Source organism: Pleurodeles waltl, chromosome 5, assembly GCF_031143425.1.
Source record: "Pleurodeles waltl isolate 20211129_DDA chromosome 5, aPleWal1.hap1.20221129, whole genome shotgun sequence".
In the NCBI taxonomy this organism is placed as follows: Eukaryota; Metazoa; Chordata; class Amphibia; order Caudata; family Salamandridae; genus Pleurodeles; species Pleurodeles waltl.
The window spans coordinates 1,518,129,711-1,518,273,889 of NC_090444.1; positions in this window are offsets into that span (position 1 = coordinate 1,518,129,711).

Consider the following 144,179-nt stretch of genomic DNA (forward strand, 5'->3'; position numbering starts at 1 on the left):
GTAATCTCACCCTTTTTCTCAACAATTAGATGGGGTCCATTCCATTTGTCCTGGAGTGCTCTTGGGGCCACAGGCTCCAATACCCACACCTTCTGTCCTGGGTGGTACTGGGTCAGGACAGTCTTTTGGTCATGCCATTGGTTTTGCAGCTCCTGGCTGGCCTGAAGGGATTTACTGGCCTTTTTCATGTACTCAGCCATTATTGATCTTAGGCCAAGTACATAATCCACAATGTCCTGCTTAGGAGCTTTTAAAGGTTGTTCACAAACCTCCTTAACAAGTACAAGGGGACATCTCACAGGGTGCCCAAAGAGGAGTTCAAAGGGGCTAAAGTCCACTCCTTATTGGGGCACCTCCCTGTGAGCAAAAAGATGGCAAGGTAAAAGGACATCCCATCTCCTTCTGAGTTTTCAGGGAGTCCCATTATCATATTTTATTAAACCTCTCAACAAGACCATTTGTTTGTGGATGATAAGGAGTAGTGAACTTGTATGTTACACCACACGCCTTCCACATTGCTTTGAGGTATGCAGACAGAAAGTTACTACCTCTGTCTGACACCACTTCCTTAGGGAAGCCCACCCTGGAAAATATTCCCAGGAGGGCCTTTGCCACTGCAGGAGCTGTAATGGTCCTTAAGGGGATGGCTTCGGGATACTAGTGACATGGTCCACTACCACAAGAATAAACCTATTGCCTGAAGCTGTTGGAAGGTTAAGGGGGCCAACTATGTCAACCCCTACCCTTTCAAGGTGCACCCCAACCACAGAAAGTGGAATTAAGGGGGCGTTTTGAGTGCCACCAGTCTTGCCCCTGGCTTGGCAGGTCAAGCAAGAGAGACAAAACTGTTTGGTGTCCTCTGACATATGAGGCCAGTGAAACAGGGGAACAAGCCTGTCCCAAGTTTTACTTTGGCCCAAATGCCCAGCCAAAGGAATGTCAGGTGCCAAGGTAAGAAGAAACTCTCTGTATTGCAAGGGGATGACCAATCTCCTGGCATCTCCCTAACAAGACCAACCCCAATTACACTGCCAATAGTGAGCCCAGCTACACCCTTGGATTGGCTATTTGTAGAAGACTTCCCACCACCCCTGCAATGACTAGGGGCATTAGAGATTGCAGTTGGGGTTGGGGTGGTGGGAGCCTTGCTGTTCTTCTTGGGAAAAGTGGAATCACTTGCCCAATAGCCTTTTACTTTACATAAGTAACACCATGGCTTTTTCTGATTGTGGGAAGAGGATTTGGACCCACCACCCCAGAGGATTTTTGTGGACCTGATGAAGACTCCCCACCATTGTCAGAAGACTTACCATCCTTCTTCTTGCCATCCTTGTCACCCCCGTGTGAACTTTTCTGTTCACTCTTGTTCTGACCCATTTGTCTGCCTTCTTGGGGAAAGGTCAGATCTGAGTCTACCAAGTACTGGTGCAACAAGTCAGACACACAATTGTTCGAAATATGCTCTCTCAGGATTAGATTATGCAGGCTTTCATAGTCAGTCACCTTACTGCAATGTAACCAACCCTCCAAGTCCTTCACTAAACAGTCTACAAAGTCTGTCCAGACTTGAGAGAACTCTTTTCTGGTATCTCTGAACTTTATCCTATATTGTTCAGTGGTTAAGCCAAATCCATCTAAGAGTGCATCCTTCAAAACTTTGTAATTATTAGCATCACTTTCTCTGACAGTAAGGAGCCTATCCCTACCCTTACCAGTGAAAGATAGCCACAAGATAGCAGCCCACCGCCTTTGAGGGACCAACTCTATCATACAGACCTTCTCAAGTCCAGCAAACCACTTGTTAATGTCATCCCCCTCCTTGTAAGGGGGGACTATCTTATGCAGTTTTCTGGAATTTTGTTCTCTTACAGGATTACTATCAAAAACACTGGTGCTGCCACCATGGGGAACTAACCAGAACCTTTCCATGGAGTTATCCTCAGGGTGGGAGGCTTGGGAATTGTGGGAATTGGCAGACGTGGACCTGTCTCTCACTGGCTCAAGATCCCATGAGACAGGCAAAAACAAACTGACACACAAGTACAAATGGGGGTAACATGCCTGGCAAGATGGTACTTTCCTACAGTAGTGCACAGGTGTAATGGCGTCCCCGCACCCACAAAGTACAGGGAATTGGCCCTGGACTGCATGGGGGCACCTTTGCTAGTGCAACGGTGCCCTCGCACTTAGTAACTTTGCACCTAGCCTTCAATAAATGAAGGATACACATATAGGTGACTTATAAGTTACTTAAGTGCAGTGCAAATGGCTGTGAAATAGTGTGTGCACTATTTCAAGCAGGCTACAGTGGCAGTCCTGTGAAATGGTCTGTCTGAGCTCCTTATGGGTGGCAAAAGAAATGCTGCAGTCCATAAGGAACTCCTGGAACCCCAATGCCCTTAGTACCTAGGTATCAAATCATAGGGACTTAAAAGGGGGGTCCAGTCTGCCAATTGGACTTAGTAAATTAAGTCACTAGCCTATAGTGACAAATTTAGAAGCAGAGATAGCATAAGCTCTGAGGTTCTGGTTAGCAGAGCCTCAGTGACACAGTTAAGCACTACTTACAACACACACATTAGACCACAAACTATGAGCACTGCCAAGAAAGATGGTACTTTACTACACTGTGCACGAATAACTTCTTGGAAGGGTGCTCACAAGCCTTGACAAATGGAAATCATGCGGTGCACGGAGGTATTGTCTTGCATGAGGAGGCAAGCTCTTACTTCCACCAAAGTTGGACAGCTGGACTTTGGGACTGTCCATGCTCGTCATCTGGAGAGGGAATCCACGCCACCGGTCGTCTTTGCAGAGATGTGCCTGCTGAAGCAGGGGAGTGACTCCACGGGTGATTCTTTTGGTTCTTCTGGTGCAGGTTGAATACAGGCAGTCCTCGGAGGATGCATGACCTGGAAACTTTAGCAGTTGCTGGCAGGAGCTAAAGATACAATGTTGCAGAAGTTGTCTTTGTTTCTTTGTTGCAGTTTGTAGAGTTCCTGGAGGGTTCACCTGTGGTTCCGTCAGTAGAAGGTGAAGTAAAGGATGCAGAGGATTGTTACTGGAGTCTTGCAATTCAAATCTGCAGAATCACCCAGAGGAGAGACCCTAAATAACCCTTAAAGGAGGATTGGTCACTTAACCAGGTAAGTACCTGTGCGGGGAGGGCTCTGACGTCACCTGCTGGCACTGGCGCTTCAGATGCTCCCAGAGTGCCCCACCACCTGGGAATCCAAGATGGCAAAACCCAGGAACACTAGAGGTGCTCTGGGCACCACCCCTGGGGTGGTGATGGACAAGGGAGTGGTCACTTCCCTTTCCTTTGTACAGTTTCACGCTGGACCAGGGAATGGGGGACCCTGAACCGATGTAGACTGGATTATCCAAGGAGGGCACCATCTGTGCCCTTCAAAGTATTTCCCGAGGCTTTAGAAGGCTATCTCTCCTATGCCTGTAACACCTATTTCAAAGGGAAAGGGTGTAAGACTCCTCTCCCAAAGGAAATCCTTTGTTCTGCCTTCCTGGGCTTGAGCTGCTCAAGCAACAGGAGGGCAGAAACCTGTGTGTGAGGTGGCAGCAGCTGGGGCTGCCTAGAAAATCTCAGAAGGCTGGTATGGCAGTACTGGGGGTCCACTGTGGAGCCCTCAGAATGCATGGGATTGTGTAACCAATACTGGGGTACAATTTTGAGTTGTTAGATACCTTACATGGCCATATTCGGGGTTACCATTGTGAAGCTGGGCATGGGTATTGGCCTGTGTCCAGTTCACGTGTAAAATGGCATCCCCACACTCACACACCTCTGCTAGAGCAGGGGTGTCCTGACACACAGGTACTTTGCACCCAGACTTCATGGTTGGAAAGCCTGACATAAAAGGTGACTAGGAGGATCCCAGTGACACAGTCAAAACACACTGACATTAGGCAGAAATTGGGGGTACCATGCCAAAAAGAGGGTACTTTCCTACAGCTAATCAAGACTTTAATGGACTTCCCTGCTTACGGCGATAGAACATAGACAATGGCCTGTTACTGCAGGGGCACTTGCCAGTTCTATCCCTTTCTGAACTCAGTTGGGCTTCTCTGGGGTCACTGAACTGACCCAGGGATAGCCCTTCTCCTCATCTGTGGACCACATCTGTGAAGCTTCTAACTTTAATTTGCTCACAGATGCATCCCAGTAGGCACACAGTACCACCATGGCCAACAAAGTGATGTGGCCTGTTCTGCTCTTTGGGTCTAACTTCTGTTCCCAACCCAGGAAAAACTCTGTCCTGTCCCCAAGGACAGCAACCAACAGAGGCCACTGACAGCTGTCAGCGTCAAGAGACAGTTCCCTATGGGCTCCTGAGGATTGCCTTACCTCTTATGTGTCTTAGTTGGGGGGCAGTAGCCCCAGGTGTTGTGTACCCCTTCTCCACTCCACCTCCCACCATTTCAGGGGTGGTATCCTGACATTGGTTAATTAACCCAGGGTCTGTACCCTGAGGCTGCACAGGGGACAAGTGTGAGTCTTCCTTCACCTTGCCCCTATATCTGGGCTCCCGTTCCCTCCTCTGGGGAGTGGTACTGCCAGACAACTGAACTGTCAGGGCACCGTTAGGGGTCACATCACTCAGTTCTCCTGACACCAGGGGTAACTCATTCCCCAGAATGCAGTCAATGGGCATCTGGGGACTAACAATGACCCTTTACTAGGTCACCTCCCCACCCCACACTGGGATACCAGGGCCATAGGGCAGAAGAAATCCTCACATTGAGCTGGAGTCACCATACACACCTGGCCAGTGTATTGCTGTGGGGAAACTAGTCTTTCCACCATCATGGTATGACTAGCCCCTGTGCCCTCAGAGCAGTGGCTGGGACCCCATTCACTTCCACCTGGTTGAAGTGATGAGGTCCACCCTCAGGGATCACCAGCTTACCCTCTGAGTCTATCTCCCAACTGAAGGAGATTAGGGCATGGTCTATTACCTGCCCCTGGGGACTACTTTCCCTTAGAGCCACATTGGCCATTCCGGTAGTGATCCCACCAGTTGATGGTTTCTTTGGACAGACAGAGTCCCCCTTCTTTTGTCCTAGCTGGGAGCACTCAAAGCAGCGGAGTTAGGAAGGGGGTGCCTTGGGCCACCGCCCACAAGAACCACCACCCTACTTCATAGATGAGGCAAGGGAACCCTTCCCTCCCCCATTACTCTGGGACTTGTCTGGGTCATCTTTAACCTCCCCCTCACCCTGCTGGGGGAACCGGAAGCACCCTTCCTGATGTTATTCCCAGGTACCTTTTTGGACACAATGGTGCTAACCCAGACGTCTGCCTCCTTAGAAAGCTTCCTAGGATCAGTCAGCTTACTGTGAATCAGGTGCTGTTGCAACTCTGTAAACATATGCTCTCTCAGGATCAAATCATATAACCCCTTATAATCATTTACTTTACTTCCCACACCCATCCATTCAGTCCCTTGCTACAGTGATCAAAAATGTCTACCCAAGTATGCCTGGAGAGTTTGGTGCTGTCCCTGAATCTTTGGCGATACTTCTCAGGGATCAGTCCAAACTTGGCAATTAAAATGGCTTTCATAGGGGCATACATGTTCAGGTCCCCAACCTCCACTGTGAGAAGTGCATCCCTCCCATGTACTGGCATTTGTTTCCACAAGCCTGCCCCGCCTATTGCTCTTCAGGAACCATATGAGCCCTTAGTGCATCGTCATAGACAGTGAACTATTTATCAGTGTCATCTCCCACTATATATCTTGGCACCACATCTTTGGGTATACAAACCTTTTGGTCCCCAGCAGTTCCTGTATGTATGCTTCTACCATCACTGCTGGACTCAGGCTGCCTAGACTTGAGGTCCAGCTCCTTTAGACTCAGTTCATGAGCCAGAAGTAGTTTCTTTTCAACCAAGGCACTTTCATCCTCAACACTCCTCTCCTCTGCCTCTCTCTCTGCTCTCCCCTTTTCCAATTTTAATCTGGCCAATTGCAGTTGGAACTCTCTCTCCTCCCACTTTTCCTCTTTGGTCAGGCCATGGCTTGAGACACTGCTCCCTGGTTTAGCAGGGAGCACAAATCCAGGGGTGTCATCCCCCACCGCTATTGGAAAATCCTCTGGGGAGCCATCCTCTGGCCCCTCCATCTCAACATCCTCTTGTGAACGGGCTTCTGCCAAGGCCCTCAGTGCATTTTGGTAGTCTTCCTTTCTAGAGGCACCCCAGGTAGGGACTCCCATCTCTTTGCAGAACCCTTTCAGCTGGCTGAGTGTTTTTCTCCATCTTAGCTAGGTCAAACTCTCTAGCTCCTCCTTGAGACCCAGCAAGAGACATTTTGCTGAGGGATTAGATTAAAAATGTCAAGCAGAAAGAAATTGCAGTAAAAAGAAAAAAAAAAAATTGACCTTTAACTATGGGTAGGTAGTGTACACGTAGCTGTTGCATGTTACTGCACAAACACAATTCCTATCCTCACCGCTGATCACCAATGTTAGAAATGGGGTCTCTAGTTGGCAGAGGTATATACCCTTGTCCAAGTAGGGACCACAATCCTATTCAGGGTAAGTCACACACAATCTAAATCATCCTGTGCCTACTCTCTGTTAGATTGTCCCTGAGCAGTCAGGCAATGTGTAAAGTACTTGTGCAATAAATCATGCAACAACACAGTGAAAACTCCACAAACATACACCACACAATTTAGGAAAATATAAGATATTTATCTGTTAACATTAAGATAAAAAAAGCTAAAGATTCAATAAGCACAAGTTGAAATATCACTTTGGCAATGTTAAGAAGAGTATTACGTCTTAAATATCAACAGTTGTCTCTTGTGTGCACAAAGTACCTGGTTCACAATAAAATGACATGCACGGAGACCACAGAGGAGGAGATGTGTGGAAAAAGGAAGGGGTGCATTGGATTTACCGAAGCAGCCACAGATGGTGCATCGTTTCTTTCCACTCTGCAAGGGCTTTTTCTCGATTTCCTGCACGCAGTCTTGGGTCCTCACTGTGATGTGGGGTTCTTTTGATGCCCAGGGATGATGCGTGGAAATCCTGGGCATGTGGGACAAAGTCTCAGGTGCTGTGTCGATCCTGTGGGTGATGCATTGGGGTTTCTGTCGCACGGCAGTCCCTGCATCGATTCTTCACTAATGAAGTCGGGCTGCGTCATTTCAGCTTGGCTGTGCATCAATCCGGTAGGGCTGTGTGTCGAAGTTCCGGTTGCATTGCAGGCGCTGCATTGATCTTCACTCAGGAAGTTGGGCTGTGTCGTTCCAGTAAAGTGGTGGGGCGATTTTTTAATCGCTGGGCAGACTGTGAGTTATTTCCGGCAGGCTGTGCATCGATTTTCGGCGCACAAGGAGTTTCCTTGAAGAGAGGAAGTCTTTTTGGTCCTGAGACTTTAGAAACAGGAGGCAAGCTCAATCCAAGACCTTGGAGAACACTTATCAGTAAAGTCAGAGGCCAGAAAGGCAGTAGGGTAACAGCCAGGTAACATCCCTTCACAGAAAAGCAGTCCAGGCGAGTCCTTTGGGTAGCCAGGCAGCTCCTCTTGACAAGTTGCAGGTTTTAGTCTAGAACTGTCTGATTTGGTGGGGTCAGAGACCCAGTTTATATACCCAAAAATGTTTTTGAAGTGGGGAGATTTCAAAGAGTGGTTTTGAAGTCCACAAGGTCCCCTTTCAGTGCAGGTCTGTCTGCCAGGGTCCGAGTAGGGTGTTTGGCAGTCCATTGTGTGAGGGCAGGCGACTAGCCTTTGAAATGTAAGTGTCAGGCCCCTCCACCCTTCCAGCCCATGAAGACCCATTCAGTATGCAAATGAGTACAGGTGTGACGGAGTATCCTGTGCTTGTGGTTGTCTGGGTGAAAAGCACAAGGCAGATGTCAACCACCCCAGCCCAGACGTGGATTGGAGACAGGCTGTAAGGCACAGATGGATTTTAAGTGCAGAGAAATGCTCACTTTCTAAAACTGGCATTTCTAAAATAGTGATATAAAATCTAACCTCACCAATAAGCAGGATTTTCTATTACCATTCTGGCCATACTAAACATGACATGTTTACCCCTTTCTGATCAGAATCTACTACTGAAACACAATATGAGGATAATCTTAACACTAGCCTATGAAATGAGCTGGACTCACAGTAGTGGAAAACTAATTTAGGAGTTTTAAACTACCAGGACATATACAGCAAACAGGTATATGTCCTGCCTTTTACCTACATAGCTCCCTGCCTTATGGGTTGCCAAGGGCGTACCTCAGGTATGAATTATATGTAGGAAAAGGGGAGTTCAGGGCCTAGCAAGTACTATTAAATGCCAAGTCGAAGTGGCAGTGAAACTACACACACACAGGCCTTGCAATGGTAATCCTGAGACATGGTTAAGGGGCTTATTATGTGGATGGCACAACCAGTGCTGCAGGCCCACTAGTATAATTCAATTATTCATAGATCCTGGGCACATGTAGTGCACTTTACTTGGGACTTACAAGTAAATTAAATATGCCAATTGGGTATGAGCCAATGCTACCATGTTTAAGGGAGAGAGCATATGCACTTTAGCACTGATTAGCATGGTAAAGTGTCAGAGTCCTAAAGCCAGAAAAAATGAGGTCAGAAAAAGCGAAGGAGGAAGGCAAAATGTTTTGGGATGACCCTACAGAGAGGCCACTTCTAACACTGATACTAAAACCAATAGACTTTAGAACAGCAGCTGATATGATGTCACACATCCACTATATTTACATAATTAATGCAGGGTTTCTGTATTGGATGTTCAGCACTTAGTACTGATTTTGAGACTGTTGCTACAATGTGAACATTTGTTCCATATCCACCCTCAATTAGCCTCTCCAAATCCCTGCAGCATCCTCAGCATTGAAACAGTACTGTTTGATCAGCTGTGGCAGCAACTAGAAAAAAAGTTCTCCAGTGACTAGCCTTTTTTCCAGATCTCTGTCACTTCTTATTTGTATATGTAGTTTGTCGGAAATGGTCCTTTCTGCAGGGTCATCCGCAAACATTTTGTCTTCCTCCTTCTCTTCTTTTGACCCTGTTCTTGTTGGTTTTCAGGAATCTGGGAACGTCACCACTGCTAAACAGTGCTAAAGTGCTTCACTGATTGTGCCAACCACTGCAGTAGTGTTTCAAACATGTCTCAGGCTTGCCACTGCTGAGCCTGTCAAAAGGTTTAAATTGCCATTTCGACCTGGCAAGTGTACCCACTTGCAGGGCCCAAACCTTCCTTTTTTATTACATGTAAGTCACCCCTATATTAGGCCCTAGTTAGACCCAAGGGCAGAGTGCAGTGTATTTAAAAAGTTAAATATGTACTTTTAAGTTTAACATGTCCATATAGTGAAAAAAACTCTTTAATTCATTTTTCATTATTTAAATGCCAATCGCTCCCATAGTTTAAAATTGGGATTACCTTAGAACACCTTTTTAACTGTAATTTTCCAATAGGGAAAATATAGAAATATGGAGTTTGGTGTCCCTGGAATCACAATTTTAAATCACAACCTATGGTGAAGTTAGATTTTAAATTGTAAGTCTGAAAATGCAACTTTCTGAAAGTTGTCATTTTTGTACGTTAATCAGTCTGTTCCTCTGCCTGTCTCTGAATACATGTCAGAGTAGATGACAGCTGGCCTTTGTGCATTTCCACTAGACAGTCACACACAAAGGGAGCTTGGTGATATTTCCATACTGATGGCCCACCACCAGGTCGATGGGTCTTTCTGGGGAGGGTAGGTATGAGAAGCTGACACTTACTCCCCTGAATGGGGCTATGCTTCGCCTCACACAAAGGGCTGTCTAACCTCCTGTAGTGTGTCTGGAGCCCGGGAGGGCAGGACAGGGACCTTGTGGACTTCAAAGTCAGGCCTAGAAGTTTCTACCACCTTCCAGAGCCAAGGCACCAAAGCAAAATACAGGAGTCAAGCCCCACCAAATCAGATCTCTACTGGAACCAGGGACACTCTGCCAGGAAGAAGGACTACTGTGCTGCCAGGAGGGACTGCCACTCTGCTACTTTATTGCTGTGTTGGCACACTGCTGTACTCCCACTTTGTTACTTGCCTTGCTGTTTTGGACTGCTTCCTGCTGTTTCTGTCCTGCAGTGAGACCCAAGAAATCTTCGAGGGCTTGCCCCCTGTTCTTCTGCAGTCTCAGGGACATCACAAACGGCTTGCAACTAACCTGCTGCAGAACCTGGACTTTGCCATCTGAGAGTCTACCCTGCCAAGTGATGCCACCCCAGCCCTGGAACTTTGGAAGTGGTGGGCCTAAAGTTATTAAAGTCCTCTGTCTTCTGTGGTTTTTATGGGACCCACAGCAAAGCAATGTGAAGCCCCGCAAAGCCTCGTCACACTGGTGCCAGCATCACCAGAATCAGTGCCAAGCAAAGCAAAGTACCGCAAAGCCTCGACCCTCAGCTGCCAGCCCATCTGAACCAACACACAGTGACGCCAAGCCCCACAAAGCCTCACCACAGAGCTACATGGGATCAATGCAAAGTGACGCCAAGCCATGCAAAATGTCCCTACACACTTTCTTGGAACCGATGCTAAACAACATAAAGCCTTGCAAAGAAACACCTCCCAGACCGCGTACCAGAATTTCAGGTACTATGCTTAGCGTGCCAAAGTGGGTCCCTGTAGCCGGCCCACACTCCATGGTGGTTGGCCTGAACTTGTGAATTTCTTCCCACCCAACATGACAAGATTACCACTTGGCACTTTGTGTTTCTATGCACTATTTTTACCTAGATCTTTAAGATTGTATATCTCAGGATCTACCTTTTGGATTTTTGTCATTTTGGTCATGTTTTAATCACATGAATATTTTTCTAAACTGTTGTTGAGTCTTTTTGTGGTGTTTTACAATGTGTTACTATAAATAAGTTTTGTACAAACACTTTACACATTACCTCTCAAGTTAAGCCTGAGTGTTCTGTGCCAAGTTACCAGGGGTGACCATAGGTTCATTTAGGGAGTGTAACTGACTTACCATGTCTAGGAATGTGGTCCCTACTTGGACAGGGTGTGAGAAAGTAGCCTCTTTCTAGCCTTGTTACCCCCACTTTTGGCCTGTTTGTGAGTATATGTCAGGGTGTTTTCACTGTCTCACTGGGGTAGCCAGGGCCCAGTGCTCATAGTGAAAACCTTATGTTTTCAGTCTGTTTGTTATGTGTCACTGGGACCCTGCTAGCCAGTACCCCAGTGCTCATAAGTTTGTGACCTATATGTATGTGTTCCCTGTGTGATGCCTAACTGTCTCACTGAGGCTCTGCTAACCAAAACCTCAGTGGTTATGCTCTCTCTTTCCAAATTGTCACTAACAGGTTAGTGACCAATTTCACCAATTCACATTGGCATACTGGAACACCCTTATAATTCCCTAGTATATGGTACTAAGGTACCCAGGGTATTGGGGTTCCAGGAGATCCCTATGGGCTGCAGCATTTATTTTGCCACTCATAGGCAGCTCTGACAATTCTTACACAGGCCTGCCACTGCAGCCTGAGTGAAATAACGTCCATGTTATTTCACAGCCATTTACCACTGCACTTAAGTAACTTATAAGTCACCTATATGTCTAACCTTTACCCGGTAAATGTTGGGTGCTAAGTTACTTAGTGTGTGGGCACCCTGGCACTAGCCAAGGTGCCCCCACATTGTTCAGGGCAAATTCCCCGGACTTTGTGAGTGCGGGGACACCATTGCACGCGTGTACTATACATAGGTCACTACCTATGTATAGCGTCACAATGGTAACTCCGAACATGGCCATGTAACATGTCTAAGATCATGGAATTGTCACCCCAATGCCATTCTGGCATTGGGGGGACAATTCCATGATCCCCCGAGTCTCTAGCACAGACCCGGGTACTGCCAAACTACCTTTCCCGGGGTTTCACTGCAGCTGCTGCCAACCCCTCAGACAGGTTTCTGCCCTCCTGGGGTCCAGGCAGCCCTAGCCCAGGCAGGCAGAACAAAGGATTTCCTCTGAGAGAGGGTGTTACACCCTCTTCCTTTGGAAAAAGGTGTGAAGGGCTGGGGAGGAGTATCCTCCTCCAGCCTCTGGAAATGCTTTGATGGGCAGAGATGGTGCCCATCTCTGCATAAGCCAGTCTACACCGGTTCAGGGATCCCCCAGCCCTGCTCTGGCACGAAACTGGACAAAGGAAAGGGGAGTGACCACTCCCCTGACCTGCACCTCCCAGGGGAGGTGCCCAGAGCTCCTCCAGTGTGCTCCAGACCTCTGCCATCTTGGAAACAGAGGTGCTGCTAGCAAACTGGACTGCTCTGAGTGGCCAGTGCCAGCAGGTGACGTCAGAGACTCCTTCTGATAGGCCTGTGTTGCTAGCCTATCCTCCTTCCTAGGTAGCCAAACCTCCTTTTCTGGCTATTTAGGGTCTCTTCTTTGGGGAATTCTTTAGATAACGAATGCAAGAGCTCATCAGACTTCCTCTGCATCTCTCTCTTCACCTTCTGCCAAGGAATCGACCGCTGACTGCTCAGGACTCCTGCAAAACCACAACAAAGTAGCAAAGATGACTACTGCAACCTTGTATCGCTGATCCTGCCGCCTTCTCGACTGTTTTCCTGGTGGTGCATGCTGTGGGGGTAGTCTGCCTCCTCTCTGCACTAGAAGCTCCGAAGAAGTCTCCCGTGGGTCGACGGAATCTTCCCCCTGCAACCGCAGGCAACAAAAGACAGCACCACCGGTCCTCTGGGTCCCCTCTCAGCATGATGAGCATGGTCCCTGGAACTCAGCAACTCTGTCCAAGTGACTCCCACAGTCCAGTGACTCTTCAGTCCAAGTTTGGTGGAGGTAAGTCCTTGCCTCCCCACGCTAGACTGCATTGCTGGGTACCATGTGATTTGCAGCTGCTCCGGCTTCTGTGCACTCTTCCAGGATTTCCTTTGTGCACAGCCAAGCCTGGGTCCCCGACACTCTAACCTGCAGTGCACAACCTCCTGAGTTGTCCTCCGACATCGTGGGATCTCCTTTTGTGACTTCGGGTGAGCTCTGGTTCACTCCTCTTTGTAGTGCCTGTTCTGGCACTTCTGCGGGTGCTGCTTGCTTCTGTGAGGGCTCCCTGTCTTGCTGGGCAACCCCTCTGTCTCCTCACGCAATTGGCGACATCCTGGTCCCTCCTGGGCCACAGCAGCATCCAAAAATGCTAACAGCGACCCGTGCAGCTAGCAAGGCTTGTTTGCAGTCTTTCTGCGTGGGAACACCTCTGCAAGCTTCTTCACGACGTGGGACATCCATCCTCCAAAGGGGAAGTTCCTAGTCCTCTTCGTTCTTGCAGAATCCACAGCTCCTACCATCTGGTGGCAGCTTCTTTGCACCCTCAGCTGGCATTTCCTGTGCATCTGCCCAATCTCGACTTTGTTGCGACTCTTGGACTTGGTCCCCTTGTTCCACAGGTACTCTTGTCCGGAAATCCACTTTGGTTGCATTGCTGGTGTTGTTCTTTCTTGCAGAAATCCCCTATCACGACTTCTGTGCTCTCTGGGGAATATAGGTGCACTTTACACCTACTTTTCAGGGTCTTGAGGTGGGCTATTTTTCTAACCCTCACTGTTTTCTTACAGTCCCAGCGACCCTCTACAAGCTCACATAGGTTTGGGGTCCATACATTATTCGCATTCCACTTTTGGAGTATATGGTTTGTGTTGCCCCTATACCTATGTGCTCCTATTGCAATCTATTGTAACTTTACACTGCTTGCATTACTTCCTTTTGCTATTACTGCATATTTTTGGTATTGTGTACATATATCTTGTGTATATTTGGCATCCTCATACTGAGGGTACTCACTGAGATACTTTTGGCATATTGTCATAAAAATAAAGTACCTTTATTTTTAGTATATCTGTGTATTGTGTTTTCTTATGATATTGTGCATATGACACCAGTGGTATAGTAGGAGCTTTGCATGTCTCCTAGTTCAGCCTAAGCTACTCAGCTATAGCTACCTTCTATCAGCCTAAGCTGCTGGAAACACCTCTTCTACACTAATAAGGGATAACTGGACCTGGTGCAGAGTGTAAGTACCCCTTGGTACCCACTACAAACCAGGCCAGCCTCCTACACAGGGTGCAAACCTCTGCCAATTAGGGCCCAATTTCTAACATTGGTGGCAGTGGTGGGAAAGGACTTGTATTTGTGGGGTGCTACAGAAAATTGGTTTACACTTCTACTCACATCTCAGACCATTACAAGTTTTTCTCCTTTCTCTCAATTTGTCAATTTTTTTATTTTACACCTATTTCATCTTCTTGCACTGGGACTCTTGTTGTTGCATCAGTGGTGCCTAAGCTGAATGGAGTCAATTCTAGATCTCAATCTCCTGGCATATTACACTAGGAGTGAGCTGAAAGTATTCTGCAAGCAGAGGAGGCTGAAGGTGTCTAGGATATCCATAAGGCAAGCTCTTCAGGAAGCCCTGTATGTGTTTGAGGAGGTGATCTGGGGAAAGGCAACAGCAAAGGACTCTGGGGAGGACTCTGAGGAGGAGAGGACGCCTTTGAAGTCCTAAAGAACTGAAAGTCCTGGAATCTCCTAGATCCCAAACCATAGGCCCAAGAGGGCAGTGTGCCTGAGAAAGATGATGAGGAGGAGAGAAATTACTGGGCAGAGGCTCCAGAGGAGAGGGGAGCCTACAGAGAGGGAGTTCTCTGCTGGATCCCATGTAGGAAGTAGTGTCTCCTCTCAAATCCTATCCTCTCAGAAGCTCATGGACCAACAGGCTGAGAGGGACCCAAGACTGCAGCTGGCCCAGCTGGCTGCAGAAGATGGAATAGCTTAGACTGACCAAGCCCTGGTGGAAGTGAGGATGGCTGAGGCTGAAAGGGCCTTAGCCAGGAAAACAAAAATGTGCCATAGAGGTAGCTGAGAGAGCCATGGAAGAAAAAATATTTTGTTGGCTCACAAACTGATGGGCATATTTATACCCTGTATTTATACCCTGATTCCCGTCATTTTTTTAAGGCAAATCAGGTGCAAACTTAACTCCATATTTCTATTTTGGCGCTAGACATGCCTAGCTGTCTAGATGTGGTGCCTGCCTTCAGTGATGGGGAGGATATAGATAGGTGGTTCAAGATGTAGAAGGTCACTTCAGTTGTGCACAGGATCCTTGTGGGGGACTGGGGGCTATCCTATGGGGGCATATACCTGGTGATGGAGTGATGCCCTACTGGCCCTAGATGGGAGAAACAGGCTGTGGTATCCCACCATGAAGCAGACCCTTGTCAAGAGATATGGCTTCAGCCCAAAAGAGTGCAGGTTGAGATTCAAGGGCAGTAGGAAAACTGCCTCATCAGTCCTCGGGGGATTTCATGGGTCACTTTTGCAGAACACTGGATAGTTGAGTGAAGGGTAGTATGGTGAACACAATTGAGTGGATGTACAAATTGATTGCTATAGAGCACTTGTTCAGAGACTGTTTTCCAGAGCTAGGCCAACACCGATTGTAAGTTCTCTGACCCCAGACAGCTTACAAATTAGACAGACCTCTGGGTGAGTACCAGCGTGTCTGTGTAGGCATTGGGGCGTGATGCTAAGGAAGCTAGCTCAGGTTTCCCCATCAGAGTGAGGGTAAGAATCACAGTGACCCAGACAGGTCCCAGTGTGGTAAGGGGGGGATGAGTCCCATGTCCTTTTCAAGAGTAGGAAAAGGGGTGGTGTGGGAACAAGCCCACAATGTCCTATTTCCAGCCCCAGTGCTTAGATTGCTTTCAGATTGGGTACAAGCGGGGGACCTGGTGTGTGCTAGGAGTCCATCCACCAATGGGAGTCCCACATTGTTAGGAGAAGTTGAAGGGGGTGGCTTCCACGAGCATCTTATCAGTTCTGTTTTCTGGGGGTACCACTCCACAGCACAGGGTACAGAGGGCCAGATGGATGGGTAGGAGTTGGAAACAGTCCACAATAGGAGGACCAGTGGGTTGGGCTTTGCCAACTCTGAGGTCAAAGCACCCCAAGAATGACCGTAGTGAGGCTACTTCTAACCTGGAGGGCACCATGCACTGTAGCAGGGACAGAGGGCTAAGGACCTGCACCAATCAGGCTGTTGCACAACACATTGGAAGTGGGTTTCCTTTGGTGGGGGTAGTTGGACTTCCTTGGAAGTCCTGGCTTGCCAGGCACATGTTCAGCCTAAGGATACAGCCCCTGGTCTGAAGGACCAGTGTCAGGATACCACCCCTGAACTGATGGGAGGGAGAGTAGAGAAAAGATGCAAGGGACCTGGGGCTACCACCCCCCACTCCGAAAAGCCACAGTGGGCAGAGACCTCTAGATGGCTTAAGGCCTGGCTCTGGATGCAAACAGCTGTTAGTGGATAGAGATTTCCTAGGGTTGGGGACAGAAGTCAGACCCAAGGGCTGAAGTGGGCCACATCACTCTGTTGTCCATGGTGGTGCTTTCTGCCTACTGGGATGCATCTGGGAGCAAGTTAAGGTTAGGTGCTGCACAGATGGGATTCACAGGTGAGGAGAAGGATTCCCCATGGGCTAGCTTACTGGGCACAGAGAGTATAGAGAGAGGGATGCAACTGGGTTCAGAGAGACATAGAACTGACAAGTTCCCCTGCAGTGGTGGGTGATTATCCATGTTGTCTTGCCTCTAGCAGGAAAGCTCCTAAAGGTATTGATTGTCCTACTCTTGCTTTAGGCTGAAGGGGGGTTGTGTTGGAAATGGCCCTTTCTGCACTGCCATCCCCAAGCTTTTTGTCTTCCTCCTCTGCTACTGCCCCTGTTTTTGTTGGTTTTCAGGACTCTGGGCATTTTACCACTACAAAGCTGTTTTAAAATGCATGTGCTCTCTCCTTAAAACATGGTAACATTTGGCTTATCCTCAATTGGCATAATAGATTTACTTGTACACCCCTAGTAAAGTATACTGAATGTGCCCAGGGCCTGTAAATTAAATGCTACTGTTGGACCTGTAGCATGATTGTGCACTCACTAAAGTAGCCTTTCAAGCACGTCTAAGGCCTGTCACTGCAGAACCTGTGTGTGCAGTTTAACCTGCCATTTAAACCTAGCAAGTGTACCCACTTCCTTTTCATAACATGTATGTCACCCCTACGGTAGGCCCGAGTTAGCCCCAAGGGCAGGGTGCAGTGTATTTAAAAAGTTGGACATGTACTTTTAAGTTTAACATTTCCATATAGTAAAAAACTCTTAAATTAGTTTTTCACTATTGCAAGTACCAGGATAACATTAGGATTACCTTAAACCACTTTTAAGTGTAATTTTCAATAGGGAAAGATAGAAATATGGAATTAGGTGTCCCTGGACTCATAATTTAAAATTACAATTTGTGATGAAGTCAGATTTTAATTTGTAAGTCTGAAAATGCGACATTTAGAAAATTGACATTTTCTTACTTTAAATATTCTGTGCCTCGCCCTCTCTCTGAATGCACGTCTGGGGTACATGACAGCTGGGGGGTCATGCATTCTCACTAGACAGTCACACAGAAAGGGTGCTTGGGTGTGACATTTGCATACTTATGGCTCATCACTAGTCTGATGGGTCTTCCTTGGCTAGATGAGTGGGACGTGCTGACACTTATTCCTGAGTAGGGCTGTGCCTCACCTCACACAAAGGGCTGCATTATCCCCTGTTGGTTGTCTGAAGCCTGGGAGGGCAGGACAGGGACCTTGGGACTTCAAAGGACGGCCTAGAAGTTTCTCCCACCTTACAGAACCAAGGCACCCAAGTATAAATACTGGAGCCCAAGCCCCACTGAATAAAATCTCTACTGGAACCAAGGACACTCTGACAGAAAGAAGCACTGCTGTCCTTCCAGGAGGGACTGCCACGCTGCAACTGCATTGCTGTGTTGGTATATTGCTGCAGCTGTAGGAGGGACTCCCACTTTGTTACTTGATTTGTTGTGTTAGCCTGCTGCTTACTGCTTCTGTTCTTCAAGTGAGAAGGACTGGACTTATGCTCTGCATCCTTGAACCCAAGAAACCTCCAAGGGCTTGCTGACTTGTCCCCTCTTCTTCTGAAGTCCCCGGGACATCAAAGACTGCTTGCATCTCATCTGCTGCAGCACCTGGACTCTGCAATCTGAGAATCTACCCTGCCAATTGCTGCTATTGCAGCCCTGGACCTTTGGAAGTGGGCCTAAGGTGTTCTGCCTTCTGTGGGTTTTATGGGAACCGCAGCAAAGCAATGCAAAGCCCTGCAAAGCCTCACTGCACTTCTGGCAGATTTACCAGAATCAACGCCAGGCAATGTGAAGCCCAGCAAAGCATTGCTGTGCTGCTGCCAGTCCATCAAAACTGATGCTCAGCAAAACCAAGCCGTGCAAAGCCTCACTGCACAGATCCCTGGGATCAAAGCAACACCACACCCTGCAAAGCTTTGCTGCTCAGCTTTTTTGAACCAATGCCGGACAACGAAAAGCCTCGAAAAGCAAACACCTCCTAGAACGCATACCAGGATTTAAGGTACTGTGTTCAGCGGGACCAAATGGGTCCCTGTAGCCGGTCTGCTCTCCATAACAGTTGGCCTGAACTTGTGACCTTGTCCCAGTCTAGCACAACCAGATCTCGGGAACTATTTATTAGATTTTTGTCATTTTGGCATTGCTTTAATAAGAAAAAACAGATGTTTTTTGTGGTGTTTTAAACTGTGTTACTGTAAATAAGAGTTGCACTCTTTACACATTGTTTCTTAAGTTGCCCCTTAAGTTAATCCTGACTGCTCCATGCTAAACTACCAGGGATGAGCACAGATTCATTTAGGGAGTGTAACTCGCTTACCCTGACTAGGATCGTGGTCCCTACTTGAACAGGGTTGCAAAACTCTGCCAACTAGAGACCCAATTTCTAACATAGCTTAAACATTTTTGACTCTGCTAATGACTTTTGTTGTCTTTTAGGGGTTTGAGCTGTAATGCTTATTTTTCCAGTGACAATTCTCACACAAAAGCAAGCTATTCTACACTGTTAATCTGACACACCTCAAGGGGGCCTTTTTTGAAAAAGTACTCATGCTTACTCGTGCACGCAGATAAAAAACTATATTTTTGTGCTATTCATCCTTTCCAAGTTCAGGGGGAGAAGACATGCAAGACTGACTTTACAAGTGTAAAGCTACTGCTGGTAACCTTCCATGCCTAAGTGGAGCCCTCCCCAGAGATTTGCGTATTGAGAATCCGATAAGTCTTGGTGTAAGGTCACAGTTATTAATGGTGGATCCTGGGATTTCGAAATAGATTAGAATATACTATCCTTAAATGTGGCCATTAATGAACACCTTCTTCAGACTTCAGAATTGAAGAATGTCCACGTTGGAATCCAGTATTAGATGGATGTTTCCACATTTTTCAAATGTATCATTGTAGGAGGCTGGCCTGGCTTGTAGTGGGTACCAAGGGGTACTTATACTCTGTACCAGGTCCAGTTACCCCTTATTAGTGTAGAAGAGGTGTTTCTAGCAGCTTAGGCTGATAGAAGGTAGCTATAGCAGAGCAGCTTAGGCTGAACTAGGAGACATGCAAAGCTCCTACTATACCACTGGTGTCATATGCACAATATCATAAGAAAACACAATACACAAATATACTAAAAATAAAGGTACTTTATTTTTATGACAATATGCCAAAAGTATCTCAGTGAGTACCCTCAGTATGAGGATGCCAAATATACACAAGATATATGTACACAATACCAAAAATATGCAGTAATAGCAAAAGGTAGTAATGCAAGCAATGTAAAGTTACAGTAGATTGCAATAAGAGCACATAGGTATGGGGGCAACACAAACCATATACTCCAAAAGTGGAATGCGAACCACGAATGGACCCCAAACCTATGTGAGCTTGTAGAGGGTCGCTGGGACTGTAAGAAAACAGTGAGGGTTAGAACAATAGCCCACCCCAAGACCCTGTAAGGTAGGTGTAAAGTGCACCTACAACCCCCAGAGAGCACAGAAGTCGTGATAGGGGGATTCTGCAAGGAAAACCAACACCAGCAAAGCAACAACAGTGGATTTCCAGACCTGAGTACCTGTGAAACAAGGGGACCAAGTCCAAGAGTCGCGACAGTGTCGAGAGTGGGCAGATGCCCAGGAAATGCCAGCTGAGGGTGCAAAGGAGCTGCCACCGGATGGAAGAAGCTTGGTGTTTTGCAAGAACGAAGAGGACAAGGAACTTCCCTTTTGGAGGATGGATGTCCCACGTTGTGAAGAAGCTTGCAGAGGTGTTCCCACGCAGAAAGACTGCAAACAAGCCTTGCTAGCTGCAAGGGTCGCGGTTAGGGTTTTTGGATGCTGCTGTGGCCCAGGAGAGACCAGGATGTCGCCACTTGGATGAGGAGACAGAGGTCACTGGACTGTGGGAGTCACTTGGAGAGAGCTGCTGAGTTCCAGGGACCACGCTCGTCGTGCTGAGAGGGGTCCCAGAGGACCGGTGATGCAGTCTTTTGTTGACTGCGGTTGCAGGGGGAAGATTCCGTTGACCCACGGGAGATGTCTTCAGAGCTCCTGGTGCAAGAAGGAGGCAGGCTACCCCCAGAGCATGCACCACCAGGAAACAGTCGAGAAAACTGGCAGAATGAAGCGATACAAGGTTGCAGTAGTCGTCTTTGCTACTTTGTTGCAGTTTTGCAGGCGTCCTGAGCAGTCAGCAGTCGATCCTTTGGCAGAAGGTGAAGAGGGAGATGCAGAGGAACTCTGGTGAGCTCTTGCATTCGGTATCTGAATAATTCCCCAAATCAGAGACCCTAAATAGCCAGAAAAGGAGGTTTGGCTACCTAGGAAGGAGGATAGGCTAGTAAGAAAGGTAAGAGCCTACCAGAAGGAGTCTCCGACGTCACCTGCTGGCCCTGTCCACTCAGAGCAGTCCAGTGTGCCAGCACACCTCTGAATCCAAGATGGCAGAGATCTGGAGCACGCTGGAGGAGCTCTGGGCACCTCCCCTGGGAGGTGCAGGTCAGGGGAGTGGTCACTCCCCTTTCCTTTGTCCAGTTTAGCGCCAGAACAGGGCTGGGGGATCCCTGAACCGGTGTAGACTGGCTTATGCAGAGATGGGCACCATCTGTGCCCATCAAAGCATTTCAAGAGGCTGGGGAAGGCCACTCCTCCCCAGCCCTGACACCTATTTCCAAAGGGAGAGGGTGTAACACCCTCTCTCTGAGGAAGTCCTTTGTTATGCCTTCTGGGCCAGGCCTGGCTGGACCCCAGGAGGGCAGAAACCTGTCTGAGGGGTTCGCAGCAGCAGCAGCTGCAGTGAAACCCCGGGAAAGGTAGTTTGGCAGTACCCAGGTCTGTGCTAGAGACTCGGGGGATCATGGAATTGTCTCCGCAATGCCACAATTCCATGATCTTAGACATGTTACATGGCCATGTTCGGAGTTACCATTGTGACGCTATACATAGGTAGGTGTAGCTTCTGCCACAACTACACCTTCCACTAGAGCATCCTTTTCTGTTGAAGAGAAGAGATCAGGGAGAGGGTCACTCTCTTCTTCCTGTCCTTCATCTGTTGCCATGAGCAGGGTGAGATCAGCCCTGTCATAGTAGGGTTTTAGGCGATTGACATGGAGCACCCTAAGGGGACTCCTGGCAGTGCCCAGGTCAACCAAGTAGGTGACCTCGCCCTTCTTTTCAACAATGAGGTGGGGTCCACTCCATGTGTCTTGGAGTGCTCTTGGGGCCACAGGCTCCAATACCCACACCTTCTGTCCTGGTTGGTACTGAATCAGAACAGCCTTCTGGTCATGCCATTGCTTTTGGAGCTCTTGGCTGGCCTGAAGGTTTTTACTGGCCTTTTTCATGTACTCAGCCATTCTGGATCTTAGGCCGAGTAGATAGTCCATTATGTCTTGCTTAGGAGCTTTTAAAGGTTGTTCCCAACCCTCCTTTACAAGTGTTAGGGGACCTCTTACAGGGTGCCCAAAGAGGAGTTCAAGGGGGCTGAAGCCCACTCCTTTCTGGGGTACCTCCCTGTAAGCAAAAAGGAGGCAAGGTAACAGGACATCCCATCTCCTCCTGAGTTTTTCAGGGAGTCCCATTATCATTCCTTTGAGAGTTTTATTAAACCTCTCTACCAGTCCATTTGTTTGTGGATGATAAGGTGTGGTGAATTTGTATGTTACACCACATTCCTTCCACATGGCCTTCAAGTATGCAGACATAAAGTTGCTACCCCTGTCTGATACAACCTGTTTTGGGAAACCCACCCTGGAAAAGATTCCCAGGAGGACTTTTGCCACTGCAGGAGCTGTAGTGGTCCTTAGAGGAATTGCTTCAGGATATCTTGTGGCATGGTCCACTACCACCAACATAAACCTATTGCCTGAAGCAGTAGGAGGGTCAAGGGGGCCAACTATGTCAACCCCTACCCTTTCAAAGGGAACCCCAACCACAGGCAGTGGAATAAGGGGAGCCTTTGGAGTGCCACCAGTCTTGCCACTGGCTTGGCAGGTCACGCAGGACTTACAGAAATCCTTTGTGTCCTCTGACATAATAGGCCAGTGAAACAGGGGGACAAGCCTTTCCCATGTTTTAATCTGACCCAAATGTCCAGCCAAGGAAATGTCGTGTGCCAGAGTTAGGAGGAACTCTCTGTACTGCAGGGGAATGACCAATCTCCTGGCTGCTCCAGGGTTTGGGTCCCTTGCCTCTGTGTACAAGAGGTTGTTCTCCCAGTAAACTCTATGTGAGTCACTGACATCCCCATTCTGCTGTTTGACAGCTTGCTGTCTGAGACCCTCTAATGTGGGACAGGGTTGCTGTGCCACACTCAGCTCCTCCCTGGCAGGCCCCCCTCCACCCAAAGGCTCGGCAGTGTCTGCTGCCAGCTCCTCTGGTGAAGGTTCTGCACAGGGGGGAAATTCTTCTTCCTCAGAAGTTGAATCATCTGTAGAGGGACGGATAGTGGGTAGGGATTTACCCTTACTAACCCTAGCTTTTGGGAGCACTTGGTCCATTGTTCCAGGATCCAAGTCACCCTGTCCTTTTTACTTTTTGGCCTGAGCCCTTGTCAAAGCAAAAATATGCCCAGGAATGCCCAGCATTGCTACATGAGCCTCCAACTCCACTTCTGCCCAAGCTGATGTCTCTAAATCATTCCCTAGTAGACAGTCTACAGGTAAATCTGAGGCAACCACAAATTTCTTTGGACCAGTAACCCCCGCCAGTTGAGATTCACAACAGCCATGGGGTGGCTAAGAGTGTTGTTATGAGCGTCTGTCACTTGGTACTGGTGACCAAGTAGGTGTTGTTCAGGGTGTACCAGTTTCTCTATTACCATGGTAACATTGGCACCTGTGTCCCTGTAGGCCTGAACCTCAACACAATTTATTAGGGGAAGTTGCTTGTACTTATCCATATTAAGGGGACAAGCAACCAAGGTGGCCAGATCAATGGCACCTTCAGAGACTAGCACAGCCTCTGTGGTCTCCCTAACAAGACCAACCCCAACTAAATTACCAAAAGTGAGCCCAGCTACTCCCTTGGATTGGATATTAGTAGGTTTGCTCCCACCACCACTGCTATTACTAGGGGCACTAGAGGTTGCAGTAGGGGTTGTGTTAGTGGGAGGTTTGATGCTTTTCTTTGGACAACTGGCATCAGTTGTCCAATGGCCTTTTACTTTACATAAATAGCACCATGTTTTTTTTACTTGATTAGAAGAGGATTTGGACCCACCACCCCCACCAGAGTGTTTTTGTGGGCCTGATGAAGACTCATTTTTAGATTTGTCCCCACCCTTGTCTGAAGACTTACCATCCTTCTTCTTGCCATCCTTGTCACCCCCTGTATGACCTTTTCTGTTCACTCTTGTTCTGACCCATTTGTCTGCCTTCTTTCCCAATTCTTGGGGAGAGGTCAGATCTGAGTCCACTAGATATTGGTGTAACAAATCAGACACACAGTTATTCAGAATATGCTCTCTCAGGATTAGATTGTACAGGCTTTCATAGTCAGAAACTTTACTGCCATGTAACCACCCCTCCAAGGCCTTCACTGAATAGTCAACAAAGTCTACCCAGTCTTGTGAGGACTCTTTTCTGGTTTCTCTGAACTTAATCCTGTATTGTTCAGTGGTTAAGCCAAATCCATTCAAGAGTGTATTCTTCAAAACTGTAAAATTATTGGCATCACTTTCTCTAACAGTAAGGAGCCTATCCCTACCCTTTGCACTGAAAGATAGCCATAGGATAGCAGCCCACTGCCTTTGAGGGACCCCCTGTACCATACAGGCCCTCTCAAGTGCAGCATACCACTTGTTAATGTCATCCCCCTCCTTGTAAGGGGGAAGTATCTTATGCAGATTTCTGGAATCATGCTCTCTAACAGGATTGCTATCAGGAATACTGCTGCTGCCACCATGGGGTCCTAACCCCAACCTCTGTCTCTCCTTCTCTAAGTCTAGGGATTCCCTGTCTAGAGCCAGCTGTTGCTGTTTAAGCTTCAGCCTGGTCTCTTCCACTCTCAACTTATTGAGTTCCCTTTCTAACATTTTGTCATCAGGGTGGGTGGGTTGGGAATGTTTTGACACAGAAGAAATATTGGAATGAGCAGAGGGAGACCTGTCCCTAACAGTTGGCACTCTAACAACCTGGCCTTCAGGAATGAAACCTTCCCTACTATGATGGGATCTTCTATTACTACCAGCTATGCTAGGTGTTCTGCTAAGGGGCAGAATAAGAAGAGAACCCTGTACCACTCCCTCAAGGGGCTCCCCGAAGTCAGAGTGTGAGCTGTCTACTAACTTTTCAGATGAGATGCCAACCTGGGCATTATCATTCTCAACAAGCATGTTAGACAGAAATTCTCTAGTAGGATTCTTTCCTACCACTAAACATCTATCAATGCAGGGACTCCTTAGGCTCTTAAAGTTAAGATTGTCATATGTTGTACTGACCAAAGTAAGAGGAGTTCCTACACCATACATGATAGAAGATGGTTTAGAGACAGATAGAAGAGAGAAAAAGTTTCAGGACTTTTTAAAGAACAGAAAAAAAAATATTTTTTGAAACTTTTTGAAACTTTTTAGAAAGTTTAGGAGTACTTTTCAGCACTTAGCAAATAGTGTAAGATAAGAAAAACAAAACTTGTTGGTTAGGTGTACATACACTGAACTTGTTTTGTATATTATTCTCTTATGAAAAGTACACAATGACAAAGTGGTACGTAGTTGCAAGTACTTATCCCACCGCTGCACAACCAATGAAGGAGGATGGCCTTGCTTGCAGTGGGTACCAAGGGGTACTTACACTCTGTACCAGGTCCAGTTATCCCTTATTAGTGTAGAAGAGGTGTTTCTAGCAGCTTAGGCTGATAGAAGGTAGCTATAGCAGAGCAGCTTAGGCTGAACTAGGAGACATGCAAAGCTCCTACTATACCACTGGTGTCATATGCACAATATCATAAGAAAACACAATACACAGATATACTAAAAATAAAGGTACTTTATTTTTATGACAATATGCCAAAAGTATCTCAGTGAGTACCCTCAGTATGAGGATGCCAAATATACACAAGATATATGTACACAATACCAAAAATATGCAGTAATAGCAAAAGGAAGTAATGCAAGCAATGTAATGTTACAATAGATTGCAATAGGAGCACATAGGTATAGGGGCAACACAAACCATATACTCCAAAAGTGGAATGCGAACCACGAATGGACCCCAAACCTATGGGAGCTTGTAGAGGGTCGCTGGGACTGTGAGAAAACAGTGAGGGTTAGAAAAATAGCCCACCCCAAGACCTTGTAAGGTAGGTGTAAAGTGCACCTACAACCCCCAGAGAGCACAGAAGTCGTGATAGGGGGATTCTGCAAGGAAAACCAACACCAGCAAAGCAACAACAGTGGATTTCTGGACCTGAGTACCTGTGAAACAAGGGGACCAAGCCCAAGAGTCGCGACAGTGTTGAGAGAGGGCAGATGCCCAGGAAATGCCAGCTGAGGGTGCAAAGGAGCTGCCACCGGATGGAAGAAGCTTGGCGTTTTGCAAGAACGAAGAGGACTAGGAACTTCCCACTTTGGAGGATGGATGTCCCACGTCGTGAAGAAGCTTGCAGATGTGTTCCCACGCAGAAAGACCGCAAACAAGCCTTGCTAGCTGCAAGGGTCGCGGTTAGGGTTTTTGGATGCTGCTGTGGCCCAGGAGGGACCAGGATGACGCCACTTTGATGTGGAGACAGAGGGGGCGCCCAGCAAGTCAGGGAGCCCTCACAGAAGCAGGCAGCACCTGCAGAAGTACCGGAACAGGCACTTGGAAGAGGAGTGAACCGGAGTGCACCCGAAGTCAGAAAAGGGAGTCCCACGACGCCGGAGGACAACTCAGAAGGTTGTGCACTGCAGGTTATAGTGTCGGGGACCCAGGCTTGGCTGTGCATGAAGGAAATCCTGGAAGAGTGCACAGGAGCCGGAGCAGCTGCAAATCACGCGGTACCCAGCAATGCAGTCTAGCGTGGGGAGGCAAGGACTTACCTCCACCAAACTGGACTGTGGGAGTCACTTGGACAGAGTTGCTGAGTTCCAGGGACCATGCTCTTCGTGCTGAGAGGGGACCCAGAGGACGGGTGATGCAGTCTTTTGTTGCCTGCGGTTGCAGGGGGAAGATTCCGTTGACCCACGGGAGATTTCTTCAGAGCTCCTGGTGCAAGAAGGAGGCAGGATACCCCCAGAGCATGCACCACCAGGAAACAGGCGAGAAAGCCGGCAGGATGAGGCAATACAAGGTTGCAGTAGTCGTCTTTGCTACTTTGTTGCAGTTTTGCAGGCGTCCTGAGCAGTCAGCGGTCGATCCTTTGGCAGAAGGTGAAGAGGGAAATGCAGAGGAACTCTGGTGAGCTCTTGCATTCAGTATCTGAAAAATTCCCCAAATCAGAGACCCTAAATAGCCAGAAAAGGAGGTTTGGCTACCTAGGAAGGAGGATAGGCTAGTAAGAAAGGAAAGAGCCTATCAGAAGGAGTCTCTGACGTCACCTGCTGGACCTGGCCACTCAGAGCAGTCCAGTGTGCCAGCACACCTCTGAATCCAAGATGGCAGAGATCTGGAGCACACTTGAGGAGCTCTGGGCACCTCCCCTGGGAGGTGCAGGTCAGGGGAGTGGTCACTCCCCTTTCCTTTGTCCAGTTTCGTGCCAGAGCAGGGCTGGGGGATCCCTGAACCGGTGTAGACTGGCTTATGCAGAGATGGGCACCATCTGTGCCCATCAAAGCATTTCCAGAGGCTGGGGAAGGCTACTCCTCCCCAGCCCTGACACCTATTTCCAAAGGGAAAGGGTGTAACACCCTCTCTCTGAGGAAGTCCTTTGTTCTGCCTTCCTGAGCCAGGCCTGGCTGGACCCCAGGAGGGCAGAAACCTGTCTGAGTGGTTGGCAGCAGCAGCAGCTGCAGTGAAACCCCGGGAAAGGTAGTTTGGCAGTACCCGGGTTCTGTGGTAGAGACCCGGGGATCATGGAATAGTCCACCCAATGCCAGAATGGCATTGGGGTGACAATTCCATGATCCTAGACATATTACATGGCCATGTTCAGAGTTACCATTGTGACGCTGTACATAGGTAGAGACTTATGTACAGTGCACACGTGTAATGGTGTCTCCGCACTCACAAAGTCCGGGGAATTTGCCCTGAAAGATGTGGGGGAACCTTGGCTAGTGCCAGAGTGCCCTCACACTAAGTAACTTTGCACCCAACCTCCACCAGGTGAAGGTTAGACATATTGGTGACTTATAAGTTACTTAAATGCAGTGGTAAATGGCTGTGAAATAACGTGGACGTTATTTCACTCAGGCTGCACGGGCAGGCCTGTGTAAGAATTGTCAGATCTCCCTATGGGTGGCAAAAGAAATGCTGCAGCCCATAGGGATCTCCTGGAACCCCAATACCCTGGGCACCTCAGTACCATATACTAGGGAATTATAAGGGTGTTCCAGTATGCCAATGTGAATTGGTGAAATTGGTCACTAGCCTGTTAGTGACAATTTGGAAAGCAGAGAAAGCATAACCACTGAGGTTCTGGTTAGCAGAGCCTCAATGAGACAGTTAGTCATCACACAGGGAACACATACAGGGCACACTTGTAGGAGACTGGCCTGGCTTGTAGTGGGTACCAAGGGGTACTTACACTTTGTACCAGGTCCAGTTATCCCTTATTAGTGTAGAAGAGGTGTCTAGCAGCTTAGGCTGATAGAAAAGGTAGCTTAGCAGAGCAGCTTAGGCTGATCTAGGAGACATGCAAAGCTCCTAATATACCACTGGTGTCATATGCACAATATCATAAGAAAACACAATACACAGATATACTAAAAATAAAGGTACTTTATTTTTATGACAATATGCCAAAAGTATCTCAGTGAGTACTCTCAGTATGAGGATAGCAAATATACACAAGATATATGTACACAATACCAAAAATATGCAGTAATAGCGATAGAAAACAATGCAAGCAATGTACAGTCACAATAGATTGCAATGAGAGCACATAGGTATAGGGGCAACACAAACCATATACTCCAAAAGTGGAATGCGAATAACGTATGGACCCCAAATCTAGGTGAGCTTGTAGAGGGTCGCTGGGACTGTAAGAAAACAGTGAGGGTTAGAAAAATAGCCCACCCCAAGACCCTGAAAAGTGGGTGCAAAGTGCACCTAAGTTCCCCAGAGAGCACAGAAGTCGTGATAGGGGAATTCTGCAAGGAAGACCAAAACCATCAATGCAACAACCATGGATTTCCAGACAAGAGTACCCTTGGAACAAGGGGACCAAGTCCAAGAGTCACACTCAAGTCGTGAGTGGCAGATGCCCAAGAAATGCCAGCTGAGGGTGCAAAGAAGCTGCCACCGGATGGTAGAAGCTGTAGATTCTGCAAGAACGAAGAGGACTAGGAACTTCCCCTTTGGAGGATGGATGTCCCACGTCGTGAAGAAGCTTTCAGAGGAGTTCCCACGCCGAAAGACCGCAAACAAGCCTTGCTAGCTGCAAGGGTCGCGGTTAGGGTTTTTGGATGCTGCTGTGGCCCAGGAGGGACCAGGATGTCGCCAATTGCGTGAGGAGACAGAGGGGGCGCCCAGCAAGACAAGGAGCCCATTCAGAAGCAGGCAGCACCCGCAGAAGTGCCAGAACAGGCACTACGAAGAAGAGTGAACTGGAGCTCACCTGAAGTCACAAAAGAAGGTCCCACGCCGCCGGAGGACAACTCAGGAGGTCGTGCACTGCAGGTTAGAGTGTCGGGGACCCAGGCTTGGCTGTGCACAAAGGAAATCCTGGAAGAGTGCACAGGAGCCGGAGCAGCTGCAAATCACGCGGTACCCAGCAATGCAGTCTAGCGTGGGGAGGCAAGGACTTACCTCCACCAAACTTGGACTGAAGAGTCACTGGACTGTGGGAGTCACTTGGACAGAGTTGCTGAGTTCTAGGGACCACGCTCGTCGTGCTGAGAGTGGACCCAGAGGACCGGTGATGCAGTCTTTTTTTGCCTGCGGTTGCAGGGGAAAGATTCCGTCGACCCATGGGAGATTTCTTCTGAGCTTCTAGTGCAGAGAGGAGGCAGACTACCCCCACAGCATGCACCACCAGGAAAACAGTCGAGAAGGCTGCAGGATCAGCGATACAAGGTTGCAGTAGTCGTCTTTGCTACTTTGTTGCGGTTTTGCAGGCTTCCAGCGCGGTCAGCAGTCGATTCCTTGGCAGAAGGTGACGAGAGAGATGCAGAGGAACTCTGATGAGCTCTTGCATTCGTTATCTAAAGAATTCCCCAAAGCAGAGAACCTAAATAGCCAGAAAAGGAGGTTTGGCTACTTAGGAAGGAGGATAGGCTAGGAACACAGGTAAGAGCCTATCAGAAGGAGTCTCTGACGTCACCTGCTGGCCCTGGCCACTCAGAGCAGTCCAGTGTGCCAGCAGCACCTCTGTTTCCAAGATGGCAGAGGTCTGGAGCACACTGGAGGAGCTCTGGGCACCTCCCCTGGGAGGTGCAGGTCAGGGGAGTGGTCACTCCCCTTTCCTTTGTCCAGTTTCGCACCAGAGCAGGGCTGGGGGATCCCTGAACCGGTGTAGACTGGCTTATGCAGAGATGGGCACCATCTGTGCCCATCAAAGCATTTCCAGAGGCTGGGGAGGCTACTCCTCCCCAGCCCTAACACCTTTTTCCAAAGGGAGAGGGTGTAACACCCTCTCTCTGAGGAAGTCCTTTGTTCTGCCTTCCTGGGCCAAGCCTGGCTGGACCCCATGAGGGCAGAAACCTGTCTGAGGGGTTGGCAGCAGCAGCAGCTGCAGTGAAACTCCGGGAAAGGTAGTTTGGCCGTACCCGGGTCTGTGCTAGAGACTCAGGGGATCATGGAATTGTCTCCCCAATGCCAGAATGGCATTGGGGTGACAATTCCATGATCTTAGACATGTTACATGGCCATGTTCGGAGTTACCATTGTGACGCTATACATATGTAGTGACATATGTATAGTGCACGCGTGTAATGGTGTCCCCGCACTCACAAAATCCCGGGAATTTGCCCTGAACAATGTGGGGGCACCTTGGCTGGTGCCAGGGTGCCCACACACTAAGTAACTTAGCACCCAACCTTTACCAGGTAAAGGTTAGACATATAGGTGACTTATAAGTTACTTAAGTGCAGTGGTAAATGGCTGTGAAATAACGTGGACGTTATTTCACTCAGGCTGCAATGGCAGGCCTGTGTAATAATTGTCAGAGCTCCCTATGGGTGGCAAAAGAAATGCTGCAGCCCATAGGGATCTCCTGGAACCCCAATACCCTGGGTACCTCAGTACCATATACTAGGGAATTATAAGGGTGTTCCAGTATGCCAATGTAAATTGGTGAAATTTGTCACTAGCCTGTTAGTGACAATTTGGAAAGAAATGAGAGAGCATAACCACTGAGGTTCTGGTTAGCAGAACCTCAGTGAGACAGTCATCACACAGGGAACACATACAGGGCACATTTATGAGCACTGGGGCCCTGGCTGGCAGGGTCCCAGTGACACATACAACTAAAACAACATATATACAGTGAAATATGGGGATAACATGCCAGGCAAGATGGTACTTTCCTACACAACCCCCCCCCCCCAAACGAAGGACAATAAGACTAGCCATGACCTGATGAGTCTTCATTGTCTAAGTGGAAATATCTGGAGAGTCCATCTGCATTGGAGTGGGTACTCCCAGTTCTATGTTCCACTGTATAGTCCATTCCCTGTAGAGATATGGACCACCTCAACAATTTAGGGTTTTCACCTTTCATTTGTTTTAGCCAAAGTAGAGGTTTGTGGTCTGTCTGAACAATGAAGTGAGCGCCAAACAGGTATGGCCTCAACTTCTTCAATGCCCAGACCACAGCAAAGACCTCCCTCTCTATGGCAGACCAACGCTTTTCTCTAGGGGTCAACCTCCTGCTGATAAAAGCAACAGGTTGATCCTGGCCCTCAGAATTAAGTTGTGATAAGACTGCCCCTACCCCTAATTCAGATGCATCAGTTTGGACAATGAATTTTTTGGACTAACAGGGGCTTTTTAGGACCGATGCAGAGTACATGGCCTGTTTCAGCTCCTCAAAAGCTTTCTGACAGCTAGCTGTCCTCAATACCTTTTTAGGCATCTTCTTTGAAGTGAGGTCATTAAGAGGGGCTGCAATGGAGCCATAGTTCTTTATGAACCTCCTGTAATAACCAGTGAGACCTAAGAAGGCTCTCACCTGGGTCTGAGTTGTAGGGGGAACCCAATCTATAATAGTTTGGATTTTCCCCTGAAGTGGTGCAATCTGTTCTCCACCTACCAGGTGTCCCAGACAAACCACTTTCCCCTGCCCTATCTGGCACTTTGAAGCCTTGATAGTGAGGCCTGTCTTTTGCAGAGCCTCCTAAACTTTCCACAGGTGGACCAGGTGATCATCCCAGGTGGTGCTAAAGACAGCTATATCATCTAGATATGCTGCACTAAAAGCCTCCAACCCTTGCAGGACTGTATTCACCAACCTCTGAAAAGTGGCAGGTGCATTTTTCAACCCAAAGGGCATTACTGTGAATTGGTAGTGCCGTCCAATAGTTAAAATGCAGTTTTTGCTTTAGCATCCTCTGATAACTTGATCTGCCAATACCCTGCAGTCAAATCAAAGGTGCTTAGATACTTGGCAGATGCCAGTGTATCTATTAGCTCATCTGCCCTGGGTATAGGGTGAGCATCAGTTTTAGTTACCTGGTTGAGACCTCTGTAATCTACACAAAATCTCATTTCCTTCTTTCCATCTTTGGAATGAGGTTTTGGTACAAGTACCACAGGAGAGGCCAATGGACTTTCAGAGTGCTCAATCACTCCCAGTTGAAGCATTTTCTGAACCTCTTGTTTCATGCAGTCCCTGACATGGTCAGGCTGCCTATAGATCTTACTTTTGACAGGCAAGCTGTCTCCAGTATCTATAGTGTGCTCACACCAATAAGTGGTGCCTGGCACAGTAGAAAAGAGTTCAGAAAACTGACCCAGGATATTTATGTAGTGGTCTTTTTGCTCAGCAGTAAGATAATCTGCCAAAACTACACCTTCCACTAGAGCATCTTGTTCTGTGGAAGAGAAGAGATCAGGGAGAGGGTCACTCTCTTCTTCCTGTCCTTCATCTGTTGCCATGAGCAGGGTGAGATCAGCCCTGTCATAGTAGGGTTTCAGGCGATTGACATGGAGCACCCTAAGGGGACTCCTGGCAGTGCCTAAGTCAACCAAGTAGGTGACTTCTCCCTTTTTCTCAACAATAATGTGGGGACCACTCCATTTGTCTTGGAGTGCTCTTGGGGCCACAGGCTCCAAGACCCACACCTTCTGTCCTGGTTATTACTGAATCAGAACAGCCTTCTGGTCATGCCATTGCTTTTGGAGCTCTTGGCTGGCCTGAAGGTTTTTGCTGGCCTTTTTCATATACTCAGCCATTCTAGATCTTAGGCCAAGTACATAGTCCACTATGTCTTGCTTAGGAGCTTTTAAAGGTTGTTCCCAACCCTCCTTTACAAGTGTTAGAGTACCTCTTACAGGGTGCCCAAATAGGAGTTCAAAGGGGCTGAAGCCCACTCCTTTCTGGGGTACCTCCCTGTAAGCAAAAAGGAGGCAAGGTAACAGGACATCCCATCTCCTCCTGAGTTTTTCAGGGAGTCCCATTATCATTCCTTTGAGAGTTTTGTTAAATCTCTCAACCAGTCCATTTGTTTGTGGTTGATAGGGTGTGATGAATTTGTATGTTACACCACATTCCTTCCACATGGCCTTTAAGTAAGCAGACATAAAGTTGCTACCCCTGTCTGATACCACCTCTTTTGGGAAGCCCACCCTGGAAAAGATTCCCAGGAGGGCCTTTGCCACTGTAGGAGCTGTAGTGGTCCTTAGAGGAATTGCTTCAGGATATCTGGTGGCATGGTCCACTACCACCAAAATAAACCTATTGCCTGAAGCAGTAGGAGGGTCAAGGGGGCCAACTATGTCAACCCCTACCCTTTTAAAGGGGACCCCAACCACAGGTAGTGGAATAAGGGGTGCCTTTGGGGTGCCACCTGTTTTGCCACTGGCTTGACAGGTGACACAGGACTTACAAAATTCCTTTGTGTCCTCTGACATTCTAGGCCAATGAAACAAGGGGACAAGCCTGTCCCATGTTTTCATCTGCCCCAAATGTCCAGCCAGGGGAATGTCGTGGGCTAGAGTTAGGAGGAACTCTCTGTATTGCAAGGGAATAACCAATATCCTGGCAGCTCCAGGTTTTGGGTCCCTTGCCTCTGTATAGAAGAGGTTGTCCTCCCAGTAAACTCTATGTGAGTCACTGACATCCCCATTCTGCTGTTTGACAGCTTGCTGTCTTAGACCCTCTAGTGGGGCAGGTCTGCTGTGCCACACTCAGCTCCTCCCTGGCAGGCCCCCCTCCACCCAAAAGCTCATCAGTGTCTGCTTCCACCTCCTCTGGTGTAGGTTCTGCACAGGGTGGAAATTCTTCTTCCTCAGAAGTTGAATCCACTGTAGAGGGAGGGATAGTAGGTAGTGTTTTACCTTTACTATCCCTAGCTTTAGGGAGCACTTGGTCCATTGCTCCAGGATCCAAGTCACCCTGTCATTTTTGCTTTTTGGTCTGAGCCCTTGTCAAAGCAAAAACATGCCCAGGAATGCCCAGCATTGCTGCATGAGCCTCCAACTCCACTTCTGCCCAAGCTGATGTTTCTAAATCGTTCCCTAGTAGACAGTCTACAGGTAAATCTGAGGCAACCACAACTTTCTTTGGACCAGTAACCCCCACCAGTTGAGATTCACAACAGCCATGGGGTGGCTAAGAGTGTTGTTATGAGCATCAGTCACTTGGTACTGGTGACCAAGTAGGTGTTGTTCAGGGTGGACCAGTTTCTCTATTACCATTGTAACACTGGCAACTGTGTCCCTGTAGGCCTGAACCTCAACACCATTTATTAGGGGAAGTTGCTTGTACTTATCCATATTAAGGGGACAAGCAACCAAGATGGCCAAATCAATGGCACCTTCAGAGACTAACACAGCCTCTGTGGTCTCCCTAACAAGACCAACCCCAACTAAATTACCAAAAGTGAGCCCAGCTACTCCCTTGGATTGGCTATTAGTAGGTTTGCTCCCACCACCACTGCTATTACTAGGGGCACTAGGTGTAGCAGTAGGGGTTATGGTAGTGGGAGGCTTGGTGCTTTTCTTTGGACAACTGGCATCAGTTGTCCAATGGCCTTTTACTTTACATAAATAACATCATGGTTTCTTTACTTGATTAGAAGAGGATTTGGACCCACCACCCCCACCAGAGTGTTTTTGTGGGCCTGATGAAGACTCATTTTTAGATTTGTCCCCACCCTTGTCTGAAGACTTACCATCCTTCTTCTTGCCATCCTTGTCACCCCCTGTATGAACTTTTCTGTTCACTCTTGTTCTGACCCATTTGTCTGCCTTCTTTCCCAATTCTTGGGGAGAGGTCAGATCTGAGTCCACTAGATATTGGTGTAACAAATCAGACACACAGTTATTAAGAATATGCTCTCTCAGGATTAAGTTATACAGGCTTTCATAGTCAGAAACTTTACTGCCATGTAACCACACCTCCAAGGCTTTCACTGAATGGTCAACAAAGTCTACCCAGTCTTGTGAAGACTCCTTTTTGGTTTCTCTGAACTTGATCCTGTACTGTTCAGTGGTTAAGCCATAACCATCTAGGAGTGCATTCTTAAGAACTGTAAAATTATTAGCATCACTTTCCTTCACAGTAAGGAGCCTATCCCTACCCTTTCCACTGAAAGATAGCCATAGGATAGCAGCCCACTGCCTTTGAGGGACCCCCTATACAACACAGGCCCTCTCAAGTGCAGCAAACCACTTGTTAATGTCATCCCCCTCCTTATAAGGGGGAACTATCTTGTGCAGATTCAAAGAATCATGCTCTTTCACAGGATTACTATATGTAAAACTGCTGCTGCCACCATGGGGTCCAAACCCCAACCTCTGTCTTTCTTTTTCTAAGTCAAATGCTTCCCTGTCTAGATCCAGCTGTTGCTTTTTAAGCTTCAGCCTGGACTCTTCCACTCTCAATCTATTGAGTTCCCTTTCTAACATTCTGTCTTCAGGGAGGGTGGGTTGGGCATGCCTTGACACAGAAGAATGATGTGAATGGACAGAGGGAGACCTGTCCCTAACAGATGGCACTCTAACATTTTGGCCTACAGAAGTAACACTCCTACTGTGATGAGAACTCACATTAGTACCAGCCATGCTAGGTGGCCTGATAAGGGGCAGGTTGGGAAGGTTCCCTTCTAACACTTTTACTGGGGGATTCCCAGAATCAGAGTGTGAACCATCAGCTAATTTCTCACCAGATGTGCCAACTAAGGTCTTATCTTGTTCAATGAGCATATTAACTAACAATTCTCTTGAGGGATTCTTCCCTACCCCTAAACCTCTTTCAATGCAGAGACTCCTTGCTGCTTTCCAGCTAAGGTGATCATAAGCAACTCTTGTCAGATCAACAGTTTGACCTGTACCAGACATGATAGAAAAGGTTTAAGGGACAGAAAAAGAAATACAAAGTTTCAGAACTTTTTAAGGAACAGAAAAAAACTTTTTTAACTTTTTAGAAACTTTTTGAAAGTTTTAGAGGTACTTTTCAGCACTTAGCAAAGGAGTAAGAGAAGAAAAGCAAAACTTTTTGGTTAGGTGTACATACACTGAACATGTTTTGTATATTTTTCTCTTATGAAAAGTACAAAATGACAAAGTGATAAGTAGTTGCAAGTACTTATCCCACCGCTGCACGACCAATGTAGGAGGCTGGCCTGGCTTGTAGTGGGTACCAAGGGGTACTTACACTTTGTACCAGGTCCAGTTATCCCTTATTAGTGTAGAAGAGGTGTCTAGCAGCTTAGGCTGATAGAAAAGGTAGCTTAGCAGAGCAGCTTAGGCTGACCTAGGAGACATGCAAAGCTCCTACTATACCACTGGTGTCATATGCACAATATCATAAGAAAACACAATACACAGATATACTAAAAATAAAGGTACTTTATTTTTATGACAATATGCCAAAAGTATCTCAGTGAGTACCCTCAGTATGAGGATAGCAAATATACACAAGATATGTGTACACAATACCAAAAATATGCAGTAATAGCAATAGAAAACAATGCAAGCAATGTACAGTCACAATAGATTGCAATGAGAGCACATAGGTATAGGGGCAACACAAACCATATACTCCAAAAGTGGAATGCGAATAACGTATGGACCCCAAACCTAGGTGAGCTTGTGGAGGGTCACTGGGACTGTAAGAAAACAGTGAGGGTTAGAAAAATAGCCCACCCCAAGACCCTGAAAAGTGGGTGCAAAGTGCACCTAAGTTCCCCAGAGAGCACAGAAGTCTTGATAGGGGAATTCTGCAAGGAAGACCAACACCAGCAATGCAACAACAATGGATTTCCATACGAGAGTACCTGTGGAACAAGGGGACCAAGTCCAAGAGTCACACTCAAGTCGTGAGTGGCAGATGCCCAAGAAATGCCAGCTGAGGGTGCAAAGAAGCTGCCACCAGATGGTGGAAGCTGTAGATTCTGCAAGAACGAAGAGGACTAGGAACTTCCCCTTTGGAGGATGGATGTCGCACGTCGTGAAGAAGCTTGCAGAGGTGTTCCCACGCAGAAAGACCGCAAACAAGCCTTGCTAGCTGCAAGGGTCGCGGTTAGGGTTTTTGGATGCTGCTGTAGCACAGGAGGGACCAGGATGTTGCCAATTGCGTGAGGAGACAGAGGGGGCGCCCAGCAAGACAAGGAGCCCACTCAGAAGCAGGCAGCACCCGCAGAAGTGCTGGAACAGGCACTACAAAGAAGAGTGAACCGGAGCTCACCCGAAGTCACAAAAGAAGGTCCCACAACGCTGGAGGACAACTCAGGAGGTCGTGCACAGCAGGTTAGAGTGTTGGGGACCCAGGCTTGGCTGTGCACAAAGGAAATCCTGGAAGAGTGCACAGGAGCCGGAGCAGCTGTAAATCACACGGTACCTATCAATGCAGTCTAGCGTGGGGAGGCAAGGACTTACCTCCACCAAACTTGGACTGCAGAGTCACTGGACTGTGGGAGTCACTTGGAAAGAGTTGCTGAGTTCTAGGGACCACGCTCGTCGTGCTGAGAGGGGACCCAGAGGACCGGTGATGCATTCTTTTGTTGCCTGCGGTTGCAGGGGAAGATTCCGTCGACCCACAGGAGATTTCTTCGGAGCTTCTAGTGCAGAGGGGAGGCAGACTACCCCCACAGCATGCACCACCAGGAAAACAGTCGAGAAGGTGGCAGGATCAGCGATACAAGGTTGCAGTAGTCGTTTTTGCTACTTTGTTGCGGTTTTGCAGGCTTCCAGCGCGGTCAGCAGTCGATTCCTTGGCAGAAGGTGAAGAGAGAGATGCAGAGGAACTCTGATGAGCTCTTGCATTCATTATCTAAAGAATTCCCCAAAGCAGAGACCCTAAATAGCCAGAAAAGGAGGTTTGGCTACTTAGGAAGGAGGATAGGCTAGCAACACAGGTAAGAGCCTATCAGAAGGAGTCTCTGACGTCACCTGCTGGCCCTGGCCACTCAGAGCAGTCCTGTGTGCCAGCGGCACCTCTGTTTCCAAGATGGCAGAGGTCTGGAGCACACTGGAGGAGCTCTGGGCACCTCCCAGGGGAGGTGAAGGTCAGGGGAGTGGTCACTCCCCTTTCCTTTGTCCAGTTTCACTCCAGAGCAGGGCTGGGGGATCCCTGAACCGGTGTAGACTGGCTTATGCAGAGATGGGCACCATCTGTGCCCATCAAAGCATTTCCAGATGCTGGGGGAGGCTACTCCTCCCCAGCCCTAACACCTTTTTCCAAAGGAAGAGGGTGTAACACCCTCTCTCTGAGGAAGTCCTTTGTTCTGCCTTCCTGGGCCAAGCCTGGCTGGACCCCAGGAGGGCAGAAACCTGTCTGAGGGGTTGGCAGCAGCAGCAGCAGCTGCAGTGAAACCCCGGGAAAGGTAGTTTGGCAGTACCCGGGTCTGTGCTAGATACTCGGGGGATCATGGAATTGTCACCCCAGTGCCAGAATGGCCATGATCTTAGACATGTTACATGGCCATGTTCGGAGTTACCATTGTGACGCTATACATATGTAGTGACATATGTATAGTGCACGCGTGTAATGGTGTCCCCGCACTCACAAAGTCCGGGGAATTTGCCCTGAACAATGTGGGGGCACCTTGGCTGGTGCCAGGGTGCCCACACACTAAGTAACTTAGCACCCAACCTTTACCAGGTAAAGGTTAGACATATAGGTGACTTATAAGTTACTTAAGTGCAGTGGTAAATGGCTGTGAAATAACGAGGACGTTATTTCACTCAGGCTGCAATGGTAGGCCTGGGTAAGAATTGTCAGAGCTCCCTATGGGTGGCAAAATAAATGCTCAGCCCATAGGGATCTCCTGGAACCCCAATACCCTGGGTACCTCAGTACCATATACTCTGGTTAGCAGAGCCTCAGTGAGACAGTTAGTCATCACACAGGGAACACATACAGGGCACACTTATGAGCACTGGGGCCATGGCTGGCAGGGTCCCAGTGACACATACAACTAAAACAACATATATACAGTGAAATATGGGGGTAACATGCCAGGCAAGATGGTACTTTCCTACAACACTTATGAGCACTGGGGCCCTGCCTGGCAGGGTCCCAGTGGCACATAGACTAAAACAACATATATACAGTGAAATATGGGTGTAACATGCCAGGCAAGATGGTAGTTTCCTACACCGAGGAAATTTGATACAACAGAGTTGAATAAATAGATTTGCTGTGGTCTTAAGGTTTCTGCCACTAGAGGGATATGTCATCTCGAAGTCACCTGCCAATTTCTCACATTTGATTTGCATAATTATTTATAGAAGAGATTCTGCAAGAACAAACTTTGAATACATACAGAAAAATAGTTTACTATTCTATTAAAAATACTAAAGCCCAAGTTTAAGAGGGCCTAGCACTAACTGTCGCTGCATTAGAGAAATTATTTTTTATGCAAATGGAGCAATAGTATAGCAAAAACACTGCACCATTTTTATAAAGGGGTGCAATGTTTGTAAACCCTTGTGCCACATTATGCCTGTGACAGGCATAGTGTATGCAAGGGGGCGTTCCCCTGTAAGGGGGTCTGCAAAAATGGCACAGTGGAATCTATAATATTTTTTACCAGCATTTTCAACGCCTGCACAGAGCAGGATTAGTGGGAAGACTTTTGGCGCAAATCCTGCAAAGTACAACACCAGTATCGAATATTATGATGCTATTGTCCCTAACCTGCGCCATGGTGCCCTGCATGTTAAATCAGTGCATGCATGGTGGTGTTAGGGAGCGCAATGGGCTGCAAGAAAAGTGGTGCTGTATGACATGAAGTGCCACTTTTCTTAAACCTGGGCCTAAGACTTTAATAATTCTTGAAAAGGACAGCTTTAAAATTAATCTGCCTCACATGAAGTTCTACAATACTCCCATTACATCATCACAATGAAATAAATGTTTACAAGTAAGCCTGAATGCATAAATGTATTGTTTTGAATTGTATTACTTCTTTCATTGGTTAGGTATTTTTGTTCATCAGCTGATTTTTGCATGTGTTTTTCATAGTGTGAGTTGCATATGCAGCACCACAAATTATCTTAATTAATGTGCACTAAAACCTATTGTGGCCTTCATTATCGGTGACCTGGTTTTGGATGCAGTAATTATTGCATTTGATAAAAACCGATACCTAGAGTTAGGCCCAAGAAACAGGATATAGCATTGGGAATTAAGGGCCAGATGTAGGTAGGTTTCATTTTGCGAGTTGCAAATTGCGAGTACTAGCGACTCGCAATTTGCAACTCGCAAAATGAAATGCAGAAAGGTATCTCAGACACCTTCTGCGACTCGCTATGGTGTCGCAAAGACCCACCTCATGAATATTAATGAGGTGGGTCGCAGTTTGCGACCCCATAGCGAGTCTAGGCACTCACAGGGATGGTGGCCTGCTGGAGACAGCAGGCCACCATGTCTGTGACTGCTTTTAAATAAGCAGTTTTTTTTTTTCTTTTTGCAGCCCGTTTTCCTTAAACGAAAACGAGCTGTAAAACGAAAAAATACCGAAACCATTTAGTTTCGTTTTTTTCAGAGTAGGCAGTGGTCCATAGGACCCCTTCCCTTTTGCGAATCAGTTACCATCCACTTCAAGTGGATGGTAACTGCGAGTTGGTTTGCGACCGCTTTCGTGGTCACAAAGCAACTCAACATCGCGATGCGGTCGCAAATAGGAAGGGAACACCCCTTCCTATTTGCGAGTCGGAATCACATTTTGCGAGTTGGTACCGACTCGCAATATGTGACTCTGCATCGCGTAAGGCCTTTTGCGCCTCGCAAACTGCGGTTTTCGCCGTTTGCGAGGCGCAAAAGGCTTACAACATCTGGCCCTAAGTGCTTTCTGTGTCAAAATTAAATTCACATATCCTGATATTTTCTAGGCCCGTTTCTGCATTAATATTCTGCAAAGTTTGACCTGGCAAAGTTTAACAGGTGATTGGATCTTTATTGTGTGCGATAATTAGTGGGTGTGATAAAGACTGCACCACTTATAATTGGATCCCTTCCCAGGTGTTTGTGTGAAGATCACAATTTACACTAACACTTGTTTTGTGTGTCATACTGCATTGTATTACATATATAGAGCGCACTATTCCTTTGTGGGGCGCTGAAGAGCTTTCCTCCATAATTTGCACTCTACACCATGTAGGGTGTTTGGCTGAAAGGATATTGCCTTTGTTTTGATGCTAAGTGGGAAGTGTTTCCATGTCATACGTGATGACCAATGAGGTGTGATTATCGACCTATGGGGCTCAGCGCATAGCAGTGTGTTGGATGAAGAAGTATGAGAGACACGTGCATAGTTTTATGGTTTTCATAATGCTGCTAGCTTTGAATGGCTCTCTTCATGTCCTTTCATGGTATTTCATATGATATGGTCTGCTTAGCTGATTACTGCCCTGCATTGTCCTTGAAGCTACACCCATTTTCTTAGCTCTGTTGCTGCAGTGTGGATAGTGCAGTTTTCCAAGAAATAGCCATGTCTTCTATTATGTTTAGAAGTGTATATGTTCCTGGATGCTTCTAATGATGGATGGCAGTGAGTTCCATAGCTTTGCAGCTTTTACTAGGAAAGCAATGCCTCTTACAGATTGGAGCATAGTGTTCTGTCTGGTTTCTATTGCTTGAATTTAACTTGTAGACATAGGGGCTTTTTTTTCCTTGGGAGGTTCAGTGAACAATGTTGAGCTCCTTGAACTCTGCCCTTCTAGATATAGGTAGCCAGTGGAATGATGGCTGGGCCGGAGTTATACATTCTATTGGGTGAAGATAGAGAAGATGTCTTGTGGCCGCATTTTGGATGAGTTGTGGTTTGCATATAACAAACGTGGTACCCAAGGAATAGGCTGTTGGTATAGTCAAGCTTCGAGATTATGACCGTGAGGATGGCTTGCAATTTATGCTGGTGTTTAAAGTATAGGAAGATGCAACATAGTGTTTTAATTCTATAAACAGCATGCTTTGTGACATTGTCAGTCTGAGGTATGAAGGATAGGTTAGAATCCATGGCTTTTCCTAGGTTTCTAAATTTTCTTCCTATTGTTGGGGGGTTTTCAGTTCCTTATCCATATGGCAGTAGGACGATACCATTGACCTGTGTTAACATTAGAAATCCACTGAAATCTCCTCTATAGTACAGTAGAGGCCCACAAAGTCATACATCAGCAACTATATCCAGCTCAAACATGCAGATTGTCAACAGAACTTGCCACTGGTGGTGTGTAACACAAACAACACATTTATTTATCACAATTTGTAGAGTGCACTTACACTTACATACAGACTTCCTTTATGCTAAAAAGCATAGGGTTATTAAAGGAAGCAAGAAATCTTAGTAGACTGAAGGGTTAAGAAATGAAAAGCCAAGTTTGTAGAAGATTTCAACATTTACAAAGATCAGTTTCAGGACTGATACTAAATTGAAGTGTGTACAAAGGGATAGCACCTAGCACCTTAAGGGCTTGCCTTTCCCATGTCTGGAGTTTACATTTCTTCTCTATTAAGGGAAGCATATAAGATGAGGTTAAGTGATGGGATGGGATGTAGTTGCTGAACTTTTCAATCTAGAAAGGTAGAAAAGATGCATAAAACACATTGGCCCTCATTTTGACATTGGCCGCCTACCACCGTGGTGAAGGCTGCCAAAATACTACCACTGCGGCTACCATCAGTCTGCCATATTATGAGTACTGCCTGACTTCCGCCACAAGAAGGTTGTATGCGTGTGAGTGAATGCGTGTAAGAATGTTAAAGTGAGTGCCTTTCTGCATGTCAGTGTGATCGTTGTAAGAATGTATGTGAGCATGTTTGGATGTATGTGTAGGAATGTGTGTATGCCAGTGTAAGTGATTGGGTGTATGCGTGTGTGCGTGTATGGGGTGGGGGTGTGTGTGTTAGGATCAGAGAGGGTTGAGGGTGTCTGTGAGGATCGGAGGGCTTGAGGGGTGTGTGTGTGAGGATTGGAGAGGGGTATTTGGATGGAGGGGAATGGGGGAGTGTGGTGAGTGTTGGGGGGTGGGGGAGCCGCCTACCAGTGACAGGGAAGGAATTCCCTGTCACCGGTAGGGCCTACCACCATGGTTTTCGTGGAGATGCTAATGCCATGAAAACCATGGTGGTAGGCTGGCTCATTATGCCGCCGGCGGTACTACGCCAGCCTCCAGACTGGAGATACACATCTCCAGCCTGGCAGTTCATACCGCCAAGGCACCCCACCAATCTCATAATGTGGCAGTCATACCACCACATTAACACTCACCGCCGGGGTCATAATGACCCCCATTGTGCATTAAGGAGGCAGATATAAAGTAAATGTGATTTTTGACAAGAAGCCAGGGCAACAGAATGTAATAGTGATTGACATGGTCACATTTTCTCAAATTGAATACTAGCCTCAAGGCAGCGTTCTGAGGCATTTGCAGACATTCCAGACTAGTCTTGGCTAGATCTGGATAGCGAAAGGTGCTAAAATCCATATAGATGAGATGAAAGTATTGGCTATTATAACTCTGTAGGGGAATGACTACAGCAGAAAAGTTCTCCTAAATTTTAGTTTCAGTAGAATACTGACACTCTAAAGGGTGCTTTGTATCAAGAATTTCCAAATCGTGTGCTAAGGACATTGGCTGTCAGCATGTATCTAGAAAAGAAATGTATTCTATCTTCAGATTGTATTGTAGAAGGGTGAAATGTGTTATTTGCTTGGAATCAGTTTTAGAAAATTAATGTATTCGATTTTTGAGTTGATTTTAGTACTAATGGTTGACCTGAGGCATCTTCAAGACAGTTATTAGCAGGTTGGCTGACAAACTGGGTATCATCTTTGTATAAGTAACATTTGAAGTTGTATTTTTGCAACTAGGATGCTAATAGGGTTAGAAACAGTTTGCGCAATAAAGGAGTAACTACTGAACTCTGTAGGGTGCCCTACAAAAGAGGTTTCGGTATACAGCAAAAAAGCCTAAGTGAACTGTTTGAGATCTCTCTAATGAAAAGAGATGATCCATGCTAAAACAGTTACTTTAGGTGCTAAGAAAAAACAATTACAGCATAGTAGCATCATTGATGGTGTTGAAGGCAGTGGAGAGTTCGAGAAGTATTATGACTTTGTTGCCCTAATCTGCCATCATTCTCAGATTATCTATTGCAGATGTGATGACCAACAGCTCAGTGATTTCACATGGTCTAAATCCTCCTTTATGACCCTGCAAGCGTTGCTTATCTTCAATAAAGTTCCACAACTGACAGGTTATTGTCTATTCATTTATCTCACAGATGAAAGGCAATACAAGATAGGCCTAAATATTTGGAGTTTTGGGGTCCAAAGGTTAGTTTTTTATTTAAGGTGAGGTGCTACTTTATCTTATATATCTTTCCAGAGAAAATCTGGGATTGGATCATCTAAAGATCCTGAAGGTTTGCTAATATTAATTAATTGATGCAATCTTCGCTAGTGATAAGGATGAAAGTACAAAAGTAGAAAGTAGAAAACATACTACTTTCAGACTGACTATTCATAGATAATAGCTCCTTGGACTGAAATATGTGTGAGACAATCTCAAGAAGTGAATCTTTGCAAGATAATTTCTGCATGGTTCCACGAGGGTGGGAGGCAAGGCTAAGTATTGTATATTCCAGTTCTCTTAATTTGTTTAATGAAATATTTGAAAAAAAGCTGAAACATCCATGTTATGCTGGATGTCAGCATGGACAATCTTCAATTCAAACAAGCCTGAAAAAAGTGTTTGTTAATAGCCACATGGAAAGATAGTATCTTCCCATCTATTGCTAAATGGTAGGATCCACTATTAACCACTGTCACCTCACACCAAGACCTACATTATTACCAATACACAACTCTCTGGTGAGAGGTCCTCCTAGGAATGAATAGTTACTTGTGGTAACTTTACACTCGTAAAATCAGTTTTATATGTTTTCACAGTTGGAAAGTGGATTATTGGTAAGGGCCGGTAAGTACCTACTCAACAGCTATCTGAATACGTGGATTGATTCTTGCACCCATTGGTTAATAACTTGCCATCTTATATCAAGGATAGTAAGGACATTCTGAATACATTTGAAGATGTGGTGTGTTCGGAGGATCTTATGTTTGTAACACTGGATGTAGAAAGCCTTTACACTTGTTTAAAAAGGGGTAACCCTGGTGGGTGAGGGTTTTTCTAACAGGGAAATCCTTTTTCCTATCCATCCTGTGGTAGTTCTTTTAGCTGGGCCTCTTTTGTAGTGTTATATAGGCTATAAGGAGGATAGACCCAACCCCACAACTTCCTTCTCCCTCTTTGTTTTTGTATATTTATATACCTACACAAAGAGATTCCAGTGGAGCAGTGGTTTGGATGTTCTCTAGCTTGGGCTAAAATTGTGAGATTTATATATAACTTGAATAGGACAAATGATCACACTTATCTTACCCACTATAATTTTAAGTGGTATTTTTTTAAATATGTAATACAGGAAAATGTATGCATCATGGAAATAATCCCTGTTAAATTACATCTGGGTAGGTCTTAATTGATGACATATTGTCACTGTGTATTTGACCATAAAACATTCAGGGATCCTGTGGAGTGGTGGGCTAGACGCCTGTTGTTTAGTGTTTGCCTGTTGAACTAACACAAGGTTTGAATCTGGTATGTGGCTATATTTGATTTCCAATTGTATCATTTTTGTTTTGCCTTTTTTGGACTAACACATATTGCTACATGTTATTTACAACTTTGTGATTCTTTCATAGGTACTAATAATATTTTGAAACATATAAAATAGAACAACCATTTGCCACTCAAATAATTCCTTTTAAATCATACTTGTCACAATGCACCTGAATATAAACACTCAGGAACTTCGTTGAGAAGTGGGCTAAACATCTACAAACCTAGGTTGGATTCCCGTAATAGTACAGGGCTTGAATCCGACATACGATTATCGTGTCACTGTGTATGCCTTTGTGAATCAAATATTTGGGTACATCACTGGGAGATGTCTTTCATAACCTCAGTGAGACCCACATTAGGTATGAATTAAGTATGTGATTATCCCTAATTTCTGGATCACATATTCCTGTGGTCTTTTCTGATTTGGAACTAGATTAAACCACTATGGAGAAAATTGACATTTTTGTTGTGACTGATAATAGGTAGAATGAGTTCTTGTCACTATAAATATGACATCCAATAAATTATGATGCAGAAAAGACCCATCCGTCCACCGGGGATAGGCTAAATTAAGGTGTTATCACTGAAGGTTGGATTGTTTTTATATAAGGACATGTGTATTTCACTTGAAGGGGCCCTAGTCATATGACCCTGGAAGAGTATTCAAATAGAAGTGAATTTGGTGGCAAGGGCAACTCATCATGGTATTTGTCTAGGTGATTGGAAACGGAATCAGTGCTGCAGAGTGGCTTATTTTGGTTGTTATTTGATTTGAACTGGTGAGTTATCTTTGTCTATGTAGGGGAGATTCTAAAGACCCAGTTTTCACATTATGAATTTGGCTATTTCTGTTCGTAAGTAATCTGTCTTAAAGTCAGGGTTTCATTTAAAAGCTTGAATAACTTGTCTTCATCTCTTGACCTTCCTTATCCTGCATGGTCGCAAGGCTGTAATCATCTCTATTTCTCAATCATTAAAACAGAAGGGATAATGTTACCTGGGGAACTAACTCATTTATGCAATTTTAACTGTGGACTGGCATCTGTATTCTGACTTTTCTGTCTTGGCCTTTGATTCAACTCGATATGCATTTTAAAATGAAACCACTAGCTAGGGTTTTTTTTTGTTGTTATCTTTGTGCTTTCAATTACAAAAATGATTTCAACATGTCTGGGTAGAAATATTTTTTAGTTTGGCCCTGATTGCGAGTGTATGCAACAACATTTTGCTAGTGGTTACTATGTACACATATTTTTGATTCATTTTTAGGAATTAATATACTTTGACCAAATGAATAATACAAGGGAGTATATGCGGTTGAGAACTTGCAGGCAGTGTAATGGGAAACTTTAACCTTCTGTGCAAATACAAATAGTGATGGTATGTTATTTAAAGCCCTATTCGACCTATATTGCTAATGGAACATAAAAATGTTCATGACAGGGAAGAAAAATATTTTTCAATTTTACGCTTAGATTGAAGAACTGTTTAGTAATATGTATGATAAAATATCAACATGTAGGGGAAATATATTTGAACTAGAATATTTCATTCTGGAGTGATCACAGGAGTTTATATATAGCTAGGTCTTCTTCCTAATTTGGATTGCTACTGCAGCATTATGGAAAAGGGGGCAAGGTTCAGTCATTTCCTTTCCTTTCCTTTTTAATGTCTTTAGACGTTGCTTTTTTATGTTTTTAGCAGTAACCAACAACACATGGGGGAAGATACATGTGCACATGTTTTTAAAAGTGTAATGATTACATTTGACTCTGTTTTCTATTAGCATGCTGAGCTCAAAGATTTGGATGTCATATTTGTGTGGCTCTATTATATATTGGAGTCATAGCTTTTGATGTAGTAAATGAGAATTATGTAGACTTTATGGTGGTCATTATGACCCTGGCGGTATTACAACCTCAGGGCCAAAACGACAGGAGCACCGCCAACAGGCTGGCGGTGCCTCCCGGCGTATTTTGACCGCGGCGGTAGCGGCGCGGTTGCACTGCCGGGGCCGGCGGTTTACCGCCACAATGGCCCCGGCGGATGTAATCCGCCAGGGCAGCGCTGCTTGCAGCTTGCCCAGGGGATTACGAGTCCCCGACCGCCAGCCTTTTTCTGGCGGTCTGAACAGACCGCGCAGACAGTGAAAAGCGCGATGGGTGCAACTGCACCCGTCGCACGGGCGAAACACCGCCGGCTCCCATGTTACGCTCCACATCCCCGCTGGGCCAGCGGGCGGAATCTTGGTTTCCGCCCGCCGGCCCAGCGGGGATGTCCAAATGGGCACCGTGGGAGTGCGGCCGCATTGGCGGCCGCACCGCCGCCCGCCAATGTTGTAATGAGGCCCTATGTCTGTTTGTTTTACAGCCTTGAGGAAGTTCACAGGTGGTGCACAAAATGTGTAGGCTGTTGTTTCTTATATCGAAGAGAATAAAAAATCACTTTGGAGCAACATACTTGGATGATTACTACCTATATGAATTATTGGTTGCACTCTGGGAGCAGTGGGTTCCTGGTTTGGGAGCACAACATAATGTAATATTTGGGACAATGGGGGGTTTCGGTTTGAGTATTTGGCTCACTGCTCTGGTTGGACGATATTGAGGTACGTACCTACAGTTAGCAATATGCCACAAACCCCCCTCAGGTCCAGTCAGGGTCTCAATAAATTAATCCCAGCTCAATCATTGGCAGATTGACAATGAGCAGTTAGGTTTAATTTAGGAGTAAGGTGTGTAAAGTATTTAAAAATCAGAAAACAGTAAATAAGTAAAACACAAAACATAATACAAATCCACCAACTTATAAATAATAGAGCACACATTTATCTTTAAAATGACACTAAAATGACAAATATCCAATAAACGGAACTGGAGAAATGAATTTTTAAAGAATAAATATTTTTTTAGCGCATAGAAACTAAGGGCCATATTTATACTTTTTGACGCAAAACTGGGCTGACGCAGATCAACAGTGTGGCAGAAGAACGGAGAACAATCACGAGTGCAAGAAACGCTGGCATGACTGCAAGCGCAGGACCAAGGAAAAGATGGCAAGGAACAGGAAGGCAGCACTGCAGACTGGATGTGGGAGTCCAGCACCGCAGGAGGCCCTGGGCCACATGGAGGAGATGGTGGCAGCCGTCATCCCTGAGGAGGTCGTCACAGGGATTCAATGACAGGACAGCGCAGACTAAAAGGATACAACACAGATGCAGTGTAAGTGGCATGGGGAACAAAAATGCCTAATTGTTAACTGCAAGCGGGGGGGACATACCTACTACACAATGCATGTCAGCCATGATAATCAGGTAGTGGAAAGAGCAAAGGGGCACGGCAGGGGTGCATGGGCTGTGCAGGGGAAACCTGGGGCACAGCACAACACTACACCAACAACCTTTGCATGGGGGTACTCTGCCATGCCAGGGATGTTGGAAAGGCAAAGAAAATCTAGGAGGGTAGAGTACAATGTAAAACTGGCCTGCTGTCACACGACAGCTAGTATTGTCACTACATGAACTAGGGCTCCATTTCCAGTCTCAGGCCATATCTGCAAGTGGTATTTACCATTGACAACAGTTGCCACTACCACCTCTGCTGTGTGTGCAGGTCAAGTAGCCAATGGCAGTTACGTGCCCATGGATCAAACACACCCAAAATAGAGGGTTCAAGATGACAACGTTATCAATCCCCTGTAATTAATACAAATGTGCAGATCCTGTCAACGCTAATGTCTATAGGCGCTAAAACATCAGGTATTGTAACTAACATTATGAGGTACACAGCAGTAACGTCATACCCATGCTGCACATGTCAGTGTCTACCCTGTGCCTGTGTTATAATAGCTGCAATGCCACCATGCAACATCTCAAGTGTCATAGTGCTAAGACAACAGCATTGAGGGGGAGGACATATGTTTCTAGCTAGTGAAACGCACCCGCACAGTCATAAGAGGAAATGGAACACTGCTAGGACCATCAGTGCAATCCAATGTAGCAATCATTCCCCAACATCAGCAGTACACACAACCAATGCTGACACCCGTATCGTGCCATGGCAATGCTATACATAGTATATGCTAGGTCTCAGCAACATATTGGTGGATGTGAAATATCAGAGAATGGGTCAGTTCCAGATTGTTAAGTGTGGTGCAAGTGCCATCAGAACACCCACAGCCAGTGAAAGGCCACACCATGATAATAGAAGTAGACGGAGGGTTGAGTTGTACAATAAGGTGGCAACATACAATTTGGGCAGGACCTACACCTAGAGGATGTGAGGCGGGAAACGTCCTTTATGCCGAAGGTTTGTTAACGAAGTCGTGGTTAACGAAAGCGTGAACAACGCTTTCTTTAACCACGACTCCGTTATTTTGTGCCTTAACTACGCATGTTCTGAACAACGAACATGCGTGGTTAAGGTACAAAGAAGGGAGTCGGCTAAGGAGGACGACGCAGGTGACGAGGGGACGACTAAGGTAAGTGGGGGGTTTTAGGTTTTGGGTAGGGGCTGGGGGTTCAGGGGGTCTTAGATTTTGGGGTGGGGTTGGGGGGTGGGGCGTTTTTGGTTTTGGGGAGGGGGTTGGGGGTCAGGGGGTTTTAGGTTTTGGGGTGGGGTGTTTTTGGTTTTGGGGAGGGGGTGGAGGGTCAGGGGGTTTTAGGTTTTGTGGTGGGGTTGGGGGTGGGGTGTTTTTGGTTTTGGGGAGGGGGTTGGGGGTTTTAGGTTTTGGGGTGGGGTTGGGGGGTGGGGCGTTTTAGGTTTTGGGGAGGGGTGGGGGTCAAGGGGTTTTAGGTTTTGGGGTGGGGTTGGGGCGTTTTTGGTTTTGGGGAGGGGTGGGGGTTCAGGGGGTTTTAGGTTTTGGGTGGGGTTGGGGGTGAGGCGTTTTAGGTTTTGGGGAGGGGGTGGGGGGTCAGGGGGTTTTAGGTTTTGGGGTGGGGCGTTTTTGGTTTTGGGGAGGGGGTGGGGGTCAGGGGGTTTTAGGTTTTGGGGTGGCGCATTTTAGGTTTTGGGGAGGGAGTGGGGGTCAGGGGGTTTTAGGTTTTGGGGTGGGGTTGGGGGGTGGGGCGTTTTTGGTTTGGGGAGGGTGTGGGGGGTCAGGGGGTTTTAGGTTTTGGGGTGGGGTTGGGGGGGTGGGGCGTTTTTGGTTTTGGGGAGGGGGTGGGGGGCCAGGGGGTTTTAGGTTTTGGGGTGGGGTTGGGGGTGTTGGGGCGTTTTAGGTTTTGGGGAGGCGGGGGTCAGGGGGATTTGGGGTGGGGTTGGGAGGTGGAGCATTTTTGGTTTTGGGGAGGGGTGGGGGGTCAGGGGGTTTTAGGTTTTGGGGTGGGGTTGGGGGGGTGGGGCGTTTTTGGTTTTGGGGAGGGGGTGGGGGTCAGGGGGTTTTAGGTTTTGGGGTGGGGTGGGGGGTGGTGCGTTTTTGGTTTTGGGGAGGGGGTGGCGGTGTCAGGGGGTTTTAGGTTTTGGGGTGGGGTTGGGGGAGTGGGGTGAGGGATGCAGGATCAATGGTGCCTATTACTAATGCTTTTATGAGGAATGCCTTTACAACGAAATATCGTTGTTAAGGCATTCGTGGTAAAGGCATTAGTAATAACAACGAGGTCGGTGTTCCGACCTCGTTGTTAAGGCACTACTTGTTTCGGACGTCGGTGTTCCGTCGTGCAACCATGTGACGCAGACAATTCCCCAAACTGCCCACACTACATGTGATGCAGGTAAGGCATAGGCCTTCGAGAATGCTAATACTGATGACAGTAACAATGAACAGGAACCAAAATCACAATGTGCAACTAATAGGAAGTCTGGAAACTCACATTACAAATGCCACAACACAGACACAATAATTGTACAATATCTCATTGCAGAGGACGAAGGCTCTCTTGGGAATATGCCTGTTCTAGACTTCCCTGATGACATGGATGACGAGCTGAGAAACATTATCCAGAAGACCCTCCAAGATGTCCTTAGAACTCTCCAGACCCCACCTTCAGCGGCAAGGAGGAGCACATAAGTAGCAACCATCACAGAGGAACCACCCCAATTGTATGACCTGCCAGCTCCAACCCAGCTGAGGACTCTGAGGACACTGGTACCACCTTTGAGAGGACTGTAGTTTGAGTACAGTGGGAGCTGGCCAAGGAGGTGCGGGTGGGGATGCAAAATATGGCAGCCAGCCTTGAGGGGATACGTTCGTATATGATGTCATCTGCAAAAGAGGCAGCAGCCATGCAAGTGCTAACATCCATCATGCAAGGACTACAACAAAGTGTAAAGGAAATCACCACTGAAGTAAGAGAGTTGCCACAACACCTTGCACCCCAAACCTTTCACTGTGTGCACAAATGCAATCATGACCCCCTCAGGGCCGACCTGGCTGCCTACCACAGTGATGTAGCTGCTATACTTAAGAACCAGCAGCTCCTCCTTACTGCAGTAATGCGCCACAGTTGGCAGCTACCGGGATTTCTGACTCCACATCTTCAAACACTGAAGTGTGTGTTGCCCCTTCAAACCCACCACCACCAAGGGCAGAGGAGACGACACACACATCAGAAGATGAAGACATGGAACAGGTCACCTTCACCCGTAAGAGTACCCAGTAGCACAAGTCCATGTCACATGGGCCCTGATATCCTAGGTCCTGTGCTTGTTAACATGCCAGTCTTGCAACAGCTGCTCACATGCACTGTTCTCCAGCACACTGTTTACCTTGACACCATGCTCTGTGATTGTCTCTCACTACCTCATTGGCAATTCATGTTCCTCTGCACTGTATGACACTTCACCTCAGCATCTCCAATGACATGTCCTGTTGCACCTGTGTAGCATCACAATGGAAGGCGTCACACTAATGGACTCAAAATCCTGGACTATGTAAATATTGCACTACAGCACTTTCTAATAAATAGCACTTACACAACCACTTTGTCTCTGTGTAATGTGACACATCAACAGTGTAGGAGATTACTGATTTATGTCACATGTCAATGGCCATAGAATGTCAATACAACTGCCTTTAAAGATTGTGGGCTGATAACTATGCACTGGGGTCTGGATTGTATCATCATCTGCGTTTCCTGAGGCTTATTTCTGAAGTAAATTGAGAACTAACAGTATAATGCTGTGTTGGACTGAAAAGTCCTCTTCAAGGGATGTTTAAGCTGAAAATCAATGTGTTCAAAATTCCCTTCAAGACAATCTTTATGTATGTGACATCTGACTATAAACTTTCCTCACACACACTCACCACACAGCAAAAATGGATGTGTACGAGTGTATGGCCATTTATGTAACCTAGGAGTACAATGTAAGAAATGATAGGTGTGAGTTATGTATACAATACTACATAAGATTATAACATAATCAGCTTTTCGGGGTTTACATGAACATCAGGCTGCTGGCAGACGTACCACAGTGGCCAAGATTTCAAATCAGGTCTCAAACGATGACAGATTTAAAACACAAATCCAAACTGCAATAGATGGCAGAGGCATTGAGAAGTAGCTGTTGTGTAGCTGCCAATGTGACTGCACATTAGGAATTGTGAATAAGCATGTCAATAATGGGATTCGGATGCAGGATGGTACACAAATGCAAACACTAAATTGACACTTTTCACCCATGCCAAGGCCCTGATCCCCAAGTACATGACACATATTGTAAAGGAGTACCTAAATATTTATTTAACAGTAAATAAATAGATAATAAAACTAGGAGAACACCTTAACTAACCTAACCTATCCTAACTACACATCACCCACAACTGGCCCTAACTACCCTAAGCTAAACTGGCCCTAACTACCCTAAGCTAAACTTACCTATCACATTTAACTAAACATCAACCCCCCTTATATGACAGGACACATGTAGGAAAACAATTACTAACCTAAATACATACTATCCTATCCTAAATATATATTGTTTTTATATTCTTTTTTGTACTTTTTAAATTTTTTATACACATAAACCCCAAGTTCATCCCCCACCCCCCCACAAAAATAACACATGTAATAATATAACCCCCTCCACCCCCAACCCACTTATGCTAACTAAACTCACAGCCTATTCTAACCTAACACTAAGGGGGTCATTCTGACCCTGGCGGTCTTGGACCGCCAGGGTCACGAATGACGGAAGCACCGCCAACAGGCTGGCAGTGCTTCAAATGGCATTCTGACCGCGGCGGTAAAGCCGCGGTCGTCCTGCCGGGGCCGGCGGTATTCCGCCGTTTTTGCCCCGGCTGGGAGAATCCGCCAGGGCAGCGCTGCAAGCAGCGCTGCCCTGGGGATTCTGACCCCCGTACCGCCAGCCTGTTTCTGGAGGTTTTCACCACCAGGAAGAGGCTGGTGGTAAGGGGTGTCCTGGGGCCCCTGGGGGCCCCTGCACTGCCCATGCCAGTGGCATGGGCAGTGCAGGGGCCCCCTAACAGGGCCCCGGCCAGCTTTTCACTGTCTGCCTAGCAGACAGTGAAAAGCGCGACGGGTGCAACTGCACCCGTCGCACCGCCGCAACACCGCCGGCTCCATTCGGAGCCGGCTCCTGTGTTGCGGCCTCATTCCCGCTGGGCCGGCGGGCGCTAGCTTGGTTAGCACCCGCCGGCCCAGCGGGAATGTTGGAATGGGGACCGCGGAAATTTGGCCGCATGGCGGCCAAATGGCGGTTTCCGCCTGGCGGGCGGCAGTAGCCGCCCGCCAGAGTTGGAATCACCCCCTAAGTCTCCTAAACCCACGAAATCTAAGAACCAGTAAAGAAGAGGGAGGGGAGGGAATCATGGCTGGGGGTGACAAAGTCACAAGTTTGCCTTCCGCAGGATCTTCTTTATTCCATGCAGTCTCCTACTATTCCTGGACACCTCCTGCTGCAGCCTGTCCATCCTGGGCAACATCCGTTGCATGTCACGTCTCATTTGTTGGAATTCTGCATTGTCTATCACTGCAGCAGGGGTTGTCTGTGTGCCATAAGTGAATAGTAGTGCTGGTGCCGGTGCCGTGCTTGGAGGCGGAGGGGCAGGAGCTGGTGTCTGTGGGCCTGGAGCTGATGAGGTAGAGTGACCTGCAACAATGGCTGACATCCTTGGTGCTACTGTGGTCTGAGTGGTTGTGCTGGTGGCTGCTGTGGCAAGGATGGCCCCCCTTGTTTAAATGTCCTCCAGACCCCTGTGGCTCTCTCATGCCAATAACGCCGTGCCATATTGCGGAACTCAGACTCCACATCCAGCATGTGGCGGTAACGCATCTCCCGCCTCTGGAATTCCCTGATCTGATTAGCATTCATGTTGGCAGCTGTAAAAATAGAGAAAGCCAAACATTAGTGACATTATTGTGTGATACATCTACTGATGATATTCTAACACTTCCTCAAAATAAGCTTAAACAGTCCAAATCACAGTACAGATCATAGAATGTCCCTGAGGAATGACATGCCAACGCAGCCTACACATCTCCTATCTACCAGCCCAGCAATGCTCAAAATGTTGTGTACCTACTTAAATGATCTGTGCATCATTGTTCTGCCATTAGTCACATAACAAATGCTGCAAGTACTCCACATGTGACAGGCCAACTAATGAATATCTTCTAGATGACACTCAAGGCCCACAAGACCTGTGATTTGTAAATGGAATTGCCTGGACGTTATGCAGTTGCTGATCTTGAGGGGGTATCCTAGGTTGGAACAAATGAATGTTGGAATTACATGTCTGTCTTCTAAACTGGGATCCTCACACCTAGGTCCACATATTTCATAACCCTAACCCTGTGCCTCAGGGGGTGATGGACATGCAACTCATACTTTCAAACATCAAGGACAGCCAGGTCGCTTTGGACAGCTGTCCATGGGTTTAGTCAGTCCACCACAGGTAAGGAGGGCTGCCAAATAGGATTGACTCAAACATTGGACAATCACATCCACATTTATGTTCCTAATTGCAGACAATTGTCAACATCATTTGATCTCACTAATACCTTTCCAAAAACAAGTACATAGATGCAAGCAGCCATCTGGGCTTGACCTGCATGTACACCTATAACATTCTACTCAGTTGTCACATAAACGTAGCACAACATGTGGAGCCAGATGCTGCTAGGAAGTCAAACATACAGTCCTAAATGTTCATTAATTAACAGGGAGGCTCAAGTCTGTGGGTAATACTTTAGCGTCAGTGGTTTGTGTGAAACAGAGTATGACTTGCTGACTAAATCATGAACATGGCCACCTCCTAATTTATCATTGGCATAAATGTAGCAACAAATATCACCCTGTTCACCTGCCCATGCCTATAGCGCAGCACTAGAATCTCAAAATATGACTCTCCGCCACTGATTGCCCAACTCAAACATGGAACAAAATGTCAAACGCCAGGCAAGTCACATATCAGATCATGTTCCAGGATATTATACCTTGCACACAGGAGTCAATCACACAACAGCTGCAAACACAACACAGAACTAACATATCAACACTTACTGTATATGTCTGGGTCCGCAAATCGAGCCACTTCTCCAATTGGTACAGGTACACCTGTAAAACATGGAAGGGTGAAGTGTGCTCAATGTCTGCTCACTGTACAAAATGTTGAACAAAAAATCACTGTGTGTGACATTTTAGATGATAGAGCAGCACCTCAGGCATGTGGACTCCCCAACAGACATACCACTGCAAACATGTATTGACCCTGTCACTGCAGTGATTGATAGACACACATATGTACACATGCACTGGCCCTAACAATCATGTGGTGCCAAACATGATTACTCAGTTTTGTGCAGAATTCTTTCTAGAGGGTACTCTATTTCTTCATTTGTTGTTATGAGAGACATGTAAAGCCACATTCCTAGTGCACTGTAATACCAGTCACTCAGGAATTGTGGCTTGTGTATCAAGGGGCAATCAGTTACTGTGTGATGCTTATGTGGGTTGGGTTTAGTTCAGGAATTATTGTGCTTTCTATAGTCCATTAAATGTGGGCCTGTGTTGTCTGTAGGTTACATATGCCACATTGCCAGTGTACCCACAGCCCTATATGCCCCCTATGACACCATGACAGCAGGGATCCTGTGTGTTACTTGATGACAATGTTACGCTAAACATGGATTAGCCATTTATCTAAATCAAAAAAAAGAAAAATATGCTGACAGTGTCTAATTTGACCATCCGTGACAGAATGCCTGGGCAGAGGTGTAGTCATTGCACCTGAAATATGTTACTCAGAGCCCTGTGTACCTATATCAGGTATTGTAGATCACAGTTAGCCACACTCATCATCTTACATATGCCAAGTTGGGTGGTCTGTGGTTATACAACAAACTGACACTGTCCCCTAAGTGAAACATGCTTTAGCAAATGTCCCACTGTCGCAATCTTGATGAGGTAGGTCTCAATTTGTATGCACCTTGGGAATGGCAGCAGTCACAGGAGTGCTGGTCTGCCAATCTTAGCATACACCCTTGTCAGTGATATACTAAGAGTTAACTATTGTATATTCGCTTCACTAGATCAGCAGGGGTGTACCAAACGTAAACTAGCAAACTATATTGCCACTTTAAATGTATGATGGAAGCAGTCTGTGATCCTTTGCACAGCATCATACAAATAAATATTTTGTGACTTTCCATTCACAAAGTTCAGGGATCCCATGATGACCCATCAACTTATGAAAATTGCTTGGTTATAAAGTGACACAGATGGCAAATGCATCAGCTCTCTACCAGCAATTGTGCCCAAGGCAAATTAAAACACACAGGAACAATAAACATGGGGGAGATTTTTAAACTTTTTTATGTGTAGCATTTTCTTCCTGTTTTTACGCTACAGCTATGGAAAGTAGCACCAAATATTTAATAGGTTTAATCCAGAGTGCATTACTTTGGCATTCATAATTAATTTAAATGCTGCACAAACCAAGTCAAAATATCACCCTAAGGTATTACCAGAGGTTAGGAAGATCTTTGTACGTATGGCCATGAATACAGTTCAGACATGTATTCCAAAGAATTGGGGACTACATTCATTCCTTGCTTTAGCATGTGAAATACATCTCATTCCTGGTACACACAGAGACCATGAATAAAACATGTTTTGTGCCGCATTACCATCATCTATTGACATCAAAGCAGCACTAATTTACAAGATCAAGTTGTGTTTTCTAGGTTTGCGTCATCAAATGACGGTAATGCGTAGCAAATATTGTATAAATCAGGGCCACTGTATGTTTAACTTGCATTCCACATGTCCACAAACCTTGCATGCAGCATGTCACCAAATCTGCTACTGTCACTACAGAGCATTTTACTTTACACATCAGTCTGATTTGTACTCACCAACAGGGCCACCAATCACCACACCCAGGTGGTCCAGCAGGTCTTGCTCTCTGGCCACGAGGTCAGCCTAGCGATGTTTGAGATGGTGGTCGTTGCACTGGCTGTTGAATACCCTCTTCAGGTGGAACAGCACCTTGGACCACCTGAGCCTCCTCGCCTTGGTGTGATACCCCTATATCACCCTGCCACCAGCCTCTAACATCAGGGGGAGGAAGTGGCACACCAGCCAAATGAAAGCCCCCAGCTCCTCCTCACCCATTCTCCCCAGACGTGGCCTACCCAACATCACAGAAAATAATAGGGATGGGAAAGGGAAAAGAGGGAAATACAGAGAAAGGAGGTAGGAAAATGAAAATTAAAGAACCCACAAACAGCCCAACAATACCCCAACTAAAAATACACACTCCCAACAGTACAAAGACAAAATTAGACACACACAATGACGAAAACACACTTACACTGAATTACTGAGACAATTACAAAAACAACAGATAACAATTGGAGTGGCACACAGGAGACAAAGGCACAATTTGGACAGACACAGTTATCAGCACAGCCACACAGTCTAGAAGAATCACAGACTGCAAAGTAAAAGTGAAAGTACATCCACTGTACCATTTCAGTAAACAGGATATCCTATTACATCACTTCCTGTCTCAAATGCTGTGCGATTTTATTATGATGTGTGAAATTTTAAGACGCTTACAGGTTTTGCATCAATATTTATTGACACATATGCTTAAAAATTACCCCGCATTCAAAGATCAATATATTTATCATGGATTTCATGGGGTGCAGTGTTGGAATTAACGCTAGGGACCAATTGATGTATAATGGCTGTGAGTGTAATTTTTTAACGCCTATGCGGCATTTGTTGACGCGTATACATAATATTTTACGCGTTTGGGTCAAAATATTTGTCTTTAACCGTGTTTGTGTCATTTTTCTCATTTTTTACATATGAAAGCTATAACTATACAAAGATAGGCTGATAGGGCCTGCTGTGTGTGTTTCAGTGTTTGGGCACATGCAGCAGACCACACTACCGCAGACTATACTACTCATGTTGTTGTGCCGGATTAGCACTCTTAACTGACGTAACAGCAACCCAAGCATTTGGAATTAAAATTGGTATTCCCTAGCTTGAGCAGGTGGTGCATCAATAGAAGATAACAAGGCTACGCAACTTAAAACATTTACACATGGCCTGTGTGTTTATGTCTGTGAATTGGCTATTTCAATTGTTGTTGTGCCTCTGTGTGAACGTCACAAGACGATGTAGGAAAGTACCATCTTGCCTGGCATATTACCCCCATTTTTCCTTGTGTGTCAATTTGATTTTGCCTGTCTGACTGGGATCCTGCTAGCCAGGACCCCAGTGCTCATAGTTTGTGGCCTAAATGTGTTCCCTGTGTTGTGCCTAACTGTGTCACTGAGGCTCTGCTAACCAGAACCTCAGTGCTTATGCTCTCTCTGCTTTTAAAATTGTAACTGCAGGCTCGTGGCCATTTTCACCAATTCTGATTAGCACACTGGAACACCCTTATAATTCCCTAGTATATGGTACCTAGGTACCCAGGGGTTCCAGGAGATCCCTATGGGCTGCAGCATTTCCTTTGCCACCCATAGGGAGCTCAGACAATTCTTACACAGGACTGCCACTGCAGCCTGAGTGAAATAACGTCCACGTTATTTCACAGCCATTTTACACTGCACTTAAGTAACTTATAAGACACCTATATGTCTAACCCCCATCTAGTGAAGGTTAGGTGCAAAGTTACTAATTGTGAGGGCACCCTGGCACTAGACAAGGTGCCCCCACTTTGTTCAGGGCAATTTACCCGGAATTTGTGAGTGCGGGGACACCATTACATGCTTGCACTACATATAGGTCAATACCTAAATGTAGCTTCACAATTGTGACTCCGAATATGGCCATGTAACATGTCTAAGATCATGGAATTGTCCCCCCATGCCAAATGTGGCATTGGGGTGCCAACCCCATGCATCCCCGGGGCTCCAGCATGGACCCCGGGTACTGCCAAACTAGCTCTCTGCGGTTTTCAATGCAGCTACCGTTGGTGCCAACCCACAGACAGGCTTCTGCCCTCCTGGGGTCTGGGCAGCCGAGTCCCAGGAAGGCAGAAGAAATAATTTCCTCAGAGAGAGGGTGTTACACCCTCTCCCTTTGGAAATAGGTGTTGAGGGCTGGGGAGGAGTAGCCTCCCCCAGTCTCTGGAAATGCTTTGAAGGGCACAGATGGTGCCCTCCTTGCATAAGACAGTCTATTCCGGTTCAGGAATCCCCCAGCCCCTGCTCTGGCGCGAAAATGGACAAAGGAAAGGGGAGTGACCACTCCCCTGTCCATCACCACCCCAGGGGTGGTGCCCAGAGCTCCTCCAGTGTGTCCCAGACCTCTACCATCTTGAATGCAGAGGTGTGAGGGCACAATGGAGGCCTCTGAGTAACCAGTGCCAGCAGGTGACATCAGAGACCCCTCCTGATAGGTGTTTACCTGGTTAGGTGGCCAATCCTCCTCTGAAGGCTATTTATGGTGTCGCCTGTGAGTTTCTCTTCAGATAATCAATGCAAGAGCTCACCAGAGTTCCTCTGCATCTCTCTCTTTGACTTCTGCCAAGGATCGGCCGCTGACTGCTCCAGGACACCTGCAAAACCGCAACAAAGTAGCAAGATGACAACCAGCAACATTGTAGCGCCTCATCCTGCCGGTTTTCTCAACTGTTTCCTGGTGGTGCATGCTCTGAGGGATGTCTGCCTTCACCCTGCACTGGAAGCCAGGAAGAACTCTCCTGTGGGTCGACAAAATCTTCCCCCTGCTAAGGCAGGCACCAAACTTCTGCATCACAGGGCCTCTGGGTCCCCTCTCATCTCGATGAGCGTGGTCCTTGGAACACAGGAGCTGGATCCAAGTGACCCCAACAGTCCAGTGATCCTTCTGTACAAATTTGGTCAAGGTAAGTCCTTGCATCCCCACACCAGACAGTAATCCTGTGTACTGCTTGAACTGCAGCTGCTAGGGCTTCTGTGCACTTCTGCAAGGAATCCTTCATGCACAGCATAGCCCAGCTCCCCAGCACTCCCTCCTGCATTGCTCAACTCGCTGAGTTGACCACTGACTTCGTGGGACCCTCCTTTGTAGTGTTGAGATGACCGCCATGCTCAGATTTCTTGAACACCTGTTCATGTGCTTCTGCGGGTACTGCCTGCTTCTCATGGGCTCTCTGTTCTGCTGAGCAACCCCTCTGTCTTCTCCTCCAAGGGGCGACCTCCTGGTCCTTCCTCGGCCCGGGCAGCACTCATTTTCTTCAACCGTGACCTTTGCAGCTAGCAAGGCTTGTTTGCGGTCTTTCTGCGTGAAAACAACTCTGCATCCTCCAGCACGCCAGGGGACATTTTCTATGCAAAGGAGAAGTTCCTGGCATCTTACGGTTTTCAGAATCTTCAGCTTCCTCCACCCGGAGGAAGCCATTTTGCACCTTCATCCGGGGTTTAGTGGGCTCCTGGCCCCTCTGGACACTTTTGTGACACTTGGACTTGGACCCCTTCCTTTGCAGGTCCTCAGGTCCAGGAATCCGTCTTCAGTGCTTTGCAGTCAGTTGTTGTCCTTGGAGAATCTCCTATCGCGACTTTAGTGTGTTTCTGGAGAAGTAGGGTCACTTTACTCCTACTTTTCAGGGTCTTGGGGTGAGGTATCTTGGACACCCTTAGTGTTTTCTTACACTCCCCGCGACCCTCTACACACTACGCTAGGCCAGGGGTCCCTAAGTGGTTCGCATTCCACTTTCTTAGTATGTGGTTGTGTTGCCCCTAAGGCCTATTACATCCTATTGTATTCTACAGTGTTTGCACTACTCCTCTAACTGTTTACTTACCTGATTTTGGTTTGTGTGTATATTTTGTGTATTTTACTTACCTCCTAAGGGAGTATATCCTCTGAGATATTTCTGACACATTGTCACTAAAATAAAGTACCTTCATTTCTAGTAACTCTGAGTATTGTGATTCTTATGATATAGTGCTTCATGATATAAGTGGTACAGTAGGAGCTTTGCATGTCTCCTAGTTCAGCCTAAGCTGCTCTGCTATAGCTACCTCTATCAGCCTAAGCTGCTAGAACACTACTAATCTACTAATAAGAGATAACTGGACGTGTCACAAGGTGTAAGTACCATTAGGTACCCACTATAAGCCAAGCCAGCCCCCTACAGACGTATTTTGCATAATGTGCTTGTATGCATGTGTTGTAATTATGGATAACCATCAGATGCCATTCATTGAGGTACATCAGTCAGGAAATGTGTTTGACAACCCGTAGCGTCTTATGCTGTGTGAACTTCCCTGACTTTGGGGACAAAACATCTCCCATGACAAACTATACACAGGCTAGATAGATGGCGGTTGATAATGGCAATGTTACAAAGGTAAGCCATCACATGTACCGGAATGTTGGATACCACTTCATTGTCACTTGTGTGTATACTACCCATGAGTCAGGCATTTGAACATGCTAGGTAGGTACAGTGTTTGTGACAGAGTCCCAACTCCAATCCAAAAAAGTAATGGTACGTCACAGTTTGAGCCATGCAAATGACCTATGTTTCTCCTGTGGCATTGGAGGACCAGCAGACCATGCTGCATGTGTTCACATATTTCCAGTGGTTCATTGCACAAAGGTGTCCAGTTCAAGTGTGTGGCCATGTGTACCTTGTGTCAGTAGTGGCCTCCATGTTGTCACTGTTACGTGCAGGTCTATTCATGAGTCTATGGAGCCAACCCTTGAATTAACAGAGTATCCTTCAAAGCAGATTTGACCTAAAGCCAAAGATCATCAGACAAGACACATGGGGATAGTCCAGCTATAGCACTGCAGACCTTTAATAAGGCAGACGACTGGGCAACATTGGTGTGCTTAAAAACATTTTGCATCAGTAATAGGAAACAAGCAGGTTTCATCACAACATTTGAACACAGGGTACACTGCAACAGGAAACATCAGTGCCTCTGTGCTGATTGATGTCACAGCTAGTCATCACACAAGCCCCATCAAAAGGTGGTGGCAGAAGTGAATCTGTGTGTGGACCGTCAGGGCACAAACATGTTTTGTTCTTACATACACATTGGCAACCCTTGCTTGTTGTGCTGGAGGCACCGTACTGAATCCATGCATACAGCCATGGCACACTGTCACTGTTTGGCACTAATGAATACATGCAAAACCAGACAAGGGATGGGGGCTAGATTAGGCGATATGAATACATGTCCCAGAAAAGACTACTATAAGGAAACTGATTAAACTTTACTATATATTTAAGGATTCATCTTAGACCTACTAGACACAATACCCCATGAGGAAAGAGAGGGCATGGAAAGCATCTATGAGACAAATGTAGCCACAGGGACCCTCTATGGTTAACGCAAAGATGGGAATCAGTCAGGCAACAGGATGCAGGCTCTGTCAGGAACAAACATGAACAAGGCAAATACACAGTGATCAGACTCTACTGGGAAAAGCTTGAACAACACTATGGGTACTAAAAACTGTATTAGTGTTGTGGTCTGCAACGTTACACAATCCCCCAAGGGCTCTGTTACACAAGTGATTTGTACGCCAATGCACAAAAAGGAGATTCAGAAAATGGCAGCTTCTAAGCAATTCCAGGCAGCAGCAAGGGCAGGGCAGGTTCAAATGGCTGGTCTGCATGGAAGTGCTCACAGGTGTGTGCAGCTTCATTCTCTCACATGTCCTGTAGTTTAGAATCAAGTTCAAAGGGCCAACTTGACCTTTCACATGAGAAGCAATGGACAGCTGATTACAGGTCCTACCGACTACCAGGCAGTGCATTATCGGACCTGAAATCCATGCTGACTGATGAACTATGACTATGGCATGCCATACTGAAGAGGGAAGCACACAGTAGTCAGAATGGGAGTCTGAGTATGTGTAGATGAAGGTTATCAGGGTACAAATAGTCCATTTACAGGGCCCCCTAGGGAAGGGTGGGGAGAGAGTTACCACATGGCAATGGCATGCCTTATTACTTGGGATGGACTGCACAGAGCATGTCTTTTAATCAATGCTCATCATACCTGGGGCACTCATGCTATCCATATTAAGCTTAGATGGACTCCTTGTCACACATTCTCCTTGCAAAGATAGCTGATTTCACACTTATTGCTGTCAAGAGTCTGGTCAGACATTCCTGTTACCAATGCAATAGCACATCCCCTGCCTCATGTATGAAACACTTTTTTACCTTATAATTGATGGTGTCTTAGTTGTGTTTCATGTGCTGCAATGAACCATGTTGGCAACATGGATGTGTGTCATAGCTGTGGTCCTCTGATATTGGCTTTCACATGTGAAATAGACAGGACATATGTCGTTTGTACTGTGTGTGATGTTGCTTTTTCAGTATCCTAATCTGTATTTCTTCAATGCTCCATGAGGCTAAACTCTGATTATGATTCCTAGGGATCGTGTGATGCATAAATAATTACCCAGACCATGATTGAGTGATGAAGTGAGGTGTTTACCTGCATATGGTAAGAAAGTGGTGATGGTGACTAGAGTTAAAAGAAGTTTTGTACAATGTGTTGTCTCTGACACAATCCTGCTGCAGTGTTTGGATGGTCCCCCTCATGTTCATGAACATTATCCTCCTCTTCCTCCTCTTCAGGCATTTGTGGGTCTGGTTCATAGAGGGGAATGTTCCTCCTTACACAAATGTTGTGCAGGATGGCACAGGTCAAAATGATCTTGCAGACCATTTCAGGTGAATATAGGAGGCTGCCTCGGGATCCCATAACCCTGATCAGCTGAAAGAGAAAATGAGTGTAAATATTTTTATGTTGGTTGCACCTTGATTATCACTTTGCATGGCAGTTGTCATCTTGTGTCGTCTGTGACTCATCTGTGTTTGTGTTATTGTATGAGATCCTAGGGTTCTAGGATGTTCTTTCAGCATTGGGTTGTTTCATTATCAAAACTGTTGTTTGGCTGATTGACCAGATATCAGCGGTACATTTGTTAACTTGCAGCTCATTGTGTATCTCCCATGCATTATGTCATGTGAAAGAAGTGTCCATGTGCGTTCACTGAAGGTGACATGATACTTCCACACACAGAATTGATTCCAGTGTGATGGTAACACGTTTGCACTATATGGCCTGAACATCCCATCCAATTCAACAAATCTAATAGCATGTGAAAATCAACAGTGAGGCCCTTTGATTTGGCTAAGTGACAATGTACAACACATCTCCATAAGTTGGCAGCACTGAAGTGTTTACAATTGACAGTGCACAAATATCCCATGTGTTACAAGTTCTATGCAAACCTATATTTTGTGCCTTCACCGAGTTGGCTCATGTGTAAACGTGTACCTACATGACTGAACCTGGTCCAGGTAAGCTGGCTAACTTGGTTGTAGGGGTGAAGGTTTAAGTGTCAGAAGGTCCATGTGCCTGTACATCTGTTGAGTATATGTGTAATTGTCTCAATCCGTATGTGTAGCAGTGTGCACTTTGCAATATTGTCACATCAACATGTGTTCTTAGCACATTCCACTTGCTTATTGGTAGTGGGCAATGTCACCCCAGGAGTGATGTGAGATGTTGGTACTGCTTCAATGATTCCATGTCACCTTCAGTAGAGTCAGCATTATCATGCTATGTGTCTCATGGTGTTTGACCTGCAGCAAAACAGATTACACACCCCTTACACAATAAGTATTGGTTGGAAGGTTGTGTGATTGAGTGTTATTGATCTGATATTGGAAGATTCATCTTCCAAGTTGTACTGCCGGGTAAGGCCATGTCATTGTCACTGTGTGGTTTTTAATTGGATCCTTGTGGCTCTGGAGTGGCATCTGTTGTTATTTGCATCTTTCATTTGTCCATAGGTGTGTATCCCATTGGGTCAGGATATCAAATGACTACCAGTGTCACAACCTCAGTGTCTTCCTGGCCACTTGTCAATGCAGTGGTGTATGTGTTGTGTGTCCTACAGGGTTGCTGTGAAGTGTGTATATAACTAGGTTTCTGTACTTACCAACAAGTAGGCCATTGCCATATCGTCCATCCTGGAAGTGTTGATTGATGGTGCAGTGGCGGAAGATGAATGAATCGTGTGCACTCCAAGGATACTTTGCCACGATGTTGGTGATCAATGCCCGGTGATCCACGATGGCCTGCACATTGATGGAGTATGTGTGCTTCCTGTTGCGGTATAGATGCTCCGTTGCAGCAGGTGGCATAATCCATACATCTGTGCAGTCAATTGCATCAAGCACGTGTGCAAAGCCATTGATTTAATAGAAGCCCTGTTTGGTCTCCTGATGCTTCTGCTGTGTGTTAGGGAAGCTGATGTGGCGGGGTGTGAGGGAGATGATGGCATCCAGTACCTTGGGTAGGAAGGAAGAGAATGAGGACTGTGAGATCCTGGCAACCAGGGCACCCGTGGTTTGAAAAGAGCCACTTGCCAACATGTGGAGGACAGCTAGCAGCTTGGTCTCTGGTGGAATGATGTGGGGTGTCTGCAAACTGGGTGCCAACTGTGGCTCAATTTGACGCAGCAGCTGCTGTATGGCTTGCCAGTTTAGTCTGTACCTCTGGATGATGCCATGTTCCCTGAGGCCCTGAAGGGTTGTCCTGGTCCAGAATATCCTCTCCTGCCTTCTGCGTTGCCTTTGGGGTCCCTGTTGGTGTGGTGAAAGCTGCTGCTGTTGCTCCTGTGCTCTGCGTCTTCATGCATGCTGGATGAATAGCACCTCCATGTATTCCTTTTGGAGCTCTGATGTTGCTTCTGTGTGTTTTCCTTAAGTACTGGTGTATTTTCCCCATCTTAACGCCTGTCCTGACCCAGGTGTTAATTTTTGACACAAATAGGGATGTGTGCCATTTTCCGACTCCACCTCCCAGCCGTGCAGGATTTTTGCACGGTTGGATAAATATGGCGCACAGGTGTTTAAGTCATTTTTTGGACAGGAACGTCTACCTTGCATGTCATTAACGCAAGGCAGTTTCACGCATCCAGAAAATTACGCACACTGAGATATTTTGACGTTAGCGGGGTTTAGCATCAAAGTATAAATATGGTGTTCGTTTTGCGGGGGCGTGGCCTGGGACCAATGGAGCTGCACGCGTAGTGCGGCGCTCTCGGACCACAATCCAGGCCCGAAGCTTAAATCCTGCCATAATAACGACCGGAGGTCTTAAAAGTTGAAGAGAAGTGATCGGAGAATATACAGCATGAGTAGAGACCGAGGCGATACATTTTGGGGCAGAGTTTACCAAGAAAACTCCCCCCGACAACTCCGCGGCTGCCGTGACCTAAAATGGTGGCCGTGACAGAGCAGTGAACCCGCTGCAGCCGCAGCCCGCGGCTGAGAAGATACAAAGGTCCTGTGGAGGTGAGGGCCCCCACATCATTCGTTGGAGGGTACGAGGGGCTCAGACACCTTCGCCACAAACGGCGAGAGCAACAGTATGAAGCGGAACATCAGCGAAAGCGGCATAGCGTGGGGCCTTTGGGCCACAATCCAGGCCGAAGTTTAAATCCTGCCATAGTGACGACCGGAGGTCTTGGGGATTGAAGAGAAGCGATCGGAGAATATACAGCACAAGTAGGAACCGCGGCGCCCCACCCTGGAGCAGAGATCACCCGGAAAGCTCCCCCCGAAAACTTTGCGGCTGCTGCAACCCAAAATGGCAGCCACGACAGAACAGAGAGCTCGCTGCGGCCGCGGCCCTCGGTTGTGAGGACACGAGGGTCTCGTGGAGGTGGGGACCCTCACGCCATCCATCGAGGAACACAAGGGGCTCAGACACCTTCACCACCAACGGCGAGAACAATATTACGAAGCGGAACATCAGCGAATGCGGGTAAGGTGGCGCCCTCAGGCCACAATCCAGGCCCGAAGCTTAAATCCTGCAATAATAATGACCGGAGGTCTTAAAAATTGTAGAGAAGTGATCGGAGAATATACAGCACAAGTAGGAACCACGGCGCTCCACTTTGGGGCAGAGATCGCCCCAAAAAACTCCCCCCGACAAGTTTGCGGCTGCCGCAACATAAAATGGCGGCCGCGACGGAGCAGGAAACCAGCTACAGCCGCGGCCCTCGATCCATTGAAGAGCGCAATGGACTCAGACACTTTTGCCACTAACGACGAGAGCAACAGTACGGAACATCAGCGAATACAGTGTAGGGCAGCGCCCTCGGGCCACAATCCAGGCCCAAAGCTTAGATACTGCCATAATAGCAACCTAAGATCTCAAAAAGTGAAGAGAAGCGTCTGAGACCTGTTACAATGGTAAAACCAAAAAAACAAGACAAATCACCAGCGGGGGACTCCTCACACACTGAGAATCCACCTCCAACGCCCGCCAGAGAATCGCAAACGGGGCACGAACAACAAGAAACAACTCTGGACATTGTGCTGCTGGCCATTAAAGATTCCCGGGAAGCGCTTGAGCGTAAAATCGATAACCTCACCACAGATCTTTCCCTTTTGCGAGACGACCACCGTAAATTAAAGGAAACAGTGGGTTTGCACGAGACCACGTTGACAGGAGTGTTAGCGGCGCACAAAGGCTCATCCTCAGAAATTAAAGACCTGACCACCCGGCTGAAAACATTAGAGGCAAGGGCGGAGGATGCAGAAAACCGAGCCCGATGGAACAACATCAGATTGGTGGGGGTTCTGGAGGGGGCGGAGGCCTCCGCAGCTAATATAGAAGTATTCCTAGAACAGTGGCTCAGAGACTCGATAGCATCAGAGGGCTTCTCACCATTCTTTCCGGTGGAACGTGCCCACAGGATCCCTGGCGGACCACCCCCACCAGGAGTCAGGCCACGGCCAATAATCACTAGATTACTCCACCACAAAGATAGAGACTACGTACTGTCACAATCCCGCCAGCTAGGAGAGATTCAATTGGATGGCCAAAAGGTTATGATATTCCCAGACTTTACAAGAGAAACACAGACGTAAAGGGCATCCTACATCGCAGTTAAACGAGCCATGCGTGAGCATGGTATAAAATATGCCATGCTCTTTCCGGCAAAACTCCGAGTGGAATACGATAACAGAACCCATTTTTTTCTCACACCTCAGCTGGCGATGGAATGGCTTGAATCGCTGAACATCCACTGCAGAGCAACCCGCGACCGGACATTCCGAAACCCCGGGAAGAAACGTAGCAGATCCCGGAAAAAGACCACAGAAGCGGCTCCATCGAAACGTCAATCGCAACAGGAGATGCGTGATGCGGTGGAACCAGCAGCAGCATTAAGCGGGGGAGACTTCCACACACGCCGGACCCAAGATGCTACATCAGACGTTGACTCAAACTGCAAACAGTCCTAAATATCCTCCCAGGACACTCTCGTCGGCTTGCCTTTGATCACCCCAGGAACGGCGGACGAGATTATCTGACCTCGCTAAAAGAACAAGTTGGCAAGTGAGCGGACAATTGTGGGAGAACCTCAATCTGTTTAGGGACATTGATAGGACCCAACCGTAAATATAGAGCTATAGGAACCTAGATGTCATTTCTTAACCGACACATTACACATAATCAGGCCACGGGGAGAGTCCGGGACGCTGCCTCTTGGTCTCTGTCACGCCTCCCTCCAATAGGTTGATAATTAGGATTACAATAGTTGTAATGGTTTGGACGGGGAGAGTTGTAGGTACCGGTCCTGGGGAGAGGGAGTTACAAAGGGGGTTTGATTTTGGTTGTGTTGTCTTCAGGGTTTATCAGGCACATCTATCTCGCAGCCCAAACGGTTCACACCTTAGATTACGAAACTCAATAGGTTTGTCCAGTAGTAGTAATAGAGCGGTGTTAGCGGACCGCCTCCACACCCCTCCCTAAACTATGACCACAGAATACAAGATAATCACATGGAATGTCAGGGGCCTAAATAACATGTCCAAGAGGTACAAGGTTCACAGCTTTCTTAAACGAAGGGGAGTGCACATAGCTATCTTACAAGAAACTCACTTGTTGGAGCAGGAGATCAAGGCCTTGAAAAAGCGCTTGAGGGGACAAATATTCGCCACTAACCACTCAGCATTTGCGAGGGGAGTGTTGATATGGATCAGACCAGGCATTCCATTACAGGTTCTTCATACCTTGATCGACACTGAGGGGAGATACGTAGTGATATCTGGTAGATTGGACGGGAGAGAGGTAACTCTTGCGGGACTATACGCCCCAAATCACAAACAGGGAAAATTCCTAGACAGATTATCACTGATCATGAGCACACTTCTCACTAGTGCTACATTAATAGGAGGAGACTTTAATTGTGTAGTGGATACCGCAATGGATAGATCGCACCCACCATTGTCACAATCCGTAACTCATAAAACAGCACTGCACTTCCAGCAGTGGCAAAAACACTGGCAATTAACGGATTGTTGGCGCAAACTTAATCCCCCCAATAGAGAATACTCTTTCTATTCAGCAGTTCACGACCTGCATGTACGACTGGACACCGTTTTGGCATCTCCAGAGGTGCAATCTGTGGTGGCGAAGGCCGAGTATCTTGGCTGCACCATCTCAGATCATAATCCCTTATTGATCTCTTTGGCCTGGTGCGGCGAAAGACCTTTGATTCCCACTTGGCGCCTGAGACCAGAGTCTCTTGAAGACGAAGCTTTTAGAACCCAACTGGGCACGCAGATTACGGAATTCTTCGAGAACAATGCTGGAACTGCCTCGTCCAGATCTGTCGAATGGAAATCCTTTAAAACAGTGATCAGGGGATATTGTATTAGCACTACTGTGGGAGTACGGAAGTTGCTAGAGACAGAACTAACCGATCTCGAGAACTCCCTTAGGGAACTCGAACGTAAGCACCCATCACAACCCGACCTCTCAACACAACTAGAAGAGACAAGGGCTAGAATAATAGAAACTAACACTAGATTGTCATGTTTCGATTACAAACAATTCTTGCAGAAGCAACATACATAGGGCGACAGAGCAGGCGCCCTACTGGCATGGCTGGCCAAACCGCCCCAACTTCAAACCATAGTGGTGGAGTTAGAGACCACCCCGGGTATAAAAGTATATGGACAGAAGGAGATCAATACCACCTTTCTTAAATATTACTCAGAGCTGTATGCGCCTCCCTCCGAAGTACTCAGTGACGCTCAATTACAAGATCTGGGGAACCTCAACCTCCCGGCATTGAAAGGGGAAGATAGAATAGCCCTGGCGACTCCCATATCACTTACAGAAATAAAGACTGCAATCCAGAGTATGGCAAGGGGCAAGGTACCGGGAGCAGATGGTCTCCCTCTGGAGTTCTACCTTACATATCAGGACTCATTAACCTCCCAGCTCAGCATCTTATATGCAGAGGCATGGAATAACAACAGCTTGCCTCCTTCCACTACAGAGGCGATAATGATTCCCCTTCTGAAACCTACCAAACCCCCCACAGAAGTTCGATCATACCGCCCACTATCAATGTTGAACTTAGATTATAAAATACTAAGCAGGGTACTAGCTAATAGACTTCTACCATATTTGTCCTCATTAATCCATCAGGACCAATCGGGATTCATCCCAAAGAGAAGCACTGCCCAAAATATCAGTCGATTGATCTCACTCCTTCATGCCCTCTTCTCTGACGCAAATAGAGCAGTAATCATCTCGATAGATGTCGAGAAGGCTTTTGATAGTCTACGATGGGACTACCTAGAACGAGTGATGCTACAGCTAGGACTAGGAGAAGGGTTTGTCAAATGGACAAGGCTTCTCTACACAAGCCCCACAGCGACAGTACACACTGGCCGTACAATATCCCCTTCCTTTGCCATAGGTGGGGGTACAAGACAGGGATGCCCGCTTTCACCTTTGCTTTTTGCATTGGCAGTTGAACCTCTCGCCCAATTAGCTAGGTCCCAGAGGTTCTACGAAGGCATTACAATCAATGCTTGGACGCATCATATTGCTCTCTATGCGGATGACATGTTACTCTTCCTCCGGAACGCAGAGACCGATCTACCAGGAGCAATGACAATGTTAGACAACTTTGGAGCTGCATCTGGACTCCGGATAAACTGGGGGAAGTCGTCCATTTTTCCAGCTGCTAGGGGTTTCGAAGAACCAATGGACAATCGGGGTCTTCCGTGGTTCCCGTCCACATTCAAATATTTAGGGGTCAATATCTATCACTCCGCTGAGGATTTGCTAGAAGGGAACATTCAGAGCATGATTAGGAGTATCAAAAACAGCATGATATTCTGGCAGACACTCCCGCAAGCGGTTACTGGGAGAGTTGCACTGATTAAGATGATAGTATTACCTAGAATGTTATATTATTTTGCAACCATCCCACTCATTATACCGAGGGTGGTATTTAAAAAATGTCGTCCTTGATTACAGGATTTATATGGGGAACCAACAGACAAAGGATAGCATTGCGCACCCTCCAGAGAACAACAGCAGAGGGTGGTTTGGCTGTTCCTGACTTTGAATTATACTATTGGGCGAGCCAACTCCAATGGCTGGCGCAATTAATCAGAGCACCCCCAGTGGGGGAAGCACTGAGAACCCCTCTCCACTGCCCCCGTGATAGAATTCTGGGCATTCTACTAAACCCCAAGAAACAGAATAAAACACTTGCGATAGAATGGGAAGCATCACGTCACTGCTGGGAACAATACCTAAAACGAACACACACCAGAACACCGTACTCACCAGAGGCCCACCTGAGCTGTATAGGAACCGTCACAGGAAATCATGTAATAAGGGGTATCACCCAATTCATGGCACTTCAGATCGACACCATAGGGGCTCTATATAATAACGGGAAATTGTGCACTTATGCAGAACTGCAGGAAAGGTTCCAGATACCACCAGGGCTGTTCCTAACCTTTAACGCAATTGCTAGGACTCTTCGTAGACAATGGGGTACAGGACTAGAAGAGCCCCCCAGACATAACACCTGTGACCAAATATGCACTATAGGAGACCAAGGGAAGTTGATATCAGGGATATATACATCTCTACTAACCAGCATATGTCTTCCCTTAAATAAACTTAAGACCAAATGGCAGTGGGAACTGGATGTTACAATAGATGACACACAGTGGACCAGAATAACCACACACATATATACAGTTTCCAGAAATGCCAGGTTTAAATGAATAAACATATATGTTTATCACAGAGCTTACTTAACCCCCTATATGATATCAAAGATTTATGGTGTAGAAAATGCCAGCTGCCCCCGATGTGCAGAACTAGCAGTAGGGTTGCTGCACATGCTCTGGAGTTGCCCACTAATCGGGGACTACTGGATGGGGATATTTGAAGCACTCTCCACTTGCACGGGCAGAACATTATCCCGATCAGCCATGGTGGCGGTTTTGGGAGATTTCCCTCGCCCCAGCAAGCATAAAATCACAAACAGATTCATAGACCTGGCTTTGATACTTGGAAGGAGAGAAATAACTTCACACTGGAAAGATCCGGAGGGACCACAGATAAATCGTTGGAGAAATGCATTAATCAAGTGGGCGGAAACTGAAGGGACAGTATTACTAAGGGAAACACTCAGGGGCCTAGGAACCAGAGAAAAAGCTCAGCACTGGAACATGATACTGGACAATTTTAGAACACCTGACACTTCTAACTCTGATGCAGAGGCAGATTTACCAGAATCAGATCATGTATAGTTGATCAAGACATTCCTGTTGAAGATCGTACAAGAGACCAAATAAGTGATTCATTTGTGAATCGAACAATCACCCCTGTATAATTGATGGGAAGTGCGAAAGGGGAGAGGGAGGGGAGGGGGAGTTACAAAAAGATGGGAAGTTATTTTGTTTTTGTATGCGTTTCATGCAATTATAAACCAATAAAAGAGATCTTAAAAAAAAAAAAATGGTGTTCGTTTTGCGCCGAATTTGTGTAAAAAAAATTATGCAAATCCGGCACAGGCTTAGTATAAATATAGGCCTACAAGTGCCAATCTGGAAATCTGGTCACACTCAACAGGGGCAAAGTCAAAATTTGAGGCTGACTGCGAATGAGCCCTGCTCAGCTACAGTGAGCAGGAGGCCTTTGTTAAAGTTTAACTTTTGGACTTTTTCTTCGAAGCTTTTCTGGACTGGGACAAAGGCACAAGTTGAGTCGGACCTCCCTGGATCCCTATTCGGCTACGCACCTCAGGAGACCTTGGTCAAGGGTTCTACCTTCAGACTTACATTGATTTTTCATGATGTAAATCGATATCTGGGACCAACTTGAAATTGACGCCAATCTTCCTGGAACTCTCCTCGGATTCAATGTGCGGGAAGCCTTGGTCAACTTTTTACGTTTGGACTTAGAAATGTTTTTGGAGCTTTTTCTCTCTTGCACCGGACAACCCTCCACAGCAAGCCAATTTTGAGTCGACAGTGTCGGATTGCCTGTCCACAAGCCCCCAGTGAAGTCCTGGAAGTCTGGGGCTTGGGAGCTTTCTAGTGAGACGCTCTTGAAGTAAGCTGGCTTGACTCACAACGTCAAGACGGTCCACTTATGGAGCTTTTTTCCAAAGATGTTCCAAACTTCTAAAAATTTCTTCGAGCTCTTCTTCCAGAAGTTCCTCCAAGGTACTTTAGGAGACTGCAACTCACTCCAAGGTTCCAGAAGCTCTGAATTGTTCCTAGAGGGTTAGGACTCCAACTCCCAGAATGCACCTGGCTCAAATCCAAAAATGACCACTGTTCAGCTGGTCTTTTTCTTTAGGGTTTGAGCAGGGGGCTCATGTCAGCCGTTTTGTACATATAGCAAACAGGAAGTCCCTTCTTGAAGCAGTAGAAGCCAGGCAAAGTCCTTTTTGTGGTGTGCAGCTGATACAGTCCTTCGGAGTACAGCGTCAAGGTGCAGGCCTGAGGTCCAGCAAGGCAGTCCTTCTTCTTCTTGTCTAGTTCCAGTAGGTATCTGAGGTAAGGTGCAGCTCTGCCCATTTTATCCTTGCTCCTGGGGTGGAGAACTGGGGGTGGCATCTGTCCAATCATGTGCAGGCTGCCACCCTCTTTAGTGACCACTTCCTTGGAATTGTGGCAGAAATCAATTACAGGGAGCAACATTGCTTAAAATCCAAGATGGCAAATCTTAAATCTTAGGGTTTAGGTCTGTCTGAGCCACCCCACTGGTGTAGCTAAGTTTCCCTTACACACCCATTCCTTAATCTAATAAGGGGGCACCTGGCTGTCTGAGTTTCAGGAAATGGGGGAGGTACAGTTGCTGTCCCAAATGTCCGTCCCTCCTTTGAAAACCGGATTGGCTGCTCTCCCCCCTTACTGTTTTACCATCTGTTGAGGCAGATCTCTTCCCACTAGATGCTTCCTTATGGTCACTTCACACCTCATCAAGGCAGCCTGTCTCATGCTGCCAGAGACTGACCAATCAGAGAAGGACACTAGAGGGCTGAAGTTGGTAACTTTTGAAAAGAGTTCTAAAACTCTTTCCCTGTTCAAGTTGTATTAAATTCAACAGTTGAAAGTTATTGGATTTATTATACATTTTAATTTAATACTAAACATGCCATATTTAGCTCCTTCCTATGGAAAATAAGACTTCATTATTTTAAAATAAAGTCTCTCCATGTTAGCCTATGGAGCCTATTTACTACAATGAGGAAAAACAAATGTAGGTATTTTTCCCTCACCAGGGCTTATAAAACATCTTTTATAAAATCACTGCTTATAGTTACACTGCCCTGGGGACATTTAGGGCATACCTTAGGGGTGACGTATATGTAAAAATAAGGTAGCTTAGGACTTTGGAAGTACTTTTAATTCCAAAGTCAAATTTGGGGTTAACTTTAACTTAAAAGCAGCCAGCAAGGCAGGCCTGCTTTTAAATAGGCCTGGGTGGAGTTAACAATGCAGAACTCTGCAAAGTTGCTAAAAATATCTGCAGCACTATGCAGAGTTCCTCTAATCGGTGGAGTTCCTTGACGTTTAACGTCACTGGCAATGTGAAGTATGTCCTCGCATTGGAATTCTTGCTCCAATAGCACCACGCGGTACGCATGGGCCCGGCCATCTTGTTTTTTGTTTTTATGGTGCTGGGGCCTAGTTTTATATCTCTCTATATCTGTCACATCCTACACTTTTAAACCTATTTTCCCCTAGTTTCTGTTTATTATATTAGCCTTTTTCTTTGTGTTTTTTTTTATTTTAACTTTTTTCCACATTGTTTTGTGTTTTTTTGCAACTTTTTAATATTTTTGCTTTACTTTCTAGGCTTTCCCTTCCATCTTTCTTATCTCTTCCCCCCCCATGCTCCCAGTGCTATGGCAAAGCAGGAGAATGACATTGCCAGGCCCCAAACCACCTGCCAGCCGCCTTCCTTGTGGGTGGCAGTGACATCAAGGAGTGTAGCCCATGCCATTTTTTCCGATGTGGAGGTGGCTAATTTGGTGTTTTATGTGCAGTGCCACCTCCCCTCCAACTTGGCAGCATAGGGCAGGCTTCGGTCTGGATAGAGCCTCCGGGAGTAACAGCAACTCTGGGAGAGGGTGTGCCGGGCTGTGTGCCGCAGCTCTGGGGTCTGGCACACCCAGCAACAGCTAACACACGGTGGCCCGATATCGTGGACCATGAAATGGACCTGGTCGACCGGCTAGGCATAGAGGTTGCGGGGCTCGGTAAATAATAATTAATTATTAGTTGTGTTTTATGCAAATAGTTTCTTCCTAAATAGCAGGCATGCTGCTCACACAAAGGTAAGTTAACTTTATATTACAAATATAATATTATATGATCATCATCTAGACAGGTGCTCGGTGCAATCTAATTTTACTTGTTTTTGGTGCTTGTTTGGGCTGATTAAGAAGTAATGCTGAGACTCCTCCTGTGTCCTGTCTAATATAGTCACAGTTAATATTAGTACTAGTGAGTTAACATGTTCTCTCACTTCTCTGTGCCTTTATTTTTTGTAGAGTGCCAACTGCCAAGCAATTTCCCAGTGATGTGTAGTAGTTTTGCATGCTTGCATCCAATCTATGCATTGAGAGATAGAGAATGAGATGAGAACTGTAGAAATCATTCATTGCAATTTATTAATAATTCCAAAATGTAGTTTAGATAATTTGGAATAGGGTTAGGAAGTTTGAAATAGGATTGTCCATGATATGAATATTATTATGATACATGCGCTCTGAATCTTTGATGTAGAAACGTTACTACTTTTGCCTTTTCCTTTAAAAATGTAATATTCTTGGAGAGATTATTTATTAACAGTGCCACTAATCTTTTCTATTTTTTTTCCTACATCATACAGCATCCAGGGGCAGGAAAAGGGCTGGTGAGGTGGGTGAGGGAGGTGAAGGTCCTGCCCCCACAAGTGCCGAGGCAGATGTCTATGCTGGCCGCAGTAAGTCCTCCTGTTGTTCTTAATATTGATATTTATTTCCCTAACTTTTATCACTCCACACTTAGAATTATATTTTACCTTTTTACTGTGCCTGTCTCCTAATTGTTTTTCCAACTCTACTTCAATATATCTGTTTCATAAATTCTTCTCATCCATGAACTGTCCTATTTACTCATTTTCTATATTTCAAGTTACTTTACTTCAAACTGTCTGGCTGTACTAGTCTGTCTGTAGCTTCCTTTCTTCTGCTTTGTCAGTGACTTTTCCTCTCCCTTTATATATCGTATTTTGTGGAGTGGTGGTGAGGCTCAGAGAACCTACGTACTGAAGACTGCATGCCCATATAAGGTATTCTATGCATGTTTCTTGTTCCAGCTCAATCAATCAAAAACAGGAAAAAAAATGTGTTTTTGAACATGATCATGGAATTGTTTGTATCCTTCAATGATGTGTATGTATTATTAGTAAACTAGCTGTTGATGGCTGTTCACCATGGTTAGACGTATCAGGGGGATGGCCCCATTGCATTAGCCAACAAAGACCATATGTCCTTCATTGATCAATTCTTGCACCCTTTTGTTTCTCTTGAAAAACTCAGATTCACCAGTAGCTAGTTTGGGCCCTCCTTTACCAAATAAAAACTTTTTTTACTTGACCACCTGGCTTTTAAAAAATTGCTATCCAACATAATGCCCAACTTATATTTTGTTAGAGGAGACGTCTGTAACCAAAATATAGTGATGTTTTGTGGTTGTATTTGCTATAAAAATAAAAAGCGTCTAAATTGTGTAATGTTTTTTTCTAGCTGCACCGACCACCAGTGCCGGGGCCAGCAGTGACAGTGCCAGCACAGACATGGCTGCACGAGCGGATGAGGTGGAGTCTTGGTGGTGGCAGTGGCGGGCGATGGTAAGTCCTATTGCTTGCCTATTGACAATTAGTAATATAGTCACTAAGAGGGTGTACTAGTGTTGTTGACTCACTCGTCAACACTGTGCTTTAGCAGATGCTTCAGGAGTTAAGTAGTAATGGCCTCTTCTATCTGCAACTCAGCAGACTATGGTTCATAAAATGAACTTGAACTATGATGTGTTTTGGAAAATTGAAAGAAGAATGGGTGAAATATAATATGAGTGAAAGAATGTGTTGATGAAAGGGTGCATAATAATCATATAGGTGGGTGATGAGGATGATAGAATGCATGGGTGGGTGAAGGATGGATGAAAGGGTACACGGGTGACAGGATGCCTGCCCAGGTGGGTGAAAGGGTATGGGTGAAAAGATTCCATGCCTGGATGGGTGAACGGACTCACGCGTGTGTTGGATCTCTTGGATGAGTGAAAGGGTGAAAGGATGCGTGGGTGGGTATTGGGGAAATGGGTGTTGGTGAAAGGTTAGTTGTGTGGAATTTGGGTTGTTTTTAATGGCAAAGGATGGGATGATAGAATGTAAAGCTTAAATGGTGAGTATCAAAGCCAAAGGTGAAGAATAAGAGTACTAGAAGAACAAATTTGCAGTGCTGAATAGATAAAAGCTTGGAATGAAGAAAACAGGGAGCTCTTCTGGATAGGGGTATTCTTCTCACCTACTTTACTTGCTTGGAAGGTTTTTTATCAAAGGTTTGATTCAAGAGGTTAGATGCTACGAGGCAGGTAATATGTATCCGAACATCCATTAACCATCGCCTCCCTCACTATGGCCTTTCACCGTGGCCACCCATGATGACCTAACAGCTGAATAGTTCAATTTTGGCCAAATCAGCACTGCAATGTTGGCTGTGCAATGTGCGTCCGTCAGCTTAAGTTAAGTTAATAGGTCAAACACTTTCAATGCATGGCATTGCAAAACCAAGGTGTGTTTCCCTTCCCTCCAAGTGCACACTTGGTCAGTTGCTTCCTTGTACTTCACTCTTTTAATCTTTCTTAAGTTCTGTGTCAGCCTTCCGAAAAAGTTGAAAAATCCAATCTTTGCTTGCACCAAATTTTTCTAGCCAAGTGAAATAAATATAATTCATTTTGGCTTCCAAATTGGTTTTACTTCTGTTCTGACTTTTCCCTTTCAACATTTGCCAACCATAGTGAGTCATACTACTAGCCATAACTTAGGCACATGATGATGATGAGGAATTGATTGATCAGTAAAGTGTGCACTCTACCTACCCTTCCTAATCCCCTCTATTTTACCCTGCAGCTGAGTAAGTTAAGAAGACTCCTGTCCTTACTGCAAAGCAAATGTATTTGTTTTAGGAAAAAGTAGTTATTACAAAGCGCAGTGTAGGAGGTTGATGAGAACAGTGAGTAAAGTGGAATTAAGTAAGTGACTTGATTTTCCTGAATGGGATAGTCTGTGACGAATGCTCCAAATATATAAATCCCATTCCTTAACACTTTTCCTGTACTACATCTGTTTTCTCACTGTCTACTTATGACAGACAGAATGCCTGCATGATTGATTTTATTATACTACGTGGCGTTTTTCATTCTTAGTATTCATTGGCCTTGTAATCCTGGTACAATTGAAAGGCGTTTATTTAGGAGAAGAACAGGGTCATTGAAATAAGATTATTTTTCAGTAGAGCTGATCCAGTTGCAGACAGTAATGAGTAGACTAGGGCACCAGCTGAGCTAGCAAAGCCACAAATAATTTAGCACATCAGGAGAGAGAATACTTGTACTTGTACTCATAAGTGCTTATTAGCTGTGACTCTATTCACCATAATATTGAATGGGCTGAGGTGACCAGCAAATGTTCTGATATTGTGCCACTATACTACATGATTTTAAAGTGTTTTGCTCTGAACATTGTTTGCAATTCCTCTTTTTGTTCTTGATATAGCTATTCCCACCGGTCCACAGTCACGGCAGGAAATAGAAGCCCGGCTGAAGCAGCGGAAGCTGAAGGCCATATGGGCCGAGTATCATCAGCTGGTGGTCCTCGAGGAGGAGGAGGTGGCAGCAGCAGTAGCTGCTAATACACAGGGCCCCAGCCAGCCCCAGCACCTCCAGCCCAACAACACCAGCGCCTCAGTCCCAGGGAGCCACCCGCCACCATACACTCACTGCTGCCCCCCCAAACACAGTTTTCCAATGCTGCATTCTTTGAAGGTTGGCGCTATTGGAGGCCTGGCAGGCATCCATGGAGGGGCTCCTCAAATGAATCCTGGCCCACATTTAGTGCCCTCTTCTCCCTCTTTTTTAACCTTTTATTTTGGTGGGTGGGACTTGTTGTGGGTGGAAAGGGCGGGAATGGCTTTTGGGCTCAGTATTTTTCAACTTTGTTTTGCTTTAAATGGGCAATTGGACAGTTTTTGGGGGGGCATAAGTTGGGGAAGGGGACATTTGTTTGGGGGTAGGGGCGGGCCAGCTGTAGGTGGAAGGAGTTGTTATTTTATTTTTTGTTAGGGACGGGGGAAAATAACATTTATTTAGTTATAGTTGTTTATGGCTAAAACCATTTTTGGGGTGTTTTACTTCGCACTGTTTCCTTTACACAGCGTGTTTTTCAAATCTGTTGATAGTGTATTCCTTTTAGCGCAGCATATATTAAAATCTGCTGAAAGTGTATAGCAATTAATTATGCGGTTAGGTACCCTTGTCCTAATATTCTCTTAGTCTCCGCAGTGCATTCTGTAAATATTTGACCCATATGAGTAGGGCGAAAAGATTTGCCTTTGCCAATTATATTGCCTAAAATAAAAGTACCCAGTACTCCATAATTTTCTTTTTCTGAATAGATGAAATGAGGGCTGCATGGTGTAATAGTAGCATGGCAGTGCATCAACAGTAAACTCATTGGAAGTGGTAACGCGTCCTTCTATGTTAATTTATTACACATTAGGACTCGTTTTAGGCCAATGAATCTTGTGACCCAGTGGAGAGACACCGTAGGACAAGATAACTGATCAATATGTCAAGCAATATATCGATAATATCATCAATATTTACCACCACAATGCACTTTACTTTGGATAGAGACATTAATCAAATTGTCGACGCAACCATGACCTTTCAGCCATGAATAACCACACCTTTGTTGAATTTTATGAATTTTATTCCCTATTAATTACAATCTACGAGCAAAAGAGTTAATCTTAATACCAGGAAACATAAGAGCATAGTCACGATATGGCAACTGTGATACGATTTCATTAATGCAAGAATCACAAACATAAGAACATAGCACGGCGTGAACATAGATCAGAATACAACAAATGTCATATACGTCTCAGTTCAGCATAGCGTAACGTCAGTCTTTTGTCTATTTGCGTCAGTCTAAATGAACTCCTGTCCTAACCACAGATTATGCATGTTGGGCTTCATGCGAAAACAATTTAGAACACCAATTTAGAAAACATCTAACTATGGTCTCTATCAAAATGAGCAGTTGGTACCTAGAAAGGAAAAGCAAACAGACAAAATACGAATTGCATTGTCATAATTACCCTCCAAGAATTAGGTCAGCACCCCGGATTAGTCTTCGTCTTCAGGACATCAGTCAAAATGCCATCAGTCTAAACTTGATTAAAGGACAGGGGACACTTCCCTCATAAGGAGGAGAAACATAGAGGGGCAGTCTATGGGTGAGGATGGTCTTAATAAGTCTCAAAGTCACCATACAGAGTGACAGAGTTTCTGGATAAAATCAATAGCATTCCCTACCTAGTTCTCTCTACCCTTCTGTGACATGGGTTTTTATCCCTTTTTCGTAATACCTTCCCCAAAAATTCTATTGGACATTTGCTATACCCCACTATCTTTAACCTATCAAATTATACATTAGGTAATCCCAATTGTCACCCCACGATAATTCATAATACTTTGATTGGTCTTCATAATTGACGTCTTCGGAGGTGGCACATCCGGAGGTTACTTCACAGCTTGGCACGTCTTCTTGGGTCATGAGTTCGTTTGTCCACGGTTTAAACGTCCTTGTACATTACATTAATCTACATTTGTTTCAATTTTGTACATAAAACTTATACTAAAGCAGCAAGCATGCAGATGAGAACAGAATTGTATTGTTACAATCATCTTCCAAGTTGAAGAAAAAGAACATTTTGCAGGGCCATGGCCCTTTGCGAATCAGCACACTGAAAAACAGAAAAATGCTTTTAATATGAGAGCCAGACAGCTAAAACCCACAGCTCACGCTAACTTAAGGCCTATGAGATTTTAATACAAATGCAATATCGTAATCGTTAATATAATTTGACTAACCATAGCATTAATGATTCTATTTATTAGTTTGCGTATACATTGGTTGCCACACACATTATAGTCATAATTCAAATGCACGTTTAAGCAAAATCACTATTATTGTCGTTTTCTATGCAACAACGTTAAGCATTGATATGAGCATTTCATTTTAATATATGTTATTTAAACTACGCTCTCTCAATCCCTCCTCTGATGACGCTCGTCATCACACAAACCTTGCCTTTTGACCTTTAATTTTAATTTTTCACCTTGCTCATAATGCGCATTTCAACATCTTGCCCTTTATGTGAACTTTCCCAAATTTCATTGAACATTTTCTCTCTTTCACTTTCTTAATTTCTTCTGGTTCTTTTAGTCCAATTTTTCTTAATTTTGTCATTGATTTTACATGCTCCCCATAATCATAATAGACAGGCCAGAACAATTAATAGACCCATTAGTATTTTTGCAAGTACCCCATTCCAAATATTGGTAAACCAGCTCCATATTCTGGCAATTCCTTTTCCAAATGTCTCCCAAACTCCAGGTTCCTTCAAATCTTTCAAATCTGCACTAACTCTAGTTAGGTTAGTAAGCATACCTCTAATCTTTTTACTATTATCTGGAATGAACGAGCAACAATGACGCTCGTTGAGCATCTTGCAGACCCCTCCACTCTTTGCTAAAAGAATGTCTAAAGCAAGCCGATTTTGAAGAGTCATAGCTCTTTCTGCATCAAGTTCAGTATCCATCAGGAGTATAGCCCCTGTGAAATTTGTCAACATGTTATCCACGATAGTAGACAACTTTTGAATCTTCATAGAATTCAAGATAACCCCTACTGAAGGGATTATAGCTCCAAATATATCACCAATGACAGCAGCCACTGATTCTCGTTTTTGCCTAGTATGTTGTAATTGAGACGTTTTAGGTATTTGTTTTAAGCCATCAATCTGGTAAATCTTTGGGAAAACTATTCCCAAATAACATGTCCCATACCATCCCCCAGGGAGACGGTAATAAGCATTAAGCCCACAAATGTAATAGATTCCAGGGATCACTGGATCCTGTCCATTCAACATAAATGTCCATTTACTCTGAAACAAAAACACATGTCTGCATTCACTCGTTCCCACAAACAAATTGTCCTGCTCAGATTTTGGCCAATATTTACAAAGCCTACCTACATGTAATGCATCCATAGCTAATTTGCCTTGTGTTTTGATTGCAGTGTAAGCATAATCATTTGCATATGTGTGTTTCTCTAGCCCTTTTTCTAATCTTTCCTTCAATGCTTTGCGTTTATCATCGGTATGATCTAAAAAGCTTTTCTCTACAGGTGATAGCAAGCAAGTCAAATTATTGCGATGTGCATAAGCAGTTCCAAATGTAAGCGTTGGCTCAAAGAATCCTCTAACTATTTTTATATCATGTTCCTTAGCTAACTTGTTCAGGAATTCAATAACAGGCACAAAAGAAAACACAACATCCAGATTCGAATAAAAGTATTGCACATGCTCTTGATTATAGAACCTTGTTAGTAGCAAACTACAGCTAATCCCGTAGGTTAGAGGAAGGCTATGGTAGGTAACTCCTTTCTGCACAGATGAATGAATTTTAGTGCACACATAACAGTCTTTCAGATCCATGGTCTCCACATACTCATTTAGCAAGCGATAGAAGACATTAGTAGAAAGTTCCCCCTTTGAATTAGTTCCCTCATGCAAGTGTCTTGCATCCTGTTCAAATCTTTCCCACAGTGTTAGTGTTGTAGTTTCAGGCTTCGAAGTAGCGTTAATAGTCTCTTTCTTAATCCATGGCATTCCCACAATCACTCCCACAATTATGATTGCACACACAATACCTATTATAAGACCTAACCAACCACACACCTTACTTCCCTTATTACTACCTCTATTATAAGCCATGTCTATATAGAATCAGATAGTAGACTAACAATCAACTTGAAAATTGATTTAGAATTTTCTCTTGCTCTCTGCGTGTATTTACAGCGTCTTCACGCACTCCAGGACCCCCTTTTGTCAAATCAGGTTAGCAGCTTGTCATAATCAGGTTTCTCGAAGTCAATCCGGTTCTAATGTCACAATCAGTAATTTATAAAGTCTCTTATTTCAGTTTTCAGATTTTCGATTTTAACCAAGTTTTTTTTTTTTTTTTTGGAATTAGTTCAGGTACCGTAGTACTGGCCTGGTACTTCTCAGTCAAAACAGAATGCTAAGAATTCTTGTTGCCACTCAGATGTTGTAGCATATGCCCATTCAGGACCTGTATATCTTCTGTTTGCGACTCTCTTTCTTTTCAGCCTTCGTTCACCTTGCTGTTCTCCTTCACTTAGGTCTTCCACTTGGGATGTATCGTTCTCCTCTGTTATTGTTTCACTTGGTGTGTCTCTTATCCTTAAGAGTGGTTTCTCTGGCCAGTTATCACCCTTATGCGTCTTCTTTCAATGTGTCTTTTCAGGACGCTGGACAGCACCCTCCTCTTGTAATATGGTGTTTTCACTTGGTGGACCTGCAGCTGGCTCGGGAGACTCTGGCACGCTCCGATTTCTCTCTACTATTTCTCCTTCTTCTTCTTCTCCTTCTTCTTCTGGGTCTGTACCAGGTTTGAGTTCTAACCTGTATATGTCTACTTCTGGGAGAACCTCTCCTTGATTTAGTTCTCCTGCTGCCTCTACTGAGATAGGCACTCTGTCACCTCTCTCAAACTCATTCACTGTTTGTGGGATGAGGCTGTTCTCAGTGGGCCCTCCGGCAGTCTCAGTTCCTTCTTGGTTGTTTTCTAACTCTGAGACTTGTCTTCCTGGAGCTGTGGTGCCGGAAACTTCAAGTTCCTCTTCAACAGGACACGTTACCTTTTTTGTGTGACTGGCATGTATCCAGTTTGGAACTCCTGCACACTTTACGGCAGTAGTAGTTGTCAGGATTACTTGATACGGACCTTTCCAACGTGGCTCCAGACACGATTTTCTCACGTGCTTCTTGACAACCACCCAGTCACCGGCTTGTAGGGTGTGGCCTGGATCTCCAATCGGTGGCAATGTGTTAGCTTCCACCTGGTGAGAGAAAGAGCGAATCACATCAGCCAAACCTTTGCAGTAGTCCAACACCATATCATCTGTGATATTCACTAGAGCATTTGCAGGTACTGCTGGCAACCTCATAGCTCTACCCATGAGGATCTCATGGGGGGATAGTCACGTTTTCTTGTCAGGGGTGTTTCTCATTGACATCAGCACTAAGGGCAATGCATCTGGCCATTTCATATTGGTGGCTGCACACATTTTTGCCATTCTCGATTTCAAAGTACCATTCATTTGCTCCACTAGTCCTGATGCTTCAGGGCGGTAGCTACAATGCAGCTTCTGTTCGATGTCGAGTGTGGCACACAGGAGTTTAATCACCTCATTGTCGAAATGTCTGTCCCTATCTGACTCTATAGTGACCGGAAACCCGAACCTTGGCATTAGTTCCCTAAGCAGCAGCTTTGCAACTGTAAGACTGTCATTCCTATGTGTGGGGTAGGCCTCAATCCAGTGACTGAAAACACACACAATCACCAACATGTACTTCAATCCTCCACAAACAGGCATTTCGATGAAGTCCATTTGCATTTTGCTGAATGGACCGCCAGCTCTCCCAATGTGGCTCAAGGTTACCACCGTTCCCTTTCCAGCATTCATCTGTTGACAAATGATGCACCTATGACAAATAACCTCTGCAGCATGTCTGAATTTTGGGTTGAACCAGTCGATTTTAAATGACCTGATCATTGCATCCCTCCCAAGATGAGTCTGTCCATGATACAGCCTGACAAACTGAGATAGAAGACTGTTTGGCAGGACTAGTTTTCCTTCCTCTGAGACCCACAAATCATCAGCCCTTTGTACACATTGCATTCTTTGCCAGGAACGTTTTTCCTCTTTGCTAGCACGACCTTGTAAGGTTTTTAACTCATCTAGGGTATCGACCACTCATAATGCAAGGTTCAAACATGTGTCATTGTCAGTTTGCGGTAGCAATTCCCACTGCTCCTTGAACGATATACAGTTCAATGTGCAAAACCTTGCGACTTGATCTGCATAACCGTTTCCCATGGACACAAAGGGGGTCATTCTGACCCTGGCGGTCAGTGTAAAAGCGGCGGCCAACCCGCCAACAGGCTGGCGGCCTAAAAATATGAATTCTGACCCTGGCGGGAACCGCCAACACGGGCCGCCGCTTTAACACTCCGACCGCCACGGCGGTACAAACAAACAGCGCGGCGGTCACCGCCAACAGGCAGGCGGCAGACAATGTACCGCCCACCCTATCACGACCCACCAATCCGCCACCTTTTCCGGGGCGGGAGCCCCGCCGATAAAAACACGGCGGAAACAGACATGTCCAATGGAAAACGCTTACCTCGACACACTCCACGCGGAATCGGAACAGCATGGAACCCGAACTCCACATCCTCCCAGCCATTGCCTTCCTGCTCTTCTTCCAGGATCACGAACCTCGCCGCAGACGACAACGGTGAGTACTGCACCTACGACACAGGGGAGGGGGGAGGAGGAAAGGTTACGTGCACACACATACGCCACACACCCGCCCCCACCCTCACCCCCACCGAAATACCTACTCACCTATGCAGATAAAAAAGTCAGAGTGACACCCCCAACCTCCCCCCAAAAAACAAAGACAAAAGGCAATGAATGTAAAAGTAGAACCATATTATTGCAACAATAAAGTATAGCGACCTTAGCAATACATGAAGAATGAATACACATCTAGAACTCTATCCATACAAGTAGCAAAAGTCCGGCCCAGTCATTCAAAGTCCAAATGTCCGTGGGCCAATGTGCAGCAACACATGGGCAAAGCCCACACACGAGATCGAGTCCATTGGAGAGAGTTAATGAAAAGGTGACTTCCCACATAGTAAATTTATGACAGATCATTGGCAGAATGCTTCAAAAATTATTTATTCAGTTACAAAGAAATTTAGTTCAGAGAGCAAAATTGAAAATAAGGAATGCTTCACTAATCAGTAAAATTAATAATCCAGTCCGGAGAGTTGGAAAAGAGGTCAGGTAGAGTTGTGCGGTAGTATAACAGCTAATTCAGTTACAAGGAAATTTGGTTCAAAAAGCGAAGTTGAAAATAAGGAATGCTTCACTAATCAGCAAATTTGATAATCCAGTCCGGAGAGTTGGAAAAGAGGTCAAGTAGAGTTGTACGATGGTATAACAGCCAACACGTGTTTCGCCCCTTGAGCGAGTAAGCGGGGGCTTTCTCAAGGCCAATTCGGAACAATATGCAAAAAACTTCTGACATTAAATTGTCACAATTGAGGATAGAAATCTAGGCATAGAATTATGTACAATAAATTATACAAAATATCAAGTAAAACCAATATATATCAAAGACACAGATGAAGAACATGCAAAAGTGTTTGAAAAGCTCAGGTATACCGCCTAACGACAAATCTCTAAACAGAAATCTATAGTAATTGAGATACATTTTAAACAACAGGGAAGAGACAAAAATATCTTAATATAACAAAGAAAGTCTAATTGTGGAACGACAGGCTCAAATTGAACTTCAAAGTAACGTGCCTTGTCTAGCGAGCATGTATTAACGTTCAAACTGCGAGCATATTTAACATCGTGGCACTGTAACTAAAATCCAGCCTCCCTGTGAGGGGAGACGCATGAAGTACAGCAAAGCGGAATGAATTTTTACCTTGTTCGGTGTTTAAAGTTAATGAAAATGTGCCGGCGTCCCGCGGTAAATCGCATTTGCTCCGACGGGCTGCTGAGCATGATTTACATAGGTACGCGTCCCTTCTCTGCCTCACGAAAACGAAACAGAGAAGGGACACTCCATACAGCAAGACAAGTGAAAAGGGGGAATAATGGCGGCCATATTTGAACAGGTAGAAGCCCTACCTGGTAATAGTAAGGCTCAAAGAGAAAAAATACGAACTGCAGACCTAAACAATTCAATGGTGAGAAAAATTTACCTCTGGTGCAATCAACAAAGGAGAGATGTAAGATGAGAGGTACAAAAATAATAAAGATTGTGAAGACATTTGAAAGAAAAGAGAAAGAACAGGGAGATTGTCTACAAAAATAATTGTTATGAGAATGATGAGAAGGTGATCAAAAAGGGAAATATGCTCTCTGAACTAAATTTCTTTGTAACTGAATAAATAATTTTTGAAGCATTCTGCCAATGATCTGTCATAAATTTACTATGTGGGAAGTCACCTTTTCATTAAGTCAGGACTGCAACCTTTGGGAGGCTTAGGGTCCAGGCCTCCTGAATTTCCCACATCTCGTTTTATCAATTCAGCAATACAAAACAGGCATTTTAAGGAAGTCGTCAAGCTGGACTCTTCTTCTTCTCTGGTATAACTACTTGTAACGTACAGACTTCCTGCTTAAGCCTTGCTTCATGATGTCCTTCACTGTTAATAGAAGGGAACAACGAAACGTCAAACTGGATCAAGTTTTTAATACATCGGATGTTGGCACTCTCAACTCGGGCAATACCAACTTGGCATCGGCAAGAAGTACCTTTCTAGCCTTGGAAAAGGCACTTAAAAAAGAAACAGCCAAATGGTGGGAGGTGGCTTCTCTCAAGAAATATTTGGAACACGATCGTATTCCTCGGGGGCTACGTATTTTGATCTTTCCACCGACAGATACCACCTCCCAAGAGAGCCTTCAGAAATGGGAAGCTAATTTAAAAATGGCTTCAATGAATATGATTCATCAACTTATTGATATATCCCAGGAACAGTGTGAGCATCATAAACAAGAAGTTGATCAACTTACCCAAAGAATTGATGAGGCTAACTGGGGTGACATCTCAACAAAAAATTATGCAATTCTTAACAATATAATAGATAATTATGAGGCCGATATCATCCAGCGTAAAAACCGGAAATTCAGACGAGACCTTCGTGATTATCAGCAGGGGAGAGTATATACCTTCAGTAAGAAATATGATCATGTTCAGGACTCTAATCTCCCTATAGATACACATAGCTGCCTAGACACTATTCCCTCTTCTGAAGTAGAAACATCTGATGACTCTGATAAGGATTCTTCTACCAGGCCTAGGGTAAATTTTTTAGAGGAAGCCCGGCGATTTCGCCTAGGATCTTTACAAGAAATTCGCACAAAATTACCAGATACATTAACGGTCACTCCGGGCACCTCAGGTATACAAACACGGGCCCGCAGCAAGAATCTTCGGCCTTTAAATACAATGACCAACTAGTAGTTAATCTTTCAGATTATTCTCTTTCTTCATCTGAACTATACATCCTAAACAAAGGTCTGTCCTACTGCCCTACAAACATGTGGAATATAACTCAAACCAAAATTGACTTTTTCAAATTTATACGTCAACTCAAACTAAAGTCATTTTTCTCTACATTTTCTTCTCCTTCCTCCCAGCCTTCGCTCTCATTACCCTCCCAAGATCTTTCTGTTCGGGACCTGGAAGACATTGGACTTCTTTGCAACTTAGCAAATACTACTGAACCACATCTCCCCCTTAGCACATTAGCCGAAAAACTAGAGCTTAATACTAACCAGTATCATCCTTCGGGAATGAGACCAAAATCTACTTTTACTCCTTCTCTTCCAGCAGGGAATTCTATAGATCTTTTCGCCTGCACAGTTTTAAAAGACCTTGATAAGGAGTATAAACGTTACTGTGACAAACGCAAATTTCTTCCCTCAAATGTTACTCGTCAACAAAGATTAGCTTTGTCCAATCTAAGAATGAATCCCAATATTATTATCAAGGAAGCAGATAAGGGAGGTAATATTGTTATTCTAAACACCTCAGATTACCTCAAGGAGGCTTATCGTCAATTACACAATACTAAGTGCTATAAACGCTTAGATTCTAATCCCACAGCACATATTCAATAACAACTTTCAGAACTTCTCGATTATTGGTTTTCACGGCAAGTCATCTCACATCAAGAAAGAACTGCCTTATTTCTCTCTCATCCAACTGTGCCAACATTGTATCTTCTTCCTAAAATTCATAAAAAAGATTTTCCTCCCAAAGGCAGGCCCATAATATCGGGTGTAAATTCTATCTGCTCCAAATTAGGGACTTTAATTGACCAAGTACTTCAGCCCCTAATGACTAATCTACCTTCCTTTGTGAGGGATACAAAAGACATCATTCGTAAACTCCAAGAAATAGATTGGCAGCCTGATTATCTCTTAGTGACCATTGATATAGTCAGCCTCTATACCTCCATTAAACACCAGGATGGTCTAGAGGCTGTTAGATTAGCACTCTCGACCAAATCAGTGTCTTTCTCTACTCACAATAGTATGATATTGCACGTTACAATTTTGCTTGGAGAATAATTATTTTCTCTTTGACGGACAGTTCTATTTACAGCTTCAGGGTACGGCGATGGGGGGCAAATTTGCGCCTTCTTATGCTTGTATACTCATGGGAACGGTAGAACGGGAGTGGCTGTGGAGTGACCACAATTAAGAGTTTTCTCACAATATCATTTATTGGGGACGCTATATCGATGATATCCTGTTGATCTGGCAAGGAAATAGAACATTACTAACTCTTTTTCTTCAGTCCCTAGTACCAAACAAATGGGACATTGATATCACATATAATATTTCAGATACACAGGTAGAGTATCTTGACCTGTTGATCTATGTGGAAAACTACAAATTACAGACTAAATTCTACAGAAAATAAACAGCTGCTAATTCTATTTTGCATGCTTCGAGCTGTCACCCCCCAACTATAATCAAAAACATCCCACAAGGTGAGTACAGAAGAGCCAAACTTAACTGTTCAAAACCCAGTGACTATGACCTGTTCTCTTCACAAATTACTGAGAGACTTTTGATTAGGGGCTACAAACAATTCTCATTGACCACTTCCCATAACAAAATGGGTAAAATGGACCGTAACAAGATGATTAACTCAACACGACGTCGTCAAGCAGACACCACTATTCGATTTATCACCCAATTTCACAATGGACATTATTCAATACGAAAACACCTTCGTAAACACTGGCATCTTATTAGTAATAATCCCTCTATTCAACCATTTATTACTCAATATCCACAAATAGGGTTCCGACGGGCCCCTAACCTTCGTGATAAACTCTGTCCTTCCTTTTTTCAACAAACAGTCTCGGAACCTTACTTTCCCAAACCAAAGGGATTTTTTACTTGTACAAAGTGCTCAATATGTAAATTGGGTCTCAATCGAACCACCTCATTGCACATTAATGATCATGAACTTCTAATCAAGGACTTTATTAATTGTGAAAGCAGAAACGTGGTGTATTTGATATTCTGTCCATGTCAAAAGGCTTATATTGGCAGCACGATCCGCCCCCTAAAACTTCGAATCCAAGAACATTTCCGGAACATTTTGAAACTGGAGACCAAGGCACCTTTAGTGGAGCACTACAAAACTTTTCATCATAATGCACGTTCCTTTAAATTTATTGGAATTGACCGCATCACTCCGTCTCCACGGGGTGGTAACTTACACTTACGTTTACGTCAACAAGAAAGCAGGATGATTATTCAATATGATACAGTGAACAATGGTTTGAACCAGGATCATGAATGGCACTATTGGCTATTGTAAATGATGTACTGTTAATACAATTTTTGTTGGCTGACAGTTCATAACGCTCTATTCGAGCCACGTCTTCTTCTTCATCTGTTCTATCTGATGGTTTACACTATAACTCTTTAATTTGTCTTTCTTTTCTTTCTTACAATTTCCTCGTTTCTACTGATAATTTTCTTTACTAATGAGTTTTCTTTTATCACATTATCTTATGCCAACCCTGCATGATCTAAATCAAGGTCTATATTGGGCATATTTCCCTTTTTGATCACCTACTCATCATTCTCATAACAATTATTTTTGTAGACAATCTCCCTGTTCTTTCTCTTTTCTTTCAAATGTCTTCACAATCTTTATTATTTTTGTACCTCTCATCTTACATCTCTCCTTTGTTGATTGCACCAGAGGTTAATTTTTCTCACCATTGAATTGTTTAGGTCTGCAGTTCGTATTTTTTCTCTTTGAGCCTTACTATTACCAGGTAGGGCTTCTACCTGTTCAAATATGGCCGCCATTATTCCCCCTTTTCACTTGTCTTGCTGTATGGAGTGTCCCTTCTCTGTTTCGTTTTCGCGAGGCAGAGAAGGGACGCGTACCTATGTAAATCATGCTCAGCAGCCCGTCGGAGCAAATGCGATTTACCGCGGGACGCCGGCACATTTTCATTAACTTTAAACACCGAACAAGGTAAAAATTCATTCCGCTTTGCTGTACTTCATGCGTCTCCCCTCACAGGGAGGCTGGATTTTAGTTACAGTGCCACGATGTTAAATATGCTCGCAGTTTGAACGTTAATACATGCTCGCTAGACAAGGCACGTTACTTTGAAGTTCAATTTGAGCCTGTCGTTCCACAATTAGACTTTCTTTGTTATATTAAGATATTTTTGTCTCTTCCCTGTTGTTTAAAATGTATCTCAATTACTTTAGATTTCTGTTTAGAGATTTGTCGTTAGGCAGTATACCTGAGCTTTTCAAACACTTTTGCATGTTCTTCATCTGTGTCTTTGATATATATTGGTTTTACTTGATATTTTGTATAATTTATTGTACATAATTCTATGCCTAGATTTCTATCCTCAATTGTGACAATTTAATGTCAGAAGTTTTTTGCATATTGTTCCGAATTGGCCTTGAGAAAGCCCCCGCTTACTCGCTCAAGGGGCGAAACACGTGTTGGCTGTTATACCATCGTACAACTCTACTTGACCTCTTTTCCAACTCTCCGGACTGGATTATCAAATTTGCTGATTAGTGAAGCATTCCTTATTTTCAACTTCGCTTTTTGAACCAAATTTCCTTGTAACTGAATTAGCTGTTATACTACCGCACAACTCTACCTGACCTCTTTTCCAACTCTCCGGACTGGATTATTAATTTTACTGATTAGTGAAGCATTCCTTATTTTCAATTTTGCTCTCTGAACTAAATTTCTTTGTAACTGAATAAATAATTTTTGAAGCATTCTGCCAATGATCTGTCATAAATTTACTATGTGGGAAGTCACCTTTTCATTAATTCAGGACTGCAACCTTTGGGAGGCTTAGGGTCCAGGCCTCCTGAATTTCCCACATCTCGTTTTATCAATTCAGCAATACAAAACAGGCATTTTAAGGAAGTCGTCAAGCTGGACTCTTCTTCTTCTCTGGTATAACTCCATTGGAGAGAGCACTGCTGGAGCATCACTAAAATAAAAAGACAGGCACCTCAGGGGGAAGGGAAGGGGGGGCACCTCAGCCACATGAGTCCACGATGCCAGATCCACGAAGGGCCTCCATGCCCACTGTGCCATCCTGGGGAGTGGAAAGCCACAGTCTCACAAGTCTCTACAGTGGGTGGATTGCCCACTGTGCCATCCTTGGGAGTGCAAAGCCACAGTCTCACAAGTCTCTACAGTGGGTGGATTGCCCACTGTGCCATCCTGGGGAGTGCAAAGCCACAGTCTCACAAGTCTCTACAGTGGGTGGATTGCCCACTGTGGCATCCTGGGGAGTGCAAAGCCACAGTCTCACAAGTCTCTACAGTGGGTGGATTGCCCACTGTTACATCCTGGGGAGTGCAAAGCCACAGTCCATCAGGTGGATTACAGAGACCACTGGTCATGGAGGAGGCATGGTGGGCAGAGTGCGTCGTGAAGGCCTGCCCGACACAGAACCGGGACTACCAATGGGCCAGCGGTGCTTGACAGGAAGGGCCCAGCGGAGCGGTGCTTGAGATGAAGGGCCCAGCGGAGCGGTGCTTGAGATGAAGGGCCCAGCGGAGCGGTGCTTGACAGGAAGGGCCCAGCGGAGCGGTGCTTGAGATGAAGGGCCCAGCGGAGCGGTGTTTGACAGGAAGGGCCCAGCGGAGCGGTGCTTGAGATGAAGGGCCCAGCGGAGCGGTGCTTGAGATGAAGGGCCCAGCGGAGCGGTGCTTGAGATGAAGGGCCCAGCGGAGCCGTGCTTGAGATGAAGGGCCCAGCGGAGTGGTGCTTGACAGGAAGGGCCCAGCGGAGCGGTGCAGAGACGGTGGTGCCCAGCGGAGCGGTGCTTGAGATGAAGGGCCCAGCGGAGCGGTGCTGGAGATGAAGGGCCCAGCGGAGCGGTGCTTGAGATGAAGGGCCCAGCGGAGCGGTGCTTGAGATGAAGGGCCCAGCGGAGTGGTGCTTGAGATGAAGGGCCCAGCGGAACGGTGCTTGACAGGAAGGGCCCAGCGGAGCGGTGCTTGAGATGAAGGGCCCAGCGGAGCGGTGCTTGACAGGAAGGGCCCAGCGGAGCGGTGCTTGAGATGAAGGGCCCAGCGGAGCAGTGCTTGAGATGAAGGGCCCAGTGGAGCAGTGCTTGAGATGAAGGGCCCAGCGGAGCGGTGCTTGACAGGAAGGGCCCAGCGGAGCGGTGCTTGACAGGAAGGGCCCTGTTCAGCAGTGCTCCTCACGGCGGGGCCCTGTTCAGCGGTGCTTCTCACGGCGGGGCCCTGTTCAGCGGTTCTGGTCACGGCGGGGCCCTGTTCAGCGGTGCTTCTCACGGCGGGGCCCTGTTCAGCGGTGCTTCTCACGGCAGGGCCCTGTTCAGCGGTTCTGGTCACGGCGGGGCCCTGTTCAGCGGTGCTCCTCACGGCGGGGCCCTGTTCAGCGGTTCTGGTCACGGCGGGGCCCTGTTCAGCGGTGCTCCTCACGGCGGGGCCCTGTTCAGCGGTGCTCCTCACGGCGGGGCCCTGTTCAGCGGTTCTGGTCACGGCGGGGCCCTGTTCAGCGGTGCTCCTCACGGCGGGGCCCTGTTCAGTGGTGCTCCTCACGGCGGGGCCCTGTTCAGTGTTGCTCCTCATGGCGGGGCCCTGTTCAGCGGTACCTGTCTTGTGTTTCCAGTGAACCACACCTGGCCAATACTTGCCGCTCAGTCTGCCTCGGACCTTTCCGTTGTGGGGCCCTCCTGTGATGGAGTCCTGGGGCCCTGGCTCTCCTTCGATACCCCCGGAATGGGGCTGGTGGGGCCCTCATGGCCAGGTCGGCTGCTCCCTGCCTTTTGCTCCTTGCTGGCCTTGCCCTCCTTGGCAGACTGTCTGTGGCCCTTGGCTCCCTTACCCGATGTGGCAGGTGACGGTGCAAGGCTACCCTCCTTGGGGGCAGGCGTATGAGGCCTGTCGCGCCTGCCCTTCAGTTTTTTGGTCCTCTTCCCAGGGGGGGGGCTGGCTGTGCCTTTGCTGCTGGACGATGTCCCAGCCCAAGGAAAGGGCGGACTCCAAAAACCAGGCACGACGTTCTTTGGAGTTGCTGGGCTGGTGGTGGCTGAGGTGTTTGTGGAACTCTTACGGGATGGAGGGGGTGGGTCAGGTGAGGAAAAGAGGTCCACTTTAGAGAGGAAAATTTTATTTGGAGCCATGGCAAGGGTGGCTGGAGTGGGTATGGGAGTGGAGGAAGAGGATGTGGTTGTAGGAGAGTCAAGTGTGCTGTCTTTGGGTGCAGGTGCTTGGGCAGGAGGCTGACGTGAGGTGGATGGCTGTTGTTTGGGTGCCTGCCTGCGTTTGTGTGGTTGGGAAGCGGGGGTGACAGACACACTGGGAGAGGACACAGGGGACGTGTACATGGCAGTGGGGGTGGTGACTGTACGTGTGCGGACTGGTGTGGAGGGTGTGCTGGTGATGGGTGCAATGGCTGATGGTGGTGTGCTTGCAGGTGTGTGTGGAGATGTCACAGGGAGGGAGGAGGGAGACGAGGAGGTGGGGGACACAGAGGAGGTAGTGGCTGTTGGCATGTCTGCATCTGGATGTTGCTTGGGTGAATGCTTGTGTGTCCTGTGGTGCTTATGTCTGGATGAGCTGCCCTTGGGTGTTGAGGTGTGTGCAGGCTGGTCTGTAGGTGTGGATGGGATAGGCAGAGGAACAGGGGAGTGGGACTGGGTGGAGGGAGTCAGAAGAGGGAGGCTGGAGACAGGGACAATCGCTGCCGTCAGTGCTGAGGCCAGAGCGTTGAACGATCGTTAATGGGCAGCCTGATTCGAATGAAGGTCCTCCAGGTATGAATTGCTTTGTTGCACCTCCCTCTCCACACCCTGGATGGCATTCAAAAGGGTAGACTGCCCAACAATGATGGTCCTCAGGAGGTCAATGACCTCCTCACTGAGGGCAGCAGGGGTGACTGGGGCAGGGCCTGAGGTGCCTGGGGCGAAGGAGATGGCCGGCTTCCTGGCCTTGCGGGCACGGGCCGAAGGCCGAGGGGCTGCTGGGAGGGCGGAGCTGGTGCGCTGGGTGGCGGCTGTACCTGTTTCTGCGGTGGGCACGGATGTTGCCGCCACCGCAAGGGAGCTCCCTTCCGAGGACGTGTCGGTGTCGCTGCCGTCTCCACGGGTCCCCGTGGTGGAGCCCCCCTCGCCCTCCATCTCACTGGTCAGGTCGGAGTCCGTTGCATGGCCCTCCGGGGCCATGTGAGATGCAGCTCCCTCTTGCGCCGATGCCACTTCTCCTCCGCCTGATGATGCTAATGCACACATTCACAGAAAAACAAAGAAAATGGGGGGCGGGTGGAAAACATAAAGACAAGTTGAGTGCATGCATTGGGGACACCGTTGGCGGAGAGGACAGACACAGAAGCCCCCTGCACTACGCTGCGCACTTGGGGTACACTACTCATTCACTGGGACATGCCCTACAAGCCTATGGGCGACAACTGCCCACACAGTATACACTGGTCCATGAATCGCGTTACTAGGCACCCTACAGAGGTGGGGGGCGGGGGCACAGGACCATACCTCACGGACGGGCCTATCCTACAGAAATCACCTTGGCCTAGGGATACCCACAGCCCTCCTCCCCCACCCAGGCACCTCCACTGCGCGCAAAATAGCTGAATGTGCTGGTACTCACCCCCTTGTGTCTGCTGTGATGTCCTCAAGCGCCCATCTAAATCGGGGTAGGCCACCGCCAGGATCCGGGACATCAGGGGGGTCAAGGTACGACTGGCACCCCTCCTAGGTTGGGAGGCCATCCCCAGCAGAGCCTCCGCGGTCTTCCTGCTCCCGCGGCGGATGTCCTCCCACCTCTTGCGGCAGTGGGTGCCCCTTCTGGTGTGGACCCCAAGGGTCCGGACGTCCTTGGCGATGGCACGCCAAATGTCAATCTTCTGATGGGCGCTGACCTATGTGACATGTACAGGGGGGGAAGAGAAACATCATCACTTTTCTGCATGCTCGATGTGAGTGGCCCCCCCTCCCCAACCTTGCCATGTGGCACATGCTCTCATCTGTCGTGCCATGCATTCGTCATTCGCTGCCCTCCCCTCCATCGTACATCCTCCCCACTCAGCCCAGGCATTGGGCACTATGCATTGCCCCCCGTGTACTCACCTGTTGGTCTGGAGGCCCGTAGAGTAGCGCATACTGGGGGAGGACCCCGTCCACGTGCTTCTCCAACTCCTCGGAACTGAAGGCGGGGGCCCTTTTCCCAGTCGCAGCAGCCATTGACATTTCCAGACCGAGGTCACAGCAGCACTTGCAGTATAGGTCCTCTCCTGTGGATGCTCAGGTCTCGTGTGATCAAGCAGAGAGAAAATGGCGGTTACGGCCGCGGTGGTGCGTGCCGCGGCGGTGCGTACCGCGACCGCCGGCGCTCACCGCCATTGGCTCCTGAAACCCATAGGGTTCAATGTTGTCCAATGCGGCTTTGCGCCGCGGACTGCGACCGCCTACCGCCACGGTGTGCCACGCTTGCGCAATGACCTCACTTCACATTGTCACACTTCACAGGTCAGGCAGCCGCCATTTCAAGGGCCCACATGGCTTCATTCCTACTGCGTCACACATGGCTAGGCCTTGCACCGACAATCATACTAGCCATTCAATCCCGAGAGATTCGTGTACTGGGCATGCTGTGGGCACTTACCTGTGGGTTGCTTGACTCTGTGCTCCATGTTGTCCTTCCTAGGCACCGTCCGCTGGGACTTGCGAGGAGACGGAGGAATCTTCCCGTGTACAGACCGCTGGTGGACCTGTCGACAATGGAAGAAAGACACGTCATACTCACCTACAGACTCAACCGTGCCACTATACAGGAACTGTGTGCCCAGCTGGAGCCAGACCTGATGTCACCCATCCGCCAACCCACAGGGATTCCGCCTCTAGTGCAGGTGCTGTCAGTACTGCATTTTTTGGCAAGTTGATCATTTCAAACTACCGTGGCCATTTCATCTGGGATGTCTCAGCCTATGTTTTCAAAGGTGTTGTCCAGAGTGTTGTCTGCCCTGATGAAATACATGCGGAGCTACATCATTTTCCCTGAGGTGGGTGACTTGCCTACAGGGAAGGGTGATTTCTATGCCCTTGGACACATTCCCAATATCATTGGTGCCATTGATGGTACCCATGTGGCTTTGGTTCCCCCAAAAGACGATGAGCAGGTGTACAGGAACCGTAAAAATTATCATTCCATGAATGTCCAGGTGGTCTGTTTGGCTGACCAGTACATCTCCCATTTAAATGCCAAGTTCCCTGGGTCAGTGCATGACGCGTACATCATGCGAAATAGCAGCATCCCTTATGTGATGGAACTGCTACAGAGACACCGTGTGTGGCTAATTGGTGACTCTGGTTACCCAAACCTGCCTTGGCTATTGACCCCAGTGACGAATCCCAGGACCAGGGCAGAGGAACGGTACAATGAGGCCCATGGGCGTACCAGGAGGGTGATTGAGCGGACCTTCGCCCTCCTGAAGGCCAGGTTTAGGTGCCTGCATATGACTGGTGGATCCCTAATGTACTCACCAAGGAAGGTGTGTCATATCATCGTGGCCTGCTGCATGCTTCACAACCTGGCTTTGCGATGCCAGGTGCCTTTCCTGCAGGAGGATGGTCCAGATGGTGGTGTTGTGGCCGCTGTGGAGCCTGCGGAGAGTGAAGAGGAGGAAGACGAAGAGGACGACACAGACAACAGGGACAGAGTGATACTGCAGTATTTCCAGTGACACACAGGTAATAATCTACTCCTGCATTGTATTATATCTGTAACTGTAGTGGCTCTCTACTGTCTGACCTTTCACCCCAATGTATGGTAACTTAGTTGTGTATATCACTTCCTATTTCAGTGATCTGATCCCCACGGAGTGCCCTCTGTTTTTTTTTCCCCATGGACTACTGCTGTGTGACACTGGTATATTGTCATCACAATGTAACTAGAAATGTTTTGTTGGTTATATCGAATACATTTGGTTTAAATAAATAGATAGCAGAATCCAGTTGGTTAATGTGCAATAATTGTGTTTATTGAAGCTTTAAAATAGGTGTATAGTTCAAAAAGGGTGATGGTGGAGGCATGTCCATGGCAGTGTCCAGACTGTCGTTCCTACAGGTCCATTGTCCATATGCCTGTGGAAGGTGGAGCAGGGGCAGTTCAAGGTTGGACAGGGTAAACAAGTGGGACAGTGGGATGACATCCGGGGGTTTCCGTGCATGGCGGGTGTCTTGACATCCTACTCTGTCTTCTTCCTCGATCTCAGGCCTTTCTTGCGGGGTGGTTCTTGTTCTGCAGAGGGTGGGGTCCGGGAGGGTCGTTGCTGTTGTGTCGGGGCCTCCTGACCACTAGCGCCGGCGGAGGTGGTGGGCTGTTCTTCCTCCATGCTAGTGGCAGGGGCCCTTTGGGGGGCCACATGGTCCCGCAATGTGAGTGCCACCACGATTGTACCCATTGCGGAACTGATGGTGCGCAGTTCTTCCCGGAACCCCATGTACTGGCCCTCCTGCATGGCCTGGATCTCCTGGAACCTGGCCAGGACCGTCGCCATCGTCTCTTGGGAGTGGTGGTACGCTCCCATGATGGTGGTGAGGGCCTCTTGGACAGTGGGTTCCCTAGGCCTGTCCTCCCTCTGTCGCACAGCAGCCCTCCCAGTTCCTCTTTGTTCCTGGGCCTCTGTCCCCTGGACGGTGTGCCCACTACCAGTGCCCCCAGGTCCCTGTTGTTGTTTGGGTTGTGGGTTACCCTGGGTGCCCTGTACTGGTAGACACACCACTGCTTGACCTGTCCTGGAGACAGAAGCATGGGCCCGCTGGGAGGGTGCTGTGCTGGTGTTTCCTGAGGGGGGTAGGTCTGCTGTGGCCTGGGGCTGACTGAGGGTAACCGACTGTCCAGAGGTCCCCGATGGTCCGGGCTGGTCATCACTGGGGGCCTGTTCTGGGGGTGGGATGGACAAATCTGGACCCTCCTGGACGGTGTGTTGGCGTTCGGGCCCTGCAGGGGTAAAAGAATATGGTTATTGATTTTGTGTGTGCCGTGGCGTGCGATTTGTGGGTGCCCTTGTCCCCCAGTGCTGGCAGTCCCATGTGGGAGGAGTTGTGAGGGTGGTTTGTGGGGGGGGATGGGTATGTGCAGTGGTCATGCTTAGGTGATGGGTGTCCATGGTTTGTGTTGGCATTCAGGGGTTTGGGTTGGGTTGGGTGGGTTGTGCTGGTGAGACATTAACAGGGAGTATGTGTGCTGGGGGTTAGGGGTGAGGGTGGGGGTGTGGGTTGGCATGCTGGTGGTTGGGGGGGGTGAAGTAGTTGAGATTAGACTTACCAGAGTCCATTCCTCCGCCTACTCCAGCGAGGCCCTCAGGATGCAGGATGTTCAAGACCTCTTGCTCCCATGCTGTGAATTCGGGTGGAGTGGGTGGGGGTCCGCCGCCAGTCTTCTGCACAGCGATGTTGTATCTTGACACCATCGACCGCACCTTCCCTCGTTCCAGTGCTTTCGGATGTCTTCCCGATTTCTGGGATGCTGTCCCACAGCGTTGACCCTGTCGACGATCCTTTGCCATAGCTCCGCCTTCCTGGCTATTGTGGTGTGCTGCACCTGTGTGCCGAAGAGCTGGGGCTCTACCCTGATTATTTCCTCCACCATGACCCTGAGTTCTTGGTCCGTGAACCTGGGGTGTCTTTGGGGTGACATGGTGTGGTGTGGATGAGGTGTGGGGTGGTGTTTGTGGTGATGAGTGTGGTGGTGTGTGGTGTTTTGTGCATAGATGTGGTGTGGGTGATGATGTTGGGTTCCTGTGTGTGTTGTGGTTTGCGTTCCCGGTGCTCTCTCTCTGTGTATTGCGCCTTGTCTCTGAATTTCAATTTGTGGGGGTTTGTGGGTGATGTGGGTGTGTGTTTTATATGGTGATGGGTGTGTGGGTGGGGTGTGTGTATGTGTATCAGGTGTGTGTATTTCGAATTGTCCAATGTGGCTGTGTTTTGTAAAGGTGTGTGTATTTTGACCGCGGCGGTGTGTACCGCCAATGGAATACCGCGGTTGAAAGACCGCCGTGTGGATTCGTGGGTCGTAATGGCATGGGCGTGTTTGTGTTGGCGTGACGGTGGAGGTTTGGTCATCTCCAGTTTATCGCTGACCGCTGATGAGGCGGGCTTCAGTGGATGTTGGGTTTTTGGCGGTTTTGCAGTTGTGGGTCAGAATGACCGTGGCGGTTTACCGCGGCCGCGGCGGGATGATGGCGGTCTTCTGACCGGCGGTAAGGGCCTTTTACCGCCAGGGTCAGAATGACCCCCAAAGTCTTGTGACTTAACATGAGCATTGCATTTCACCACGGCAATTTCAAGAGGTAACTGAATTGCATGTAACAAATCCTTTATTTGTTCACCATTTTTCACAGGAGAACCAGAAGAGGTCATAAAACCCCTCTATGACCATAATTGGCCAAAATCATGTACAATTCCAAATCCGTATCTGCTGTCAGTATAGATAGTGACTCTCAGATTCACAGCCACGTGGCATGCCTTGGTAAGGGCAATTAATTCTGCCACTTGTGCGGAAAACACTCTCTCGAGCCAGGAAGCTTCAATGATGCCAGCTATGGTACACACACCATATCCAGCTCTCAGTGTCCCAACAGAATCTCTTAAACAGGATCCATCAACAAATATGATACAGTCATTTTCTTTTAACTGTGTGTCCTGAATTTCTGGACGTGGTTAGGTACATAATTCGGTTACCTCAAGACAGTCATGTTCAAATTCTTCCTCATTGTTAATTTCAGCGTTCTCAACAGGAAGTAAAGTTGCCGGGTTCAGTGTAGTGCATCGTTTTAGCGAGACATTTGGTGAACCTAATATGATTGTCTCATACTCAGTGAGACGAGCATTTGTCATGTGCTGAGTTTTGGTTCGAGTCAACAAAATTTCAACTGAATGCGGAACCATTACTGTTAGAGGGTATTCCATGACTATGCCTTCACACTGCGTAAGGCTCTGACCAACTGCTGCAACTGCGTGCAAACAACCTGGTAAGGCTGCTGCGACGGGGTCCAAGGTAGCTGAAAAATATGCTACAGGGCGATTTGCACCTCCTTGGACCTGTGTCAAAACAGACAAAGAACAGGCATCACGTTCATGACAAAATAGTAGAAAAGGCTTCGTGTAATCAGGCATGCCTAACGCTGGTCCCTGCACATGCATTATCTCAATTCCATAAATGACTCAAGCTCCTATTTGGACAAAGCTATGGTATACGGCTCATTCTTGATTTATTTTCCTGTCAGTCTTATTAAAGGTTTCGAGATGATTGAGAAGTTGGGTATCCACTGACGACAGTAGCCCACCATTCCCAAAAACATCCTGACATCTCTTTTTGTCGTTGGAGGGTTCATTTGCAAAATAGCTGCTATTCTTTCTTTTGATATTCTCCTGGACCCTTTTTCGATTAGATGCCCTAGATATTTCACCTCTTTCTGGCAGTATTCCAGCTTCTTAGGTGACACCTTGTGTCCGTTCTTTCCCAAATGATTCAACAAGGCAATGGTATTGTATTTACAGTTGTCCCTAGTTTTAGATGCAATCAGCAAATCATCAACTTACTCCACTAGAGTCGAGTTAAAAGGCAGTACTAAGGGTTCCAAATCCTTTTTCAGTATCTGGTTAAAGATGGACGGTGATTCAGAAAACCCTTGTGGAATTCTGCACCAACTGTACACCTTATCCAGGAATTTGAAACTGAACAAAAAATTGGCTGTCCTCATGAAGAGGTATCGAAAAGAAAGCTTGTGACAGATCTATAACGGTGAACCACTCAGCATCACATGGAATCTGAAACATGATCACTGCTGGATTGGGCACTACGGGGCAACATTTTACCACAATCTCATTTATTTTTCTCAAATCCTGCACAATTCGAACCTTTCCACAGGGCTTCTTTAAACCCATTATGGGAGAGTTACATGGACTGCTCAAAACCTCTTTCAGGACTCCCTGTCTCAGAAAATCTGCAATTATCTGTGAGACTTCAATGAGAACATCTTGTGCCATGTGATATTGTGGTACCTGAGGAAACACCGCATTCGGCTTTACCTGGACTCTAACTGGTTCTACACCTTTTATTAGTCCCACTTCCTTTCCTGTCAGATCCCACACTTTCTCTGTCACAGTTCCCTGTAGCTCAACAGGTAGATCGATCATGGTAAGCATTGGGAACAGTGTAATTAAAGGGTAATCCTCATTTCTGGTTCCTGTCTCTTCTTCTGAAAACTGACCTTCATCTCCTTCATCGTCACTATTTATTTGCACTTCGATTCCATCATTGGAACAGGTAATCGAGCATTTTGTCTTGCACAATAAGTCCCTTCCCAGTAGGGATTCCGGACTTCAATCACAGACTACAAACCTATGTAGTCCCTGGAAGTTTCCGATCTCAAACTGCACTGGATCTGTAATCGGGTTTGTCAGATATAGGTTTGCTACTCCGACTACCCTTATGGTACGCCCTGAAAGTGGTAGTTTTGGAACCTCTGCACTCCTGACTGTAGAGCGTGTAGCTCCGGTGTCAACCAGAAACGAGACTTTGTAACCCATCACCTTGCCCTCCACATATGGACCCCTTTGATCCACCTCTAAGGATGCTGCAAGCCTGCACTCTTCGATGTCTGAACTATCATCTGACCATTCTCCATTCATACCATTTTCACCTCGCAATGGAAACTGTTGTACTGTACCATTTTGACTCATTACCTGGCCTGTGACCTGTTGAGGAAGCATCACATGTTGCTGTCCCATCGGAGCCATTGGTAATTGCATTTGCTGTCTAGGTACCATGGGAACCTGCTGTTGTACTGGTTGCATTTGCGCTGGCTGTAAACGCGGCATTTGCATCTGCTGCATGGGCTGTGCCCCTTGCATGTGTACCAGATTGTTCTGAAAATTCCGGTTTTGATGTCTTATTTTTGGGCCTCTTACATTTTGCAATGTACCAACATTAGCGCTTTGCTGAACGACACCATCCTGCACCATATTCGGGCACTCCCGTTTCCAGTGCCCCACGCCCGCACGCCTGACACGGTGACATCTTTTTCATCCCTTGTATGTCATTTTGAACCACAACAGTATTCAAGTGTGGACCGCGATTCACAAACCCCCGGCCTTGACCTCTCGGCTGTGTCTGAAACGCACCATTCATTTGCGGTTGCTGCTGTATCATCTGTTGAACTCCATTTCCCTGCATTCCTGCCTGTGCAGCCCTTATCTGCATCACCATCACTTTCTCTTTCAGCTTTTTCTGCCTCAGGTCAATCTCATCACTACAGTATTTTGCATACTGCAACACCTCATCAATCGGCTTCACTTGCCAACAAATCAAATGATTCTTAATCATCTGGCTAACTTCTGGTCTCAGCCCTTCAACGAATCTGAACACAAGGTGGTTCATGTCTTTTAGTTCAATAGTCTCAGTACCACTGTAGTGTTTGAATGCCTTTAACAACCTCTCATAGTAAGCATTTATTGACTCCTTAACCTCTTGAGAGGTCCGGTCGATCTTCTGCCAATCAGTCACCTTCGGCGACACCTTCTGTTTAAAAAACTCAATCACCTTATGATAATACTTCATCACCTCTTCAGAGGGTGCCCCGGTCACCTTATCCCTTGCCGGCTCCTTCGTCGGCCAATCTACTCCTCTCTTACACTCAAGCCCGAATCAGGCAGAACAATGATCTCAAACAAGGTATTCAAGACTTCCCAAAGACACTTTGCAAGTTTCACAAACCTGTCTGTCTGTTGGTACCACTCGATCAGCTTCTCCCTCAATCTAGGATAATCATTGGTAAAAGATAGGATGTCTCCTCTGGTCCATGGCACATGTACTAAGACACCACCGGCTGTTTCTCTCATGGGTAATATTTTTACTGATTCCACATCAGGTGAGGCTTTGGCTTGATTAGACCCTGGACTGTCACCCTTTTCCTTATCTCTTTTCTTTGCCCACCTGCCTTCCTATTTTTCCAGCGCACCCCAAACTTGTGCACTTTGCAACAATTCTTTCAAATGTGCCTTCATCCCCGCAGACCTCATGTGCTCAAAGTCTTTAGAGTCAAAATACAATCTGTAACTTCTTTTTAGGTGCTTAGTGTTTCCGATATCAAAATTGTATTTATCTGCCAGGTTCGCTAATCTCTGATGCACCTTGCCTACTTCTTTGGTAATCTTAGGGCATAGGAATCTTAATTCTGCTTCTGTGTATGACTCCAATCTATTTACCCCCATTGTACCTTCCACTAATTCAGCAGCTTCTGCACCTAACCTTACAAAATGTAGGTACTCATCTTGCCTTTCCTTTTCTGGTTCGACTGTAGTTACTGTGGCCTTTTGTGAAGTATATGTCTTTTCTAGCCATTCGTTCAGCTGTTGAACTGTGAATCCCTGCAGTGAGATGCTTCCTGCATGTATCATTGGTGATTGTGAAGTGTTCGTACTCATTGTCTGCGGAGTCAAAACCCCTAGCCCTGCTTGACGCATTGCTTCTATGGGTGCTCCCACTGGACTAAGGTCTATTAAAGACCTTGGCTTTTCAACTGCTTGTTCTCCAGGGGCCATTATCTGGGGAGTTCCCATAGACCCTCCCCTTATCACATCTTGAGTCATTACTCACTGGTCACATACGCCAGTTTTGCCTTGCGCATACAATGGCACTGGTGGACCCACAGTAATCGGCAATGATATGGCGGCAGGTGTCTGACCTGGTCCCAGTCTTCTCGGAGCAGTAACTCCATAGGTCTGTTCCAAAGTAACCGGGACAGGTACTAATGGCGGACTGGCTACTGGGTTGTACCCAGGTATCAGTTGTGGCTGTGGCTGAGACAGTAATTTCGGAGTTGACTCAATCTGCACTAATTTTGATTTCGTATATATCGGGTCTGGCGGCACTGTCAGATTTTTAGTAGTCTCAAGTACTGGAACGTCTGGGTAGATTCTCTGTATCTGCGGTGGAGGCTGCAACTTTATTGGTATGTCTGGTGCAGTGGGTACACTGACACCATTCTGTATCGTAACCGTATCACTAGTCTGTACCGTATCAGCTACTCCCTTCTCCTGCGTCTGGTGCTTGGAGCACTGTCGCTCACCGCATAAGGTGGCGGGCGATCATGTAATAATCTGTCCATAAATTCCTCATCGTCTGAATCATCTTCCTCTTCCAAAGGTCTTTTATTTTCTTTAGAATTGTTCGAGTCTTTATCTGTCTTACAGGAGGCTTTCTTTCCCTGTGTTTCTTCTCCCTGTGCTATTGCTGGGAACAATTTTAGTCCGTCAACAATTCCCCTTCTCCACATTTTACTCTTGTTATCCCATCTAGCCTCAGCATAGGATTTTTCTGCCCTTCTCAGTCTTCTCTGAAACCTTTCTTGTCTATGCTTAAGAGCCATTAAATCCCAAATCGCTAAAGCCTCATATTGGCCTCGGAGGTGGTTTCTGTGTACCTAACATCCACCTTAAGTTTTCTAGCACCTTCGGATTGAATGTCCCATGTTCTGGGAATGCTAGACATCCCTCTTTCTCGGTTAATTTGCGCCACCGTTTCATCCATAAACAAGGCGCGACACCCTTTTCTTCCATAACTAGGTATGCTGGGTGGTGTAGGCTCCCCATTGGTTGCTGTAATATATGCGTCTCCTTTCAGAGCGCTCTTAAATGCCTTGACAAAGTTCATTTTGCAATTTTCTCTTATTTTTATTTCAATCAGAAGTGACTTAGTTCCCAGGACACTCTTCACCCACCTTTCTCAACTTATTGCCTCTCACGGAGGACGACAGCCAATCCGTGCGCGACCCCTCTCGACAACTGAACTATCTCAGCGCGGCACCACTGACGTCACACTCACACACACTGCAGCTGACAAAGTCTTGCGGCTCGTCCTCTCCTCACTGAATTCACACTACTAATGCAAACTATTGCGAGCACCTTAAATGACAACACAAATCTGCCGGTTTACTACAGGAAGGGTATCTCATTCGCTTCAGAACTTTACAGAGATTTCACTTGAAGCCTCGGCCGCTACTTTCTCCTTATCAGCTCCCGCATACGCAAGCAGAATTCGACCCGCAAATTCTACTCTCGACTTGTCAATGGCTCATCCTAGTGCACTTTAGAACTTGCCAAATCTCCATCGAAGGTTTCACACATACGTTTCAACTCAAACTTGACTTGTCAACCATGCCCGATTGACCTACTAAACCGCACAGATTACAACATAAATCCAAGTGTCTCCTACACTTGTCAACATACTCCGGAGTCTTAGACCACTACAGGTCCGTACATAAACAACCAACCACGTGGATCATTTTGAGCACCAAGCTCCACACTCATGTGAAGTACGCCGACTTCCCTACTCATACTGCGGAGTACTCCCACTCCTACTAAAACAACATTTACTTGGCCTAGATACACACAAATTTCACAATCACCTGCAAAAAGGCATAAGCTAAGCAAGCGCAAGCACCCTAAACCACACACATTATGGCGCCGAGAACATCCCCAACTCACTTAGGCAGGCTCCGAGATCCTGGGAAAGTCATGGTGAACTTAGAAACCCATCATACCTCCAATTTGCATTATCACAAAAAAAACAAATTAAACAATGATTCTCCATCCTAGGGCCCCCAGGGGCCAAAACCGTCGCTCTGCTACCAGAACTGGTAACGCGTCCTTCTATGTTAATTTATTACACATTAGGACTCCTTTTAGGCCAATGAATCTTGTGACCCAGTGGAGAGACACCGTAGGACAAGATAACTGATCAATATGTCAAGCAATATATCGATAATATCATCAATATTTACCACCACAATGCACTTTACTTTGGATAGAGACATTAATCAAATTGTCGGCGCAACCATGACCTTTCAGCCATGAATAACCACACCTTCAATAGAATTTTATGAATTTTATTCCCTATTAATTACAATCTACGAGCAAAAGAGTTAATCTTGATACCAGGAAACTAAGAGCATAGTCACGATATGGCAACTGTGATAAGATTTAATTAATGCAAGAATCACAAACATAAGAACATAGCACGGCGTGAACATAGATCAGAATACAACAAATGTCATATACGTCTCAGTTCAGCATAGCGTAACATCATTCTTTTGTCTATTTGCATCAGTCTAAATGAACTCCTGTCCTAACCACAGATTAGCATCAGAATGTTGGGCTTCATGAGAAAACAATTTAGAACACCAATTTAGAAAACATCTAACTATGGTCTCTATCAAAATGAGCAGTTGGTACCTAGAAAGGGAAAGCAAACAGACAAATTACGAATTGCATTGTCATAATTACCCTCCAAGGATTAGGTCAGCACCCAGGATCAGTCTTCGTCTTCAGGATATCAGTCAAAACGCCATCAGTATAAACTTGATTAAAGGACAGGGGACACTTCCCTCATAAGGAGGAGAAATGTAGAGGGGCAGTCTATGGGTGAGGATGGTCTTAATAAGTCTCAAAGTCACCAAACAGAGTGACAGAGTTTCTAGATAAAATCAATAGCATTCCCTACCTAGTTCTCTCTACCCTTCTGTGACATGCGTTTTTATCCCTTTTTCGTAATACCTTCCCCCAAAATTCTGTTGGACATTTGCTATACCCCACTATCTTTAACCTATCAAATTATACATTAGGTAACCCAATTGCCACCCCACGATAATTCATAACACTTTGATTGGTCTTCATAATTGACGTCTTCGGAGGTGGCACATCCGGAGGTTACTTCACAGCTTGGCACGTCTTCTCGGGCCATGAGTTCCTTTGTCCACGGTTTAAACATCCTTGTACATTACATTAATCTACATTTGTTTCAATTTTGTACATAAAACTTATACTAAAGCAGCAAGCATGCGGATGAGAACAAATTGTATTGTTACAATCATCTTCCAAGTTGAAGAAAACAATTTTTTTGCAGGGTCATGGCCCTTTGCGAGTCAGCACACTGAAAAACAGAAAAATGCTTTTAATATGAGAGCCAGGCAGCTAAAACCCACAGCTAACGCTAACTTAAGGCCTATGAGATTTTAATACAAATGCAATATCGTAATCGTTAATATAATTTGACCAACCATAGCATTAATGATTCTATTCATTAGTTTGCGTATACATTGGTTGCCACACACATTATAGTCATAATTCAAATGCACGTTTAAGCAAAATCACTATTATTGTTGTTTTCTATGCAACAAGGTTAAGCATTGATATGAGCATTTCATTTTAATATATGTTATTTAAACTACGCTCTCTCAGAAGCAAGGTCCCACTCCACCTAGGTGAACTCAAATGAAGATCCTGCTCACTGAGTTGGCATTGCTTCTACCACATCTGCCCCAGAAAGTGTATAATTAATCAATGCTATAAATTATAAAATAACACCTCAATAAATCGCACTGCCCTGGGGAAGAGGGTTAGGGATTTGATGATTGGATGGGAAAGGGATTTGAGGAAAGGTGTGACAAAAAGACAAACACTACACAAACACAATATTTATCTAAGAAATGATCAGCAGCCTGTTGTTGGAGGAATAGAAAAAATGGCTATACATGACACAGATAACTTTACATTCCATCAGCCCCAGTGAGCCCCAAGTTGTTATATATCTAAAAATGTTTGGTCACCTACATTTGCAAAATAGTACATATAATTAATGTTGGGCTGAAGCTAACACACACAGTTCTAAAAAATAAAATAGAAAGAAAAATGATACTAGTCTGTATTGCCAAATTGAGTGGTGCATCTGCATTCTTCTTGGATTGCCACGTCAATCTTCTTGGGTGCCTGCCTGAAGCAGTTCGATAAAGCTTGAGTTTATAGTGCAGGAGAAAAGAAGTCCAGCAGATTGTAAAACTGAAATTATTATCATGATATTGTAAAATCAAGAAGGATTGAATGGAAGGTGAGCTTCATGAGGATTAGTGTGCCAAGAAGCCTCAGAGGTGGCAGAGCAAGAACAAAGATCATTCATTTCATGACTCATGTGCGATCAATTAAGTGAGAGCAATTACAACAACCAACAATCACAGACAAGTGGCTGCATGTATCGGGATAATTAAACTCACAACTGAAATGATCAACATAATATTTAGCCTAGAGCACGTGCATAATGTGACATCATCCATCACATGTCTGTCTGCTCCAGTTACATACAACAAAAAGCCACTCACCAAACCACATAGTGTCAAGTTTGAGCCAGCCTGCACACACATGCAGCAGCATGGCATTTCCCATATCAAGTAATTAATGCTCCTCTCACCACCAGTACAAAGATTGGATTAGGCCTCTTAGACACATCCCCATCCATGTTGATTTCTATGAAGCTGATAACTTTCTTCTTCTGGCAGTTGTTTAGGTTGTCAATTCACTCTCTGAGTCCTTCCATCATCCTCCATACTCTGACTAAAGATTATTATGTCGATCTCCATACCAACCGCTCGCGAGAGTCACATTCTCCCGACCCAATTGAGATGGAGCGATCTGTAGCCAATAGCTGTGCTTAACAACACAGAAACATTGAGCATTTTTTTTTGGGACTAGATTTTTGTTTGTTAGCTAAATGGACTGGTTGGGTCTTCTTTGACAAATGTGAACCAGACAACAAAGCACCATAAAACAAAGGAGTGTGAAAACACCGGCAAACAAATTTTGCTAAGTTTCAAGGGGAAAGGAAACAAAAATCACCTTCAGGAAAGAAATGATCACCCATTATTAGGCCACCGACATTGTAAATAAATTACGAAACATGCACAAGCAAGCGTAATAATATATTTAAACAATAAAGACCTACTGTTACTGTCTGCCACCACTAGACATGAGCCACATGGTCCATCTTAACATTGAAACAAGTATCCCTCCTATCACTTATTAGGGCATATGGCATTACTTATGTTTTCCAATAAAGCATAGTGGAGAGTTGCTAATCCTCTTTGATTCACAAAACAAAACACACATTGACCAGTAAGTTGTAAATCAAATATCTGGGGCACTCCTGCTAGGGGACAAAAAGGTCCAACTCCAATTCGGGATTCATGTGCCTAAAACAGTTGTGGTTCATTAGTCATTTAGACAGAAACAAAAAATATAAAATAATATTGTACCCCCTGCTAGCTATATATTTTTCTCTCAAAGCATTTCCTCAATAGAAGAACGTAGAAATTTCCATGGTGCTCCAAGTCTAGTCAAGGAAGTAGAGTTCATCCTCAAACTTAGGTGGTTTGCCAGATGTTGGTCAGCCAACTGCTATGCTATGACCTGAGTCTGACCAACCAACCTCATCTACCTCCTGTTGTATTTCAGATATGCTGTAATTTGGGGTTGTAAACAGCTGATCCATTTTGATCATGGTCAATATCTCAACATTTTGGGGGGAGAGACTGGTCCTTTTCACTGTGACAACTGCACCAGCCTCACTAAACACACACTCAGCACAAAGACTGGCTACAGGGCAAGCCAGATTCATTATTGCCAGCCTGCTGATCACTGTCCATTGGCACCTTCTGCAATACCAATACACCAATTTGTTTTGATTCAGACAGACCTTTCTTGGGTCATCCAAGTAGGTGTAGACCATCCTCTCAGTAGTCATTGGTGCTCCACCTTTGTATACCTCTTTTGCCTTTGCCTCTGCAGTGGACTTAAACCCTGCCTTTAGAAACCAATCAAATGCAGATTTTGGGGCTGCTGCTCCTGTTCCTGTTGTTGCCTACCCGACCGACAATTGCTCAGCAAATGGAGCGTATGGCAATGTTTGCCTCCTTTTCGCTAACTGTAAAGAACTCCCAAACTGAGGAGGTCCGCTTTCTCACAATGGGGCCACTGCCAATGTATGAAGCAGTGGAGGTAGGTCGATGTTGTTTTGATGAAGTTTGCCTTTCTGTAATGTCGTCTTCTACTGAGGTGGCTGTGGATGTAGGTGGCAGCAGGGGCCTTGTAAATATCTGTGACACATCCCTCGGAGCAGGTTGAGAAGATGGGGGTAATGTTGAACTCCACAGGGGCTTGGCTAATATCCATGATAACTGGCTCATCGTCCGACTCGCCATCCTCTGCTACTTCAACCATAACGCTAAGACTTTCACAAACCTTCCTTTTCATTCTTTGCCTCTCCTGGCGTGTCTCAGACTGAAGTGGCATTCAACTGGAGTCTTGATCATCAGAAGGGAGGTTTGAAGAAGAAGCTGGCGGAGATCTGGAAGACAGTTGATCTTGTGAAAGAGGGGTTTCTTCAGCTTCTTCAGCATGAAGCTCAACATCCTGATTTGCTTCTTCTTCGAGAGGAACTGCTATTGCTTGCTGTGTCTGTTGTTGTCCACTGGCCTGAGTTTCTGGTAATGATTAGGTACTACTTTGAGAAAGAGATAAGTCCAATTCAATGTCACTGCTCGTCGGCGTTCCTGTGATTAGAGAGGGTGACTCTGTGCCAGACATGGGCTTAGGCGTAGTTGGGAATGGGGCCACTGATGTGGGAGTGCTGCTCCTAGCTTGCTCTCCGGAGGCTGGTGTGGCTGGCACACATGCCCAAAAAGGTCTGGGGCAACATACCAGTGGTGGGAAGCTACAGATCCTGTATAGCAACAACTTGCACAGTGATTTAATGGATGTTTTTATGATTGTGTTAGACCTGTTTTCTGTTGAATGTTTCCACCAAGGCAATATGTGCTGCTTAACTTGCTCTAACGACATGCATATGTCATGCCATAACATAATGATCTCCCTTCATATTAGCTAAATCTTCATTTTGTGTTAAGTGTATGAAGCTGTTAATGTTCCTCATTGTAGAAAGAATGTTTTGTAACATAACACTGAAAGCTGGTTGTGACATGCCTCCAGACACTGTCACAATGTATTGAAATCATCTTGTGACACAAAATGTAAAACTGAAATTATTTTGACTATTGGTGTAATTGATGTGGGAAACCTTTTGTGAGGCTGGAAGGCTCCAGCTGATGACATGAATCAATAATTGTTTGCCTATTCCATATAGTTATTTGAGTTATTTCCCGTACTTCCATGGTGTCAAGGTCTTGAAGCATCAAATTCTAAATGGCACAGACTATTTGGGTTATGCATGGGTTGTAAACTGTTTCTAAAATTTGGACAAATAACTGCTACAAATGTCTGACAACAATGAATATTCTTTTTTCTGTTTTTTTTTAAAACCTTTTTAGAAATGGGCAACACATAACCTTATTGTTAAATCTTATTGATTGCTAGTGTTGTAAAGTAATGGTGATAGGAAGATATGAAAAAGGAAATACCACAATAAAAACAACACCAGTCTTTGACTCTGTGTTATGTGAATTTATTTTGTGAACACAAATTAACTAAAAGTAGGTTGAAACATAAAACCAAAGGAAAAAGAAATTAAGTCCATCATGGTGGAAGAAGCTAGTTTTGATGAGCTGAAATTGTATGAAGTCTAATGTCCAAAAAATTCTATACTGTACTATACTATACTATATATTGTATCGTACTAGACGTTTATAGATCTTTTGAATGTCAAGGAGATAGCTGTATGCTTGTAGAATAATGCTTATTTGATGTTTTGAGATTTTAGCATGCTTTGGAAGGATTTGGATTAATTAAGCAAAACAGTACTCATTCATCCATTCATTCATTCTTGCCACCTAAATTGTTTCCCACCCCTTATAATCTTCTTTCTCTTCTCTCATCTTTTAGTGCCTGTTTGTGACTGTGATTTTGCATATTTACAGCACCTTTGCAAATATAGCTATTTGCAATATGATATTAGGCTAAAACACGTCAATGTCCCCAAAATACAACATTAAAATCCATTCTGACTTTCTGATCTGAGGAAGCACAATTTGTCGAACATCTTTATTTCTTAAACTCCAATGCTCAAAATGTGTGTTAATTTTTTTCTATCTTAAGCCTAATGCCTTATTTTTCAGCTTTCTTATATGCTGTTTGGTTGTTATCTACTAAGTGTTTATTCATGCTATGCTCTTTCCTGTTTAACATGATTCCTGACACGTTCTTTGCTTATGGCAGCTCTATATTAAGTTCTCAACTCATTGCCATTATCACTTTACAGGCTTCTGGGTAGAGCTGCTAACCTAGATGGATTTTCTCATCCCATTCCTTCAAACTCCCAGCTGTATAGAGTCCCTCATTCTGGACATGGTCCATGTAGGAAATTCAGGTAGCCCGTCATTCTTGACATGGTCCGTGTAGGATTGGGGTAGTAGTTTTGAGTCATAACCACAACCCTTGTCACGGTGAACACTAAACTCACTAAATAAACATCAGCTCAACCCCCCCGATAGCTATGGCACAGAACAGACAGACTTAACTAGGAGGCAAATGTGTAAATATGTATGCAGTTCAAAACCTCAAAAAAGTCAAAACACAACACAGGAAAATCCCAATCGAATTCAGAAAAATATAAATCACTTTAATAAATAATAATGAATAATGAATAATTTGTGACTGTGATTTTGCATATTTACAGCACCTTTGCACATATGGCTATTTACAATATGATATTATGCTAAAACACGTCAATGCCCCCAAAATACAACATTAAAATCCATTCTGACTTTCTGATCTGAGGAAGCACAATTTGTGGAACATCTTTATTTCTTAAACTCCAATGCTCAAAATGTGTGTTAATTTTTTTCTATCTTAAGCCTAATGCCTTAGTTTTCAGCTTTCTAATATGCTGTTTGGTTGTTATCTACTAAGGCCCTCATTACAACATTGGCGGTAAAAGACGCTTACCGCCGTGCAGAAGACCGCCAACACAACGCCGCGGCCGCGGAATTCCACCACAGCAATTATGACCCACATTTCGGAATCTGCCAAAATTCAGACACCCACACAAGTCCACCACACCAAAGGTCAGTGATAAACTGGCGAAAACAAAACCTCCACCGTCACGCCAACAGAAAAATGCCCACACTATCACAACACACGACTCCACGCAGCGGTCTTTCAACCGCAGTATTCCATTGGCGGTACACACTGCCATGCTCAAAATACACACACTCTTACAAAACACAACCACATTGGACAATTCGAAATACACACACCTGATACACATACACACACCACTCCCACACACCCATTACAATATAAAACACAGACCCACATCACCCACAAACCCTTACGACCAAAAATTCCAAAAGAAGGCCAGAGAGAGACAGCACCAGCAAGAACAACAGCATCCACAGGCACACAACACCATCACCCACAGAACTTCCACGCATCTCACACAACACACCATATCAGCACACTTATCACCACACACTCCACCCCACACATCACCTACACCACCCCGTGGCACGGCAAAGACACCCCAGGTTCTCGGAGGAGGAGCTGAGGGTCATGGTGGAGGAAATCGTCCGGGTAGAGCCACAGCTATTCGGATCATAGGTGCAGCACACCTCAATAGCAAGGAAGATGGAGCTATGGCGAAGAATAGTGGACAGGGTCAACGCAGTGGGATAGCACCCAAGAAATCAGGAGGACATCAGGAAGAGGTGGAACGACCTACGGGGGAAGGTGCGTTCCGTGGTCTCAATACACCACCAGACGGTTCAGCGGACAGGCGGCGGACCCCCACCTTCTCCCCCACAACTAACAACATGGGAGGAGCAGGTCTTGGCGATTCTGTATCCTCAGGGCCTCGCAGGAGTAGGTGGAGGAATGGACTTTGGTAAGACAAATCTTAATTATTGCATCCCCCACCATACCTGCATGCCAGCACATACCCTCACCCTCACCCCCAGCACTCCAACTCCTCACATATCTCCCAACATCACAAACCACCCATCCCAACACCAAGCCCTGCATGTAACAACAAAGCATGGACACCCATCACTAAAGCATGCCCACTGAACATACCCATACAACCCCCTAAACCATCATCACACAAGGTCCCACACAGGAGTGCAAGCACTGGGGTACACGGTCACCCACCCATTGCACACCATGCCACACACAGATGTAATAACCATCCTTTTATACCCCTGCAGGACCCCTACCCAACGTCACCAGACAGGAGGGTCCACACATGTCCACACCACCAACCGAAGAGGCCCACAGTGATGACAGCAGCTCTGTCCAACTGGATCTAGATGACCAGCCCGGCCCATCGGGGACCTCTGGACAGTCGGTTCCCCTCACCCAGTCACAGGCCACCACAGACCTTCCCCCCTCTGGAAACACCAGCACAGCACCCACCCAGCGGGCCCATACCTCCGTCCCGAGGACACGTCAATCAGCTGTGTGTCCATCGCTACAGGGAACCCAGGCAAACCCACCACCCCAACAACAAAAGGGACCTGGGGGCAGTAGCAGTGGGCACACGGTCCAGGGGACGGAGGCCCAGGAACACAGGGGAACTGGGAGGGCTGCTGTGCGACAGGGGGCGGACAGGCCAAGGGAACCCACTCTCCACGAGGCCCTCTCCTCCATCATGGGAGCCTACCACCACTCCCAGGAGACAATGGCAACGGTACTGGCCAAGTTTCCTTAGACCCAGCGCCTGCAGGAGGAACAGTATATGGGCTTCAGGGAGGAACTCAGAACCATCAATTCCACCCTGGGCACCATCGTAGGGGTGCTGAAGGAAGTACTCAACACCAGGAGGGACACTGTGGCACTACAAGGGGCCCCTGACACAAGCATGGATGATGAACTGCCCACCACCTCCGCCGGCACTAGTGGACAGGATGCCCCGCCACAGGATCACCACACCAGCACCCCACCCCCTGCAGAGGGAGAACCACCCCGCAAACGGTCCCTGAGATCCAGGAACAAGACAGAGCACGATGCCAAGACCCCCGTCAAGAAATGAGACCACTCTGATTGTCATCCTACTGTCCCACTTTGTCACCCTGTCCATACTTAAACTGGCCCAGCTCCACTTCCTATGCCCATATGGGCAATGCACCTGTGAGACTAATAGACTGGACTCTGCCATGGACATTCCTCCGCCATCACCCCTCACCATTTCACTACCCCCTCCAATATTGAGCACTTAAATAAACACACTTAAGGCACAAAACAATCTGGAGTCTGTCTGTGATTTCGAAATAGTTTCTTAGCAATCACAGTGACAAAATGCTCTTTCAATTGTAATGTCAACATACCTATGTCACACAGCTCTAGTCCATGAGGAATCTAAGCAGATGTCACACAGTGGGAACCACATCTGTGAAATCGTAAGGGAAAGGGACAACTCAGTGACCATACACTGGGTGAAAACGACAGACAGTAGAGAGGTAGTAGTGTTAAAGTACATGTAGTAGGCAGGTCTGTACTCTTACCTGGGTCTCACTGGAAATATTGCTGGATCACTGAGTCACTGTTGTTCATGGCTTCTTCCTCTGCTTCCTCGTCTTCACTGTCCACAGGCTCCACAGCTGCCACAACACCGCCATCTGGACCATCCTCCTGCAGAAAAGGCACCTGTCGTCGCAAAGCCAAGTTGTGAAGCATACTGCAGGCCACGATGATCTGGCCCACCTTCTTTGGTGAGTAGAATAGGGATCCACCTGTCATATGGAGGCACCTGAACCTGGCCTTCAGGAGGCCGAAGGTCCGCTCGATCACCCTCCTAGTTCGCCCATGGGCCTCATTGTAGCATTCCTCTGCCCTTGTCCTGGGACTCCTCACTGGGGTCAGTAGCCATGACAGGTTGGGGTAACCAGAGTCACCTGCAAATGGCGGGGGACAACTGTTAGACACGCACTAACCTGGAGGGATATCCCCAGACCCAGACAGCCATTCCCACTGTCTTGCTCCCAGGTGCTCACCTAATAGCCACACACGGTGCCTCTGGAGTTGACCCATCACATAAGGGATGCTGCTATTCCACAGGATGTAGGCGTCATGCACTGAGCCAGGGAACATGGCATTCACATGGGAGATGTACTGGTCTGCCAAACATACCATCTGTACATTCATGGAATGATAACTCTTCCGTTTCTGTACACCTGTTCCCTCCTGTTGGGGGGACCAAAGCCACATGGGTCCCATCAATGACACCTATGATGTTGGGAATGTGTCCCAGGGCATAGAAATCACCTTTCACTGTAGGCAAATCCTCCACCTGAGGAAAAACGATGTATCTCCGCATGTGTTTCAGAAGGGCAGACAACACTCTGGACAATACATTGGAAAACATAGGCTGGGACATCCCTGATGCTATGGCCACTGTTGTTTGAAAAGACCCATTTGCAAGGAAATGGAGCACTGACAGCACCTGCACTTGAGGGGGTATTCCTGTGGGGTGGCGGATCAGGTCTGGCTCCAACTGGGTACACAGTTCCTGGATTGTGGCACGGTCAAGCCTGTATGTGATAATCACATGTCGCTCCTCCATTGTCGACAGGTCCACCAACGGTCGGTACACCGGAGAATGCCACCATCTCCTCACATGTCCCAGTGGACGGTGCCTATGAAGGACAACAGCGAGCACAGAGTCAAACAACTCAGAGGTACATACCCACAGTTTACACAGAACACCATTCATACACAAAAGATGGCCTGTATGTGTGTAAAGTCTAGGTCTAGATATGTGTGACGCAGTTGAAAATTAAGCCATGTGGGCCCCTGAAATGGCGACTGCCCGACCTGTAAAGTGGGACAATGGGATGTGAGGTAACTGCGCTGGCGTTGTACACCGTCGTGGTAGGCGGTCGAAGACCACGGCGCAATGCTGCATTGGTTAACATTGGACCCTATGGGTCCCAGGAGCCAATGACGATGTATGCCGGCGGTGACGGTACGCACCGCCACGGATGTGACCGCCATTTTCTATCTGTTAAATCACTCGATACCTGATCTTCGACAGGAGAGGACCTACACTGCAAGTGCTGCTGTGACCTCGGTCTGGAAGAGACAATGGCTCGAGTGTCTGGGGAAAGGGCCCCTGCCTTCACATCGGAGGAGTTGGAGAAGCTCGTGGATGAGGTCCTCCAGACAAACAGGTAAGTAGACAGGGAGCATGTTGTATGGGCTATGCCTGTGTGGAGAGGGCTGGATGTAAGAAGGAAGGGGGGAGAGTGCTGCGTGCATGAAAGACGGTGAATGCATGTGCCACATGGCAAGGGTAGGGGTGGGGGCCAATCACTTTGACGGTGCAGCTGGTAATAACTTCTCTTTTTCCCCTGTACATTTCATGTAGGTCAGCACCCACCAGAAAAAAGATATTTGGCGTGCCATCGCCAAGGACGTCCGGACCCTGGGGGTCTACCACAGACGGAGCAGCCACTGCCGGAAAAGATGGGAGGACATTCGCCGCGGGAGCAAGAAGACGGCGGAGGCTCAGCTGGGGATTGCCTCCCAACGTGGGAGGGGTGCACGTTGCACCATGACCCCCCTGATGTTCAGGATCCTGGCGGTGGCCTACCCGGAGTTAGATTGGCGCTTGAAGGCATCACAGCAGCCACAAGGGGGTGAGTACACTCTTACTCTACTGACTTTGCGCGCAGTGGGGGGGTCTGGGTGGGGGAGGTGGGCTGTGGGTTTCCCTAGGCCAAGGCGAGTTCCGTAGCAAGGCCCCTCTGTAAGGCAGGCCATGTGGCACCCCACCCCACCTCTGTAGAGTGCCAAGTACACCTAGTCATGCCCCTGTGTCATCTATGTGTAGGCCATTTCCCAGGAATTGAACAGTGGAGCCCAAGAGCGCGGCGTAGTGCAGGGGGCTTCTGTGTCTGTTGTGGCCGCCAACGGTAGCGATAATGCATGCACTCAACATGTCTTTCTTCTGTCGTCGTCCCCCTTTTTGTGGCCTCCCTGTTCCTGTGTGCATTAGCATCATCACGCGGAGGAGCAGTGGCACCGGAGCACCAGGGGGCTACATCCCACATGGCCATGGAGGACCACACTACGGACTCGGACTTCACCAGTGGGACGAAGGGCGAGGGGAGCTCCACGGCGGGGACAGGAGCAGAGACCAGTGACACAAACTTGTCCTCAGATGGGAGCTCGCTTGTGTTGGCGGCAACATCTGTGCCACCCCCATCTACAGGAACAGCCGCCACCCCCCTTCCAGCACCGCCCTCCCAGCAGCCCCCCAGCCTTTGCCCGTGCCCGCTCACCCAGAAGGGTGGGCATCACCTTCGCCCCAGGCAACTCAGGCCCTGCACCAGTCACCCCTGCTGCCCTCAGTGAGGAGGCCATTGACCTCCTCAGCCCCCTCACTGTTGGGCAGTCTACCATTTTGAAAGCCATCCAGGGTGTAGAAAGGCAGTTGCAACAAACCAATGCATTCCTGGAGAGCATTCATGCTGGTCAGGCGGCCCTTCAGCGAGTCTTTCAGACTCTGGCCTCAGCACTGATGGCAGCCATTGTCCCCGTCTCTAGCCTCCCCCCTCCAACTTCCTCCACCCAGACCCAATCTCGTCTACCTCAGCCTATCTCAAGCACACCTACAGACCAGCATGCACACACGTCAACACACAAGGGAAGTGTAGGAGGCTGGTCTGGCTTGTAGTGGGCACCAAGGGGTACTTACACTCTGTACCAGGTACAGTTATCCCTTATTAGTGTAGAAGAGGTGTTTCTAGCAGCTTAGGCTGATAGAAGGTAGCTATCGCAGAGCAGCTTAGGCTGAACTAGGAGACATGCAAAGCTCCTACTATACCACTGGTGTCATATGCACAATATCGTAAGAAAACACAATATATAGATATACTAAAAATAAAGGTATTTTCATGACAATATGCCAAAAGTATCTCAGTGAGTACCCTCAGTATGAGGATGCCAAATATACACAAGATATATGTACACAATACAAAAATATGCAGTAATAGCAAAAGGAAGTAATGCAAGCAATGTAAAGCTACAGTAGATTGCAGTAGGAGCCCATAGGTATAGGGGCAACACAAACCATATACTCCAAAAGTGGAATGCGAACGACGAATGGACCCCAAACCTATGTGAGCTTGTAGTGGGTCGCTGGGACTGTAAGAAAACAGTGAGGGTTAGAAAAATAGCCCAGCCCAAGACCCTGAAAAGTAGGTGTAAAGTGCACCTATAAGCCCAGAGAGCACAGAAGTCGTGATAGGGGGTTTCTGTAAGGAAGACCAACACCAGCAAAGCAACAACAGTGGATTTCCAGACCTGAGTACCTGTGAAACAAGGGGATCAAGTCCAAGAGTCGCGACAATGCCGAGAGTGGGCAGATGCCCAGGAAATGCCAGCTGAGGGTGCAAAGGAGCTGCCACCGGATTTTAGAAGCTGTGGATTCTGAAAGAACCAAAACGGCTAGAAGCTTCCCCTTTGGAGGATGGATGTCCTACGTTGTGAAGAAGCTTGCAGAGGTGTTCCCACGCAGAAAGACCACAAACAAGCCTTGGTAGATGCAAGGGTCACAGTTAGGGTTTTTGGATGCTGCTGTGGTCCAGGAGGGACCAGGATGTCGCCACTCGGAGGAGAAGACAGAGGGGGCGCCCAGCAAGTCAGGGAGCCCTCACAGAAGCAAGCAGCACCTGCAGAAGTACTGGAACAGACACTTGGAAGAGGAATGAACCGGAGTCCACCCGAAGACACAAAAGGGAGTCCCACGACGCCGGAGGACAACTCAGAAGGTTGTGCACTGCAGGTTAGAGTGTCGGGGACCCAGGCCTGGCTGTGCACGAAGGAAATCCTGGAAGAGTGCACAGGAGCCGGAGCAGCTGCAAATCACGCAGTACCCAGCAATGCAGTCTAGCGTGGGGAGGCAAGGACTTACCTCCACCAAACTTGGACTGAAGAGTCACTGGACTGTGGGAGTCACTTGGACAGAGTTGCTGAGTTCCAGGGACCACGCTCGTTGTGCTGAGAGGGGACCCAGAGGACCGGTGATGCAGTCTTTTGTTGCCTGCGGTTGCAGGGGGAAGATTCCGTTGACCCACAGAAGATTTCTTCAGAGCTCCTGGTGCAAAAGGAGGCAGGCTACCCCCAGAGCATGCACCACCAGGAAACAGGCGAGAAAGCCGGCAGGATGAAGCGATACAAGGTTGCAGTAGTCGTCTTTGCTACTTTGTTGCAGTTTTGCAGGTGTCCTGAGCAGTCAGCGGTCGATCCTGGCAGAAGGTGAAGAGAGAAGTGCAGAGGAACTCTGGTGAGCTCTTGCATTCGGTATCTGAAGAATTCCCCAAAGCAGAGACCCTAAATAGCCAGAAAAGGAGGTTTGGCTACCTAGTAAGGAGGATAGGCTAGTAACACAGGTAAGAGCCTATCAGAAGGAGTCTCTGACGTCACCTGCTGGCCTTGGCCACTCAGAGCAGTCCAGTGTGCCAGCACACCTCTGAATCCAAGATGGCAGAGGTCTGGGGCACGCTGGAGGAGCTCTGGGCACCTCCCCTGGGAGGTGCAGGTCAGGGGAGTGGTCACTCCCCTTTCCTTTGTCCAGTTTCACGCCAGAGCAGGGCTGGGGGATCCCTGAACTGGTGTAGACTGGCTTATGCAGAGATGGGCACCATCTGTGCCCATCAAAGCATTTCCAGAGGCTGGGGGAGGCTACTCCTCCCCAGCCCTGACACCTTTTTCCAAAGGGAGAGGGTGTAACACCCTCTCTCTGAGGAAGTCCTTTGTTCTGCCTTCCTGGGCCAGGCCTGGCTGGACCCCAGGAGGGCAGAAACCTGTCTGAGGGGTTGGCAGCAGCAGCAGCTGCAGTGAAACCCCGGGAAAGGTAGTTTGGCTAGTGCCAGGGTGCCCACACACTAAGTAACTTAGCACCCAACCTTCACCAGGTGAAGGTTAGACATATACGTGACTTATAAGTTTCTTAAGTGCAGTGGTAAATGGCTGTGAAATAACGTGGATGTTATTTCACTTAGGCTGCAGTGGCAGGCCTGTTTAAGAATTGTCAGAGCTCCGTATGGGTGGCAAAAGAAATGCTGCAGCCCATAGGGATCTCCTGGAACCCCAATACCCTGGGTACCTCAGTACCATATACTAGGGAATTATAAGGGTGTTCCAGTATGCCAATGTGAATTGGTGAAATTGGTCACTAGCCTGTTAGTGACAAATTGGAAAGCAGAGAGAGCATAACCACTGAGGTTCTGGTTAGCAGAGCCTCAGTGAGACAGTTAGTCATCACACAGGGAACACATACAGGGCACACTTGTGAGCACTGGGGTCCTGGCTGGCAGGGTCCCAGTGACACATACACTAAAACAACACATATACAGTGAAATATGGGGGTAACATACCAGGCAAGATGGTACTTTCCTACAGGAAGCTCAGGCAAACATAAGCACCACACATCCCACAGGCACTCATGCAAGCATCACACACATGCAGACACACCAACATCCACTGCCTCCACTGTCCCCCTCCTCCTCGTCTCGCTCCTTCCTCCCAGTCTCGTCTACACTCACACCTGCATGTACTACCTCTCCAGCACACCTAGCAGCACACCCCGCTCATGTGCAGTCACCACCCCACTACCATTCACACGTCCCCTGTGTCCTCTCCCAGTGTGTCTGTGACGCCCCCTCCCAAGATTCACAAACGCAGGCACACACCCACTCAACAGCCATCCACCTCATGACAGCCTCCATCGCATGCACCTTCACCTAAATTCACCAAAAGTACACCTCCTACAACCAACACCTCTTCCTCCACTCACAAACCCCCTCCAGCTACCCGTCCCAGTGTGTCCCAAAAACTTTTCCTGTCCACCCTTGACCTCTTTCCCACACCTCCCCCTCCCCGTCCGTCTCCTAGGTCCCGAACTAGCACCTCAGCCACAACATCTCCGGGACCAGTGGTGCCTGTAGTCACCGGAATCTGGAGTGCACCATCCACCAGGGCAGCCAGTGTGGCACGGAGCCACAGCACAGACAGTCCCTCACCTGTGAAGCATCAGAAGTTGGCCAGTGCCCGGTGGGAGAGGGGGAAGACTCCAGCCACCAAAGCCGCTCCCAGGGGTCACGGTGGGAGTGTGGAGTCAGCTGTGACACCTTCCAAGGTGGGGAAGGGCCACAAGAAACCTGGTAAGTCTGGGCAAGAGCACCACGGCGGAGAAGACCGCCATCATCCCCGCTGCCCAGGAGGCCACCGCCAGCACCAGCCCAGCTGACCAGGTCAGGACCGCCAGCACCAGCCCAGCTGCCCAGGACAGGACCGCCAGCACCAGTCCAGCTGCCCACCAGCCTAGCTGCCCAGGATAGTACCGCCAGCACCAGCCCAGCTGCCCAGGACAGGACCGCCAGCACCAGCCCAGCTGCCCAGGACAGGACCGCCAGCACCAGACCGGCTGCCCAGGACAGGGCCGCCAGCACCAGCCCAGCTGCCCAGGACAGGACCGCCAGCACCAGCCCAGATGCCCAGGAAAGGACCGCCAGCACCAGCCCAGCTGCCCAGGACAGGGCCGCCAGCACCAGCCCAGCTGCCCAGGACAGAACCGCCAGCATCAGCCCAGCTGCCCAGGACAGGACCGCCAGCACTAGCCCAGCTGCCCAGGAGGGGCCCGCCAGCACTAGCCCACCTGTCCAGGAGGGGCCCGCCAGCAAGAGCCCACCCGCCCAGGAGGCCACCCCCAGCACCAGCCCACCTGCCCAGGAGGCCACCGCCAGCACAAGCCCCGCTGGGCCATGAAGGACCACCAACAAAAGCCCCACTGGGCCATGAAGGACTGCCAGCAAAAGCCCTGCTAGGCCATGAATGACCGCCAGCAAAAGCCCCGCTGGGCCATGAAGGACCACCAGCAAAAGCCCCGCTGGGCCATGAAGGACTGCCAGCAGCTGAGACCCTTCAATGGAGACCGCCATCTCAGGCACCGCTGATCAGGGCACTGCCGTCTCAAGCACCGCTGAACAGGGCACCGCCGTCTCAAGCACCGCTGAACAGGACACCGCCGTCTCAAGCACCGCTGCACAGGGCACCACCGTCTCAAGCACCGCTGAACAGGACACCGCCGTCTCAAGCACCGCTGCACAGGGCACCGCCATCTCAAGCACAGCTGGCCCATGAGCGGCAAGGGCACTGACGCAACTGAGTCTGTCACGGGGTGAATGATGCACTCTGGGCACCATGCCCCCTCCAGAACCAATGGAGACTGTCATCCACTACCCCAATCCTTGGCAGGATGAAGCACTCTGGGCACCATGCCCCCTCCAGAACCAGTTGAGACTGTTATCCACTTGTGAGACTGTGGCTTTGCACTCCCCAGGATTGAACAGTGGGCAAACCACCCACTGTAGAGACTTGAGAGACTGTGGCTTTGCACTCCCCAGGATTGAACAGTGGGCAACCCACCCACTGTAGAGACTTGAGAGACTGTGGCTTTGCACTCCCCAGGATGGAACAGTGGGCATGTGGCCCCCTCGTGGATTTGGCGTTGTGCACTCAGGTGGCTGAGGTGCCCCCCCTTTCCCTCCCCCTGAGGTGCCTGTTTAGTTGCTCTATGATGCCCCTGCAGTGTTCTCTCTGTCATGGTCGGGGATCTTGTGTGGGCCTCGCCCATACCGTGTGGTCCTAGTGTTCCATGGACTTTCTTAGAGCACTACCTGGACTACTATGCTTGGTATTTATTATGAACATGGTGTATATATATATATTTCTGCCTACTTGCTTTTAATATATTACAGTGGTTACACTCATTTTCTATTGTCTTTGCATTCTTCCAGGGGGTTTGGGGGGGGTGTAACTGTGATGTATTGATATGCATTAGTGTGTGGGTTGTAGTGGGTGAGGGTGGGGGTGTTGCGTGGGGGTGTCACTCTCTTTTCCCTCCCCCCTCCCCTGTGTCGTAGGTGCCGTACTCACCGTGGTCTTCGCCGCCGGCGTTTGTGCTCCTGGTAGAGGAGCAGGAAGACTATTGCAGGTAGAATTTGGAGTTCCGGGTCCATGGCGTCCTGGTTCCTCGTGGTGTGTGTGAGCGTTTTCTCTTCGGGATTCCTGTTTCCACCGCGTTTTTATCCGCGGTGAATCCGCCCCGGAAAAGGTGGCGGATTGGCCTGTCATAATAGTGTGGGCGGTACATTGTCTCCCGCCTGTCTGTTGGCGGTGACCGCTGCGCTGTTTGTTTGTACCACCGTGGCAGTCGGAGTGTTAAAGTGGCTGTCTTTGTTGGTGGTTTCCGCCACGGACGTAATTGCTCATTTTTTACCGCCGGCCTGTTGACGGTCTTACCGCCGCTCTAACACCGACCGCCAGGGTTGTAATGACCGCCTAAGTGTTTATTCATGCTATGCTCTTTCTTGTTTAACATGATTCCTGACACGTTCTTTGCTTATGGTGGCTCTATATTAAGTTCTCAACTCGTTGCCATTATAACTTTACAGGCTTCTGGGTAGAGCTGCTAACCTAGATGGATTTTCTCATCCCATTCCTTCAAACTCCCAGCTGTATAGAGTCCCTCATTCTGGACATGGTCCATGTAGGAAATTCACGTAGCCCGTCATTCTCTACATGGTCCATGTATGATTGGGGTAGTAGTTTCAAGTCATAACCACAACCCTTGTCATGGTGAACACTAAACTCACTAAATAAACCTCAGCTCAACCCCCCTGGTAGCTATGACACAGAACAGACAGACTTAACTAGGAGGCAAATGTGTAAATATGTATGCAGTTCAAAACCTCAAAAAAGTCAAAACACAACACAGGAAAATCCCAATCGAATTCGGAAAAATAGAAATCACTTTAATAAATAATAATGAATAATGAAAATAATGACTCAAAAATAACAAAATTAAATAAGGGGAACCTTAATTATCATTTTTTAAAGTATAAATATATAAAAATGCAGTAAACTGGTACCTAGAGAAAGTTAGAAAGTCTGTGAGAAAGTCATTCTTTTTCTTAGATCACCTACATTTTTTGACTGATACTAGTGGTTGCTGACTCTCCCTGTGCCCTGGTCACTGATAACCAGTCCCAGGGTCAGTGTTCTGTTTAAAAGGTATAACCAAATTAGGCAGAGTTATAATTTACTCTGATAGCCTATCTAATAGTCTCTAGTATTTGGTTGGGCATGTAGGTTTAGGAACCTCAGTAGAGCTAGGACACCCATGGGAGAACTGCTATGCTGTTTGGTTTAAAGGCAGACCTGCCTTGCTGGTTGCTTTTAAAATACAATTAACCGCTAATTTGACTTTAGAATTAAAAGTACGTCTGAAAGTCTGAAACTACCTTATTTTAAATGTGCGTCACACTACATAAGGTCTGCCCTAGGTGCTCCAAGGGTTGGGTGCAGTGTGCATATAAGCAAGGAAATTATAAAAGATGCTTTATAGGCCCTGGTAAGGGACAAACTGCCAATTTCGGTTTTCCCAGTTGTAGAACATTAGCTTCATGGGCTAATATTGGGAGGCTTTATTTAAAAGTAATAACATCTCATCTCTGCTAGGAAAGAACTAAAGATGTCATGTTTGATATGTAATTACTAGTTAGAATAAATCCAACAACTTGTCAATGTTTGATTTCAGCCCTGTAGTACCCCTTCCTGATTGGTCAGCCTCTGGCAGCCTGAGCCAAGCCTCCTTAATGAGGTGTGAAGTGACATAGACTGAAACAAAGGAAGCATCTGGTGGGAGAAGAACTGCAGCAGCAGATGGCAGAGCAGAAAGCGGTAGGATGGCACAACTGGTCGTCAAAGGAGGTTAAGCCACCTGGGACAGAAAGCTGACTTATCCCATTTAATCTCTTCCCAACAAGATGGGAGCCTCAGTAATTAGATTAGGAGATGGGATGAACGGTGTGTGTTAGGGAAATTTAGCCACACCAGTGGATGGAGCTCAGCCAGATCTAACCTCCCAGGAAAGATTTTCTCCATCTTGTATTTTTGAAGAATGTTGCTTTCTGAGATTGATTTTTTACAGGAAGTGGTCACCCACTGGTCAGGGGTAACGCCCTGCTTGCCAGCCCAGGAACAAAGAAAAATATGGAAGAGCTTCCAGCACCTCAAATCCCTTCTGGAAGAAAGACCGAAGAAGAACTGCCCTGCTGAACTCCTGGTCCGTACCTGAAGGACTGATCCCACAAGGAATGCACCAGCTGCACATTCTGGGCTTCACCACAAAAAGGACTTTGCCTTAATTCTGATGAACCAGGAGTGAATTTTCTGTAAGAAACAGGTACAAAGGAGCTACCATGAGTCCCCTGCATCAAGTCCTGCAAGAAGAGCCCAGCTGACCAATGTCTGGTGCTTTTTTGAGGATTCTGACCAGGTGCATTCTGGGAATTGTAGTCCCAACTCCCAGGGAGCAACTCAGAGCTTCTGAAACCTTGGACCAAGTTTGTAGACACTGTAAGACATTAAAAATGACAGCTGGAAGAAGAGCCAGACGTTTTGTAAAAAAGCTCTATAAGGTGCCAATAGGAGTCAGCAGTGTCAAACTGCGACCTGGCCTGAATTTCAGGTTTGTCCCACTGAAGCTCCGGAGCTTTCCCCCGTCAGCAAGACTTCCAGGAGTTGACCGGGACCACACGCAGAGCCAATCCAATAAATCATCGCAATTTGATCTTAGGAGGAACCCCACTCGAAGATGAGACAAAAATCTCCACAGAAAAAGACTAAGGCCCTCATTACAACCCTGGCGGTCGGTGTTAAAGCGGCGGTAATACCGCCAACAGGCCGGCGGAAAAAAAATAGGATTACGACAACGGCGGAATCCGGCAACATGGACAGCCACTTTAACACTCCGACCGCCACGGTGGTACAAACAAACAGCGCTGCGGTAACCGCCAACAGACAGGCGGAAGACAATGTACGACTCACCCTATCACAAGATGCCAATCCGCCACCTTTTCCGGGGCAGAACCAACGCGATCAAAAACACGGTGGAAACAGTACACAGAAGGGGAAATCAGTCACCTCCCCACACCCCAAGAGGAATCAGAACGCCATGGAGTCCGAACTTCACATCCTGCCGGCAATCGTCGGAGCTCCAGAGATGATGACCACAGTGAGTACTGCACCTACAACACAGGGGGGAGGGGGAGGGAAGAGAGAGTGACACACACACGCAACACACGGAGGCTGTTGTGAGGTGGATGGCTGTTGGGTGGATGTGTGCCTGCATTTGTCTACTTTGGGAGTAGGGCTCACAGACACACTGGTAAAGGACACAGGGGATGTGTGAATGGTAGTGGGGGTGGTGAGTGCATGTGAGCGGTGTGTGGTGATGGGCATGCTGGTGATGGAGGTAGTGGCTGAAGATGTAATACATGTAGGCGTGAGTGGAGACAAGACTGGGAGGGAGGAGGGAGACGTGGAGGAGGGGGACACAGTGGAGGCAGTGGATGTTGATATGTCTGCATGGGTATGAAGCTTGTGTGAGTGTCTGTGGGATTGTGGTGCTTATGTTTGCCTGAGCCACTTTTGTGTGTTGAGGTGTGTGCATGCTGGTCGGATGGTGTGCTTGGGATAGGCTGAGGTACAGGGGATTGGGTCTGGGTGGAGGAAGTTGGAGGGGGAGGCTGGACACAGGGACAATGGCTGCCATCAGTGCTGAGGCCAGAGCCTGAAATGCTCTCTGTTGGGCTGCCTGGCTAGAATGAATGCCCTCCAGGTATGCATTTGTTTGTTGCAAATGCCTCTCAACACCCTGGATGGCATTCACAATGGTAGACTGCCCAACAGTGAGGGATCTCAGGAGGTCAATATCCTCCTCACTGAGGGCAGCAGGGCTGACTGGGGCAGAGCCTGAGGTGCCTGGGGTGAAGGAGATGCCCACCCTCCTGGGTGAGCGGGCATGGAACACATGCTGAGGGGCTGCTGGGTGGGCGGTGCTGGTAGGGGGGTGGCAGCTGTACCTGTGGATGTGGGGGGCACAGAGGGGCCCACCACTGTAAGAGAGCTCCCATCAGAGGAGGAGTCGCTGTCGCTGCTGTCACCTCCTGTCCCCCCCGCGGAGCTCCCGTGCCCTCGGTCCCACTGGTGGCTTCGGACTCCCTTGTTTTGCCCTCCAGGGCCAAGTGGGATGCAGCTCCTTCCTGCTCCGGTGCCACTGCTCCTCCGCCAGATGATGCTATTGCACACAAGAACAGGGAGACCACAAAAAGGGGGGGGGACAGAAGAAAGACATGTTCAGTGCATGCAATACCACTACTGTTGGCGGACACTACAGACACAGAAGACCTCAGCACTACGCCATGCACTAATAGTTCCTAGATTATTCACAAGGCCATGGGGTCAAAGGACTATGCCCGATTGCTGCACACATGGAAGTAACAGGAGCCTGACTAGGTGTAGATGGCTCTTACCACTGGTAGGGTTGGGGTGCCACATAGCCTGCCTCACAAGGGACCTTGCCTACCAACTTCGCCCTGGCCTAGGGGAACCCACTGCCCACCTCCCCCACCCAGACACCTTGTAATGCACGCAGAGTCAGATGAATGCGTCTGTACTCACCCTCTGGTGGCTGCTGTGATGCCCTGAAACACCCATCCAACTCCGGACATGCCACCGCCAGGATCCGGAACATCAGGGGGTCATGGTGCGACGGGCACCCCTCCCACATTGGGAGGCCATCCCCAGCTGGGCCTCCGCCGTCTTCTTCCTCCAGCGGCGAATGTCCTCCCATCTTTTCCATCAGTGAGTGCTCCGTTTTGGTGGACCCCCAGGGCCCGGACTTCCTTGGCGATGGCACGCCAAATATCCTTCTTCTGGTGGGCCCTGACCTAGAGGAATAGTACAGGGGAAAAGGTAAATCTTTCACCGTCCAGACCGTCATAGTCATTGGCCCACGTTCCCACCCTTGCCCTGACGCACAGACACTCACCGTCCGCTCATGCAGGCCTCAGCCCCCCCATGTATCTTCCATCCACACCACTCCAAACAGCCATTGCCCATGCAGCATGCTCACAGTGTACTCACCTGTTTGTCTGGAGGACCGTAGAGTAGCGTGTAGTGGGAGAGGACCCCATCCACTAACTTTTCCAACTCCTCCGAAGTGAAGGCAGGGTCCCTTTCCCCAGACACATGGGCCATCGTCGCTTCCAGACTGAGGTCACAGCAGCACTTGCAGTGTAGGTCCTCTCCTGTTGAAGGTATCAAGTGAGTGAAAAGAGAGGAAATGGCGGTCACGTCTGCGGTGGTGCGTACCGTCACCACCGGCGTACATCGTCATTGGCTCCTCGGACCCATAGGGTCCAATGTTAACCAATGCAGGATTGCACCACGGTCTTCGACCGCCTACCGCAATGGTGTAGAACGCCAGCCCAGTTACCTCATATCCCCTTGTCCCACCTTACAGGTCAGGCAGCCGCCATTTTAGGGGGCCACATGGCAATAATAATAACTGCGTCACACCTATGTAGGCCTTGCATACACACAGTAACAGGCACATTGCGGATTGATAAATGCGTGCTGCTGACAATTTGTGATATCTCAGTGTTGGCTGACTCTCTGCTCGCTGTTCTCATCCATAGGGCACGTCCGCTGGGGCAGGTGATGAGATGGCGACATCCTCCGGTGTACAGACCGCTGGTGGACCCGTCGACAATGGAAGAGAGACACGTAATAGTCACCTACAGACTTGATTGTGCAACAATCCATGAACTGTGTGCCCAGTTGGAGCCAGACCTGATGTCAGCTATCTGCCATCCCACAGGGATCCCCCTCTAGTGCGGGTCCTGTCAGTACTCCATTTCCTGGCAAGTGGGTCCTTTTAAACAACAGTGGCCATTGCATCAGGAATGTCCCAGCCAATGTTCTCTAACGTGTTGTCCAGAGTGTTGTCTGCCCTGCTTAAACACATGCGCAGCTACATTGTTTTCCCTCACGTGGAGGATTTGCCTACAGTGAAAGGTGACTTCTATGCCCTGAGACATATCCCCAACATCATAGGTGCCATTGATGGGACACATGTGGCCTTGTTACCCCCCCGCAGGAGTGAACAGGTGTACAGAAACAGGAAGAGCTACCATTTAATGAATGTGCAGATGGTGTGTTTGGCCGACCAGTACATCTCCCATGTGAATGCCAAGTTTCCTGGCTCAGTGCATGACGCTTACATTCTGAGGAATAGCAGCATCCCTTATGTGATGGGGCAACTCCAGAGGCACCGTGTGTGGCTAATAGGTGAGGACAAGGACCCTATACCCTGTGAATAGTTGTCTGGGTCTGGGGTTGTCCCTACGGGTTAGTGTCTGTCTAACAGTTGTCCCTCCACATTTGCAGGTGACTCTGGGTACCCCATCCTGTCATGGCTACTGCCCCCAGTATGAAATCCCAGGACATGGGCAGAGGAACGCTACAATGAGGCACATGGGCGAGCTAGGAGGATTATAGAAAGAACCTTCAGCCTCCTGAAGGCCAGGTTCTGGTGCCTCCATATGACAGGTGGTTCTCTCTACTACTCACCAAGGAAGGTGTGCCAGATCATCCTGGCCTGCTGTATGCTGCACAACCTGGCTTTGCGACAACAGGTGCCTTTTCTTCAGGAGGATCGTCCATCTGGAGGTCTTGTGGCAGCTGTGGAGCCTGTGGACAGTAAAGAAGAGGAGGCAGAAGAAGAGGATATCGACAACAGAAACAACGTTATCCAGCAATACTTCCATTGAGACACAGGTGAGAAGATATCACTGCCTCACACATCTCATACTATTGTTTGAACTATCATACGTCTGTCACTTTCACCCAGTGTATGGACCCTGACTTGTCACTTTGCCTTTCCATTTCACAGATGTGGGTCCCACTGTGTGACATCTGCTATATATCCTCATGGACTAGAGCTGTGTTACATCGGTATGTTGCCAATAAAATTGACATTGCTATATTCCATACTTATTGTAAATACACATTTGTGAAAGCACAGACTGACTCCAGATTGTTTTGTGATTGATGTGTGTTTATTTTTGTGCAAATAAGTGGAAGGGGTTGTAAAATGGTCAGGGGTGCTGGTGGAGGAATGTCCATGGCAGAGTCCAGTCTATTTATTTCACAGGTGCATTGTCCAAAGGGGCATAGGAAGTGGAGCTAGGGCAGTTTAAGGATGGACAGGGTGACAAAGTGGGACAGAAGGATGACATTCAGGGGGGTCTCATTTCCTGCAGGGGTCTCGGCAATGTTCTCTGTCTTGTTCCTGGATCTCATGGACGTTTGCGGGGTGGCTCTCCATCGGCAGGGGGTGGGGTGTTGGTGTTATGGTACTGTGGCGGTGCCTTCCGTCCACTAGCGCCGGCCGGCTGAGGTGGTGGGCTGTTCATCATCCAGGCTAGTGTCAGGCGCCGCTTGTTGTGCCACAGTGTCCCTCCTGGTGTTGACAAGGTCCTGCAGCACCCCTACAATGGTGACCAGGGTGGTGTTGATGGACGTGAGTTCCTCCCTGATCCCCAGATAGTGTTCCTCCTGCAGCCGCTGGGTCTCCTGAAAGTTGGCCAGTACCGTTGTCATCGTCTCCTGGGAATGATGGTACGCTCCCATGATGTTGGAAAGGGCCTCGTGGAGAGTGGGTTCCCTCGGCCTGTCCTCCCCCTGTCGCCCTGCATTCCTCCCAGTTCCCCTGTTTTCCTGTGTCTCTGTCCCCTGAACCGTGTGCCCACTGCCACTGCCCCCAGGTCCCTGATTTTCTTGGGGTGGTAGGTTTGCCTAGGTTCCCTGTAGTGGTGGACACACTGCTGCTTGACATGTCCTGGGGACAGAGGGATGGGCCCGCTGGGTGGGTGCTGTGCTGGTGTTTCCTGAGGGGGGAGGCTCTGTGGTGGTTTGTGCCAGTGTCAGGGGAACCGACTGTCCCGAGGTCCCAGATGGGCCGGGCTGGTCATCTTGATCCAGTTGTGCAGAGCTGCTGTCATCACTGTGGTCCTCTTCTTTGGGGGGATTGGACATGTCTGGAACCTCCTGTCCAGTGACACTGGGTAGGGGTCCTGCAGGGGTGAAAAGACATGATTATTGCATCTGTGTGTGCCATCGTGTCCAATGGGTGGGTGACCCTGTACTCCAGTGCTTGCATTCTTGTCTAGGTCCTTGTGTGATATTTGGTTTGGGGTCTGTGTGGTTATCTGTTGTGGACATGCTTTGGTGATGGGTGTCCATGCTTTGGTGCTGCATGCAGGGCTTGGTGTTGGGATGGGTGGTTTGTGATAGTGGGACATATGTGAGGTGTTGGACTGATGGGGGTGAGGGTGAGTGTGGGGGTATGTGATGGCATGCAGCTAGGGTGGGGGATATAATAGTTAAGGGTTGACTTACCAGAGTCCATTCCTTCTGCTACTCCTGCGAGGCCCTCAGGATGCAGTATTGCCAAGACTTGCTCCTCCTATGTTGTTAGTTGTGAAGGAGGAGGTGGGTGTCCACCGCCAGTCCTCTGTACTGCAATCTGGTGTCTTGAGACCACGGAATGGACCTTCCCCCGTAGGTCGTTCCACCGCTTCCTGATGTCATCCAGTGTTCTTATGTGCTGTCCCACTGCGTTGACCCTGTCGACGATTCTGCGCCATAGCTCCATCTTTCTAGCAATGGAGGTGTGATCCGAATAGCTGTGGCTCTACCTGGACGATTTCCTCCACCATGACCCTGAGCTCCTCCTCAGAAAACCTGGGGTGTCGTTGAGGTGCCATGATGTGGTGTGGGTGAAGTGTGGGGTGGTGTGTGTTGTGATGTGTGAGGGGATGTGTTTGTGTGTGTTGTCTGAGGTGCGTGGATGTTGTGTGAGTGATGATGTTGTGTGTCTGTGGATGCTAGTGTTGTTTCTGGTGGTGTCTCTCTCTGGCCTTCTTTCACAATTTTGGTAGTAAGGGTTTGTGGGTGATGTGGGTGTGTGTTTTATATTGGATTGGGTGTGTGGGAGTGGTGTGTGTATGTGTATCAGGTGTGTGTGTTTCGATTTGTCCAATGTGGTTGTGTTTTGTAAATGTGTGTGTATTTTGAGCGCAGCGGTGTGTACCGCCAATGGAATACCGCGGTTGAAAGACCGACGCGTGGATTCGTGGGTCGTGATAGTTTGGGCGTATTCCTGCTGGCGTGACGGTGGAGGTTTTGTTATCGACAGTTTATCACTGATCGCAGCGGTGTGTTGGCGGTCTTCTGCACTACGGTAAGCGGAGTAGGAGGCTGGCCTGGCTTGTAGTGGGTACCAAAGGTCCTTACACCTTGTGCCAGGTCCAGTTATCCCTTATTAGTAGAATAGAGGTGTTTCTAGCAGCTTAGGCTGATAGAAGATAGCTATGGCAAAGCAGCTTAGGCTGAACTAGGAGACATGCAAAGCTCCTACTATACCACTTATATCATATGCACAATATCATAAGAAAACACAATACACAGAGTTACTAAAAATAAAGGTACTTTATTTTTATGACAATATGCCACAAGTATCTCAGTGAGTATCCTCAGTAAGAAGGTAAGTAATACACACAAGTTATATGTACACAAACCACAAATAGGTAAGTAGGAGTCAGAAAAGTAATGCAAACAGTGTAGAATTACAATAGGTTGCAATAGGCAAGCATAGGTCTAGGGGCACACAAACCATATACTCCAAAAGTGGAATGCGAATCACGAATGAATCCCAGACCTATGGGAGTTTGTAGAGGGTCGCTGTGACTGTAAGAAAACAGTCAGGGTCTCCAAGATACCCCACCCCAAGACCCTGAAAAGTAGGAGTAAAGTACACCTACTATCCCAAAAGAGCACAATAGTCGTGATAGGGGGATTCTGCAAGAACAATAAACACCAGCAGTGCAATGAAAAGAAATTTCTGGACCTGAGGACCTGCAAAGCAAGGGGACCAAGTCCAAGAGTCGCAACAGTGTCCAGGGGGGGCAGGAGCCCAGGAAACCCCGGATGAAGGTGCAAGGAAGCTGCCTCTGGATGGAAGAAGATTGGAATTCTGCAAGAACGAAGAGGACTAGGAACTTCTCCTTTGGATGGAAGATGTCCCACGTAGCGATGAAGCAGGCAGAGGTGTTCAGAAGCAGAAATACTACAAACAAGCTTTGCTAGCTGCAAGGGTTGCCTTAGAGGTTTTTGAGTGCTGCTGAGCACCAGGAAAGACCAGGATGTCGTCCCTTGGAGGAGGAGACAGAGGGGACACTCAGCAACTCAGAGAGCCCTCACAGAAGCAGGCAGCACCCACAGAAGTACCTGAACAGGCACTTGGAAGATTTGTGAACCGGAGTCCATGCAGAGTTAAAAAAGAGAGTCCCACGACGTCGGAGGCCAACTCAGCGGGTTGAGCACTGCAGGACAGAAGAAGGGTGGACCCAGGCTAGGCTGTGCACTAAGGGAATACTGGAAAAGTGCATAGAAGCCGGAGCAACTGCAAATCACGTGGTACACAGGATTGCAGTCTAGTGTGGGGAGGCAAGGACTTACCTCCACCAAACTTGGACTGAAGGGCCACTGGACTGTGGGAGTCACTTTGGTAGAGTTCCTGTGTTCCAGGGACCACGCTCGTCAGGATGAGAGGGGACCCAGAGGACCAGTGATGCAGTCTTTTGGTGCCTGCGTTTGCAGGGGGAAGATTCCGTCAACCCACGAGAGATTTCTTCTGAGCGTCTGGTGCAGGGTGAAGGCAGTCGACCCCCAGAGCATGCACCACCAGGAAACAGTCGAGAAAGCGGGCAGGATGAGGCACTACAATGTTGCTGGTAGTCATCTTGATACTTTGTTGTGGTTTTGCAGGCGTCCTGGAGCAGTCAGCAGTCGATCCTTGGTAGAAGTCAAAGAGGGAGATGCAGAGGAACTCTGGTGAGCTCTTGCATTCGTTATCTGAAGAATTCCCCAAAGCAGAGACCCTAAATAGCCAGAAAAGGAGGTTTGGCTACCAAGAAAGGAGGATTGGCTACCAAGAAAGGTAAGACCCTCTCAGAGGGGGTCTCTGATGTCACCTGCTGTCACTGGCCCCTCAGAGCAGTCCAGTGTGCCCCCAACACCTGTGTTTCCAAGATTGCAGAGGTCTGGGACACACTGGAGGAGCTCTTGGCACCTCCCCTGGGAGGTACTGGTCAGGGGAGTAGTCACTCCCCTTTTCTTTGTCCAGTTTCGCGCCAGAGCAGGGCTGGGGGATCCCTGAACCGGTATAGACTGGCTTATGCAGAGATGGGCACCATCTGTGGCCATCAAAGCATTTCCAGAGGCTGGAGGAGGCTACTCCTCCCCAGCCCTTCACACCTATTTCCAAAGGGAAATCTCAGAGGAAATCCTTTGTTCTGCCTTACTGGGCCAGGGCTGCCTGGACCCCAGGAGGGCAGAAACCTGTCAGAGGGGTTGTCAGCTGATGCAGTGGAAACCCCGGAAAGGCAGTTTGGCAGTACCCGGTTTCTGTGCTAGAGACCCGGGGGATCATGGAATTGTCCCCCCAACACCAGAATGGTATTGGGGTGACAATTCCATGATCTTAGACATGTTACATGGCCATATTCGGAGTTACCATTGTGACGCTATACATAGGTAGTGACCTATTTGTAGTGCACGTGTGTAATGGTGTCCCCGCACTCACAAAGTCTGTGGAATTTGCCCGGAACGATGTGGGGGCACCTTGGCTAGTGCCAGGGTGCCCACACACTAAGTAACTTGGCACCCAACCTTCACCAGGTGAAGGTTAGACATATAGGTGACTTATAAGTTACTTATGTGCAGTGGAAAATGGCTGTGGAATAGTGTGGACGTTACTTCACTCAGGCCGCAGTGGCAGGCCTGTGTAAGAATTGCCTGAGCTCCCTATGGGTGGCAAAAGAAATGCTGCAGCCCATAGGGATCTCCTGCAACCCCAATACCCTGGGTACCTCAGTACCACATACAAGGGAATTATATGGGTGTACCAGTGTGCCAATGAGAATTGGTAAATTTAGTCACAAGCCTGCAGTGACAAATTTAGAAAGCAGAGAGAGCATAAACACTGAGGTTCTGGTTAGCAGAGCCTCAGTGATGCAGTTAGGCACCACACAGGGAACACGTACAGGGCACATACTATGAGAACTGGGGTCCTGCCTGGCAGGTTCCCAGTGACAAAAGGGCTAAAACAACATACATACATTGAAATATGGGGGTAACATGCCAGACAAGATGGTACTTTCCTACAAGCGGGATTTACTGCCAATGTTGTAATGAGGGCCTAAGAGCCTCATTACGAGTGTGGCAGGCAAAACGCCAGACCACATGTTGACAGTCCTTAAAAGATTGCCCTATTACAAGTTACACAGTCAGGACAGCCTACCACCAAACAAAAGGGGCAGACCCCCAGCAGCGCTGAGCCCTAGAAATAGGCAGTCTGACCTCCAGCGCCGATAGCACAGCAACCAACCACTCACCGTATTAGAAGCACAAAGACACCGTGGCAGACACACATGGCGGTTAGCCAATGGCCGTCTGAACCACTGCGGTCCACTGTCAGCAATGTAATACACAGTGGCAAATTTGATGAATTTGAAAACAACACAGCTGACACACATTGTCACACTGGACACATCTGCAAAGGACACTCTAAAACACACCCGTGCACACACCACAATCCTTTGCATTTTCACAGCAAGGCAGAGTAAACTTACTAATCCACATACCATAAATTAGGTACCCCTTTTTTCAATATCACATACAACACCCTTCACCCACTTCATTTCATTTACACCCCATTGCACTCAGTCACCTCCCCACACCCCAAGAGGAACCAGGACGCCATGGAGTCCGAACTTCACATCCTGCCAGCAATCGTCGGAGCTCCAGAGATGATGACCACAGTGAGTACTGCACCTACAACACAGGGGGGAGGGGGAGGGAAGAGAGAGTGACACACACACGCAACACACGGAGGCTGTTGTGAGGTGGATGGCTGTTGGGTGGATGTGTGCCTGCGTTTGTCTACTTTGGGAGTAGGGCTCACAGACACACTGGTAAAGGACACAGGGGATGTGTGAATGGTAGTGGGGGTGGTGAGTGCATGTGAGCGGTGTGTGGTGATGGGCATGCTGGTGATGGAGGTAGTGGCTGAAGATGTAATACATGTAGGCGTGAGTGGAGACAAGACTGGGAGGGAGGAGGGAGACGTGGAGGAGGGGGACACAGTGGAGGCAGTGGATGTTGATATGTCTGCATGGGTATGAAGCTTGTGTGAGTGTCTGTGGGATTGTGGTGCTTATGTTTGCCTGAGCCACTTTTGTGTGTTGAGGTGTGTGCATGCTGGTCGGATGGTGTGCTTGGGATAGGCTGAGGTACAGGGGATTGGGTCTGGGTGGAGGAAGTTGGAGGGGGAGGCTGGACACAGGGACAATGGCTGCCATCAGTGCTGAGGCCAGAGCCTGAAATGCTCTCTGTTGGGCTGCCTGGCTAGAATGAATGCCCTCCAGGTATGCATTTGTTTGTTGCAAATGCCTCTCAACAAACTGGATGGCATTCACAATGGTAGACTGCCCAACAGTGAGGGATCTCAGGAGGTCAATAGCCTCCTCACTGAGGGCAGCAGGGCTGACTGGGGCAGAGCCTGAGGTGCCTGGGGTGAAGGAGATGCCCACCCTCCTGGGTGAGCGGGCATGGAACACATGCTGAGGGGCTGCTGGGTGGGCGGTGCTGGTAGGGGGGTGGCAGCTGTACCTGTGGATGTGGGGGGCACAGAGGGGCCCACCACTGTAAGAGAGCTCCCATCAGAGGAGGAGTCGCTGTCGCTGCTGTCACCTCCTGTCCCCCCCGCGGAGCTCCCGTGCCCTCGGTCCCACTGGTGGCTTCGGACTCCCTTGTTTTGCCCTCCAGGGCCAAGTGGGATGCAGCTCCTTCCTGCTCCGGTGCCACTGCTCCTCCGCCAGATGATGCTATTGCACACAAGAACAGGGAGACCACAAAAAGGGGGGGGGACAGAAGAAAGACATGTTCAGTGCATGCAATACCACTACTGTTGGCGGACACTACAGACACAGAAGACCTCAGCACTACGCCATGCACTAATAGTTCCTAGATTATTCACAAGGCCATGGGGTCAAAGGCCTATGCCCGATTGCTGCACACATGGAAGTAACAGGAGCCTGACTAGGTGTAGATGGCTCTTACCACTGGTGGGGTTGGGGTGCCACATAGCCTGCCTCACAAGGGACCTTGCCTACCAACTTCGCCCTGGCCTAGGGGAACCCACTGCCCACCTCCCCCACCCAGACACCTTGTAATGCACGCAGAGTCAGATGAATGCGTCTGTACTCACCCTCTGGTGGCTGCTGTGATGCCCTGAAACACCCATCCAACTCCGGACATGCCACCGCCAGGATCCGGAACATCAGGGGGTCATGGTGCGACGGGCACCCCTCCCACATTGGGAGGCCATCCCCAGCTGGGCCTCCGCCGTCTTCTTCCTCCAGCGGCGAATGTCCTCCCATCTTTTCCGGCAGTGGGTGCTCCGTTTTGGTGGACCCCCAGGGCCCGGACTTCCTTGGCGATGGCACGCCAAATATCCTTCTTCTGGTGGGCCCTGACCTAGAGGAATAGTACAGGGGAAAAGGTAAATCTTTCACCGTCCAGACCGTCATAGTCATTGGCCCACGTTCCCACCCTTGCCCTGACGCACAGACACTCACCGTCCGCTCATGCAGGCCTCAGCCCCCCCATGTATCTTCCATCCACACCACTCCAAACAGCCATTGCCCATGCAGCATGCTCACAGTGTACTCACCTGTTTGTCTGGAGGACCGTAGAGTAGCGTGTAGTGGGAGAGGACCCCATCCACTAACTTTTCCAACTCCTCCGAAGTGAAGGCAGGGTCCCTTACCCCAGACACATGGGCCATCGTCGCTTCCAGACTGAGGTCACAGCAGCACTTGCAGTGTAGGTCCTCTCCTGTTGAAGGTATCAAGTGAGTGAAAAGAGAGGAAATGGCGGTCACGTCTGCGGTGGTGCGTACCGTCACCACCGGCGTACATCGTCATTGGCTCCTCGGACCCATAGGGTCCAATGTTAACCAATGCAGGATTGCACCACGGTCTTCGACCGCCTACCGCAATGGTGTAGAACGCCAGCCCAGTTACCTCATATCCCCTTGTCCCACCTTACAGGTCAGGCAGCCGCCATTTTAGGGGGCCACATGGCAATAATAATAACTGCGTCACACCTATGTAGGCCTTGCATACACACAGTAACAGGCACATTGCGGATTGATAAATGCGTGCTGCTGACAATTTGCGATATCTCAGTGTTGGCTGACTCTCTGCTCGCTGTTCTCATCCATAGGGCACGTCCGCTGGGGCAGGTGATGAGATGGCGACATCCTCCGGTGTACAGACCGCTGGTGGACCCGTCGACAATGGAAGAGAGACACGTAATAGTCACCTACAGACTTGATTGTGCAACAATCCATGAACTGTGTGCCCAGTTGGAGCCAGACCTGATGTCAGCTATCTGCCATCCCACAGGGATCCCCCTCTAGTGCGGGTCCTGTCAGTACTCCATTTCCTGGCAAGTGGGTCCTTTTAAACAACAGTGGCCATTGCATCAGGAATGTCCCAGCCAATGTTCTCTAACGTGTTGTCCAGAGTGTTGTCTGCCCTGCTTAAACACATGCGCAGCTACATTGTTTTCCCTCACGTGGAGGATTTGCCTACAGTGAAAGGTGACTTCTATGCCCTGAGACATATCCCCAACATCATAGGTGCCATTGATGGGACACATGTGGCCTTGTTACCCCCCCGCAGGAGTGAACAGGTGTACAGAAACAGGAAGAGCTACCATTTAATGAATGTGCAGATGGTGTGTTTGGCCGACCAGTACATCTCCCATGTGAATGCCAAGTTTCCTGGCTCAGTGCATGACGCTTACATTCTGAGGAATAGCAGCATCCCTTATGTGATGGGGCAACTCCAGAGGCACCGTGTGTGGCTAATAGGTGAGGAGAAGGACCCTATACCCTGTGAATAGTTGTCTGGGTCTGGGGTTGTCCCTACGGGTTAGTGTCTGTCTAACAGTTGTCCCTCCACATTTGCAGGTGACTCTGGGTACCCCATCCTGTCATGGCTACTGCCCCCAGTATGAAATCCCAGGACATGGGCAGAGGAACGCTACAATGAGGCACATGGGCGAGCTAGGAGGATTATAGAAAGAACCTTCAGCCTCCTGAAGGCCAGGTTCTGGTGCCTCCATATGACAGGTGGTTCTCTCTACTACTCACCAAGGAAGGTGTGCCAGATCATCCTGGCCTGCTGTATGCTGCACAACCTGGCTTTGCGACAACAGGTGCCTTTTCTTCAGGAGGATCGTCCATCTGGAGGTCTTGTGGCAGCTGTGGAGCCTGTGGACAGTAAAGAAGAGGAGGCAGAAGAAGAGGATATCGACAACAGAAACAACGTTATCCAGCAATACTTCCATTGAGACACAGGTGAGAAGATATCACTGCCTCACACATCTCATACTATTGTTTGAACTGTCATACGTCTGTCACTTTCACCCAGTGTATGGACCCTGACTTGTCACTTTGCCTTTCCATTTCACAGATGTGGGTCCCACTGTGTGACATCTGCTATATATCCTCATGGACTAGAGCTGTGTTACATCGGTATGTTGCCAATAAAATTGACATTGCTATTTTCCATACTTATTGTAAATACACATTTGTGAAAGCACAGACTGACTCCAGATTGTTTTGTGATTGATGTGTGTTTATTTTTGTGCAAATAAGTGGAAGGGGTTGTAAAATGGTCAGGGGTGCTGGTGGAGGAATGTCCATGGCAGAGTCCAGTCTATTTATTTCACAGGTGCATTGTCCAAAGGGGCATAGGAAGTGGAGCTAGGGCAGTTTAAGGATGGACAGGGTGACAAAGTGGGACAGAAGGATGACATTCAGGGGGGTCTCATTTCCTGCAGGGGTCTCAGCAATGTTCTCTGTTTTGTTCCTGGATCTCATGGACGTTTGCGGGGTGGCTCTCCATCGGCAGGGGGTGGGGTGTTGGTGTTATGGTACTGTGACGGTGCCTTCCGTCCACTAGCGCCGGCCGGCTGAGGTGGTGGGCTGTTCATCATCCAGGCTAGTGTCAGGCGCCGCTTGTTGTGCCACAGTGTCCCTCCTGGTGTTGACAAGGTCCTGCAGCACCCCTACAATGGTGACCAGGGTGGTGTTGATGGACGTGAGTTCCTCCCTGATCCCCAGATAGTGTTCCTCCTGCAGCCGCTGGGTCTCCTGAAAGTTGGCCAGTACCGTTGTCATCG